General features: G+C 37.3%; 2 protein-coding genes, 1 pseudogene and 9 gene segments (V, D, J or C); all 12 read left to right on the top strand.

The window, feature by feature from the left end:
• The first annotated feature begins 1037 nt into the window (after positions 1-1037).
• Positions 1038-90426, top strand: LOC128623409 (uncharacterized). The gene is given in 15 exon segments (XM_053650460.1): positions 1038-1092; positions 1209-1268; positions 1271-1564; positions 3374-3679; positions 82527-82832; positions 82915-83205; positions 83558-83863; positions 84826-85107; positions 85223-85513; positions 85846-86151; positions 86719-87015; positions 87135-87461; positions 88218-88541; positions 89453-89740; positions 90055-90426. Coding segments are annotated over 15 exon segments (3792 nt in total). The 5' UTR covers positions 1038-1052; the 3' UTR covers positions 90129-90426.
• Positions 23834-24585, top strand: LOC128623418 (Ig heavy chain V region 914-like). The segment is given in 2 exon segments: positions 23834-24060; positions 24167-24585. Coding segments are annotated over 2 exon segments (459 nt in total).
• LOC128623444 (Ig heavy chain V region 5A-like) lies at positions 33656-34766 on the top strand. The segment is given in 2 exon segments: positions 33656-34264; positions 34358-34766. Coding segments are annotated over 2 exon segments (438 nt in total).
• Positions 36326-37078, top strand: LOC128623464 (Ig heavy chain V region 914-like). The segment is given in 2 exon segments: positions 36326-36607; positions 36706-37078. Coding segments are annotated over 2 exon segments (366 nt in total).
• LOC128623492 (Ig heavy chain V region 914-like) lies at positions 37659-39441 on the top strand. The segment is given in 2 exon segments: positions 37659-38810; positions 38917-39441. Coding segments are annotated over 2 exon segments (360 nt in total).
• On the top strand, positions 56085-56840 carry LOC128623424 (Ig heavy chain V region 914-like). The segment is given in 2 exon segments: positions 56085-56366; positions 56460-56840. Coding segments are annotated over 2 exon segments (441 nt in total).
• Positions 90427-102201: 11775 nt separating the features above from the next.
• Positions 102202-103195, top strand: LOC128623517 (Ig heavy chain V region 914-like). The segment is given in 2 exon segments: positions 102202-102696; positions 102794-103195. Coding segments are annotated over 2 exon segments (366 nt in total).
• A 936-nt stretch (positions 103196-104131) lies between these two features.
• Positions 104132-104612, top strand: LOC128616868 (immunoglobulin heavy variable 3-53-like). The segment is given in 2 exon segments: positions 104132-104171; positions 104278-104612. Coding segments are annotated over 2 exon segments (375 nt in total).
• A 3097-nt stretch (positions 104613-107709) lies between these two features.
• On the top strand, positions 107710-109057 carry LOC128623527 (Ig heavy chain V region 914-like). The segment is given in 2 exon segments: positions 107710-107755; positions 107845-109057. Coding segments are annotated over 2 exon segments (363 nt in total).
• A 5325-nt stretch (positions 109058-114382) lies between these two features.
• LOC128616876 (Ig heavy chain V region 914-like) lies at positions 114383-116108 on the top strand (annotated as a pseudogene).
• A 1389-nt stretch (positions 116109-117497) lies between these two features.
• Positions 117498-118936, top strand: LOC128617153 (Ig heavy chain V region 914-like). The segment is given in 2 exon segments: positions 117498-117977; positions 118067-118936. Coding segments are annotated over 2 exon segments (447 nt in total).
• A 22644-nt stretch (positions 118937-141580) lies between these two features.
• LOC128616884 (uncharacterized protein F54H12.2-like) lies at positions 141581-142870 on the top strand. Its single transcript, XM_053639741.1, has one exon. It carries the CDS (start codon positions 141581-141583, stop codon positions 142868-142870), a length of 1290 nt encoding a protein of 429 aa, XP_053495716.1.
• The last annotated feature ends 1309 nt before the right edge of the window (positions 142871-144179 follow it).

Here is a 144179-nt window from a genome sequence, read left to right on the forward strand (position 1 = left end):
CCAGTCTGTTGTGATTGGTCTACCACTTACAGCACACGTGGGAAAGGAAACGGCCATTACTACATCCGAATTTCAGTTCAGTAATAATGTAGTCGGTTTTACCTTTCAATTTGAGCCCGTGTCCGATAGTGATACATCAGAAGATTAAAACGAACCACCATCGCAAGCACAATGAGAACAGGACGATTCTCAGTGATAAGTTTATATGTAGTTTGGCAATAACGTGAGTTAGCCGGTTAGCAGAGGCTAACAGGATAACAGCATGCATGAAAATATACACATAAACAATTGATCATACTTACAGGTTGTGATCCAGAGGTGCAAGATGATCCAAATAAAGTGGGTACGGACCCAGCTTTTTGGTACTGAGAAACAACAAAGCCCTCAATTCTGAAGCCTTTCTGAAAACTTAGTTACAGCTTTACCTCTGATTGTTACAACGTACTGACATTGGAGACACTGTCCATAAATGCTAAATAAAATCTGATAGAAAACCTTGCCATATCAACAATTACATACATATTTCAATCCATTTATGTGGTGTGTCATACAGATATAAACCTTGCAGCCAGGAGTACTGCCAGCGCTGCTGTTATAGAAAATTAATCAATACCTTGTGACCAATCAGAACATCAATCATTCAGTTTGTCTGATGGCACAGAGCACAATTGTAATGAAATATAAAGCAGAAGGTTTTAAACCAATTTAGATATTAATTTATTGAATAAAGCACTAGGGGAAAATACCTGCTACAAAACAGACTACATAGAATCTGCTCAAGAGCAAACACTTATGGACAAATCCATAAAATGGAGTGACAAGAAATCAAATACAAAAGTCATAAGTACTGCAGTTTATGTTTACGTCCAGGCTTCACAGAATGTTGGCCCTGAACTTGATCCTCCTGCATCTCCGCCTGTGTCATGTCTGAATGTTCAAGGACACTACATGCCCTATTTAAATAGAGTGGAGTATATAAAGAATGTTTTTGGCTGTGATGGTTATTCATTTACTCTGTGATAACTACTCTGTGGAACAGAAATTGCTGAAGGATGATTTTACGATATTGTATTGTATTGGTGTTAATTTCATGTAAGTTTCTGATATCACGTTTATTGTTAAAAACCTCCAACATTTTCTCCTTGGTTATTTCAGATAATTATAATTATTTCTTTATTAATTAATTTTCTTTAATCTTTATCTGCTAGATTCTTATGGACAGTCCCTGACCTCCTCTGCTTCTGTGGTGAAGAGACCTGGAGAGTCAGCACTCTGTCCTGTACTGTCTCCGGATTCTCAATGGGCTACTACATGCACTGGATCCGTCAGAAACCAGGAAGAGGACTGGAGTGGATCGGATACATTGACACTGGCACTAGCACAACATTTGCTCAGTGTCTGCAGGGCCAGTTCTCCATCACTAAAGACACCAATAAAAACATGCTGTACCTAGAAGTGAAGAGTCTGAAAGCTGAAGACACGGCTGTTTATTACTGTGCACGAGACTCGCGTGGCCAAGCTTTTGATTCCTGGGGAAAGGGAACCACGCTGACTGTGACTTCAGGTAAGAAATGATTAGATTAGCCTCCTCCAACACAAAACAATAATAGAAGAAAAAATACCAACTTAAGCCTGATGTAATGTTTTATATTCTGCAACTAAAATGTTTAGAAAATGTTAAAAGAAAGCTGGGGTTCTGCGAGAGCATGTGAATGCCGCACTTCATTTAAAAGAGAAAAACACATCTGACTGCTGACAAAAATGCATGTCTATGTTTTTTAACGGCTTGTTCGTATAAACAAGAAAGAAACTCAGCACTGATCAAAAATATGCTTTTATGTTTTAAAACTTAATGAAAATGGCACCTGGTGGTTCTTTAACGCTGAGAAACGCGAACATCCAACTTTTGGGATATTATTTTTGTGGAGACATTGTCAGTAATATATCGATAGATCAGACAGACAGGTCTTTTTGAACGATGTCAGAGTGGATTTGTGTCACTGTGACTACGGTTTTGACTACTGGGGAAAGGGAACCACGGTCACCGTTACTTCTGGTAAGACTCACTCTTATTCGTGTCGTTAAAATAACAATCAACTTTTTTTTTTTTTTAAATCGCAAAGAAGAAAAACCCCAAAAGATTTAAGTGACTCTAGACTGGTGGTAATTATTGCGCTCTGAGGTTACAGCCTGTACTACTCTTTTGTAGAAAATAATGGGAAATAGCACTTCAAGTTTCCTTGAAACGTAAAAAAAACCTGTTAAATTCAAGGTTTTGGGTTTTCAGGGTCAGTTTGGTTAGTTCAAGTTCTTTAAATGATCTAGAATTCAAATTAAAAAGTACCGTTAGATTCAATATAATGTAGTGATGAGCTCGTATTCTGCTCACTTAGTAGCCTATAGTAGGAAAAACAAACAAACAAACCAACAAAATATAATAATAATAATAATAATAATAATAATAAATTGGCTGGATTTCTCTCTCTCTCTCTCTCTCTCTCTCTCTCTCTCTCTCTCTCTCTGTGTGTGTGTGTGTGTGTGTGTGTATATATATATATATATATATATATATATATATATATATATATATATATATATGTATTGCATAGAAATCAATCAATTTATTATTATTATTATTATTATCATTATTATTATTATTATTATTATTATTATTATTATTATATACGTATTTAAATACTGGTCGAATCTATTTTTTCGAGACTGAATTGTAGGCTATTTATTATAATATCGGGGTTTTACAAATGTGTTTATATAGGCCAATAAATATATATAGGCTATATAAAAACAATCAGGTTTAGTTAATTATTACTTTTGTTGAATTTTCTCATATTTGAAAATTCGGAACAATTTGTAGTTTAGGAGAACGGATGAAAGCGTAAGAAAAGGACGGGTTTAGTGCTCGCACCCGTTTTTCCTTCCACAACATCAATCGTCTGAAATGCAACGAAACTTCATTCAGTTGTAAAACTGCGTTCGATGTTTGCGCGAGAGGTGAGAACGAGTTTATAATTATATCGTTTATGCGTCCTATGTGTGTATGTATTACAGTATGCGTTTCTGAATGGATGGGTTTGTTTGTTTGAATGTATGGATGATTATTGCTTCTGAATGAATAATAAGTAATAATTTGTATTAATGGATTGTAGATTATTAATAATTTAATGTAGTATGCATTTCGTATTTAAACGGTGAGAAAAATAATGGTGAGGTACAATAACAATGTATTTATGTTATCTGATTAGAAAGAATAAATGGGTAGTAGAGAAAAACAATGTTGATTGCAAAAAATCAATTGCATTTTTGGCTTAAGGCGCAGATTAAATGTTGGTTTGTGCTCCGTAACTATGTGCAGCAGTGCAAAGCGCCCCGAAATCCCTGTTTCCCGTGTGGCAGTGCGGCTCGGCCTCAGACGGTTTAATCACTCTTGGCTGCATCACGCGCGATTTGGCCTCCGCCGACGGACTGAGCTTCATATGGAAGGATGCGACCGGGAGCGCGCTGACTGACGTCGTGCAATACCCGGCGGTGCAAGCGACCGGAGGGTACACCTCGGTGAGCCATGTGCGCGTCAAGGCTTCTGACTGGAACGGGAACAAGAAGTTCACATGCGAAGTCAAAAATGGCCTAGGATCTAAAGACGCGTCCTTGCAAAAGCCAGGTAGGCGAGAAACACCCTTTTGAAAACACCCTTTTGTGTGTCATTTCCAAATATTCAATCACTGGCCACTTTATCAGGTAACCTACACCTGCCCCATACAAACACTTTACTAAACTTTCCTTGTCAGTGGGGTGGTACCCTCAAGGGTACAGTTTTTTGTACCCTTGTCTGTACCTTTTATGTGCAGGGCAATAGCTAGAGTTCTGGCCCCCTGAAAAAAAATATTGATATGGGCCCCATCGACCTCCACCCATATTCCCACTCAGCAAAGATAAGTCCAAAGGACGTCTTCTGAACATCTTTGTTGCACGTTGAAATGAAGTCCACCAAGGTAGGAGCTAGAATCAAAGTTTTTCTTAAATCTTTTTATGACATCATCTGAACGTCCAATGTTGACATCCACAGGACCTCTGTACAAGGTTACAATTAAGTTCAAATGTAGTCATTGTGGATGTCTTATTACATCAACCACAGACTCATTTTCGACATTTGTACTTCTCTGGACCAAATAAACAGTATCAGGATGCATTCAATTAAAACTCACTTTTATTTCAACGTAATTACCATTTGTAGTTGCAAAGCAACTCTACAGACAGTGTGTGTGGGTCCAAAAATATTGAAAACAAAAGAAACTTAACTCAGGCTGCGGTGGATAACAATTAACAAACAAATAAACAACAATCCACCTAGCACATGCGCTATGACTGCATCACAGTTTTTATAGAAAAAAAGGTTCTTTAAATTTCATAACGTGTGTTTCTGAGTCCCTTCCTCACTGCTTAAGATGCTCTGAAGCATTTTGTTTGATCATTTCCTCAGTTGCATATTTGCCACCATTTCATTACTGCAGCTGCAAGAGTGGAAAAAGACAAAAAAAGTTAATGTGCAACGGAAACCTGCAGTCATACACCAAGTCCACATATTTGTAGGAAAAAATACCAAGGTACATCCCACTTTCCCAGCTTTTGCCTTATCAGCTGTACAGTAACCTAGCTGTGACATGCTGCTCGGACTTTGTTATCTGCTTTGTGACAAAAGAGTATAAATTAAAAAGAATTGATAACATGCAACTTTAATAATGTTGCCTACCTTTTTGCATATACCATTTACATTTACATTTATTCATTTAGCAGACACTTTATCCAAAGTGACTTAGAAATGAGGAATTACAAGCAAAATCCAGCAATGTACCAAAGGTGGCATCCAATATGTAGGAAAAAAAGGATACAGCTTAGATATGGAATTAATGAAGTAAAGCAAATTCAGGAACATAATATTAACTTAGTTGATCTTACCTTAGGTGTGTTCAACTAGCTCGATGAGTTCGCACTTTTGCTGTCATTGGATATACATTTTTTCCAATTCGATTTAAATGGGCTTGATTGGCATGAAAGTGCCAGACGTGTAGATCATGTCTATTTTGTGTCGGTTGATCAAGGCTCCTATCTGTATATCTGTATCTGGTTCAGTATCTGACTACAACCCCTCTTGGACGTAGATATGCAGTTCAATATTTGAACGCCTGGCTAGGACTTTTTTTTTGGATGTCTGTGGATGTGCAAGACCTGAACCTGATTTACATGTCATGCACACATACAGATTGTCCTGGACCGAGTGATGTGAAATAGACATGATCTACACGTCTAGCAGACGTCGCATGTTTGCTGGGTTATATATGGTATACGATATGGGCATAGAGGCCTACATCTACATAGTATTTTAAAAGTTTTATGTCATATCACTTTGACACAGTCTATTTACTTGTAACAGAACATGGTAATGTTGTTGTTAGCACTTTTATTTCAAAAGTTAAATGCTTATATAAATATTACATCAAAACAATGGCATCAAGCCATTAATAACTTATTATGAAACATTGTTTAAAGTCCTCAAGCAATTATTCAAGACTAATAAAATAATAGCAAAAGACAAAGTTTTTTTTTTAAAGTACCGATAATATAACAAAGTCTTTCCAGTCAGTCTGGTGTCCAACAGATTTCGAATTTGAAAATAATGCAGTCAAATGTAAAATAAAACCACTTAAATTACTCATTGTCTTCATTTTTGATGAAGATAATATGCTACTGCATAATATATTATTAAATAAAGCTAATAAATGTATCCATCCAGGAGAAGTGAGTTGTATTTGCATTTTCTTGACAGTGTTATCTTAAAACATATCACATCAGCAGCTGGCAGGGCTGTTATGCTTGTGATACACATCCATTTTCCCCCCGCATATTATACAAACCAACTCTATTTACATAACAGTGCAAAAAAATGGGGACCTTGACCGTGTAATTGTTCATTCAGTACACACCAGTAAAGTAATGGGGAAATGATGTAACAGTACTGGCAGGGGGGCAACTCTTACAGTTGTTTATATAATTATTAAACAAACAACAATATTGTTTTTTTTATACCAATGAAATGTTTTTACATGGTTAATAACATATCAAATAATAAAAATCTGTTTTTGAGTTTTTCAGTGTAACTAGTGTACTTCATGTGAGCTCTTTCTCTGCCAAAGCTAAACAAAGCCTGTTCCTTTTTTCCCTACCTGTGGCTTAGGACTTCTCGTATGCTTGTTGCTACAGTATGTTACCAAAATATATTCAAAAGTTTGCTGTGGCATCAACGATTAGAAGTGATAAATTAGATTTTACAGACTAGTAAACTATAATTTAAGTGTTTCTCAGCTTTAGTTCCAGATAACCAATGCTCTGCAAAGAGATTTTCCTACATCATTTGCTTACCCGTAATTAGCTTAATATGTACAGAACAGAAAGATGGGTGCTGTTGTAGGAAAATAATCAACAAGTTGGTGTAATGTGAATATACTAATTTACAATCACAATTAGCTAATTAGAGACTTCTTCCATAAATGTTAAATAAATGTCAACTTTACAATTTTGACTTTACAAGTTTTACAATTTCAAAATTATAAGATTTTGTTTGATATATAACACTTTTAAAATGTGTTTATTATTAGGCTTTAATTATGTGGAGCATCAACTATACAAGTACCTGCATTAATTGTTACTATAGAAACAATAACATATTGAGCGCATTAATACAAAATATAGATAATTTAACAACATTAATTAAGAATTTTACAGCACTCAGATATAAATTTAGATATTATGTGGTATTAAAAATTTGCACTTTTGTGGCCTTCATATACTGTGGCAACACAATCTATTTCTAAACTGCAATAACTGCTGTGCCTATTGCTGCTGCATCCGGATCTGTGTATTTGTTTTGCAGTTGAGACCGAGCTCCCTGCATCTCTGCTTCTAACAACTCCAACCCAAACAGAAATAGACAATGGAACAGCTACATCTGCTTAGCTACACAATTTTCACCTAAATCACACACATTTAAGTGGACTCATGAAAGCATGTCACTATTTTAGGTCACTATTTAATAGGTCACTATTTTAAGCTAGGATAAAGGTGCTTCCACTGCCATAAGTAGTAAATCAGCACCAGTGAATAGACGGGCTCATCTTCTCCAGTTAAGTGTGAATTCCAGCAGAAGTTATGGTATGTATTGTATTAATCTACTTCTTTCTTCATTCTTTTTTGCGACTTTTACCTACAAATTTGAAAGAAATGTCAGAATAACTGAATAACTAACTTGACTAGGCAGTCAATTTAGCTTAATTTAATTAAAACTTCCTTTAACTTGGTTTTAGGTTGATGGTATTCTTACACCTTAGAATGATGAACAGTTTATAAATTTCTGCATAAATATGACCTAAAACATCAAATTTTCACAAAAGTCCTAAACCTAGATGAAGAGAACCCAATTAAACAAATGATAGAAAATACAAAAATATTATATTTGGTCACATGAACTGCTTGCTTGAGGTCCTTCCACAGCATTTATATTGGATTAAAGTCAGGACACGCGCCGTTGCTTGTTTTGATTCTTTTCTTGTAAGCATTGGTTCATGTTTGAGGGTGTGTCTTAATTTACTCCAGGTGTCTGTATTTTAGTTTGAGTATGTTGATTATTTAAACCCCTCGTGTTGCTGTGCACTTCGCGCAGTATTATTCGTAGAAGGTTACGTTAGTATCTGAATACGCTACACATGCTAAGCAGTCTTGTTAAAGAGTCCTGTTCTGTTTCCTGCCTCGTATCCAGTGTTCATGTTTAAAGCCAGATTTGCCTAGACCGTGTTTCCTTGTTTATTGCTTGAAGTATTTGAATAAAGACTTTGAGCTGCATCTGCAACCTCCTGTTTCGTAACAGAATATTGCACCCATCATGCAGAAGCAGCAGGTCACCATGAACGCCACCGAAGCAGCTGAGTTTGAGGCGTGGCGTCGCTCGTTCTGGGAACAGAGCAAACTGCTCAACGAGGAAATTGCTAAGCTCCAACGCCTTCTAAAGCCGCTGCAGCTAGCCGGGCCATGTGCTACGTCTCAGCCCACACATGTTCCCCCGTCCCCGCCACCGGGGAGTTACACAACGGCATGCAGCCAACAGAGCTACCCGAACACCTGGGGCTTACCACTGCAGGGGAATTATGCACCGCTATACAGCCAGCACAGCTACCCGAATTCCTGGGGCTTCCCACTGCATGAGAATTACACAACGCCATGCAGCCAGCAGAACTACTCGAACTCCTGGGGCCTCCCACTGCAGGGGTATCACACCACGCTGCCCAGTCCAGAACCAAAGGCTGGCCTAGAACTTTTTTTGGCGGGGTAACCGCAACCTCAGAGCTCCAGCTTGAGACCTACCGGGAGGTCTCAGCTGTGGAGCTCCAGCCCGAGGTTAACATGGCAACCTCTGGGCCCCCGTCTGAGATCAACTTGGCGGCCTCACAGCTCCAGCTTGAGACCTACGAGGAGCCAATGTTGCAATGATCCCCAACAGACAGAAACAATGCAAGAGTAGGAAACTGAGCAGGTTTTGAACTTTACTGTGGTTTCAAGTTCATAGGCGAAAAAGACTGCCCCAAGGTTTACTTGTTCATGCTATCAGAGAGCTATCAGAGAGCTCAGTGACCATGGCTTGTTTGTAAAAGACTTCTACCCCAAGGAGGTGGCTGTATATTATTATATTACACTAAGTTTATACATCGCTATCTCACACTATATCGTAAATATGGATTGTGTGAAATAATGCCATATCTGTACCTGGACTAGTTTTAAGTTAAGACGAACAGAGACGAGGCTGCTGAGCGGATACTTCGCAAGCGGCTAATGCTAGGGAGGCCCTTATATAACCTCAGGTGTTTGCAGGTGTTCGTGATTAGAACTCTGGCGAACTCGAGCGCGGGTATGACTGGGAAGTGTAGTCCTCCTCTGCCACGTCCCTGGGCGGCACTACACTTTGTGAGCTGCCGCGCCGATTTCGCCGTGTTGTAACACACACACACACACAGACTACTGAACCACTAACATAAGATTAGTTTGTGTTCTGGTTCAGCTCTAGAATTATTATTATGTTGTTCTTAATAATTATTCATGCAAAAAACTAAGAGGAGAACAATATCAAACAGACAAACTGTGATAACTGTGATAAATACTATGCTTCATACTAATCACATAGTTATTTGTCATTAGTTGTTACACTGAGTTCTGTTTTTGAAAACTCCCACAAACAACATATATATGTAATGAGTAAAAAAAAACGGGGAAAAATTGGAACAAAAAACAAAAACAAACAAACAAACAAAAAAAATTAACGAGTTGTTCTTTAACCAGGCCTGGCTAGTACCATCTAAGAAATTAGTTTGCTCTGTAGATTAGATTTATTATGATCAGTTATGCAGAAGAAATAAACACTGGTTTAACTTTTAACTCTGATGATGAAGTTGTTGGCTTTGCTGCAGCTTTGGAGACAGAAAATTAAGAGAAAGGATGTTGCAAATTTTCAAGAACAAAAAATAAGCAAGTATTTATTTTTAGTTCTATTCCAGTGTTGGATTATTGAAAGGATCAAACATAATTGGCCAGTAAATTTGCTTATATTCACTCACCAATAAGGCAGTGTCACGTTGTGCTCAATGTATGATTTTCTCTCTTGTCTTAGGTGTTCAACTTATGACCTGATTGTCACAATGCACTTTTCTGAAAAAAAAATTATTAAATATAGCTTTCACATATAGTAGTGCCATCTTCTCTGATTTGTGGCAGGAATGTTTGAAACAGAGTTCCTTCTGGAATATGAGATGTACTCATATTTCTTTGAGGACTTCATCATCATCATCATCATCATCATCATCATAATCAATATAATGTTTATAGTACAACAATATAACAGTTTTAGTGTTCCTTACCAAAGTGTTGTGCCAGTATCTTAATACACTTCAAAATTTTAAGTAAAACATTCAAATTTTAAGGAAGTTCTATTAAGCACTAAATATATATGCCATGTTCTTGAATTGTTTTTATCTTACTGTTTATAGCTCAGCGTGTGACTGAGCCCAGCATCACCATGAGCACCAGTACAATGGACGACGTTAATCTGCTTTGTTGGTTGGATGGTTTTTCTCCGAAAAAAATAAGTGTTGAGTGGTACAAGGGTAATACGTTGCTCACAGAGAAAGCAACCATGAAGATATTTGAAAGTCTCAACAATGGAGAAAGGACGTTTGATGCACTGAGCCAACTCAGCATTAATGCACAGCAATGGAATGAAGGCACAGAGTTCACCTGTAAAGCCACACACAACTCCAAGATCTTCAGTCAAACATGGAGCAAGTGCAAAGGTCAGTTCCACAGAAAAACACTGCAAAATAAAAATCTTCCATGATGTCTAACTGTAAGCGAACAATCTCTTACATATTGCAGCTGAACCAACATCCAAACCACTGATACGTCTGGAGAAACCTGCTCTCATGTCAGTATTGACAGATTCAGAAGTAACAGCTTCCTGTGTTGTTGAAACTGTGCACAATACCAGAGTGTCATGGTTTGTAGATGGAAGGGAAAAAACAGACAGAGCCACCTTGAAGACACTGGACGGGAGAACTGTTAGCAACCTGACTATCTCTACAGACGAATGGAAAAACTGGCAGACAATAAAATGCACCGCTGCACATCTATGTTTTGGCACAGTAGAGAAGACAATTGATATTCTAGGTATGTTCTGTATATAATTTTTAATTATACCATTAGGGGCAACTTAAAAAACACAGTTTACAACTTATTGCTATTTGTGGAAATCAGTCACATGATCAAATATTTTCTACTATATACAGCATGTAGATAGATAGATAGACAGACAGATAGATAGATAGATAGATAGATAGATAGATAGAGAGATAGATAGATAGATAGATAGATGTGTTGCTCCAGTTTGCCCCACATATATTACTTATTTCAACAGTGATTATAGACACAGCATTTAGATGCATGGGGGATCCTAAATGCCATGTGTGCACACATTAGGTTCCATGTTGGAAAAGTAACTTTAAAATATTTCACTTTAGTGAAACATTTTAACACATAAGACTTTACCTTATGTTCCTCAGAACCTGTGCAGACAACTCCTAAAGTGGTGATCAGGTGGAATCTGGCAGACATACTGAAGGGAGGCAGTGCAGTACTGGAGTGTGCTGCAAGAGATCTGCCCCCTGGTGAGCTCTCGGTCATCTTACAGGCCAATGGAATAAGGGTCCTTGAACCTCAGTATGTGGATCTGCCCAAAGGAGTGGACACTCTGACTGTACGCTTCACTGTTCCCACAACACACAGAAACAAAAAACAACGGTTCACCTGTCAGATTCAGCAAAGCCGTTCCAAACAGTGGACGTCCAATTTTATAGAAAACCTTTTTGGTAAGGAACATTTCGATCTCAATCTCTAGATCATCTGAATACTGGCAATATTTACAGGTCAAAATAAAACTGAAGTGGGGGAAAAGGAACACTGGCAGAAATGCCAGCACAGTCAGCATGGGGTGTGAATTCTGGCTCTCAAATTTCATCAATTGGCACATCACTCGAGTTCATACTGTAACTGGTCTCAACCTGAAATGTACATGGGAATGTTTTTTTTAAGTCCTCGCTTATGCAGTTATTAGTGTTGTTGTTATTTGTCCATGATATTTCTTTTAAATACAATTGGTTATAGTTTAAAATATAGGGATCCTGATACCTCTATTCTAGAGCTGTAGAGCTATCTCGCTGCAACATTTTGACACTGTGATGTGATGTAAAATGCCTGCTTTCTGTAAATATGACACAGGAAAGGTTATTTTATTCCCTTCACATGAGGGGAAATACATTTTTGCTATGAAATGTCAAGTCAAGAGATGACCTGGATCAGCCATAACAACACAAAATAAGGTGGTTTAAATCTACATAGCCAGAAATGAAATCTTTACATTTCATGCTCCTCTCTAGGTGACCCTTCAGTGGAACTTCTAGTTATTTCCAGTGTGGATAAATCTGCATCGGCGACACAAAAACTTCTTTGCGCTGCAACTGGACTTAACCCAAAGATAACGTGGCTCCCTGAATCTGTGGTAAATGATCTCAATGCTCTCAGTACAGTAACAGTGGATTCAGATGGACGTTTGAAAGTGTCCAGTGAGATTTCAGTTCCACAGCAACAGTGGAATAATAGAGTTACGTTTACCTGCCGAGTCAGCGATCAGGATCCTCTGAAACCTGTTGAGAAGAGCACCAGTATTTGTGCAGGTATTCTAATAACAGCCTAAATATCAGAAAAGTTCATGATCTTTATACAAAAAATACAAATCTTACATGTATGTATGTGTCTGTACATCTCTACACTAATGTTATTTCTTTATCTCCAGTGACTCCAGATTTTGCTCAGAAGGCACAGGTTTACCTGTTGGCTCCCTCCATCAGTGACATGAGAGCAAATGATCATGTCTCTGTCACCTGTCTGCTATTGGGCCACAGGCTCAATGACTTCTCGATTGTTTGGAAAATAGGAAAGGACATCACCTCTCAGGGTGTGACCACACAACCTCTCAGAGTCCACAGCAATGGAACAGAGAGTGTCCGAAGTGTTCTAAAGGTTCCAGCTGCAAAGTGGAACGCATACACAACTGTTTCCTGTGAAGTGACACATCTCTGCTCCACCAAGAAAATGGAGCACACCATCTCTAAAACCAGAGGCAAGTTCTCACATAAACACTGATCTCTAAGACCCATATTTATTCTTTTGTAAAAAATAATAAATAAATAAAGTTTTTATTTTTATGAATATTAATAGTCATAAATATGATTTTAGTCCATGTCACATTGCATTAATTTATTATTTGCACACACACCATCAGCCAAGATAATAATAATCGACGAGGTGATGCAGTTACTGCCCTGAAGTTGATTTTTTTCCTATAACAGCATGTCTCACAGTGTTTTTACTTCTTATATCACAGCATAATTCTATGCAATATTGTGGAATGCCTGCAAAACAAGTTAGTCAAACACAGCTATAAACAGTCATATTCTCACTTCCTTTTGGAGATAAGAAGACAAAAATGCTGTGAAACACAATGTCCATCCTTCAACTTAAAGCAGCAGCTTTACCTCTGACTGTTACAAAGCACTGACACTGGAGACTCCTTCCATAAATGTGAAATAAATGTCTCCTTAGAGAAGCCTTGACCATACCAATGATTAAGAATTTTTCTTATTATATTCTTTATTATTAGATAAGTCCCTTTGAATTAGCTGTTACTTTAGAAATTATCACGTTTTAGAACGAGCACATTAATATACACCTGCGACCTGAACATCTGACCAGTCAAAATGAAGAATTCAGTGGCATAACTGTTATTTAAGATACACTATTTATTGCTAATTAATAAGTTTGAAAGAACTACTGCAATTCTGAGTTGATATTAGCTCTTTTTTAAAATTATTTGTAGCCTCAGACCGCAAAAGTCCCACCGTCCGAATTCTCAGTCCCAGTGATAACGATCTGTCAGGAGTTCGCAACACATATCTTCTCTGCTTGGTCGACGGCTTCCGTCCTGCTGATATCTCTGTGCACTGGGAGCTGAATGGCAGTCGGCTGGATGCATCTCAGTTCATCAACAGTCCAGTCGGCATTCGCTCTGCGTGGAGTGATTATTCCATGCACAGCGCACTGATATTACCAGCATCAAAAAGGGAGGACGGCACTTTTTCCTGTGTGGTCAGCCATGAGTCATCTGAAAAGCCAATCAGGAACTCGATTAACAACGTATACGGTCAGTAACATGTCACATCCTGTCTCTGGTAGAGCAGCTTGTTTAATTTATTTATAATTTATATCAAGTTTCTTAATCTGAATTACACATGATCATGACTTTACTGATGTTCCGGTGTGTTTTACTCTTCTTACACCAAGTAATTTGTCAATGATTGCAATTTTTATTAATTAAAAAATGAAACTTCATTATTTCAAGCCTTAGATCCTGTTATAAAAGCACCGAGATCTTTTTTTTTTTTTTTTTTTAAATAAAGAGCTAGTTGCAGAAAGCTTTACCATGTTAATGGTTACACATTTTTCACAAAGTTCATAATAAAGATTTTTATAGTATAGTATTAACATAATGTTATCTTTTCTATAGTAACAACTAATATAAACTTTTCATTTTATTTGCAGCCGGATCTACTCTTAGAGTAGCTCTGTTATACAGTAAAAAAACAAACATACCACAACAACAAAAACATTCTGACCAATCAGATTTAAGAATTCAACAGCTGTGTTATGTACTACATTTAATTATTATACTATATTTGCTATATTATGCCTTTATTATTTGCTATATTATGCCTTTACGCCTTTATTTATTAAAGCCATATTATGGCTTCAATGCATCATGTATATTTGGTAGAAATTAATCAGAGGATATTTTGATATTATTTTGATTCCAAACCTGATTTATGATCCCATGATCAAATACTTAAACCTTTTATACTATAAGCAATATCTGACTGTTGCTTTCACTAAAATCTATCTTTTTTTTCCACACTTCATCCTGGTTCATCATCCAGCCTCTGTGAATGAAAATGCTCCCTCTGTGGAGCTGCTGCAGGGTCAAAATAAACTGGTGTGTCTGGTGTACGATTATAGCCCTTCAGCCATTAACATCACCTGGCTCCTAAATAGTGTGAGCGTACAGCATGACGACAGCACCAACAGCTCTGCCAAAAGGCCTGATGGGAAATTCAGCATTAAAAGCCATCTGAAAGTCCAGGCCTCTGAATGGGCACCTGGTGACACTTACACATGCCATGTCGAGCACATCACTGGCATCGTCACTCGTGACATCTCCAAAAAAGGTGACTTTTTTTTTCTCCCTAGAATCTTATAGTCCTGGGATCTATCCTGTATCATGTACAGTTCTGTTGAATAATGCTAGCAATGCTAGCTTTAGTGTTTAATTCTGATTTCTACAATAGACAAAAGTTAAAATTACTCAACAACTACTGACCAATCAGAATCAGTATAAATACTTTTAGTTCATCTGAGAATAAAAAAAAAAAAACCTCTTCCCTTGATTTCTTGAAGTAGGAGTATGAAGCAGATCTGTACTTCTAGGTTCTCTTTAGGTTCAAATACGGTGACAAAATAACTTAAAATCCTTTCTTCTTACAGAATTTACTGAAGAGACGATATACTTTGATGAAAACAAGTATGAGCAGCTGTTGACGGCACCTTCTAGAGTTTAGATTAAGGATTCTAATAATGCTTTATTCCTGTATCTGTTTGAATGAAACATTTTAATGACTAGTTTTAAGTTAGATGCAAGTGAGTAACAAGTTGAATAAATAAAGAAAAAAATAAATGTACTTGATGCTGAATATTAGGGTTTCTATCAGCGGTTGTTTCATTTTTTGAGACTTTTATTCAAATGAAGGGTATATATTCAAAACCATTCCTTAATTTCAATTACATTTGTATTAGTAATGTTATTTTATATGGAAGAATTTTGCGGACAATATTAAAAACCAATTGCAAATTGTATTTGCAATTGCATTTCCTATTTGTGGATGCATAAATTGTGACATGCAATTGCTAATTGTGTATTACATTTTCATTTTCATTTACATGAACATACATTGTCTGCCAAATTTCAAATGGAAATGCAAAGTCCATTTGCTATTGCATTTCCTGTGTGTTACGCATTATGACCCTGTCATATTGAAATAGCAATAGTAATTACCCTGTTTGCTATTTCACTTCCTCAGTTTTGTGTATGGAGCCTGCCAAAATTCAAATGGAATTGAAAATCCAATTGAATTTCCTATGCCTTGCACAGAAACCTGTCAATCAGTGTTGGGGGTGGGAGTATACTATGGGCAGGGGTGCAGTATTTGCTGAGGGGCATGCAAGATCAGTGTTGGTGACCCCATTTTCTTTTCTGAACTTTGGACTGATGAATAGAATAGAATAGAATAGAATAGAGTAATGTGTGATTATATACTGTGTGCTATGTATATGCAATACAATGTACACTAAACACAATTCGCAATATTTAAATAATACAGTGCAATTTGATAAAGGTCAGAAAAAAGAATACCCTTGACATTCTGTTCCCCCACATCTGAAATAATGGCTACTACACCCCTGCTCGATAATATATTCTGTACTGTACAAACTATAAAGTGGCAAGACAAAGTATGTGAACCCTTTGGAATTAGTTGGTTTCCTGCATTAATTTGTAATAAAATGTTATCTGATCTTCATCAAAGTCACAAGTATGGACAAACACAATGTGCTTCAGCTAACAACACAAACAATTACAATCTTTCATTATTGAACACATCCCATTAAACATTCACAGTGCTGTGGAAAAAGTAAGTGAACTTTGTAAGTGACTACCTTGTTGTTGTTACATGGATGATCCACAATTGTTTTTATGTTTTGTGATGGTTGTTCATGAGTCCCTTGTTTGCCCTGAGCAGTTAAACTGCCCACGGTTCTTCAGAAAAATCCTCCAGGTCCTGTGCATTCTTTGGTTTTCCAGCATCTTCTGCATATTTGACCCCTTTCCACCATCGGCTATATGATTTTCAGATCTATCTTTTCACACTGGGGACAATTGATGGACCCGTACACAACTATTACAAAGAGTGAAAATATTCACTGATGTCCAAGAAGACAACATGATGCATCAAGAGTTGGGGGGTGCAAACTTTTCACTTACATTTCCCACAGCACTGTGAATGTTTAATGGGATGTGTTCAAGAAAGACAAGAAAGATTATACTTGTTTGTGCTGTTATCTTAAGCACATTGTGTTTGTCTATACTTGTGATGAAATGAAATTCAATTTTGTGACCAATTAATGAAGAAAACCAATTAATTCCAAATGGTTCACATACTTTTTCTTGCCATTGTACATTCTATCCCCTAACGCTAACACTCACAGGAAGCATCTTTACATTTAAAAATCCTTCATTTAGTATGTTTTTAAGCATTTTGTTTTATGAGGATGCTTTAGTGTTTGTTTATAGCATAATTATATGTGTATAATATAGAATAGGCCTAGTGAATAGTTTTCATAAACTACCTTGCATATATGAAAGAGTGGGTAAACTACCAAAAATATATTTTTAAAAGTGCTTAAAACTATTAAAAACTAAAAGCGATGGTAGATCAGGTCTTTAAGACACATTTTTTATGAAAAAATATTTCATCATTTTATCTGCACCATTATTTTCAATAGAAACAGAAGCAGAACAAATGCTTAAATGTTCCAAATGATTAGTTCTAAGCAACTTCTCAAACTGAAGCAAGTCAATGACTTAGCCTCTGGAATTATTAAATTATTATGTCTTGCATGCTGCAAGACATAACATGCTTGTCTGCATTAATACAGGATGAGGTGAAAAAAGCCCAATAACTTGGTTATGTAATGTAAGTCGAACACCCATTCACAAACATACTGCTACTGTCATGGAAAATCACCTTAGCCAAAATAAAAGTCCAGTCCAGGGGTTTAAGTTGCCAAAATTCAGGCTTTTTGTCACGTATCGTGACGTAACAGAGATAAGGTAGGATGCAATCGCAGTATGAACGATTTTATTTAAGAGAGAGACAGGCAGACAAATCCAAAACGTGATCCACAAACGTAATCCAGTAACATGCAAAGTTCAGGCGATCAGCAAACAGGCATAAAGGGGCGAGGCAGGAATCAAGGTCGCGGTCACGGAAATACAGGGTCGAGAAACAAAACAAGAAACATGAACTATAGTGCGTGACTGGTAGCGGAGAAACCAGCGTGAACTAAACTAACCTAAACATGAACCATGAAACATGACATGAACTATGACTATGGTTATCTACCGTAAGGACTCTAAACTAAGATACTATAACTCAATATTCCGCCCTGTGTGCTGGGAGGCGCGCGGTATTTTTACATACATACTCAGCGTCGTAATAGCTGACGGCTGAGGGCAATTCAGACACACGTGAAACAATAGCCAATGACAGAACGGGGAGGAGACATAACAGAAACATAAACAAATGCGCGTGTCGAAATGTCACGATTGTCCACAAGGGAAAAGCAGGTGCTCGCGCACCTGCTCGTGCACGCGTGCTCACATGCTCCACAGCGCGCTGCTTAAATGGGAACTCGTGACAGAACCCCCCCGCCCCCCCCCCCCCCCCAAGGGCACCCCTCCCGGAGTGCCATGAAACATCCATCTCCATTGGTGGCCCCGGCCCCCTGGGCAGAATGTCCCAAGCAGAGCCTGCAGACCGCATGGCGTTCTTGGCGAAACAAAAAAGCAGAGCGACGTACACAGCAGAGCAGGGAAGCAGAGCGACGTCCTCGGCGGAGCAGGGAAGAAGAGCGACGTCCTCGGCGGAGCAGGGAAGCAGAGCGACGTCCTCGGCTGAACAGGTAGGCAGAGCGACAACCACAGCCGGGCAGACAGGCTGAGCGAAGTCCTCGGTGGAGCATGAAGGCAGAGCGACATCCTCGGCAGAGCAGGAAAGCAGAGCGACGTCCTCGGCTGAACAGGGAAACAGAGCGACGACCACCGCCGGGCAGACAGGCTGAGCGAAGTCCTCGGCGGAGCATGAAGGCAGAGCGACGACCACAGCTGGGCAGGCAGGCTGAGCGACGTCCTCAGCAGAGCATGAAGGCAGAGCGATGACCACAGCTGGGCAGACAGGCTGAGCGACGTCCTCGGCGGAGCAGGAATGCACAGCGACGTCCTCGGCTGAACAGGGAATCAGAGCACTGTACTCAGGAGTGCAGGAAAGCGAAGCGAAGTCCCCTGTAAGGCCAGGGAGAGGAGCGTGGGTCTCCGTGAGGCCAGGGAGAGGAGTGTGGGTCTCCGTGAGGCCAGGGAGACGAGCGTGGGTCTCCATGAGGCCAGGGAGATGAGCGTGGGTCTCCTCGAAGCAGGAGGGGGGAACGATGTTCGCCATGGAGCAGGAAGGCTGAGCGACGACCTCAGCTGAGCAGGGAGGCTGAGCGACGTCCACAGCCGAGCAGGGAGGCTGAGCGACGTCCACAGCCGAGCAGGGAGGCTGAGGCTCTGAGGTCACCAGGTGAACCTTGGGCTTGGGCGGATCTTGGGTGGCCGTGTCGGTAGACTCGGGCGTGAACAGAACTTGGCTGTGCGTGTCAGCAGACTCGGGCGTGAGCAGAACTTGGCTGTGCGTGTCGGCAGACTCGGGCGTGAGCAGAACTTGGCTGTGCGTGTCGGCAGACTCGGGCGTGAGCAGAACTTGGCTGTGCGTGTCGGCAGACTCGGGCGTGGACTGAACTTGGGCGACCGGGTCGGTAGACTCGGGCGTGGGCTGCACTTGGTCAGCAGGTTTGGACATGAGCATGACTTGGTCAAGTGGGTCAGCAGGCTTGGACGTGAACGGAACTTGGTCAGCAAGTTTGGACTTGAACGGAACTTGGTCAGCAGGCTTGGACTTGAGCATGACTTGGTCAGCAGGCTTGGACATGAGCATGACTTGGTCAGCAGGCTTGGACATGAGCATGACTTGGTCAACTGGGTCAGCAGGCTTGGACGTGAACAGAACTTGGTTAACAGGCTTGGGTGTGTGCCGAGCTTGGTTGTCCGTGTTAACATCAACTTGGTGGCTCATCCGCTCATAATGCATGGGGAATGGAAGATCAGCACTGATCGCCACATTAACTCCCTTGAACAGCTCATCCAAGTTGTACCTCTGCCCTGGTTCTCCAAACTCCCTCAGAAACAGGTCTGAAAACTGCCTACTGTCCTCCAGTACCCGGGGTCTCATGGCTGCTACTCGCTGTACCCACTTGTGAGCTGGGCCAAAAAATCGGGACATCATGAACTTAATCCATTGTCTCTCCCTTGGCTTCGGGTCAAACAGGCTTGAGAAGTAACTCTGGCAGTCTATCATAAAATAGTCCGGATAACCAAAGAAGCCATCATACCGATCGGGAAGGTCCATGAAAGTCCATTGTGAAAAACTGCACAGAATCCAAGGCGGGGATGATTGGCGTGGACCTCCGGGTTCTGCGTCCTCTTCGTTCTCATGCTGCATCCATGATGGGCGGAATATTCTGTCACGTATCGTGACGTAACGGAGATGAGGTAGGATGCAATCGCAGTATGAACGGTTTTATTTAAGAGAGAGACAGGCAGACAAATCCAAAACGTGATCCACAAACGTAATCCAGTAACATGCAAAGTTCAGGCGATCGGCAAACAGGCATAAAGGGGCGAGGCAGGAATCAAGGTCGCGGTCACGGAAATACAGGGTCGAGAAACAAAACAAGAAACATGAACTGTAGCGCGGGACTGGTAGCGGAGAAACCAGCATGAACTAAACTAACTACCCTAAACATGAACCATGAAACATGACATGAACTATGACTATGGATATCTACCGTAATGACTAAACTAAGATACTATAAGTCAATATTCCGCCCTGTGTGCTGGGAGGCGCGCGGTATTTATACAAACATACTCAGCGTCGTAATAGCTGACGGCTGAGGGCAATTCAGACACACGTGAAACAATAGCCAATGACAGAACGGGGAGGAGACATAACAGAAACATAAACAAATGCACCTGTCGAAATGTCACGATTGTCCACAAGGGAAAAGCAGGTTCTCGCGCACCTGCTCGTGCACGCGCGCTCACATGCTCCACAGCGCGCTGCTTAAAGGGGAACTCGTGACACTTTTATTGAAGAATCATAAAAGCTGCGGTATCTGCATGTCATCTGATGAGTACAATCAATGTTCATGCTTTTATACAATACTAAAAAAATGATCTCATTAGGCTGGGCTTTCCCATGTTTTCTTTTGATCCCATTTCTTTGATCACATTTCTGATGACTCACCACAATTACGTTTCTTTCTTCATATCTTATTTATAAAGGGGGTGCAAGTTCAGTCAGCATATTTTTTAGAAGTTTTTATTTTACTGATCTAGGTCTTGGATTTCAACAATACATCTTAAGAAATCCCTAACAACAAACTGTCTTTAAAGATACAGACTTAAAAAGACATAGTACAACCTCAGTGTCTTTATGCAGGTGCAGAGGGTAACTTTTGTAAGAAATAACAGCAAGCCTTGAAGAAAAAGATACTTTTGTAACTGAAGAATGCTCTGAAGAATGGGCGCTCTGAAGAATGGGCGCTCAGTGATCTCACTGACTTTAGCTTATTTGATTAACACATTCTCTCTTATGATCTCATATAGCCCTATTGGTTACACATAAGATCTTACTTTTGATTGCTTGACCTTAACATACTAATTTATTCAATAATTTCTTTAATAAATACCATTAACATACTGATTTGTTTAATGATTTTTTAAAAATATATACCATTTGCTTTAAAAATATACCATACGACTTTTTTTCCCCCTCCATCTCCCTCTCTCCTTCTGTTGAGCCACACATGATTGTATGGAGATGCCAGTGATCCTGACCCTTTCTGCTCTCCGGACCTGCTTGATCCATCCTAATGCCCTACCTCTCTCACTAGATCAACAAACAGACTTCATGTAAAAACCATAATAAATGTTCTTTTACTTTCACACTTTCCGTTGTTACCCAGATGAGGATGGGTTCCCTTCTGAGTCTGGATCCTCTCAAGGTTTCTTCCTCATATCATCTTAGGGAGTTTTTCTTTGCCACCATTGCCACCAGCTTGCTCAATAGTGATAAATTCACACACTTAAATCTGTATCCTGTGTTTATAGGTTTCTGTAAATAAAATTGAATTGAATTGAATTTTTTTTTGAGTGAGGGAGATACTCAGAAATTAACTGATGTTAACATTAATCCCTTTGCCCTCTCAGGCAACATTAAATGTTGATCATCTTCAAGACATACAGTGATAAAAATGATAGGTCAAGCTTACCAACCTCTGTTTATCCACTTGGACATTGCTGTCCTCATTTTAATGCATTGTTTTTCATTTTCCCCTTGTTTTTCTGTTCTGCGCCCCAGAATGCTTCCCTCCTCTATCTATTTTGGTCATGTGACATTATTTATAACGTTTTAAGAAAGAAGATTTTCAAAGAATTATTTTGGCACAATGGTGAAACCCCCCGACCCCCCCGTGCTGCGCCACTCAGACAAACTCCAGACAAATACTTGTTTTTACATATTATCTTTGGCCTTGAGTAGCAAAATATAAGTAAATAAATGCAATGTTATACATTTTACCTTAAGTCTGGCTTTATTTAGCGTTTTTTTTTTTTTTTTAATTTATTAGGGATTATCTGTGGCCTGTATTCTCAGAAAAAAAGGAACTGAATTGTACTTTCTTGTCTTTGGAGTGGTTCCATTAACTGTGCATATTTAGTATATATCTTTCAGCTGAAAATATCAAAATAGTGTACTTTTAGAAAAAAATATTTAATGTAGGTTACATAGCTGGATCTTAAGAACCAGTGATATAGCTTTAAAACTTTACTAAAAAAAGCAAATGACACAAAACATGTACCCTTTATGGTATCACCCCAGTCCCAAGGAAAATGACTTTTTGAGAGTATACATAATTTCAGTAAAACATTTTACAGTATACTGCTTCAGAAACACCTGAATCAGAAAGACAGATGGAAAATTAGTTGTACATGAGAATTCAAGTAAACACATGTGAGATCAGGTGAATAATATGATCACGTGAAAAACGAACATGATCCAGGAAAAAAAAAAAAGATTCATTTGAAAGAAATCACATTAAAAAAATAAAAACACGCTCCATGTGAAAAAAAATAGAATGAAAATGAATGAATTGTTAGATAAGTAAGGGTTCTTCATAAAATGGTTCAATTTAGAACCCTTTCTGATATTGAAACACCCTGTCGTCGGGTCCTACATAGAACCTTATCCACTCATTGATATAATCAGTGATTATCAGTGATCAGAAAACTTCATGTTCTTCTGGGTGTTACAGTGATACACAGTGATGTACTAAAAGGACATGATATCTAATGAATAAAGAGCAGTTATGGACTTGACAGCATGAAACACAGCTGGAGTTTTAAGGTAAGCTTTTTCTCTTCATGGCTATTTCTCTGTGAATCGTTTTTAAGTCTCTAGTGGGCGTGCCATGCAAATAATATACTGTGTTTGAACCATTTATGCTGATATACGTTCATCTCAACAACATACCAGCAGTTTGTTTTCATTAACAGCAACAGTAAACATTTTAATTATTTGAGATGGGACTAGGAAGTGTTTTGAGTTACTTTGCTCTAGCAATGTTCATTCAAGGATAGTATTATCATTTATTTCATATTTAAAATATTAAATCTTTTTGCTTCTTTTCTTCTTTCTTTTTATTGCAGCACCAATCTTTGTGTATTCTTGTATTTCAGATTCCTGCAGTCAGACACTGATTGAGTCTGATTCAGTGATCATCAAACCTGATCAGTCTCATAAACTGAACTGCACAGCCTCTGGATTTGACTTTAGTAGTTACTGGATGGCTTGAATCAGACAGGCACCTCGAAAAGGGCTGGAATATGTTGCACTTATAAGATATGACAGTGGTAGCACATATTACTCCAGTGCAGTTAATGGCCGCTTCACAATTCATTATGCTTAAATAAGCAAGTTTCTTAGATTTTTAATAAAATTTCCTATAAGACAAGTGTGTGTTGATTTGGGCATCTAGTGCCCATGTGGAATGAGGTTTAGATTCGTTTACGGAACTAAATTTAACTTACATATCCAGTCTTTAATATACAAATCAACTGAATCACCAAAGAACAATTTTCCATTGTGATTATTAAAACCTGTAGAAGACAGAAACCAGCAGGCTGTTTTGAATGAACCAGCATAACAATATGCAAATGCATATGCAAAACTTCCCCACGTACAACTGCATATAGAGAAAAATCAGCCTCGGTCACTGTGAGCTCTGTAGAATTTAACACTGCTTTTAGTTCAACGATGTTCCTTCCATTTTTGCTGCTGCTGGCAGCTTCATCCTGTGGGTTTCACTTCAATAATTAACTCAGAGCTACTAGCAAATTATTTCAGTTATAATCTACTGTACATACACTTGTGACTGAAATTGTGACATCTCTTTTTTTCAGATGTGGAATGTGCAGTAGAACTCACTCAGGTCACCTCAGTGATGTTAAAGCCAGGAGATTCTTTAACCCTCAGCTGTAAAGTATCCGGCTACTCTGTTACTGATAACAGCTATGCCACAGCTTGGATTCGACAACCTGCAGGAAAAACTCTGGAATGGATAAACCACATTTGGGGTGGTGGAGATACTTATCATAAAGATTCTCTAAAAAGCAAGTTCAGTATTTCTAAAGACGGCTCCAGCAGCACGGTGACTCTGAGAGGACAGAATCTGCAGACAGAAGACACAGCTGTGTATTACTGCGCCCGCCGCCCACACACTGATGCTTCTACTTGGGTGTCAATACAAAAACATGTGCGTGATCCTCACACACTGAGCTCATATTTTCATCATCAGTGTATTAGATCTAAGGAACATTGAGACTAATACTGAACTCTATAAATTTCCTCTATGCTAAGAAGAACATCTGGAATAAGCAACATTTCCTGAAATCTCACCTCTGTAAAATAAGGAGACTGATGGGAGTTTCTGAATTTTAGCAAGTTTCACCATATCAGCAATTACACACATTTTTAAAAATCTGTTTATGTGGATCGTCCACCATGCAATGCATATGTAAGTTGTTATTATGGAATGATAAAGTATTATAATAAGCTAATTAATATAAACCTGTGGTGTGCCTTTCTAAAATTGTCAGACCTGCTGTTATAGAAAATTAATCAACACCTTCTGACTAATCAGACTGAAGAATTCAGCAACACTGTGATATACGTGTATTTAATCGCTTTACATAAACTTTTAGAAAGCTTCCTTATTTTGGCTTTAAATGACATTAGGGAAGCACACTTCACAGAGAGTGAAGAACAAACTACATCATAAAGACAGGGTTATAAATTACTTAATTTCCCACTGATACTGTATCTGAGTGCTTTCTCTCTTTAAAACCGTGGTGATACAAATACTCCAATTTGGCATACTTACTTAATTTGTATTGCTGCTCCATGTGAGAAGTTTTTATTGACAGCAAGAACATTTGAATCTTTTTCTTTAAAATGACTAATTCTAGTTCTGGATATTTTGAAAAGAGGACTTTTGTGCCTGTAGATGGCAGTCTGTGCAAACTCAACCATCTCTGTCTGTTGCTGTCCGCACATTTAGACAATCTCTCTCTTCACATTCTGCTATGACTGCATCCAACATCATGACTCTCAGATTAAACCGAATTATGTACTCAGCAAAAAAAGAAGAAAAAAAGAAGAAGAAGAAAAAAAGAAATGTCCCTTTTTCAGGAGACTGTATTTTAAAGATAATTTTGTAAAATCCAAATAAGCTTTACAGATCTTCATTCTTTTTCAATGAACCATAAACAATTATTGCACATGCACCTGTGTAACAGTTTTTAAACGGTCATGAAACCTGCCTCTTTCAGCTCAAGTCTACCTCTCAATGTTTCTGAAAAATGGTGCTTAAATGGGTGTGGATGGCTGTGCAAAGAAGGGAGGGGGAGTGGGCGTGGCAGGGAAAAGCAGGACAGAAAGAGGGGGGCGAGCCTTCAGAACACTCAAAAAAAAGATGGATAGTGAAAGATTGCAGATGAGGCTGCAGATTCTCGTCTCCTGAATATCCAGGTCTAAATGGAGACACAATAGAGAGCAGTGCAGTTCCTCTGCCCTATCTATTTGAACCATTAGCCAATGGCATGACTATGGAGGAAAACATAAAATAAAACTGGAGGCAGCACGGATGGGAAAAGTGTCTGAATGGTAGATAGCTGATAGGCTTGAGTTTTTCACGAATAAAAAGGCAAAGGTTCTCCCCTTCAACACAGACTCACGTTGTATAGTTTTGCACACAATGGCCCGTGGAGCATTAATATATATATATATATATATATATATATATATATATATATATATATATATATATATATATATATATATATGTAACCCACATTGAATTATCACCAATAAATAATTCATAAAATGCATAAATAAGCTAATCTGTTAAAACACATACATGTAAGAAACAACTGAGAATGGTTAAAAACAGTTTGACAGTGATTTAATGTAAACAAATAGAACCCATTTTTGAAGCAGCACTGAGCAGAGAGCAGAGACTAGAAGCAGACAGACTAACAAGCTAAAAAGTTAAAAGCTGTTGTGAAGAGTTGATTTAGAAGCTCAAAAACAATACTTACCTGCTTGGGAATTTATGAAGCTTAAATACAAGAAAACCACAACGTTTTTAGTCAGGTTTTTTTTTTTTTCTTTTTTTTTTGTTGTTGTTGTTGTTTATGTTCCTGTTTGAAATTGGACTTTGGTCTGCCGCATGTGGGGACTACACACACACACACACACAGACATGGGATACAAGATGGCAAGCCAAACCCATGGACAAAGTTTCTAGAGACAGCTCGCTTCTTCATGAAGGAGGGGATCTGCTATGTACAATGGGACGCCGGTAAACTCGCTGCCAGAGCGGTAGTAGTGTTGGGACAAATTTTTTCCCTTGGAACTGAACTGAACCTTATTCATCTTAATTGAATTTGAAGGTATAAGTGAAACTGAACTTGAACTGGATCTGAAGTGTTATGTCACATTGTATGCTGTTCATCATTGTGAATATTATGATTCAAGGTTTAACAGTGTTTTACGTGAATCGACTTTGATTTGGAAACGACACAATTGTTTTCTCACCTGTAAAGAAAGGGGAAAAAAAGAGTTAACTCAAGGGATAAAAAAAAGAGAAAATAGGCACAGCCTATTAACCTAAAATAAAATACTTAGACCAGTCTAATCTAATAAAATAAGCTAGGTAAACCAAATTATTTGTGACCTAGGTGAAGGAAAGGGAAAGAGGAAAAAAAAAAGGATTAAAGTGGGTTCTACCTATGTTTTGCTACTTGCAGGACTATTCATTGGTTCTGTTTAATGTATTGTCTTTGTTGAACTTCAGTAAACTGTCGGCTTTTGTATTTAAAGTACCTGGTCTCTGGTCTAATTTTTCACCGTTACCCCACTCCACCCGAACCTAGAACTGGTCCAGTAGCTCAATAAAGTTGTATCAGAGCATACAAGTGCTACAAATATATATATATATATATATATATATATATATATATATATATATATATATATATATATATATATATATATATATTTGTATGTACAGTTTTTATATTATATTATATTGTTATCCTCGAGCCGGAGGCAGCGCGGATAGGAGGAAAAGGTCTCTTCCCTTCAATGTGGACTCTCATTGCATAATTTTACATGTGATGGCCCACAGAGCTTTAAGCGGTTTAATTAGCTCAAAAGGCAAGTAAAACTGTCATGGTTAAAATTAGACACATACGTCATTTGAAGGGATGGAAAAGTCCTCAGGACTTAGTACCGCATCATTGTTTAGATGCTAACTGCTTTCATGAGCAAGTCTGAAGTCTACCTTTCTCCAATTCTCATAGCTCTCCCGAGAAAACACACTCGAACTCTTACACCACTGAAACAAACACTTGCGACCCATTTGAACGCTTCTCTCATGTACTACATCTGTAGGAAAGTATCACGTGCTGTCGTGAATAATTAAGAGACAGCATCTTCTCATAGTATAAGAACACGCAGTCTCATGAATAATTATGAGACACCGGCACATCATCAAAATACTATAGTACATTGCCAGGTCACTGCCTGTGACGTGTGACAGGACGAGATTTTAAACCAGGAAGACGAAAATAGCAGAAAAAAGCTCAACATTAACCAGTTTTCTTCTACAAATAAATTTAACAGATGCTAAGATTGTCTTTTATGATTAGCGATACAAACACCTCTGTTAAAATCTCAGAAAGTGTAGTTCAGTGTTTCATGACACTTTAAGACAGCTTATATTCTTGGCCGTCACTACTTTTACTGTATCTATGTATTTATTTATTTAATTTTTTCAATATATTATATTGAAAGAAAGAAAGAAACGATAAGAAAAAACCATGTAGGCCTATTACTCACAGGACATGAAAGATCTCATCATAGCATAGTAGAAAATAAATATATTTTTTGTTACCTCAAGGATTTAATTAAATACTCCATTTCAGGTAAAAATTCCACAAACCTAGGTTATTTTTTAAAGAAACCTTTGCTTGTGATGGTTAAATTTTGCCACAAGAATAAATAAATTCTACCTAGTTTCTAGCACCTTGTTTTTATTTTTAAAATAACAAATAACTTCCTTTATGCTTAAATCATAACTTAAATTAACTTTAGACAAACAGTAATTACTCAGTTCACTCCAGAAAAATGAAAACACTTTACATGAAAAGAACAAATGTCTCAGGTTTTCACTCTCACTATTACAAAAGGTAGCTGTATCAGTTACATGCAGGATTCTAAAATGAATTTTTTCATTTTATTTAGTATGCAATACTTATATGGGAACAACCATGTTTTTTAATCTATCAATAAGAAACATCCAATATAAATTTCCTTTTGGGGAAATTGAGTTTTGAAATTGGGATACTTTGCACATGAACTTGTTATTGTCATAGAATAAAACGTGAAAATATCTTGAGCTTGAGATAATCACAGAACTTATTTCAGGATTTAATAAAAAAAGCTATTTACTGCACTCTATTGTGGTGTAATGTAATGTGTGTTGTAATGCTTCTTCCCGGAGACTAGTGTAAATTGACCGATAGTGCAATAGGAAAGTATAGGTTTGGAAGAAGAAGTTGCTTAACTGCATTTGTGAGAAAATCAAGCTGACACATTTGTGAGAAAATCAAGCCGTCACATTTGTGAGAAAATCAAGGCAACGCATTTGTGAGAAAATCGCTTTCTGTTTGTTTGAGAGTCGAGTTTTCCTTTGCAAAGCAGATTGTGTTTGTTTGCAAAATGGTATATTTATTTGTTTAGTTTTGGCACAAATTTAACTCAAGACGCGAAGTTGGAGGCTCCTGCTGATTTCGAATTTAAAATTGTAATTAATTAGCGCTTTTCGGTCATACAATAAATTTTGACTTATTCTACTCCGTTTCCTTGTTTGCACTTTTAACTTTGTGGTACGTTAAAATGTCTGGAAAGAACACGAAAACCCATGGTAGCATTCTGACACGACTGAGGCTGAGTGTACGTGCCACGAGCGATCCCCTTCTTCGGTTTTTGACCAGTCCCACCAGACCCCTCAGCCGAAGCCTAAGCCTGGTGAACGACCACGAGCTATTGTGTGCAGATTCCACTATCACAGTGACTGTGTTGACATTTTACGCCATGCGAGAGAGCTCCAGTGGATTAAAGTGAGGGATTTGATCATCTCTGTTTTCCCTGACTACACAGCCAAGATAGCCCGGGCCTGGGCCGCATTTAACGAGGTTCGGCGTCAACTTCGTGGTATTGAGGGCGCTTGCTATGGAATACTTCACCCAGCTCGGCTTCGTATTACATATAATGGTGTTCAGAAGGACTTTATTTCAGCGGAGGAAGCAGGAGACTATGTTAAACTCTTGATATCGGGGTGAACTGCATCACCTATACAGCTTCGTCTTTTTCGCTCTTTTTTTATTTTTATTTTTTGCACTCGGCCTTCGAGCTCTACAGTATTCCGATTTTTACTGAAGATATTGTCGTCGCATTACTTCGCCTAGATTTTGTGGACTCACTCCTCTTAAATCTACTTCGGTATTAATGTGGTTCTCTGTTTTGAGGCTCTGACTGGGTTAGAGTTTCTGTTTATTTCATTTTATTAGTGTTATTTCCTTGGCTTTACGTGGTACACTGTTATATTATTTGTTACAAGTCTTTAAAAGTTAAGGACATTATATTTGTTATCGTGTGCAGACTGTTTATCAGACTTGTATCAGTAGGGGCTTTTTCTCTTACTGGAACTTTTTGTCTTGGTAATTTTTTTGGTTAGTTCAGCTTACTCTCCGAATTGTTTTCACATTGTGGACAACTTTTGGTCATTGTGGGAAACACTGCTGTCTCATTTGTTTTATGGAGACTTTGGGTGTGTGTGTGTGTTTGGGGGATTGTGAGAGTAAACAAAACATGCCAAAGCTTTGAAGGATGTGAACTGGAAGAGAGTAATGTTAGTCAATTGCAAATCTGTTTTTAGAGGATTTACTGTAAATCTAACATGGTGAACAAATTATATTATAGAATTCAGGGAATTGTATTGGGGTTATCTCATACAGTGTGGCAAGTAATAATCTGGAAAGACCTTTGTAATATCACAGTCTAAAACTGGATTTAAAGAGAAGCGAATCAGTAAATGAATCACATGTAAATGAATCACATGAAAATGAATTACATGTAAATGAATCATATGAAAATGAATAAATAAATGAAAAGAAAAAAAAGAAGTGTGTGAGGACATCAACATCAACTTACAGTTTAAATCTTACAGCTTACAGTCAGCTGATTTGATGAGACTGTAGTGTAATTTTTTAAACTACAATTAGAATTTACATTTAAAAAATGGAAATCTTCTAAATATACCATGACATCTCAAATTTACAAAATAATTTAGTTATGGATCAGATTGATCAAGACGATATAAGATCCTGCAGTCCTCTGAATCATTGTTCCTTATCCGGTGGGATCATCATCTATATCATTGTAGGAAATGATAACTTGGTATATTGTTAAACATTTTATTATTAACCCGTTTCAGTTTAGTAAAGTCAAGGTTTTGTCTTAATTTTTGTTGACGTTGTTTAGTCACACTGGATTTATTCTTTATATGTGTCATAAAAATAGAATTATTAACATTTTACTTGTTTAATAATATAGATATTGGTATTTATTTGCTGTGAATGTTGAGCAGTTCTGAATGTGTTTTTATTGGATTTTATCATGTTTAATTCTTCATGTGTGTTCTGTAATGTGTAAAGTCTCAGCATGTTCACTGTCACTGTTTCAGAATGTGATTGTATGTTAATGCAGAATGTATGTTATTAGTAACATGCATAAAGTGCTGCTATCTAGCAGGTGCTGTGGTGGATACAGTAAAGTGATGCACATTTTATTTTTGCAGTATAATCATTTGAAGTATAAGAATTTGTAAGTATTTAAGGGTCCTACTAAAGCAGTAATGGTAGTTTGCTATTTTTGTTTGTTTATTTATTGTTTGGTGGTAACATTGAAAGTAACAAAGTTGTGGTAGATGAAATTAGCATAATACATCAGATTGATCAAATAAAACATACAACTTACAAGCTTTTTACTACTACTACTACTACTACTACTACTACTACTAATAATAATAATAATTAAAATAATTGTAATAATTATAATAATAATAATAATAATAACAACAACAACTTTTGACCCCTGTATTATTTAACTATGTTTTGCCCCCTACATTTTTTTTTACTCAGGTAACACAATGGTCTATTTTCCCCATTAAAATAGGAATACATTTTTTTTTTAAAGGGAGTGCTGCTTTAGGAAAATAATCAGTGATCAGATGGTGTCATTCAGCCCAACACAAAACGGAGTTACTGGTACCACCCTGAAGTTGATTATTTCCCCATTACAACATATCTTGAAGCGATTTATTTCTGTAAAAGCTCTTTATAACCAGTAGCATTTTCTTAGTAATTAAAAAATGAAATGTCATTGTTTTATTTTGACAATCCAGAACAAAAATAAAACTAGTTCTTGTTATCTCTTATGTTATAGCAGCTATGAACAGTTATTCCTTCTCATCTCATCTCCTCTCTCTCTGCGCATGCGCGGTGGACGAGTGAGCGTGGCTTGTGGAGCGCATGAGAGAGGTTTGGCATCTCACCAATGTTTTCTGCAAGTTGGTGTTTTTTCTTTTTCTTTTATTTTTAATTAGTGAACGTGGAATTTATGTGACTATCAGCGACTGGTAAAATGCCATCAGAATGCTTAATTTGAGTGTATCATTAAAAAAAATGGATGTACAGAAAAATTTATATGCAAATAATTTTTATATTTCCCATAGACAGTCAAATTTTCTCAAACATTTTTGTACTGAATTTACTGTATTCATCCCAAAAAGAAATGTATAAACACTGTGTGCTTCATTATCCTTTATGTCCTGTGAGGGGCGCTCTTTCTCTATTTACACAACATCCACCCAACATGTTGAGGTTAAAAGGGCAGAGAGAGAAAGAAATAAACATCAGCACATGTCTTCCAAAGGCACAAGATCTACCTGCAAAATTGTTATGAAGCAAAGATATTAAACACTGAAAAAAACGCCTGTGCAAATAATAACCCTATTATATGGACACACAATAGATCCACACTGTATGTAATTAAAATCATGTTCCACCAAATTTTATGTCCATGTCAGTATTGGATTAATTACCTCTAAATATTAATGTAGGTACCATTTTAATGTAATTTCTTATTAGAAAAAGTAAATTTTATTTAATTTATTTCATATTACATCACACCCACAAGTGTCTTATTCCTTGCATAACATGCCTATTAGCATGCTCTACTTATCATTTGTACATACACACAGTTCATTCGTATTTTAGTCAGCAGAAGAAAACTCCAGTCATTCTTTGTGTTAAACAATTTTAGGTGAATTATAGCATGAACGTTATGAGGAGAAATGGTTACAACTCCACAGAGAATGTTCCAAATATAATATCTTGTTAGTTGGGTTTATAAGGTTTACAAAGTGTGCTTTACATAGCTTCCATAAGATGAAACTCCTGCCCATTTTAAATACATTCTCCTCCTATCATCACCAGATAAGCAAATACAAGCGTCAGGGCTGGACATAACATATTTATGAGATGTGATGGTCTCTGTTAAACTTTGGAGAACAGAGAAGACCCCAGTACAAACAACACACACCATGTTCTTTACATCTCTACTGCTCCTGCTGGCAGCTGCTTCCTGTGAGTGCTTTATCAAATTCATTCATTTACTACAATAACAATAAATGTGCAGCATATATTGTGTGAGATATCACCATGTGTTTTCCTCCACAGATGTGCATGGTGTTGAACTGACTCAGCCTGCTTCCATGACAGTCCAGCCAGGCCAGAGTCTCTCCATCAACTGCAAGGTTTCATATTCAGTTACCAGCGGTAATACAGCTTGGATCCGACAACCTGCAGGAAAAGCTCTGGAGTGGATCAATTTAATTTACTATGATGGGGATATTCGTCAGAAAGATTCACTTAAAACAAGTTTGTCATCTCTCGAGACACGTCCAGTAACACCGTGACCTTACGGGGACAGAACATGCAGACTGAAGACACAGCTGTGTATTACTGTGCTCGTTACCCACAGTGAGACAGATCAACAACATCCCTGTACAAAAACACCTCATACAAAGGCCTATTAGGACTTATGAATGAAAAAAATGTGAACATTATAACAGAATGATCACAAGGAAAACACTTTTCTAAATGTCTTCTAGACTTCTAAAAATCTAAATGAAAAATTAACAAATAAATAAATCACCTAAATAACAAATTCAGTTTTTTTCATGAGTAGTTTGTAGTATAGATTTTAAGCAGTCTGCCAACAAAGCCATAATCTCCAACATTGCTGCACATTCTACATACACAGTCAAAGGTTTTAATATTTGGATTTGATGTTTTATGGGGTGATGATACCAAATTAAATTTGATTATTTTTCTAGAACAACTCATCCTGAAGTGTCTCTAAACCTGAAATGAATCAACACCTCAAAATTGAGGATTCAGTGCAGCACTATGAAGTCATTAAGTTGTACTTCACCTGGTAATTTGTTTATACTGTGAAGAACCAGGTTTATTAAATACAAAATATCCCAAGTAGGCACAAACAGAAATAACAACTGTGTGAGTCTTTATATTATTGAAAATACTAGCTGGTAAAAAAAAAAAAAACTTTTCTATTATTAAAAAGCCACATATCGTCCATAAAATGAATCTCATCCCCATGACTTAAATATGTTTTATATATGTTCTCCTCCCATCATCACCAGATATGCAAATACATGTGTCAGGTCTGGATATCACTCTATTTATGAGATGTGATGGACTCTGTTAAACTTTGGAGAACAGAGAAGACCCCAGTACAAACACACACCATGTTCTCTACATCTCTACTGCTCCTGCTGGCAGCTACTTCCTGTGAGTGCTTTATCAAATTCATCCATTTACTACAATAACAATAAATGTGCAGCATATATTGTGTGAGATATCACCATGTGTTTTCCTCCACAGATGTGTATGGTGTTGAACTGACTCAGCCTGCTTCCATGACAGTCCAGCCAGGCCAGAGTCTCTCCATCAACTGCAAGGTTTCATATTCAGTTACCAGCGACCATACAGCTTGGATCCGACAACCTGCAGGAAAAGCTCTGGAGTGGATTGGAAACATCTATAGCAGTGGGGGTACAGCTTACAGTGACAAACTGAAAAATAAGTTCAGCATCTCCAGAGACACTGCTACTAACACAATAACAATTAGAGGACAGAATGTGCAAACTGAAGACACAGCTGTGTATTACTGCGCAAGATACACAGTGACACAGGATAGTGGATTCCCTTTCCAAAAACTTTAAAACATGTTAGAGACATCATCTCAATGTTACTAATAAACCATCTCAGTCAAACTTTTACTTTCTTCCACTGGAATGAAGTTGTAATTGCTTGTCATTTTTAAACACACAATAGTCATTTTTAAAATAAAACATTCATTCTTCAAAGACTGTTGATTTTGAACCATTATTAATCTCTACATTATATGGAATATTTAATAAACAACTGGAATAAATGTTTAATCAGTGAACTAGAATGTCAGGAATAATACAATTTATACAGGTACAATATTTCAAACAACTAAAAGAGGCAGTAGAACTCAACAAATAAATTGGTGGGAAAAAAAGCCCCTGGAGGTACAAATTCCAACACACTATAATAGGCATCCCAGTCCCAATACACATCTCTAGTGTCAACCAGATTTCCTGCAAAATTTATAAAACAACAAACCTCCTATTTGTATTAGTATCTGTTCAGATCACATTATCAGTTCATTCCAAATAATATATTCGTATCCCTACATCCCTAGTCCTCACACAAAACTTCACCATATCAACAGTGCTATGTGTTTTTGTTGTTGCTATTATTTTCTAATCCATTTATGGTGAGAGTCCATTATATACTGTACTTATAAAATAGTAAACCTGAGTCATCAAGGTCATGTAGAAGTTGATGACTTCTACATTATCGAGTCACTACAAAAACATTTTATATTTCCAAACATTAGTTTTCCAGCACAAAATTAAATGTTACTGAAAAATGTTTGTATGGCAGTAAAGAACAAGCTATATTACATAAGAGACCACTTTTCAGACAAAAAAACACAATGAAGGCTGCTGGGTTTTTGCTGCAAAAATTAGAAGCAAGTGCGACAGGCAAAGTCTCCAGAAATGTGACTGGTTTTGCAAGATGCTCAATAAAACTTACCAGCTCATTTCCTTATAAAACTGCAGAAAGTGTACTTGAGACTACTATTTTTAAAGCAAAGGGTCGTCAAACTAAATATTGACTTTGTTTCATTTATTACTGTTTATTACTGCACTTTATAGTATTTTTTAAATGTAGAAACATTTAATGTCTTTATTTTTTGAAGGCATATTTGTTGTACAACATTTCCTTTCATGTGCAAAAGTATTTTGCACAGTACTGTAAAATATGATAATTAATAATCGCAAGAAAAGATGCATCACATTAACCTGCCCTTAATTATTTTCCTATAACAGCATGCCCCCAAACTTAACCATCTCTAACTGCTCATTAATACACATTCAGCTTCTCTCTCCTCACAGACTGCAATGATTCACCATCATCTCACTCACATTAAACAACTGACAGATAATTGCTCTTTGTTGCTAACATTATCATAGTATTATTATATATTTCATTACACTATTCTGCAAAGGTAATAATAAATAACTCTAAATGTTTTACACTATACCATCATTCACAAAGCTTTAACAACAGTGATGATTTGTGACCAGCATTATTTCTGGAACTACTTTCAGTTTTTATTGGATAACCTGGATTAGACACACAGCTGAAAAATATTTCTGAAAGGACTGGACATGTTTATGTTGTTCAGTGATCAGAAAACTTCATGTTCTTCAGGGTGTTACAGTGATACACAGTGATGTACTAAAAGGGCATAATATCTAATGAGTAAAGAGCAGTTATGGACTTGACAGCATGAAACACAGCTGGAGTTTTACAGTAAGCACTTTCTCTTCATGGCTATTTCTCTGTGAATATTTTTACCTCTAGTGGGCGTGCCATGCAAATGATATTCTAGGTGCTGATTTATGCTGATATACATTCAGCTCAACAACATACCAGCAGTTTGTGTTCATTTAGAGCAGCAGTAATTGTTTTAATTCTTTGAGATGGGACTAGGCAGAGTTTTGAGTTACTTTGCTCTAGCAATGTTCATTCAATGTTAGTATTATCATTTATTTTATATTTAAAAAAAAAAAAATTCTTTCTGTCTTTTCTTTTTACTTTAACACCAATCTGTGTGTATTTTTATTTTTCAGATTCCTGCAGTCAGACACTAATCGAGTCTGATTCAGTGATCATCAAACCTGATCAGTCCCATAAACTGACCTGCACAGCCTCTGGATTTGACTTTAGTAATTACTGGATGGCTTGGATCAGACAGGTGCCTCGAAAAGGGCTGGAATTTGTTGCGCTTATAAGATATGACAGTGGTAGCACATATTACTCCAGTGCAGTTAATGGCCGCTTCACCATCTCCAGAGACAACAGTAAGAAGCAGATGTATCTGCACATGAACAGCGTGAGGACAGAAGACACTGCAGTGTATTACTGCACCCGTGACCCACACTGATACTTCTCCTTAGACATCAGTACAAAAACACATGCTTGCTATAGTCACAGTCACAGTCACAGCAGTGTATTCATGGAGGTCAAAGAACCAAAACTTTTAGATTGTTTATTGTATGACTGACAAGTTTCCACTTACTGACTTTTACTGCATGTGGCTTGTTGTGAATGTTGTCTGGACATTACTGCTGTAAGATCACTTAAGTTAGGTCTGAATATATGCAGTATGGTGTATATATAACACAACAGTGTAATACAAATCTTTTTGTAAAAGCATAATTGCTGAAATAATTGTTTTTGGCCCCCTGAGATTGAGAGATGGTCTCATTAACGAGCTCCATAATCACTTTCCCTCAATTTCTTCCCAGGTTCAGAACCTTGGCTTCATTCTGGACTCAGAATTATGCTTAACCAAGCAGATAAATTCGGTCGTTAAGACTAGTTTTTATCAACTACGGATTATTTCGAAATTCAAAACATTTTTGTCTTTCCAGGATTTGGAGAAGGTTATTCATGCTTTTATTACTTCTCGCTTAGATTACTGTAATTCATTATACTTGGGTCTTCCTCAGTCATCTCTGGCTCGTCTTCAGATGGTTCAGAATGCAGCTGCAAGGCTGTTGACCAGGGCAAATAAGTTTGATCGTGTCACCCCAATTTTAGCATCACTTCACTGGCTCCCAGTCCGTTTTAAGATTCAGTTTAAGGTTCTGATGTTTGTTTTTAAAACTCTTAATAATCAAGCTCCTTCCTATCTCGAGGATCTTCTTAAACCACATTCATCAAACAGATGTCTAAGATCTTCTGATAGGTTTCTTTTGCATGTCCCTCGTTCCCGGTTAAAAACAAAGGGGGATAGAGCTTTTGCTGTTGCTGCCCCCGGTCTGTGGAATCAACTGCCACTGGACATCCGCCTTGCACCTTCTATTACCACTTTTAAAAATAGGCTTAAAACATATCTCTTTTGCCAAGCTTTTTGATCAAATTTTTAATTGTTTAAACACATTTTTAATCAATTTTTTCTATTGTCTATTGTCTGTTTTTATTTGGTCTAATTCTGTTTCTATGTTACTTTCCTTACTCTGTGCAGCACTTTGGTCAGCTTTGCTGTGTGAAACGGGCTATATAAATAAATTTTACTTACTTACTTACTATAATATTGAGTTTTTTTTGTTTTGTCTTGTTTTGTTTTAATTTTTTGATGCTTCCAAGAGTCTGTGTAATGAGCTCCAGCCAGTATAAAAGTTCTCTCTACATGCTCTTTTAAACACAACAATATTTCAGGGTGTGACAGAGTGACAACAAAGCAGTTGTTCACAGAGATAGGAAACAGAGCTTAATGCAATGACACTCACACATCTGGGTTTGTAAAATAAAAATAAAATACTCATAATCCATTATGCTGAAATAAGCAAGTTTCTTAGATTTTAATCAAATTTTCTATGAGACAAGTGTGTGTTGATTTGGGCATCTAGTGTCCATGTGGAATGAGGTTTAGATTCGTTTACAGAACTAAATTTAACTTACATATCCAGTCTTTAATATACAAATCAACTGAATCACCAAAGAACAATTTTCCATTGTGAATTATTAAAACCTGTAGAAGACAGAAACCAGCAGGCTGTTTTGAATGAACCAGCATAACAATATGCAAATGCATATGCAAAACTTCCCCACGTACAACTGCATATAGAAAAAAAATCAGCCTCGGTCACTGTGAGCTCTGTAGAATTTAACACTGCTTTTAGTTCAACGATGTTCCTTCCATTTTTGCTGCTGCTGGCAGCTTCATCCTGTGGGTTTCACTTCAATAATGAACTCAGAGCTACTAGCAAATTATTACAGTTATAATCTACTGTACATACACTTGTGACTGAAATTGTGACATCTCTTTTTTTCAGATGTTGGATGTGCAGTAGAACTCACTCAGGTCACCTCAGTGATGTTAAAGCCAGGAGATTCTTTAACCCTCAGCTGTAAAGTATCAGGCTACTCTGTTACTGATAACAGCTACGCCACAGCTTGGATTCGACAACCTGCAGGAAAAACTCTGGAATGGATAAACCACATTTGGGGTGGTGGAGATACTTATCATAAAGATTCTCTAAAAAGCAAGTTCAGTATTTCTAAAGACGGCTCCAGCAGCACGGTGATTCTGAGAGGACAGAATCTGAAGACAGAAGACACAGCTGTGTATTACTGTGCCCGCTACACACACTGATGCTTCTACTTGGGTGCCAATACAAAAACATGTGCGTGATCCTCACACACTGAGCTCATATTTTCATCATCAGTGTATTAGATCTAAGAATCTAATGTTCTAAGGAACATTGAGACTAATACTGAACTCTATAACTGTCCTCTATGCTTAGAAGAACATCTGGAATAAGCAACATTTCCTGAAATCTCACCTCTGTAAAATAAGGAGACTGATGGCTGTTTCTGAATTTTAGCAAGTTTCACCATATCAGCAATTCCACACATTTTTAAAAATCTGTTTATGTGGAACGTCCACCATGAAATGCATATGTAAGTTGTTATTATGGAATGATAAACTATTACAGAAAGCTAATTAATTTAAACCTGTGATGTACTTTTCTAAAATTAATTAATTAATAAACACCTGATGACTAATCAGACTCAAGAATTCAGCAGCACTGTGATATAAGTGTATTTAGTCGCTTTAAATAAACTTTTAGGAAGCTAGTAACAGTCTTTAGGTTAACAGTCTTTAAACGATCATGAAACCTCCCTCTTTCAGCTCAAGTCTACCTCTCAATGTTTCTGAAAAATGCTGCTTAAATGGGCGTGGATGACTGTGCGAAGAAGGGAGGGGGAGTGGGCGTGGCAGGGAAAGGCGGGAGAGGAAGAGGGGGCGAGCCTTCAGAACACTCAAAAAAAAGATGGATAATGACAAAGTTTGCAGATGAGGCTGCAGACTTCTCATCTCCTGAATATCCAGGGCTAAATGGAGACACAATAGAGAGCAGTGCAGTTCCACTGCCCTATCTATTTGAACCATTAGCCAATGGCGTGACTATGGAGGAAAACATAAAATAAAACTGGAGGCAGCACGGATGGGAGAAGTGTCTGAATGGTAGATAGCTGATAGGCTTGAGTTTTTCACGAATAAAAAGGCAAAGGTTCTCCCCTTCAACACAGACTCTTTTATAGTTTTGCACACGATGGCCCGTGGAGCCTTAATATTATATTATATATTGTATGTACAGTTTTTATATTATATTGTTTTCCTCGAGCCAGAGGCAGCGCGGATAGGAGGAAAAGGTTTCTTCCCTTCAGTGTGGACTCTCGTTGTATAGTTTTGCATGCGATGGCCCACAGAGCTTTAAGCGGTTTAATTAGCTCAGAATGCAAGTTAAACTGTCATGGTTAAAATTAGACACATACGTCATTTGAAGGGATGGAAAAGTCCTCAGGACTTAGTACCGCATCATTGTTTAGATGCTAACTGCTTTCACGAGCAAGTCTGAAGTCTACCTTTCTCCAATTCTCATAGCTCTCCCGAGAAAACACACTCGAACTCTTACACCACTGAAACAAACACTTGCGACCCATTTGAACGCTTCTCTCATGTACTACTAGGAAAGCACCATGTGCTGTCATGAATAATTAAGAGACAGCATCTTCTCATAGTATAAGAACACACAGTCTCATGAAAAATTATGAGACACCGACACATCATCGAAATACTATAGTACACTGCCAGGTCACTGCCTGTGACATGTGACAGGACGAGATTTTAAACCAGGAAGATGAAAATAGCAGAAAAAAGCTCAACATTAACCAGTTTTCTTCTACAAATAAATTTTAACAGATGCTAAGATTGTCTTTTATGATTAGTGATACAAACACCTCTGTTAAAATCTCAGAAAGTGTAGTTCAGTGTTTCATGACGCTTTAAGACAGCTTATATTCTTGGCCGTCACTACTCTTACTATATATATGTATGTATTTATTTATTTATTTATTTATTTATTTTCAATATATTATATTGAAAGAAAGAAAGAAAAGATAAGAAAAAAAACACTTAGGCCTATTACTCACGGGACATGAAAGATCTCATCATAGTATAATAGAAAAGAAATACATTTTTTTATTTTCAAGTAACCTCAAGGATTTAATTAAATACTCCATTTCAGGTAAAAATTCCACAAACCTAGTTTTTTTTTTTTTTTTTAAAGAAACCTTTGCTTGTGATGGCTAAATTTTTACCACAAGAATAAAGAAATTCTACCTAGTTTCTAGCACCTTATTTTTATTTTTAAAATAACAAATAACTTCCTTTATGCTTAAATCATAACTTAAATTAACTTTAGACAAACAGTAATTACTCAATTCACTCCAGAAAAATGAAACTTTACATGAAAAGAACAAATGTCTCAGGTTTTCACTCTCACTATTACAAAAGGTACCTGTATCAGTTACATGCAGGATTCTAAAATGAACTTCTTTCATTTTATTTAGTATGCAATACTTATATGGGAACAACCATGTTTTTTAATCTATCAATAAGAAACATCCAATATAAATTTCCTTTTGGGGAAATTGAGTTTTGAAATTGGGATACTTTGCACATGAACTTGTTATTGTCATAGAATAAAACGTGAAAATATCTTGAGCTTGAGATAATCACAGAACTTATTTCAGAATTTAATAATAAAAAAAAGCTATTTACTGCACTCTATTGTGGTGTAATGTAATGTGTGTTGTAATGCTTCTTCCAGGAGACTAGTGTAAATTGACCGATAGTGCCATATGTTGGTTTGGAAGAAGAAGTTGCTTAACTGCATTTGTTAGAAAATCAAGCCGTCACATTTGCGAGAAAATCAAGCCGTCACATTTGTGAGAAAATCAAGGCAATGCATTTTTGAGAAAATCCCTTTCTGTTTGTTTGAGAGTCGAGTTTTCATTTGTTTGTTTCAACACATTTCATGTGTTTGTTTGCAAAATGGTATATTTATTTGTTTAGTTTTGGCACAAATTTAACTCAATAGAAATTCACTGTGTGAGGAAATCACACTTGGCTAGTAAGGTTTTAGATTTCTTCAGGCAGACTAACCTTTTTTTCCGTGTTTGTTAAACTGGCTTCTTATACATATTTTGAAATGTATTAACGGATTCATAAAATTGAGGTGTCAAAGTATATTATAGACAGAACCCCCCCATACACACAATTCTGCTTCACCTGCATCTGATGAGTTTTCCAGACCACCACAAGTTTCATGTACAGTACATGATGTTCAATTTCATTTTCAATCACATCCTATATAGTACAACATGTAATAGCAATTGATTACAGAAAATTTGAAAGTATAATCAAAAATGACATTTGCTCAGCAGTGAAAATTATTTTCCATTTTTTACAGATAGTCAAATTTAGAAAGTTTACTCAACCTTAGGTCTTGTAGTGTATAGTGTATAGTCTGCACCCACATTAGAAATGTATGAACATTATACTTTTCTTTAAGCTTTAAGTTAAGAGGGGCGCTCTTTCTCTATTCACACAACATCCACCCAACATGTTGAGGTTCAACAGAGTGAGAGAGTGTAATAAATATGAGAATATTGTAATGTCTTAACTTTACAATAGATCTATTATATCAGTGTTTCATTAAACCAGGGTGCATAATCCACACTGTTTTGATGAAAAAGTAAGTAAATAGTAAGTAATTCTCTTATATTTTGTGAACTTGTACATGGTTACATTTCCAGGAAATGCCTCATGTTGTTAAGCTCTGTGCCTTTATGAAAGCCTAAACACTGTCATGCAAATCAACCCCCTATAAAATATTAGAGGTGTTCTCAGGAGAAGTGAGGTTCTGGGTTCATGTTCCACTCAAACCATGTTCTCTACATTTTTACTCCTGCTGTTAACAGCTTGGAGATATACAGATATTTGTGTACATATTTAATTTTTGAAAGAATGTACCTGATTAATTGATTAATTTGTTGTTCACAGGAATTAAATGTATTGAACTGGTTCAGCCTGCAGTCATGGTGGTTAAACCTGGAGAATCATTTTCAGTCCCCTGTAAGATCACTGGGTATTCAGCCACAAGTTCCTGTACGAACTGGATATGACATAAATCAGGACAAGCACTGGAATGTATTGGCTGGTACTGCAGCTCCAGTAATACTGGCAGTGTAGATTCACTAAAGAACAAGGTCCATTTCTCAGCCGAGGCCTCCAGCAACACTGTGATTTTACATGGGCAAAACTTTCTGACTGAGGTCACAGCACTCGTGGGACATAGTGAGACAGATCAACAAGGACCCTGTACAGAAACACCCAGTAAAGAAAAAAATGTCTTATCTGTATGTTTTAACTTCTAAGATTCTCAGAACTGTGTGAGGACATCAACAACATCAACTTACATCAAGTTACAAAAGCTCTGGAATGGATTGGATACATGCATTACAGTGGTAGTACATATTACAGTGACAAACTGAAAAATAAGTTCAGCATCTCCAGAGACACTGCTACTAACACAATAACAATTGGAGGACAGAATCTGCAAACTGAAGACACAGCTGTGTATTACTGCGCAAGAGTCACAGTGACACAGAATAGTGGATTCCCCTTACAAAAACTTTGAGACATGTTAGAGACATCCTCTCAATGCAACTAATAAACCATCTCAGTCAAACTTTTACTTTCTTCCACTGGAACGAAGTTGTAATAGCTTGTGTCATTTTTAAAAACACAGTAGTTATTACATGAGAGACCACTTTTCAGACAAAAAACACAATGAAGGCTGCTGGGTTTTGCTGCAAAAATTAGAAGCAAGTGCGGCAGGCAAAATCTCCAGAACTGTGACTGGTTCTGCAAGATTTTCAATAAAACTTACCAGCTCATTTCCTTATGAACTGCAGAAAGTGTACTTGAGACTACTATTTTTAAAGCAAAGGGTCGTCAAACTAAATATTGACTTTGTTTCATTTATTACTGTTTATTACTGCATTTTATAATATTTTTTAAATGTAGAAACATTTAATTTCTTTATTTTTTGAAGGCATATTTGCTGTACAACATTTCCTTTCATGTGCAAAAGTATTTTGCACAGTACTGTAAAATAATGATAATTAATAATTGCAAGAAATAGCGCTACCCCAGGTCCATCATCCCTACAGCAGTCAGACTCGTTAACGCAATAAAAACATAATGTAGCACTGCTAACTCTTTTGTATCATCAACCTACACATTATTATTATTTGTTGCTCACACGTCTATTGTTAACTGTGCAATAATCCATTTATCAATTTATGTATATAAACAAGGTGTCACTCATCTGTATATATTCAAATTTGTATTCATCTGTACATACATTGAGGTGTTCATAGTGTACATATTATCATTATTATTATTTTTATACTACTTTTACTCTTATTTTTCTATTCCTTTTGTATATTTTTTAAATATATATATTTTTTAATTCTATTCATATATAATGTGTATTCTTTCCTATCAGTTTTTTTGTGTAATTGAGCTGCTGTAACGAGGGAATTTCCCCAGTGTGGGATCAATAAAGTTTATCTTGTTATCTTAATTAACAACCATCTCTAAAGTGATGGAAATTAGTAAATAAGAACTTTGAAAGTTACTTGCATGTACACCAATTATTAAAAACAACCACTAAGCTGAACTGGCAAACTGTAAAATGTAACATTGCTCTCATCCTTGGCACATGCAAAATCAGCCTGTGGAGGTTCATATTATAGATCTGACTCTATTGGTTAAAAGGAAGTCTATGCGAATCCATCCTGTTATTATTTGCTCTACATAAAATCATCTTTTTTCCAGTTTCATTTTTATTGAACATTTCTGCTGAAAATTTCTGTGTACATTTCTGCTGAACATTTCTGTTGAACATTTCTGCTGAACATTTCTGCTGGACATTTCTGCTGAACTAAACATTTCTGCTGAACTAAACATTTCTGCTGAACACGTCTACCAAACATGTCTGCTGAACATCACCTTTTCTCTTCTCTCCTCCTCTCCCTTTCCCAAATATTCTATTGAGAAGAAAAAAAACAAAAAAAAAACCAAATTGAGCAACACACAGCAGTAAACATTCACAGTTTTTTTTCTTTTTATACTAACAAAGGAAAACAAAATTAAAAGTACCCCCCCCCACCCCCCAGGCTCATCATGGCTACCAATAACTGTCGCTGGTTATATAGATATTGTAAGACCCAACAACAGGCACAAAAATTTAAGTGGGAAGTGTCTGTAACTCCATAAAGTATACGATAAAGAGATGCCATTTATATATATATATATATATATATATATATATATATATATATATATATATATATATATATATATATATATAAACCTTGTCCATACAACCCTTCATCGTATACCTTATTTTCTCGAGTTTTAGAAAAAACATCACGTCCTTTAGTCACTGGGAGATAGATGGGTATTTAGCAGACTTCCAATGCAACAGTAGGGAACGTCTTGCTATAAGGGATGTGAAAGCAATAACATCCTTTTGTATCGAGCTCAATGGAACTGAGTCATCAGGAATCCCAAATACAGCAATCAATGGGCAAGGTTTTAAATCTACCCTGAGAATAGTGGACATGATGGTAAAAAAAACCAGACCAAAAACCATGGAGATCAGGGCAGAAGAAAAACATATGTCCAAGATGGCAGGGAGAGCCATGGCATTTATCACACTTGTCCTCTACGTCCGGATACATCACAGAAAGTCTCGACTTGGACAGATGGACTCTATTTAAAACTTTGAACTGTATAAGTCCAAGACGAGCACAAGAAGTGGTAGACTGTACCCTCCCTGTAGCATGTTCCCAACACTCCTCACTTATCTGTACTCCTAACTCCGTTTCCCACGCATTATTAATTTTGTTACTCGACTCACAACCTAGCGCCAGAATAAAATCATAAATCCTAGAAATCATTCCTCTCTGATGCGGATTGTTTGAAAACAAGCTTTCCCAAGCCTGTTCAGGAGGCGCAGAGGGGAAATCAGGAAAACATCTAGAAACGAAATTCCGAATTTGAAAATACTGCGAAAGAAATGCGTCACAGACATAAAATCCTCTTGTTGCTCATCTAAAGCTCATATCATCAAACTGAATTACAGCCAAAACAATTAGAATGCAGTCTAGCTCCAAAAGTATTAGAACTCTAACTATCCCCAAAAGTATTGGAATGATGCCTAGCTCCAAAAGTATTGGAACACTGTCTACCTCCAAAAGTATTGGAAGGCTGTCTAGCTCTAAAAGTATTGGAACGCTGTCTAGATCTAATAGTATTGGAATGCTGCTTAGATCCCAAAGAATTAGAATGCTACCTAGCTCCAAAAGTAATGGAACACAGCCCGGCTCCAAAAGTATTGGAACACAGTCCGGCTCCAAAAATTATTGGAACACTGATGGATCCAAAAAGTATTGGGACACTGCTACACCCTAGCTACACCCTAGTAACACCCTAGCAACCACTTAGAACATCCCATCAGCCATCCAGAATAGGCTAGCAACCACCCAGAACTCCCGAGCAACCACCCAGAACAACCCAGCAAGACCCCAGCCTCCTAAAACACTGTAACAACAGCCTAGCAACCACCCAGAACACCCTTGCAACTGCGTAGCAACTCCCTAGCAGACTTGCTTTTCCATGCCAACATTATAGTTTGTTGTGATGAACTTTACCTATCTAGTTAGTAATAATAGTAGATACTTTAATTACTTATCACAATAAAATGATGTTAATTAGAGCCAAAATGCGATGTGACTGGGATTAACAGCTGCAGAGCTGGACTCAACTCTGCTTCTCTTTAATATTTATGCAAGTCTCCATTTCATCTTGTAATATTAGCACCATGTTTATCTAGAGAGGAAGCAGTTATCATTAGTCCTCCTTCAACACAAACATGTTTGCTTCAGCTCCACTGCTGCTGCTAGCTATCGCCCTCTGTGAGTGTTTGAATTTAAGCTTTATTACTTCATCTGATCCTTTCAGTTCCACATATGAACCTTTTCTTTTTCTCTTTTCACAGATCTGTTCTGTGCTACTGAGCTCATCCAGACAGATTCAGTGGTTATAAAGCCAGGAGAGATTTTAACCATCATCTGTAGAGTGTCTGGAGCTTCTATCACTGATAGCAGCAGCCACTATGAAACAGCTTGGATTCGACAACCTGCAGGAAAATCTCTGGAATGGATCAACAGCATTTATTATGATGGGGTATTTATTAGAAAGATTCACTTAAAGACAAGTTTGTCATCTCTCGAACCACGTCCAGAAACACCGTGACCTTACAGGGACTGAACATGCAGACTGAAGACACAGCTGTGTATTACTGTATTACACGACAAGCTGCAGTGATACACAAAAACAACAGCTTCATCACAACATTATAAACACTTCAGCCTAGACACTTAGATAATCATTTAACAAAAACTATAGAAACTTGTACTCGGTGCATAGTCATTGATAATGTATTATTTATCCTTTTAGCTGTTTTAAATGTAAAGCATCTGAATGTCTAGTTAACATTCCACTTGCTTCACATATTCGAAAGTAGTTTTTGATTTTCATACAATTGAATTTAAATGGTACTCACAATAACTGGCTTTTAAATTAAATGATAACTCTGATTAAAAAAAAAAAAAAGTTTCTTTATGACTAATTCCTGATGTTGATTTCAATACACAACACATACTAAAGGTATTAGAGGAAAAAAACATTTTTGCACATGCTACTGTAGGAAAATAATTAACTTTAATGTGGTAACAGTGACAATCCTTCAAATGAGGATGCATCACATTAACCTGCCATTGATTATTTTCCTATAACAGCATGCCCCCAAGTGTTTTATTCCTTACTGAATCTGTCACTGAGCTCCTCTGCTTCTGTTGTATTTTAGGTAAAGGTCTGTGTAAACTAAACCATCTCTAACTGCTCATTAATACACATTCAGCTTCTCTCTCCTCACAGACTGCAATGATTCACTATCATCTTACTCACATTAAACAACTGAAAGATAATTGCTCGTGGTTGCTAACATTATCATAGTATTATTATATATTTCATTACACTACTCTTCAAAGGTAATAATAAATAACTCTTAATATTATATATTATACCATCATTCACAAAGCTTTAACAACAGTGATGATTTGTGACCTGCATTATTTCTGGAACTACATTCAGTTTTTATTGGATAACCTGGATTAGACACACTGCTGAAAAATGACAGTTTCTGAAAGAACTGGACATGTTTGTGTTGTTCAGTGATCAGAAAACTTCATGTTCTTCAGGGTGTTACAGTGATACACAGTGATGTACTAAGAGGACATGATATCTAATAAAGTAGTAAAGAGTTACAGACTTGACAGCATGAAACACAGCTGGAGTCTTTCAGTAAGCACTTTCTCTTCATGGCTATTTCTCTGTGAATATTTTTTATCTCTAGTGGGCGTGCCATGCAAATGATATTCTACGTTTGAAGCATTTATGCTGATATACGTTCAGCTCAACAACATACCAGCAGTTTGTGTTCATTTAGAGCAACAGTAATTGTTTTAATTCTTTGAGATGGGACTAGGCAGAGTTTTGAGTTACTTTGCTCTAGCAATGTTCATTCAATGTTAGTATTATCATTTGTTTTATTATTTTTAAAAAATATTTCTTTCTGTTTTTTTTGTTTTGTTTTGTTTTTACTTTAATACCTATCTTTGTGTATTTTTATTTTTCAGATTCCTGCACTCAGACACTAATCGAGTCTGATTCAGTGATAATCAAACCTGATCAGTCTCATAAACTGACCTGCATAGCCTCTGGATTTAACTTTGGTAGCTATTACATGGCTTGGATTAGACAGGCACCTGGAAAAGGGCTGGAATTTGTTGCAACTATCTCACAGGGCAGTAGTAGCAAGTATTACTTCAGTGCAGTTAATGGCCGCTTCACCATCTCCAGAGACAACAGTAAGATGCAGGTGTATCTGCACATGAACACCATGAAGACGGAAGACACTGCAGTGTATTACTGCGCCCGACACACAGTGATACTTCTCCTTAGACATCAGTACAAAAACACATGCTTGCTAAATTCACATGACAAGCTCACATTTACATCAGCAGTGTATTCATGGACGTCAAAGAACCAAAACTTTTAGATTGTCTAATGTATGTCTGACATGTTACGACTTCCTGACTTTTACTGCTTGTGGCTTGTTGTGAATGTTTTCTGGACATTTATACTGCTGTAAGATCACTTAAGTCAGGTCTGAATATATGCAATATTGTATATATATAACACAACAGTGTAATGCAAATCTTTTTGTAAAAGCCTAACATTGAGTGTTTTGTCTTTCTTTGATGCTTCCAAGAGTCTGTTTAATGAGCTCCAGCAAGTATAAAAGTTCTCCCTACATCATCTTTTAAACACAGCAATATTTCACTGTGTAACAGAGTGAGAACTAAGTAAGCAGTTGTTCTCAGAGATAGGAAACAGAGCTCAAAGCAATATCTCACACATCTGGGTTTATAAAATAAAAATAAAATACTCAGAATGCATTATGCTCAAATAAGCAAGTAGACTTAAATCAAAATTCCTATGAGCCAAGTGTGTGTTGATTTGGGCATCTAGTTTCCATGTGGAAAGAGGTATAGATTCATCTACAGAACTAATTTTAACTTACATTTCCAGTCTTCACCCTGTCCAGGGTGTACCCCGCCTTGTGCCTGATGCTCCCTGGGATAGGCTCCAGGTTCCCCGTGACCCTGAAAAGGATAAGCAGTATAGAAGATGGATGGGTGGATGGATTTCCAGTCTTTAATATACAAATCAACTGAATCACCAAAGAACAATTTTCCATAGTGAATTATTAAAACCTGTAGAAGACAGTAACCAGCAGGCTGTTTTTTTAATGGACCAGCATAACAATATGCAAATGCATATGCAAAACTTCCCCACTTCCAACTACATATAGAGAAAAATCTGCCTCGGTCACTGTAGGCGCTGGAGAATTTAACACTGCTTTTAGTTCAACCTTCGATTTCTGCTGCTGCTGGCAGCTTCATCCTGTGGGTTTCACTTCAATAATGAACTCAGAGCTGCTAGCAAATTATTGCAGTTATAAACTACTGTACATACATTTGTGACTGAAATTGTGACATCTCTTTTTTTCAGATGTGGGATGTGCAGTAGAACTCACTCAGGTCGCCACAGTATTGTTAAAGCCAGGAGCCATTCTTTAACCCTCATCTGTAAAGTATCAGGCTACTCTGTTACTGATAACAGCTGCGCCACAGCTTGGATTCGACAACCTACAGGAAAAACTCTGGAATGGATAAACCACATTTGGGGTGATGGAAATAATTATCACAAAGATTCTCTAAAAAGCAAGTTCAGTATTTCTAAAGACGGCTCCAGGAGCACAGTGATTCTGAGAGGACAGAATCTGCAGACAGAAGACACAGCTGTGTATTACTGTGCCCGCTGCCCACACACTGATGCTTCTACTTGGGTGTCAATACAAAAACACATGCGTGATCCTCACACACTGAGCTCATATTTTCATCATCAGTATATTAGATCTAAGGATCTAATGTTCTAAGGAACATTGAGACTAATACTGAACTCTATAACTTTCCTCTATGCTTAGAAGAACATCTGGAATAAGCAACATTTCCTGAAATCTCACCTCTGTAAAATAAGGAGACTGTTGGCTGTTTCTGAATTTAAGCAAGTTTCACCATATCAGCAATTACACACATTAAAAAAGTCTGTTTATATGGAACGACCATCAAACATGTCATGTGTAAGTTGTTATTATGGAATGATAAAGTACTACAATAAGCTAATTAATATAAACCTGTGATTTACCTTTCTAAAATTGGCAGACCTGCTGTTATAGAAAAATAATCAACACCTTCTGACTAATCAGATTCGAGAATTCAGCAGCACTGTGATATAAGTGAATTTAATATCTTTAAATTATTTTTTAGGAAGCGTCTTTATTTTGGCTTTAAATGACATTAGAGAAGCACACTACACAGAGTGTGAAGAACAAACTCCATCAGAAATACAGGGTTATAAATTACTTAATTTCCTTCTGATACTGTATCTGAGTGCTTTCTCTCTTTTAAACCGTGGTGATGCAAATAGTCCAATGTGGAATTCATACTTTCTTAATTTGTATTGCTGCTCCATGTGAGAAGTTTTTATTGACAGCAAGTACATTTTAACCTTTTCATTTAATATTACTCATTCACATTCACATGGATATTTTGAAAACAGGACTTTTGTGCCTCTAGAGGGCAGTCTGTGCAAACTCAACCATCTCAGTCTGTTGCTATCTGCACATTTAGACAATCTCTGTCTTCACATTCTGTTATGACTGCATCCAGCATCATGACACTCAGATTAAACAGAATTACATGTAGCATATTAGCAACCAGTGTTGTGTTGATCAGTAATTAAGGCTCTTTGTAATGGAGAACCTGATTACATGGAAAATTCATGAAGATCTGAGCGAGCAAGATCAGTTGTTAAATTTTATATGATTTCATTCAGATACATTATTATTCAACTGGTTTAAGGGTTCATTGGATAATTAAGGGTTCTCAGCTTGTAAAAATGGTTCTACTTGGAACTCTTTCTGATAGTGAAACATTCTGTTGTAGGGTTCTACACAGAACCTTATAATCATCCACTCATCTATACACTGAGCAGCCTGTGGTTGTGGATTTAATACATCCATAGTGGTCATGGACACTCCCTATTCAAATAGAGTCGGGTATAAACAGCATGTTCTTGACGGTTCTAGTTTCCAGTGAGCTCTGTGATAGATAACACTCCAATACACTTTAAACCTGGGTGAAGCAGAACTCAGAGAAGGATGCTTTTAGGACATTGTATTTTATTTCTTCTCATTTCATGTAAGTTTCAGACTTTTTCATGTGATGATTACGAGGAAAATGTAAACTTTCTGTCCCAATAAGCATTATACCATAACATTACCTAGTTATACTCTTCTCTTCCAGATTCTTATGGACAGTCCCTGACCTCCTCTGCTTCTGTGGTGAAGAGACCTGGAGAGTCAGTCACTCTGTCCTGTACTGTCTCCGGATTCTCAATGGGCAGCTACTACATGAGCTGGATCCGTCAGAAACCAGGAAAAGGATTGGAGTGGATCGGGCGCATTGACGCTGGCACTGGCACAACATTCGCTCAGTCTCTGCAGGGCCAGTTCTCCATCACTAAAGACACCGATAAAAACATGCTGTACCTTGAAGTGAAGAGTCTGAAAGCTGAAGACACGGCTGTTTATTACTGTGCACGACACTCACACTGACACAACAGACTCCAGAGCTGTACAAAAACTTACACAAGCACGTCCTCATGAGCTGTAAATATTCCCTCAGCAGGAAACTGAACCCCAGAGACATTTATTATAAACAACATGCATTCATTTTAGTGCTCAGTTTTATTTCTCCTTTTGTCTTACTCCATTAACAGTCAAAATACCTCTGTAAAATTCTTAGCCTTTTCTTTTATTATGTCTGGCTGGTGCTTAAAGCTGAATACAAAAATGAAAGCAACATTAATTATATGCAAAGACATTAAATCATAAGACATACAGATGCATTACATTTCATTTCTTGAAAAAAACATTACTCATAAGAAATCTTTTTGCTAATTTATTTGTTTCTTCATATGCAACACTGAAACTATTTTTTGATTAAATTTAATAAATTTAAATTCTGAAAATATATTCTGATCAGATTATTTGTTGGTTTGTTCCTGTAAGAATTTGTCTACACAGTTTTATAAATGACAATGTTTGAAGAAATGCTGTACTGTAGAAAGACCACCATAATAAGTATTAAATACATAACCCATTCTGCATGCAAATCTCCCCAACCTCAGACAGATATAAATACACTGCAAGTACACAGCAGTCTCTGTGTTTGGTCGAGTACAGCAGAGGAATCGTGAGCTGGCCTCTTTTTCTTCTGATATCCTCTGTGCCCTGTGAGTAAACACGTCTCTCCACAACTTACTCACCTTTTTATATGCTCCATATTTCAGCCTGAGTTGAAGTGAAGTGTGTTTAATAGCTTCTGTGTGTTTTACCGCTCTCCTCTTCTCAGATATGCATGGCATCAGTCTGACCTCGTCTCCTGCTGAGGTTAAACCTCCCGGAGCCTCAGTGAAGTTGTCCTGTCAGATTTCTGGCTATGCCCTCACTAGCTACGGCACAGGTTGGATCAGACAGCCTCCAGGAAAAGGCTTGGAGTGGATTGGGATCATATGGGGTGGTGGAGGCATAGCCTCTGGAGCCTCCTTTAAAACTTGCTTCAGCATCTCCAGAAACACGAGCAACAATGTGCTTTACTGTACATAAATTAAACCTCACATATGTGTGAAGATTATTTTGAGTTAACTTAAATGGTACAATTTAAGGAACACCATCACATCCTATATACATAAAGAAATATTAAATTACTATAGACCAGATGAAAGCATAATAAATAATGGATGCATTGAAAAATCTTCTCTAACATTACACTAGTAGTGAAAATGATTTAGCTTTTTTGCAGCCAATCCAATTTACCAAAATGTTTGACTTGCACTGTATATATTCATATTTAGTATATTTATATATCTGCACCCATATTAGAAATTATGAACATTATGCTTTAAGTCCTCTGAGAGGCGGTCTTTCTATACTTACACAAGATCTTCCCAACAAGTTGAGGTTAAATGACTGAGAGGTTAAAAGGACTGAGAGAGGACTGATGTCCTCCCCGTATTTCCATCAAAGTCATAAAATCTAATTACAACATTGTTTAAAAACTAAGACATTAAAGATCTACTATATCATTGCCTCATTAAACCAGATTGCATAATCCACATTGTTTGATGAATTAGTAAGTAAATAGTAGTAGCTCTTATAAAATAGTAAATAGTAGTAGCTCTTATATTTTGTGAATGTGTACATGTTTTTACATTTGCAGGAAATGTAGTATGACTTTAGTTCTATTGCACCTTTGCAACACCTAAACACTATTATGCAAATCAAATGGTTTAAAGGACTGATATATTTATACTGTGGGAAAAAGAACCAATTTAGTTTGTTAGAAAATATCACAGTCAAGTCCAAAACAAAAAATACACACAGGAGTGGGCAGGAGAGGATTAAAAAAAAAAAAAAAAAGTCCCCCCCACACACACCATGTGAAGTGGACTTATTGTTACCACACTGCATTTATAATCATGTTTTTAAGTAAAAGCACACCCCAAAGTGGTATATTTCTCTTATAACACAGTAATTTGCTAACGCTAGCATTTAAAAAAAAAAAATTTTAGCAACACTTTTATACTTTTATCCATTAATAGTTACATTAAATATTGTGGCACCGGTGCAAAACAAGTTAGTTCCCGCTATCACTTATGTCAAATAAGTTATAAACTGTTGTTCTTTCTCTAGATGCTCCTTTGTCTCACTCTCGAAATTAATAAGAAAATAAAATGCTGCTTGTAATGTTGTCATCAAGATAAGTGCAAAGTCCTCTGTTCTAAAGAGTTTTCTGTGTCTGAAAACTTACTGAAACTGGAGACTCCTTCCATAAATGTTACATGGCCCATTAAATAAAACTTCATCAACTCTGTTTCATCCACACATAAGGACAGATATCAGAGTTAATAAAGTTCACAAGTTTCCCTTAGCAGCAGTGTTACTTTTAAGATCTAAAACTGTTTAAGTCAACAAGCAAGCTTAACAAATTATATAAAATCACTGAGATTTTTTTGGGGGTGACTTTATCTCTAATGGATATTCAAAACAAAAAGACACAACCTATAGTATTAGTTATACTACAACACTTAGAATTCCCAATATTGATTATTTGGAAGGGCAAATTTGATCATTTTAACATGATGATGGATCAATGGCATCACACCATTCTGACGCTGAAACAAAACAAAACAAAAGGCAAATAGTGTACATAGATGTATTTATGCATTATGATAAAATGAAAATAAAGTCACCACACGTTAATAAGGTACATTGGTCCTGATATGTGGGATTGCATCAAATTTCCCCTAATATAAGGAGTGTCTCTATGCAAATGTCCTTCCCTGTTATATATTTAAGCAATGAAGACCAAGAGCTTTTACTTATTCTGCTTCAACACACACCATGATCTCTACATCCCTACTGCTGCTGCTGCTGGCAGCCGTACACTGTAAGTGTTTTTACATTTGACATATAATACGGCTTTTGGGCACATTTTCTTTTTCCAACATTAAAATAACTTTTCTTTAACAGATGTTCACTGTGTTGAGCTGATCCAGCCCGGATCCACACTATTAACCCCTGGTCAGTCAGTGACTCTGACCTGTAAAGTATCTGGATATTCATTAACTGATAGCAGCTACTGTACACACTGGATACGACAACCTGCAGGAAAAGCTCTGGAGTGGGTCGGAGAGATATGTGGTGATGGTAACACTTACTACAGTGAGAAACTGAAAAGCAGGTTTCAGGTTTCCAGAGACACATCCAGCAGCACAGTAACAGTAACAGGGAAGAACATGCAGACTGAAGACACAGCTGTGTATTACTGCGCCCGTGAACCACAGTGAGACAGATCAATAAACCTGTACAAAAACACCTCATACAAAGTCCTACTAGTCCACAAGCGCAACACTTACCTTCCAAGTCTAACCAAAAAACATATAATCACACAAATGACAACAAAGTATTTAAAGTTATTTTTTTAAACCATATTTCTAACATAATAATGCTACATCTCTAACATTGCTGCACATTATACACACTGTTATAATCACATCACTTACAAGAACTTGTTATACTGTAGTATCTTTACCTAACAACAATCACCTCAACAAATTAGAATTTGTGTGATCATGTGTGAGAAAGTGTGAGAGCATTTTGAGAGGCAGAATTTTTCAATTATAATGATCCCAATGTCCTCAAGCACAGATAATAATTATCATGATAAATGTAATATTTAATCCATGTGCTTATTACACTGACACTTCAATATTTTATAGAAAATTATAGAATTCGATAAAGAGGCATATATTACAATAAAAATCCACATTCAAAAGATGAATCTCTTCCATGTGATTTAAACACATTTGAAATACATTCTCCTCCCATCATCACCACATATTCAAATACAAGTGTCAGGGCTGGATATCACTATTTATATGATGTGATGGACTCTGTTAAACTTTGGAGAACAGAGAAGACCCCAGTACAAACAACACACACCATGTTCTCTACATCTCTACTGCTCCTGCTGGCAGCTACTTCCTGTGAGTGCTTTATCAAATTCATTCATTTACTACAATAACAATAAATGTGCAGCATATACTGTGTGAGATATCACCATGTGTTTTCCTCCACAGATGTGCGTGGTGAGGAACTGACTCAGCCTGCTTCCATGACAGTCCAGCCAGGCCAGAGTCTCTCCATCAACTGCAAGGTTTCATATTCAGTTACCAGCTATTATACAGCTTGGATCCGACAACCTGCAGGAAAAGCTCTAGAGTGGATTGGATACATCAGTAGTGGTGGTAGTACAGCTTACAGTGACAAACTGAAAAATAAGTTCAGCATCTCCAGAGACACTGCTACTAACACAATAACAATTGGAGGACAGAATCTGCAAACTGAAGACACAGCTGTGTATTACTGCGCAAGATACACAGTGACACAGAATAGTGGATTCTCCTTACAAAAACTTTGAGACATGTTAGAGACATCCTCTCAGTGCAACTAATAAACCATCTCAGTCACACTTTTACTTTCTTCCAGTGGAACGAAGTTGTAATTGCTTGTCATTTTTAAACACACAGTATACATTTTTAACATAAAACATCCAATCTTCAAAGACTGTTGATTTTGAAACATTATTCATCTCTACATAATATTGAATATTTAATAAACAACTTGAATAAATGTTTAACCTGTGAACTATAATGTGAGGAATAATACAATTTATACAGGTACAATATTTGAAACAACTAAAGGAGGCAGTAGAGCTCAACAAATACAGTGGTGGGAACAAAAGCCCCCGGAGGTACAAATTCCAGCACTCTAATAAACATCCCAGTCCCAATACACAGTGGCAACCAGATATGATTCCTGCAAGATTCCTAAAACAACAAACCTCCTATTTGTATTAGTATCTGTTCAGAACACATTATCAGTTCATTCCAAATAATATATTCATATCCCTACATCCCTAGTCCTCACACAAAACGTCACCATATCAACAATGCTATGTGTTTTTGTTGTTTCTGTTGTTTTTTAATCCATTTATGGTGAGAGTCCATTATATACTGTACTTATAAAATAGTAAACCTGAGTCTTCAAGGTCATGTAGAAGTTGATGACTTCTACATTATCGAGTCACTACAAAAACATTTTATATTTCCAAACATTAGTTTTCCAGCACAAAATTAAACGTTACAGAAAAATGTTTGTATGGCAGTAAAGAACAAGCTATATTACATAAGAGACCACTTTTCAGACAAAAAACCCAATGAAGGCTGTTGGGTTTTGCTGCAAAAATTAGAAGCAAGCACAACACGCAAAGTCTCCAGAACTGTGACTGGTTCTACAAGATGCTCAGCTTACCAGCTCATTTCCTTATAAACTGCAGAAAGTGTACTTGAGACTACTATTTTTAAAGCAAAGGGTCGTCAAACTAAATATTGACTTTATTTCATTTATTACTGTTTATTACTGCACTTTATAGTATTTTTTTAATGTAGAAAGATTTAATTTCTTTATTTTGTGAAGGCATATTTTCTCAACAACATTTCTTGTCATGTGCAAAGGAATTTTGCACAGTACTTTAAAATATGATAATTAATAATTGCAAGAAAGAGCGCTACCCCAGGTCCATCATCCCTACAGCAGTCAGACTCGTTAATGCAATAACAACATAATGTAGCACTGCTAGCTGTTTTGCATCATCAACCTACACATTATTATTATTTGTTGCTCACCCCTCTATTGTTCACTTTGCAATAATCCATCCATCCATCTTCTATACCGCTTATCCTTTTCAGGGTCACGAGGAAATCTGGAGCCTATCCCAGGGAGCATTGGGCACAAGGCGGGGTACACCCTGGACAGGGTGCCAATCCATCACAGGGCACAACCACATACACATTCACACAACCATTCATACACTACGGACACTTTGGACATGCCAATCAGCCTACTATGCATGTCTTTGGACTGGGGGAGGAAACCGGAGTACCTGGCGGAAACCTGCAAACTCCGCACACACAGGGCCACGGTGGGGCTCGAACCCCCAACCATGGAGGTGTGAGGCAAACGTGCTAACCAATAAGCCACCGTGTGTGCAATAATCCATTTATCAATTTATGTATATAAACAAGGTGTTACTCATCTGTATACAGTGCATCCGGAAAGTATTCACAGTGCTTCACTTTTCCCACATTTTGTTATGTTACAGCCTTATTCCAAAATGGATTCAATTCATTATTTTCCTCAAAATTCTACAAACAATACCTCACAATGACAACGTGAAACTTCTAGAAGAACAACCATCTCTGCAGCACTCCACCAATCAGGCCTGTATGGTAGAGTGGCCAGATGGAAACCACTCCTCAGTAAAAGGCACATGACAGCCCATCTGGAGTTTGCCAAAAGGCACCTGAAGGACTCTCAGACCAAAGATTGAACAAAGATTGAACTCTTTGGCCTGAATGGCAAGCGTCATGTCTGGAGGAAACCAGGCAACAGTCATCACTTGGCCAATACCATCCCTACAGTGAAGCATGGTGGTGGCAGCATCATGCTGTGGGGATGTTTTTCAGCGGCAGGAACTGGGAGACTAGTCAGGATCGAGGGAAAGATGAATGCAGCAATGTACAGAGACATCCTTGATGAAAACCTGCTCCAGAGCGCTCTGGACCTCAGACTGGGGTGAAAGTTCATCTTCCAACAGGTTAATGACCCTAAGCACACAGCCAAGATAACAAAGGAGTGGCTACAGGACAACTCTGTGAATGTCCTTGAGTGGCCCAGCCAGAGCCCAGACTTGAACTTGATTGAACATCTCTGGAGAGATCTGAAAATGGCTGTGCACCAACGCTTCCCATCCAACCTGATGGAGCTTGAGAGGTCCTGCAAAGAGGAATGAGAGAAACTGCCCAAAAATAGTTGTGCCAAGCTTGTAGCATCATTCTCAAAAAGACTTGAGGCTGTAATTGGTGCCAAAGGTGCTTCAACAAAGTACTGAGCAAAGGCTGTGAATACTTATGTAAATGTGCTTTTTTTGTTTTTTATTTTTAATAAATTTGCAACGATTTCAAACAAACTTCTTTCATGTTGTCATTATGGGGTATTGTTTGTAGAATTTTGAGGAAAATATTGAATTTAATCCATTTTGGAATAAGGCTGTAACATAACAAAATGTGGAAAAAGTGAAGCGCTGTGAATACTTTCCAGATGCACTGTATAATGCCGACTCACACAATATCCATTTTCTAAGCCTTTCTTATTATCTAAATTCTGAAATGTTGGTCTGTGTTTGCCTACCCATATCTTTGATTTGATTGATTATTTTAACTACTCTTTGGATTTGTCCATGGCTTTTTATTTTTAGGTACTTTCTGTTAGATCTGTGGACTGTCTTGGCTTCTGATTTTGAATTTTGTAATATTGTGTTTGTTATTAAACTCCCTGCACATAGATCCTCACACATCTCCACAATCCTGTAGGACATGCAGAGGGTGGCCCTGAGAATACTTTTTTGGTGGGAAAGAAGAAGAATGTATGTATGTATGTATGTGTATTTACCAGCATAGTGTAGTGCAGCAGACTGTAGAATTGGCTTCAGCTAATATGAAATATTTTCAGACAACAACTAGGGATGTAACGATACACTCAATTCATGATATTGGGCGGCTGAGGCTCAGGTGGTAGAGCGGGTTGTCTGCTAATCATAGGGTTGGTGGTTTGATTCCCGGCACACATGACTCCACATGCCGAAGTGTCCTTGGGCAAGATGCTCCCGATGGCAAGTTAGCTCCTCATATATAATATAGTTTGTATATTATGTGAGCCATAGAAAATCACTAATTGGATGTGACAGGTATAGGTCAAAGGTCATCATCATTATAATTAAATATAATGACAGGTCAAAGGGTCATCATAATCACTTATAATTACGTTAAATCCGGTTCCGGTGTATTCCAGATGTATTCCAGACACACGCACACACAAGTTGTTTCCTTTCCCATAGATAGTGATACGCTCATGAGTTAGGCCTAGGTCAAAAAGGTCAATGATAATTATTGCTGCATGTTCATAGCTATAGCTTTGACACGCATATAACCCCGTCCCTCCCTGCTTAGGTTGTTAGTTGTTTTCCTGAGTTAGGCCTAGGTCAAAAAAGGTCAATGATAATTATTGATACATGTTCATTCCTATAGCTTTTCCTATAGCTCCGAAGCAGTTCTGCAGACACACACACACAAACAGACACAGACACAGACACACACACATACACACACACCACACACACACACATACACACACACACACACAAACGCTCACACATACATAATGATGATGAAAAATAAGTAAATGATTAATAATGAATTTCCATACACATCCAACCAAAAATATGACACACACAACACACACACACACATACACTCTCACATACACACACGCACACATCCAACCAAAAATATCACACACACACACACACACACACACACACACATACACATACATACATAAGGCTGATGAAAATAAGTAAATGTTTAATAATGAATTTCTGTACACATCCTACCAAAAATATGACGCACACACACATACACACACACACACACACACACACACACACACATACATAACCTGTCCAATCAGAACAAAAGAAAATAAAATTGATCCATCCGGTAGGTGACGTTATAAGCACCATAAGTTTATAGAAGATGAAGGCCTCACCCACCCTCTAGGTTTAAAAATACTCTGTACTTCGAAGATCGTGTGTGAGCTTACAACATGTCTGCTGCTTGTCCTGATGCACCGAAAAAAACTCACTTTTTTTTGGGAAGATTACAAAAAAATTTAGAGCATGAAAAGATTCAATATTGGGTAATGTCAAACGGATGTACAGGTCCCGGGTCACATCCACTGGAGCTGCGCTACTGAGAGCGTAACTTTTAACGAGTGTGACTGGAAAAAGTTCAGAAAATGGTGCAAGGATTTTGACTACATTATTAGAATGGACTTCTTTTCCCCGGATGCGTACAGGCGTAAATGGAGCAGTACATCTCTGCAATGCAAATACCGTATCAGAGCAACAAATTTCTGCAAGAACCAGGTTTCGCTGCACTGTGTTTCGGTATTTACCGGTGACGACACACCCGATAACAAAGAGATCATAATTATTGCTGCATGTTCTTTACCATATAGCTTTCCCATGAATACCAACCCAACCCACTATCCCACCCCCCCCCCCCCCCCCCACACACACACACACATCAGGTTGTTGGTTGTTTTCCCTGAGTCAGGCCTAGGTCAAAAATTTCTATGATAATTATTGAAACACACATACACACACACACACACACACACACACACACACATATACGAACCTGTCTATAAAAGCGAACACTTCGTTAGTTGGAAAAATCAGGAAAGAGTCGAATAGTTCGAAGGGATCGAAAGAATTTCCAGACTCTATCCTTCAAAACTTCCAAACACCATGGATTTCTCAGCAGGTAAGAAGATGTATTTTAAACAATTGAAATAGTTAATTATAAATTGAAATACAATGTTTATGTAATTATCCATTTGATATTGATATTGATATAAATTTAAAACTATTCTTTCTGAATACAACAATCATAATCCTTATCTGGTCATTATGTAAACAGGTACGATACTATATCTAAATTTAATGTTCAATACACTTATATTACAGAGCAAGACCGAACTAAGCTCGTCTGATTCTAGTGTATAGGATAACGTATCAAACGAATGCAAGTCTACTAGGTAATAAAATTTTGTCTCTTAGATCTGTGTAGCGAGCTAGAAAGGGAACTGTTAAGGTACTAAAAGTATGTTTTATTTGCTTTACTGTTTGTAGATAACAGTGTCGTCATAATTTCTGATGATGAAATTTCCGAGACATCTGATCGAAGCCTTTTGAATCTGAGCTCTACATGTAAGTCATAACATAAAATCATGAATGTTTCATGCTGTAAAGTCTTTCATACATAATTATAACTTTTTGTTTGTGTCATATTCAGAAGATGAGGGCGTTGTGACTATCAGTGCTGACAGCGGAGATATTTCAGGTGAGATGACGTATATTTTACCTTCTATTTACCCAGCTAAAAATAAAAACAAAAATAAAAACTCTTTCACTTGTTCTGTGACTTATAGATATGAGTGATGTCGAAAATTTTGATGCAGTAGAAGATCGAGAGGAAATCAACTCGGAAGCCGACATTCAACCCGATCTCGAATTGCAGGAGATCTGTACAGCGTGGCGTGAATTCTTCCAAGCAAAGACTGCTTTATTGGAAAACTTTGGGCAGCTTGATATTACATTTGAATCTGGTCGAGGTACGGATTTTGTCCCTTTACTGTACAACACACTTGAAAATTTGAATAGTTGTCTCACAGTGAGCATAAATTTGATCAGAAAATTGTATGATAGATATGGCGCAGAAACGACCGAAATGCAGTTCGGATACAGTGACAAAAAAAATGAGAACCGAAAATAATCCATCACCGCATGATTTCTGTTGTGATGGAAACCAGAGTTTTCAAATGGTCTGTTACATCGTGATCCGTACACAACCCTGAACCCATATTTAACTGAAGCGATCAACTGGCTGAATGAAAGTTTAATTCCGTCACACCAGGTTGTTAGTGAGAGACCTAATCAGAGTCCAAATTACAACGTAACAAACACAACGGTAACGCCATACGATATATTTTCTGAATTAAATCAATGTTTGTTAGAGTTACATAATAACCTAAATGAACACAGTCATTCAGTACAATTAAACCCTGATCTAATCGATGCAGTCAATCAGTTGAATGAAAATTTAAGATCGTCAGAACAGAGTAATACTCAAAATGAAAACCCCAGCCGAAATTCCAGTCAAACTGTATCAAGCACGCCAGTGGCATCGCACGACATATTTTTCGAATTAAATCAATGTCTTTTAGACTTACAAAATAACCTAAAGAACAAAGACAATCTATGCAGATAAGTTCATGTTTAATAGAAGCGGTGAATCAACTCAATGAAAAAATGTCATTATCTCCCGAACAGAATATCGTCTCAACTCCGGAAAACGCTCAGGAGCCTAGACCGTCATCTTCTCATGATATGATATACAAACTTAATCAAAGTCTTATGAGGATAAATGACAGTCTGGTTAACTTAATCGAAAACCCTGTCAATATAACACAAAATTCGGAAAACGATAATGAGTACAACCATCCTTTGGAAAACATGCAATCGCCCGATATCCAAAATTCATAAACGGAAAACATGCATTCACCCGATATCCAAAATTCACAAACGGAAAACATGCATTCGCCCGATATCCAAAATTCTCAAACGGAAAACATGCAATCGCCCGATATCCAAAATTCACAAATGGAAAACATGCAATCGCCTGATATCCAAAATTCTCAAATGGAAAACATGCAATCGCCCGATATCCAAAATTCTCAAATGGAAAACATGTAATCGCCCGATATCCGAGTTGAGCAAGATGGGGGTGGGTTAGATCCTAATATTAGGATAATTAATTGTGAAAGGTTCAACAACACTGAGATTAGGCGAAGAGTGAATTTTTCTTCAATTGCTAATGTTGACAGCTTTGCAGATTTTTATAATTATGTTTTAGAGATTTTAAACAGTGTGATTGAAATTGCTAATAGTTTAATTTCCGCTGAGGATGCCGTCACCATTGAAATCAGAAGTGATACGGTCAATGTTTCATCAAGCGTTCAATTAGACATCGGTGTCATCGATTTACATTCTTTTCTGACCATGCTCGAAAATGTAATTCAGTGTAAACGCAAAATTTTTATGGATGATACCCTTGAAATAGTTCTCCAGATCGTCCGTCCACCTCGGGGCGGTGGAATTAGAAGGAAAATAGGCCATATATTCAATTCAGAAACCATGCAGAAGAAAATGAAGCATCTATACGTTTTTCACAACAGAGACAATATGTGTTTTGCCTTGTGTGTCACCCAACTTTTGAATCGTGAAAAAAACGATTTTGAAACCGAACAAATCGCTAGACAATTACAACACGATGTGGGATTATCCGTAAACACCGCAGTCAGCTTCGCTGACGTATCGAGATTTGAGAGTCATTTGAATTGTAAAATCGTAATCTTACATTGTTCTGTCAGCAAAGCCGGTTACTCTTTCTTTCAAACTAGCAAGACTCCCCACGAAAAAACGATTTACTTGTTTTTGCATGACAACCACTATTATGGAGTAAAACGTATCTCCAGACTTTTAGGAACGAGTCATGTATGTCATTTCTGTCACTCAGGGTTTGACGTTTTTTGGAAACATAAATGCGAATATAGCTGCAACGTTTGTCACGACCCCGAATGTTACAAACACCCAAAGAATGTAACTAAATGCCCAGAGTGTCAGAGATTGTGTAGATCCCAATACTGTTTCAAGAGACATAAAGCGAAGATTCAGTCGAGCAAAGGAGAATATTCTATGTGTGAAACGGGGTTCTACTGCAGTAAATGTAAACGTGTGATAAGGGATAAACCTTCTAATCGTGAGAAACATGAGTGCACACATCCGAAATGCATGCTCTGTGGTCAAAAACTCGAGGATATCGAGCATAGATGTTTTATACAGCGGGCGAGATAAGAACGCGAAAATACGGATTATGTATTTTACGATTTCGAGACTATGCAGGAAACAGGAACTCATGTAGCCAATTTCATATGCTGTATTGATTTTAAGGGAGAGGAGTGGGTAGCTGAAGGGGATGATTGCGTCAGTGCCTTCTTTAAAAAGTTTCGGTGTAATACATACCACGGTTACACGTTTATCGCGCATAACGCTAGAGGGTTCGATTCATACCTTTTGTTAAACCATTTAGTGAAAGAAGGAATCACACCCGAAATCATAGCGCAAGGTGGTAAAATTTTGTGCTTCATCGATACCGCGTTTCGCCAGTCCTACATTGATAGTCTATCGTTCTTTCCCATGAAGTTGAGCAGCATCCCGAAAGCCATGGGTTTTTCGGAAAGCAAGAAAGGTTATTTTCCCCATTTCTGGAACACCGTAGAACATCAGGATTACGTAGGACCGTATCCTGACCCTAAGTTTTACGGTGTAGATGGCATGATGCCTAAGGATAGAGAAGATTTCTTTAAGTGGTACAGAACGGTTTCTGACAAAGTCTTTGATTTCAAGAAAGAGATGGCAGAATACTGTGTGAACGATGTAGAGATTTTGAGAAAGGGGTGTATAGCTTTCAGAGAAGAAATTCTGGAAAGTACAAAGGTCAATCCTTTTAAATGCATAACGATCGCTTCTGTGTGCATGAAAATCTTTAGAACCAAGTGCCTACGTAAAGACACTTTAGCTATTCCTCCGCTTGATAATTACATCACCACTCAGAAATCTTACTCATCACCTTCCATACAATGGCTCGAATACGTTTCTAAAACGCAAAACCTACCCATTCGCCACGCTTTGAACGAAGGTGAAGTCAGGTTTGGTAACTATTACGTAGATGGTTACTGTGAGGATGGGGGGAAATGTAAGGTTTTTGAGTTTCTTGGATGTTTTTATCACGGTTGTGAAAAGTGTTTTCCCTCAATGACCCTGCATCCTCTTACCAAATCCAATGCTACCTTCGGAGATATCCGTCAAAAATCGATGGAGAGAATTAAGAATTTGCAAGACACTCTCAATTTGCATGTCACTCTGATGTGGGAACACGAGTGGAATGAAATGAAAAAAAAAAACGACAACCGCGTGCTAAACTTTCTAAAAGACTGACTTTCCTGATCGTTTAAACCCGCGAGATGCTCTTTTTGGCGGTCGAACAAACGCATTACATTTGCATTATGTAGCTCAACCCGGTGAGAGAATCGATTATTTCGATTTTACCTCTCTTTACCCATTTGTGAATAAGACAAAGACATATCTGATCGATCACCCTATCATCATTTATCGTGACTTTCAACCTCTGAAATATTACTTTGGTATTGTCAGAGCAAAAGTATTACCGCCTGGGAGTCTGTGGGCACCTGTTCTACCGTTTCGTGTAAAAAGCAAACTCCTCTTTCCTCTTTGTAGAACGTGCGGCGAACATCAGCTAAAACAGTGCAATCATATGGATCAGGAGAGAGCTCTTACCGGAACATGGGCATCTATCGAAATTGAGAAAGCTATCGAAAAAGGTTACAAAATTCTAAAAGTGTTTGAAGTGTGGCACTTTCCTAAAAGGTCTGATGAGCTTTTTACGAGATATATTAAAATGTTCCTCAAGACCAAACAGGAAAGTTCAGGTTATTCGTCCTGGGTCATTGATGAATCCTCTAAACATGAGTACATTCGCAAATATAAGGAGAACGAAGGGATCACGTTGGATCCGAAATTTATCACCGTTAATCCTGCCAAAAGATCCGTGGCTAAACTCGCACTAAACTTGTTGTGGGGTAAGATGTGTCAAAGACCTGACAGATCAAACACGACCTTAATTCGCGATCCTACCGAGTTTTTACAGTTCATGTTCTCCGATATTTATAATGTGAGTCAGTTCTCTTTTTTGAATGAGAAGGTGGCGATGGTGCAGTGGCGTTACACAGACGAGAGACTGATTAAACCGCTGAACGCTCATGTATTCATCGTAATTTTCACTACCGCATACGCTAGACTTGAGCTGTACAATTTGATGGATCGATTGGATCAGCGTTGTTTGTACACAGACACGGACAGCATCATTTTTAAAAGTAAGGAAGGTGACTGGATGCCACCCTTAAGCGATTACTTGGGTGGTCTTACCAGCGAACTAGATGATGGCGATCAAATCGTAGAATTCGTAAGTGCAGGTCCTAAAACCTACGGTTACAAAACAGTAAAAGGAAAAACAACCATGAAAGCTAAAGGCATTACTTTAAATTGTATCAATTTTGAAATTGTCAATTTGAAATCACTGACAGAACTGGTTTACGAGCGATTGAAAAATCCGGATCAAACCGGTCAACTCATAACCACGCATAACCAAATCGTGAGAGATAAAAAGGGGTTTCATTTGAGAAACAAAACACAGATGAAAAGGTTCAGGGTTGTGTACGATAAGCGTGTTCTATTACCCGATTTTACAACTCTCCCTTACGGCTATTAAGACTATTCGTGTATATCTGTGTATATAGTTTCTGTTGATGTGTTTTGTAATGGAAAATATGAATGTGACAGCTTTTGATGTTAGGATGCAACTTCCCTTTTCATGTATAGTATGTGGACCGAGTAATAGCGGAAAATCTTATTTTATCAAAATGTTGTTGGAAAACTGTAAAGACGTAATGTCGGTAGTACCAGAAAACATTGTCTGGTGTTATACGTGTTGGCAACCTCTGTACGATGAATTGATGACCAGAATAAATATAAAATTTCTTCAAGGAATCCCTGATTCTTTGTGTGATGACGAACTATTTCTGCCCAATAAAAAAAAACTTGTTGGTAATCGATGACTTGATGGAATCCGCCAGTAAAAACGATGAAGTAGAAAAGGCTTTTACAAAATACACCCACCACAGAAATCTGAGCGTCATCTCCTTGTTCAAAACTTGTTTTTTCAAGGCAAGACTAGCAGAACAATCAACCTGAACACCAACTACATGGTTCTTTTTAAAAACCCTAGAGACAAATTACAGATCAGCATACTGGCTCGTCAAATGTATCCGGGTAACAGCAAGTATTTTTTAGAATGCTTTCTCGACGCCGTCTCTAGACCTTATGGGTATTTATTTGTTGACCTGAAAGCACAAACGCCAGAAGAACTTCGTCTCCAGTCAGGGGTGTTTCCGGGGGAGAATCCGGTTGTGTATGTTCCTAAGAAGAAGAAAAAAAACTTTAAAGTATCGACAACAAATGTCTGATCGATTGAAAAAAACCCTCCCTCATCCGTAAAGTTTTGCTCGTATCCTTTTTCAAACTGTCTTTTTAAACGGGAAATTCTAACGATATTACCGACTTTAAACTTGAATTTTAGTTTCTTTAATTTAGGTGAGAACAGTCCGTAGAGGGTTTTAAATACTCTGAAGTAATTGGCTTCGTTGACCTCGGCGGGTTTCATTTTGATGCTGAATGGTAATTGTGATTGTACGCTTGAATCAGATCCTGGACTACGTCGATGTATTTTCTCGTGTTACAAGCAGTAAAATATATCCACATCCTGGTCTTTAGCGTTCTGTTGAACCTTTTACACACCGATGCTTTTTGTCCCGTACCCGTAGCAAAGTGAACAATGTCATGTTTTTTCATTAATGTTTAAAAATTTTTGTTAAAAAACTCCTTCCCTTGATCAGTTTGAAGTTTTTTGGGGACTCTACCTTCCTTTAGAATGGAATCAGATGCTTTAGTTACCTTGTGTCCGGTCTTGTTTCGTAACACAAGTACCCAGGCATATTTGGATAAAATATCTATGCACATGATCATAAATTTCGCGTTGTCATTGCTCTCTGACAGGTTGCTCATATCGACGAAATCAGCTTGCTGATACTGGTTTATGTAGACTGTACGCATCCTGCTCTGCTAACCAGTTTTTTATTTCAGTATCATTAGCTCTTTTACCTATTTTCTCAACAGTAGCTCTTTCCAAACTCTCAACGCCACCGTACGAACCAGGTTCTGATGGCGTATAATATATATTCTTCATCAATCGCGCAGTCATTTTCGAGTGTCAAGAATGATCAAACGCAAGTGTAGATTAAACATTTTATCTCAAAATACATGAGCATGGTATTACATATTCAATCAAAGTAACGTTTTCCATTCTAAACAATTTATATCAAACATTGGTTTAGAGACATGATTAGTTTTACATTCAAATGTTTGAGCAATACATGTAAGATAAAACTTGATACAAACAACGTGTTAAGGACACACTCTATTTACAAATGTCTTCAGCATTTTGTTTTGTTTGTCTTCAGGCTTTTCTTGCAGTCAGAATAGACGTGGCGTGTTTTGAAGTTTCCCACGAATGCGGTGGGTCAGCGGGTTCCAGAGATGAGTGAAAGGTCCAGTAGTCCACAACGTCTTCATACACCTGCTCGTTGAAAATGTCTTTGGTTTTCTCTTGACCTCGTTCAGAACGGTTTTGATGTGAGGCTCGTCTTGCCATTCACACACGATGGCTTCAGCGATACCTTGAATTTTTTCCAGGGATGGAGTGTGTTTGATACCGCACAATTTCAGACCTCTTGCCAAAGTATATTTGAACCACGGTTTAAACAGTGCAGCGAAACCTGGTTCTTGCAGAAATTTGTTGCTCTGATGCGGTATTTGCATTGCAGAGATGTACTGCTCCATTTACGCCTGTACGCATCCGGGGAAAAGAAGTCCATTCTAATAATGTAGTCAAAATCCTTGCACCATTTTCTGAACTTTTTCCAGTCACACTCGTTAAAAGTTACGCTCTCAGTAGCGCAGCTCCAGTGGATGTGACCCGGGACCTGTACATCCGTTTGACATTACCCAATATTGAATCTTTTCATGCTCTAAATTTTTTTGTAATCTTCCCAAAAAAGAGTGAGTTTTTTTCGGTGCATCAGGACAAGCAGCAGACATGTTGTAAGCTCACACACGATCTTCGAAGTACAGAGTATTTTTAAACCTAGAGGGTGGGTGAGGCCTTCATCTTCTATAAACTTATGGTGCTTATAACGTCACCTACCGGATGGATCAATTTTATTTTCTTTTGTTCTGATTGGACAGGTTATGTATGTGTGTGTGTGTGTGTGTGTGTGTGTGTTTGTGTGTGTGTGTGTGTGTGTGTGTGTGTGTGTGTGTGTGCGTCATATTTTTGGTAGGATGTGTACAGAAATTCATTATTAAACATTTACTTATTTTCATCAGCCTTATGTATGTATGTGTGTGTGTGTGTGTGTGTGTGTGTGTGTGTGTGTGTGTGTGTGTGTCTGCTTCGGAGCTATAGGAAAAGCTATAGGAATGAACATGCATCAATAATTATCATTGACCTTTTTTGACCTAGGCCTAACTCACGAAAACAACTAACAACCTAAGCAGGGAGGGACGGGGGTTATACGTGTGTGAAAGCTATAGGATTGAACATGCAGCAATAATTATCATTGACCTTTTTTGACCTAGGCCTAACTCAGGAAAACAACTAACAACCTAAGCAGGGAGGGACGGGGTTATACGCGTGTGAAAGCTATAGGATTGAACATGCAGCAATAATTATCATTGACCTTTTTTGACCTAGGCCTAACTCATGAGCGTATCACAATCTATGGGAAAGGAAACAACTTGTGTGTGCGTGTGTCTGGAATACATCTGGAATACACCGGAACCGGATTTAACGTAATTATAAGTGATTATGATGACCCTTTGACCTGTCATATTTAATTATAATGATGATGACCTTTGACCTATACCTGTCACATCCAATTAGTGATTTTCTATGGCTTACATAATATACAAACTATGTTATATATCTCCTCGCATGGCAGCTCTGCTACCATTGGGGTGTGTGTGTGTGTGTGTGATTGGGTGAATGAGACACAGTGTAAAGCGCTTTGGAACCGCTAAGGTTAAAAAAAGTGCTATATAAGTGCAGACCATTTACCATTCAATATTCAGAATATTTTGAACAAAAATGTCAATGATGTAAAATTATGACTGAAAAGACTCCTTTATTTCTGAATAATAAACATTGCAAATCGTGTCTGTTTTCATCTGTCAAAACTAAATACATCAAACATTGCTCAAAACAGAGGTTTAATGTTCATGCTCACCATATCTTAATATGAAATGTATTGAACAAACAAAGTCTCTGAGTTGGGGAAATGATCAACTAAAACATATAAAACAGACTTCTGTAGCTGCACCTGAGGCACCCTTTTAACTGGAAACAGAGCTCCTGTCAGCTAAAGTGCCCCAGTTCTGCCGCCTCTTTCTTGACCACTGTAGATCGCATTTGATAATATATTAAATGACAACAAAGCAATGTAATGTGGATGCCACAATGTGTAATTTTTACCTGTTAAGGTTAGTTGCCTGTTTTGTATGCTGCTACAACATAAATGATGACAGGAACTAACGTAATGTCTTGTGGTCATTACATTAAATGTCACTATGAATGGAAGAAAAGCATGACGTTTGTTACATTAAAAAAAGAGAAATAATTGGCAACTGATATTATTGGATAATGTACTTTGGGGGTTAACAGTAACTCCGCTGTATCACATCACCCCATTGTCGATTATTTTCCTATAACAGCATGCCCCATTATGTTTTATTCCATATAATAATAATAATAATAATAATAATAATAATAATAATAAATATCTACTTCTCTGGCAACTTATTTAGCCTTACCCAGTTGTAAGAAATTGACTGCAAAATATACAGTGCTCACTTGTTTTATACGTGTATTAAATAAAACTATAAGACCCTGACCAGGATAAATAAATAAAAGACAAATATAAGGTAAAATATAACAGTACAATTCAACAACTTATAGATTATGTCTATTTGAATATTGTTTACCCAGTTAATAGAGAAGAATGTGTCAGTTGTCCTAAACAGCCAGTGGGCTTTTTTTTTTTTTTGCATCATGTATTATTTAGCATGTAAAACATTACCCACAGCTTCACCCTGTCGGCACTGTTTCCCAGATCTCTCTCTCTCTCTCTCTCTCTCTCTCTCTCTCTCTCTGTGTGTGTGTGTGTGTTTGTGCGTGTGTGTGTGTGTGTATAAAGATCTCCAGCTAGAACTGCACAGTGTTCGTTTCCCTTCAGCTGGTTTGTGGGCTTCTGGATGTTTTTACCTCTCTTCTCTGGACTTAGCGAGAAAAAAAATGCAGGACACCTTTTGGATCTCGTTGATGTTCACAGGAGCTGCTTCAGGTGGGTTTCCTCCAGAAACATGATTTATTTATGTTTTTTTTTTTTTTTTAAGTGAAAGTTTCTTAATTTAATGAGAATTTGCTGTACAGTGTGTAATGTTTTACTCAGATACACTTTTGCCTGAACAGTTTTCCAAACCCTCACTGTGGCTGCTGACATCATTTTGATTAAAAAAAAAAAAAAAAGTGAATATAGAATTCTAAAATAATGGGAAAAAAACTTATTAGATGTCATGCTGGTATATAAATATAAATAATAATAAAAATGACAGACACACAGATATTTTGCTCAGCTTTAACCTGTGAAGTAAAAGATAAAATTAAACACAACAATCATCAGCAAATATAATGAAATTTGACAGACTGGACATCATTGTTTAGCATTTTGCTAATATAGTATGTACAGTATAGCTTTCTTTCCATTTGGGTCATCTCTAATTCTGACTTTAATACAGTATATTCTCATGATGATCTCTCTTCATCTTATTAAAGTGTAGTTAATTGTAGATAAGTCAGACTCCAGCCATACTACACGTTTATCATTCAAGGGTTAATCATAAAAATGCACGAGTTTTCAAACTGAGTAACAGTATGAATAGACGGCTACTTTCAATCTATGTATACACATGGTATTGATGAATTAATTCTCTTTCTTTTTTTCTTGTAAAAAAAAGACTTCCTCTGACTTCCCAGTTTGGCTAATTTGCACCAAAGTTTTCATTAAACTGTGAAAGTAATTCACTTCTGCTAAATTTATTTTATTATCCATTTATTATTAGCTTTTGATTATGTGAAGTGTCTGCCGTTATGAGCTTGCATATGAGCTGTTACTATAGAAGCATAATGTATTAGAATGATTGCATTAACATAAAACTATCATTCATGTTACAGTCGGAACTTTCCTTGCTGTTACACGTGAATAATGTACACCTTCTTCTAGGGCTGCACAATTAATCGAATATCGATCCCGATTACGATTTTGACTGCCCACGATTAAATGAACATGATCGACTGCGATATTGAAGTTTAAAGTTCGTCCTCAGCTCATAGAAACCTCTGCTGCAGATCAAATCAAGCGCTTCCTACACTTACAGCCAATCACATAGAGCGGCGCAGAGATGACGTCATTCTGTAGTGCCAAAACCCCAAAACGGAATTAGCATTTTAGCCCTCGAGCTGCCAGCTTCGCGCAAGGAGTAATAATGAAATTAGCGCGATGCTAAATGGCACTACAGAGGTTGTCGGGGACATTAAACCTCATCATGCCGAACGGGAAAAAACTTTGCAGATAAATGCAGGGCTCTACAGTGCCACCATTTCACTCGTATTTGTGACTGAAAAGTATTTTGTGCGACTGAATAAATATTTATTTGCACCGGTGCGAGTGACCTGTTCGGAGTTGTATAATACAATCGGGATAAAAACTACAGGAAGTCCAAAATTTATCTACCCCGCGCAACAGTTACTTTCACACTGCTTTTCATCAGCTCAGTCAACTGAGCAAGTGTGCAAATACTGCAGAGAAGCCATTATGATGAAATGTAACACTGAACATCTGCTTCAACTTCCTGATCTCACAACCGCCATCTTTTATTGATCCTGCAAAATAAGCTGAACTTGCACCTGCTCATGTAGACACAGCGGCTTCGCGCGGAGTAATTAATAATAATGCTAACGCTACAAGGTGGGTTTAATTCAAACTTCTTCCATTCAAAGTCCACCAAGGTAGGAGCTAGAATCATAGTTTTTATAAAATCTTTTTATGACATCATCTGAACGTTCCAATGTTGACATCCACAGGACCTCTGTACAAGGTTACAAATAAGTTGTAAAATGTAAAAATGTAGTCATTATGGGTGTCTTTTCAATGTCTTATAACGTCAACCACAGACTCATTTTCGACATTTGTACTGCTCTGGACCAAATAAACAGTATCAGGATGCATTAAATTAAAACTCACTTTTATTTCAACGTAATTACCATTTGTAGTTGTAAAGCAACTCTACAGACAGTGTGTGTGGGTCCAAAAATATTGAAAACAAACTAAACTTAACTCAGGCTGCGGTGGATAACAATTAACAAACAAATAAACAACAATCCACCTAGCACATGCGCTATGACTGCATCACAGTTTTTATAGAAAAAAGGTTCTATAAAATAAAGCTAACACTAAGAAAATTCAGGAACATAATATTAACTTAGTTGATCTTACCTTAGGTGTGTTCAACTAGCTCAATGAGTTCGCACTTTTGCTGTCATCAGATATACATTTTTTTTCCAATTTGATTCAAATGGGCTTGACTGGCATGAAAGTGCCAGACGTGTAGATCATGTCTATTTTGCGTCGGTTGGTCAAGGATCATATCTGTATGTGTGCACGACATGCAAATCAGGTTTAGTATCTGGATGTCTGACTACAACCCCTCTTGGACGTAGAGATGCAGTTCAATATTTGAACTCCTGGCTAGGACTTTTTTTTTTGGATGTCTGTGGATGTGCAAGACCTGAACCTGATTTGCATGTCATGCACACATACAGATGGTCCTTGACAGAGCTACGCAAAATAGACATGATCTACATCTCTAGCAGATGTGTTTACTGGGTTATAGTTGGTATACAATATGAACATGGAGGCCTACATCTACATAGTATTTTAAAAGTTTTAGGTCATATCACTTTGACACAGTCTATTTACTTGTAACAGAACATGGTAATGTTGTTGTAAGTACTTTTATTTCAAAAGTTAAATGTTTATATAAATACTACATCAAAACAATGGCATTAAGCCATTAATAACTTATGAAACATTGTTTAAAGTCCTCAAGCAATTACTCAAGACTAATAAAATAATAGCGAAAGACAAAGGTTTTTTTTTTAAGTACCTGTAATATAATAAAGTCTTTCCAGTCAGTCTGGTGTCTAACAGCTTCTGAATTCGAAAAGAATGCAGTCAAATGTAAAATAAAACCACTTAAATTACTCATTGTGGCTTAGTGGTTAGCACGTTGGCCTCACGCCTCCAGGGTCCGGGGTTGGAGTCCCGCCGGGGCCATGTGTATGCGGAGTTTGCATGTTCTCCCTGTGCTGCGGGGGTTTCCTCCGGGTACTCTGGTTTCTTCCCCCAGTCCAAAAACATGCATGGTAGGCTGACTGGCATGTCTAAAGTTCCATAGTGTATAAATGAGTGTGTATGTGATTGTGCCCTGCGATGGACTGGCACCCTGTCCAGGGTGTACCCTGCCTTGTGCCTGATGCTCCCTGGGATAGGCTCCAGGTTCCCCGTGACCCTGAAAAGGAGTAAGCAGTAGTAGGTGGATGGAAATTACTCATTGTCTTCATTTTTGATGAAGATAATATGCTACTGCATAATATATTATTAAATAAAGCTAATAAATGTACCCATCCATGAGAAGTGAGTTGTATTTGCATTTCTTGACAGTGTTGTTATCTTAAAACATATCACATCAGCAGCTGGCAGGGTTGTTATCCTTGTGACACACATCCATCCCCCCACATATTATACAAACCAACTCTATTTACATAATAGTGCAAAAAGATGGGGACCTTGACCGTGTAATTGTTCGTTCAGTACGCACCAGTAAAGGAATGGGGAAATGATGTAACAGTACTGGCAGAGGGGCAACTCTTACAGGTGTTTATATAATTATTAAACAAACAACAATATTGTTTTTATACCAATTAAATGTTTTTACATGGTTAATATCAAACAAAAATCTGTTTGAGTTTTTCAGTGTAACTAGTGTACTTCATGTGAGCTCTATCTCTGCCAAAGCTAAACAAAGCCTGTTCCTTTTTTCCCCACCTGTGGCTTAGGACTTCTTGTATGCTTGTTGCTACAGTATGTTACCAAAATATTTGCAAAAGTTTGCTGTGGCATCAACAGTTGGAAGTGATAAATTAGATTTTACAGACTAGTAAACTATAATTTAAGTGTTTCTCAGCTTTAGTTCCAGATAACCAATGCTCTGCAAAGAGATTTTCCTACATCATTTGCTTAACCGTAATTAGCTTAATATGTACAGAACAGAAAGATGGGTGCTGTTGTAGGAAAATAATCAACAAGTTGGTGTAATGTGAATATACTAATTTACAATCACAATTAGCTAATTAGAGACTTCTTCCATAAATGTTAAATAAATGTCAACTTTACAATTTTGACTTTACAAGTTTTACAATTTCAAAATTATAAGATTTTGTTTGATATATAACACTTAAAATGTGTTTATTATTAGGCTTTAATTATGCGGAGCATCAACTATATAAGTACCTGCATTAGTTGTTACTATAGAAACAATAACATATTGAGCTAATTAATACAAAATATAGATAATTTATTAACATTAATTGAGAATTTTACAGCACTCATAAATTTAGATATTATGTGGTATTAAAAATTTGCACTTTTGTGGCCTTCATATACTGTGGCAACACAATCTATTTCTAAACTGCAATAACTGCTGTGCCCATTGCTGCTGCATCCGGATCTGTGCGCGTTTGTTTTTCAGTTGAGACCGAGCTCCCTGCATCTCTGCTTCTAACAACTCCAAACCAAACAGAAATAGACAATGGAACAGCTACATCAGCTTAGCTACACAATTTTCACCTAAATCACACACATTTAAGTGGACTCGTGAAAGCATGGACCTCAATAATAAGGTCACTATTTTAAGCTAGGATAAAGGTGCTTCCACTGCCATAAGTAGTAAATCAGCACCAGTGAATAGACGGGCTCATCTTCTCCAGCTAAGTGTGAATTCCAGCAGAAGTTATGGTATGTATTGTATTAATTTACTTCTTTTTTTCATTCTTTTTTGCAACTTTTACCTACGAATTTGAAAGTAGTGTCAGAATAGCTGAATAACTAACTTGACTAAGCAGTCAATTTCACTTAATTTAATTAAAACTTCCTCTAACTTGGTTTTAGGTTGATGGTATTCTAACATCTTAGAATGATGAACAGTATATGATGAAAAACTACAAAGTTGTAAAGCGCTTTGAGTGTCTAGAAAAGCACTATATAAAATGTAACTAACTAACAAAGCACTTGCTAAATGCTGTAAATGGAAGTTTGCTTTAAAGTAATCATTTGCCCTCTAGTTTGAATGAAAATGTCAGTTATGTATCAATTATGTAATTCTTTGAGTGTAATATGCATTACAACACTAGATCTATGGCATTTTCAGATTATACAGTGGTGCTTGAAAGTTTGTGACTTTAAAATTTTGGTTACGAAACAGGACTCAAAACAGGAAGTAAGCACAGGAGTGACATCTTTATTTAGACTTAAGCAAAGTACCTGAAACTTAAACACTTATCCCTTAACTAGGAATGAGGCATAAAACACTGCACTTAGAACACAACTATAACATGAAACACTTGTTTCACTCAGGCATCAAATACTCGTTCAACTCATGCATTACACTCATTTAACTCAGGCATGAACATTCTTAACTATGACATTAACCATCTTTGAACTCTCATTTAACCATGGCATGAACTAAGGAACAAGACAGGACCTGGAACTTTACCCCGTGGCACCATTAAACCCATCAGTCTCTATTAGTGTATGTTTTTACTTTAATACCACGCCACGTGCGCAGCAACACGAGGGGTTTAAATAACCAATTAGTCACAATTACCCCTGAGTACAGACAGCTGGGACCAATCATGACACACCGTCGAATATCAACCAATACCTGAACTGGAAGAGAACCAAATAAAAACGAAAGGCATGTGTCCGTAGGAAACAGTTTTAGCGTCCATGCGCACTTAGAGCACGTGCACGCGCTTTCCCAGTGCTCGTGCACGTGGTCGCCACAGCGGCCTCTGCCGGCGAGATCGTGACAATTTTTTTTCTAAATTTCTGCATAAATATGACCTAAAACATCAGATTTTCACAAAAGTCCTAAACGTAGGTGAAGCGAACCCAATTAAACAAATTATACAAAATACAAAAATATTATACTTGGTCATTTATTTATTGAGGAAAATGATCTAATATTACATACCTGTGAGTGGCAGAAGTATGCAAACCTTTGCTCTCAATATCAGGTGTGGCCCCTTTATTCAGCAATATTGGCAACTAAACATTTCCCGTAACTGTTGATCAGTCCTGCACATCGGCTTGAAGGAATTTTAGCCCATTCTTCAGTACAGAACAGCTTTGACTCTGGGATGTTGAGTTTCCTCACATGAACTGCTTGTTTAAGGTCCTTCCACAACATTTCTATTTGATTAAGTTCAGGACTTTGACTTGGCCATTCCAAAACATTAACTTTATTCTTCTTTAACCATTCTATTGTAGAACAACTTGTGTGCTTAGCATTGTTGTCTTGCTGCATGACCAACTTTCTCTTGAGATTCAGTTCATGAACAGATGTCCTGGCATTTTCTTTTAAAAATTGCTGGTATACTTCAGAATTCATTGTTTCATCAATGATGGGAAGCTGTCTTGGCCCAGATGCAGCCAACAGGCCCAAACCATGGTACTACTAGCACCATGTTCCACAGATGGGATAAGGTTCTTCTGCTTCTCATTTAAACCAAAAAGTTCTATTTTGGTCTCATCCGTCCACAATAAAATAATCTTTTTTGAGTTTCTCCTTGCCATGCATATTTTTGTTGTTCAGTGTTCTCCTGATGGTGGACTCATGAACAAAAGATCTTTGTTGGTTGACCAGTCCTGGGGAGTGTAACAATAGTCTTAAATTTCCTCCATTTGTACAAAACATGTCTGACTGTGTATTGGTATAGTCCAAACTCTTCAGAGATGGTTTTGTAACCTCTTCTAGCCTTTCTATGAGCATCAACAACTCTTTTTTGAGGTACTCAGAAATCTCCTTTGTTCATGTCATGATCCACTTCCACACACATGTGTTGTGAAGATCAGATTTTGATAGATCGCTGTTCTTTAAATACAACAGGGTGCTCACACCTGTTTGTCATCTAATTTATTGAAAACACCTGACTCTAATTTCACTTTCAAATTAAATAGCTAATCCTAAAGGATCACATACTTTTGCCACTCACAGATATGTAATATTGGATCATTTTCCTCAATGAATAAATGACCAAGTATAATATTTTTGTTATAAATATTTTGTTTAATATTTTTGTCTCATTTGTTTAATTGGGTTCATGTCTACTTTTAGGACTTCTGAAAATCTGGAAATCTGATGATGTCATATTTATGCAGAAATATAGAAAATTCTAAAGGCTTTACAAACTTTCAAGCACCACTGTACATTCACTGTGTGTGTGTGTGTTTGAGAGAGGGAGAGAGAGAGAGAGAGTGTGTGTGTGTGTGTGTGTGTGTGTGTGCGCATGTATGTTTTATTAAAATCCTTAATCGCATCTTTAAAAAAAACTTATTTCTGCACCTTTTTTACAGTGTCAGTTGATACAAAACAGACACAGGTGACAATAATCCCACCTTTCACCAAGGACATGCTGATCAAAAGAGCCAGGCGGCATGCAGACTGCAGGGTCAAGGGAGAGGTGGGTTGCAACTTATTGATTGTGAAGAGATTTCTTCTCTTCCGGAATAGCCATATCTACAAACATAGTGGTCACACTCATCACCCAGTTTTGATGAGTGGAGCGATGGCACCAAAATCAACAAAGAGGAAATGATAGAAAATGCTTTTACTACTTATACATATTTTTGCTCTTAATTTGTATAATAAAGCTATGAAGATTTTAGCTAAGATTCTAAAAAGCACAATTTTAAACGTGATATCTAATTATATTGAAATTATGCGCAAAATTGTTTTTTATTTTACACTTGACCAATGTTCCCCAACAGACAGAAACAATGCAAGAGTAGGAAACTGAGCAGGTTTTGAACTTTACTGTGGTTTCATGTTCATAGGCAAAAAAGACTGCCCCAAGGTTTACTTGTTCATGCTATCAGAGAGCTCCGGTGAACCAGTGACCATGGCTTGGTTGTAAAAGATTTCTACCACAAGGAGGTGGCTGTATATTATTATATTACACTAACTTTATACATCGCTATCTCACTACATCGTAAATATGGATTGTGTGAAATAATTCCATATCTGCACCTGGACTAGTTTTGAGTTAAGACATTTTAGTTACAGCTGTTTTAATCTCCTCCTTCATCATATTCTCAACAAACCAGCCTTTATTTAAGGTATATATTTGATAGCATTTTCCCTAAAACTGTACATTATGTTCAAAAGGCTCACAATTATACAATTAAAAAATAAGCAAATAATTAATATGGGCTTCAAAGACCTATCAAACATATCTTCAAATAGTTTCATAAAATGTAAGAGGCAAATCCATTAATAAACTTTTAATTCTGTTAAAAAATAATAGAGAATGCTACAAAGCTTTCCCCCACAATGTCACTGAGTGTTTGCATTTTTGTTATATTTTTTCAAGCTTTTTTGTTCTGTGTTAGTGACTGTTAGTAAATATATCCTCAAATAGGCCATAAAAAATGCTGCAGTGATTTAGTTTAATTCTGGAAATAAGTTTGTTTTTTTCCTCTGTTTCCTCACTGTAATGTTCTGAGCTTTAATTTCTGCTATTGCCTACTAGGCTAATTTGCATGTATTTTATATCTGTAAATATTTTTGAAAATTTAAATGCTGGATTTTTCTATGCGTTTACTCAAATAAATGGTTTTTTTTTTTTAAAGTGCAATTAAAAGTCTCATTGTTTTCTATATCTTTATTTGAATTACAGTCGGTCTTATTACAGTTGGTTTTATAAAAAAAAAAAGTTTAAATGGCAAGAGTGTTTCTCAGTTTGTTGTCGAAACATAGTAAAATTATTTTGTTATTTTATTATTATTTTTTTTTAGCTAATTTATGTTTATTGGTGCATTATTATGAAGGCTGTATCATGTCACTGAGCAAACAAAGAGAATAAAAAAAGCACTCTTTAAATAACAGGCAAAACACTGCATGTAAATGGTCTAATAATGGATATAAATGTAGCACTTCTTCCTGTGCAGGTGTGTTTCACTCCATCTCAGAGATGCAGATGACTTAGACTGCTTCTTTTGGAAGATTTTACCTTTATCTTTGGCCTGCTTGTTGCCTAACGCTCCCATCTGCTGTTTGCTGTGCTCACTGAAGCTTGTCCTGCACTCCTTCCTCTAGCCACACCATAAAACACCAAAAACTGTGGAAAGAAAACATGCACGCACACACACACACACACACACACACACACACACACACACACACACACACACACACACACACAGACAGACAGACAGACTACTGAACCACTAACATAAGATTGGTTTGTGTTTTGGTTCAGCTCTAGAATTATTCTTATGTTGTTCTTAATAATTATTCATGCAAAAAACTAAGAGGAGAACAATATCAAACAGACAAACTGTGATAACTGTGATAAATACTATGCTTCATACTAATCACATAGTTATTTGTCATTAGTTGTTACACTGAGTTCTGTTTTTGAAAACTCCCACAAACAACATATATATGAAATGAGTAAAAAAAAACAGGGAAAAATTGGAACAAAAAACAAAAACAAACAAACAAACAAAAAAATTAACGAGTTGTTCTTTAACCAGGCCTGGCTAGTACCATCTAAGAAATTAGTTTGTTCTGTAGATTAGATTTATTATTATCAGTTATGCAGAAGAAATAAACACTGGTTTAACTTTTAACTCTGATGATGAAGTTGTTTGGCTTTGCTGCAGCTTTGGAGACAGAAAATTAAGAGAAAGGATGTTGCAAATTTTCAAGAACAAAAAATAAGCAAGTATTTATTTTTAGTTCTATTCCAGTGTTGGATTATTGAAAGGATCAAACATAATTGGCCAGTAAATTTGCTTATATTCACTCACCAATAAGGCAGTGTCACGTTGTGCTCAATGTATGATTTTCTCTCTTGTCTTAGGTGTTCAACTGATTCACCTTGTCTTAGGTGTTCAACCTGATTGTCACAATGCACTTTTCTGAAAAAAAAATTATTAAATATAGCTTTTACATATAGTAGTGCCATCTTCTCTGATTTGTGGCAGGAATGTTTGAAACAGAGTTCCTTCTGGAATATGACATGTACTCATATTTCATTGAGGACTTCATCATCATCATCATCATCATCATAATCAATATAATGTTTATAGTACAACAATATAACAGTTTTAGTGTTCCTTACCAAAGTGTTGTGCCAGTATCTTAATACACTTCAAAATTTTAAGTAAAACATTCAAATTTTAAGGAAGTTCTATTAAGCACTAAATATATATGCCATGTTCTTGAATTGTTTTTATCTTACTGTTTATAGCTCAGCGTGTGACTGAGCCCAACATCACCATGAGCACCAGTACAATGGACAACAACGTTAATCTGCTTTGTTGGTTGGATGGTTTTTCTCCGAAAAAAATAAGTGTTGAGTGGTACAAGGGTAATACGTTGCTCACAGAGAAGGCAACCATGAAGATATTCGAAAGTCTCAGCAATGGAGAAAAGACGTTTGATGCACTGAGCCAACTCAGCATTAATGCACAGCAATGGAATGAAGGCACAGAGTTCACCTGTAAAGCCACACACAACTCCAAGATCTTCAGTCAAACATGGAGCAAGTGCAAAGGTCAGTTCCACAGAAAAACACTGCAAAATAAAAATCTTCCATGATGTCTAACTGTAAGTGAACAATCTCTTACATATTGCAGCTGAACCGACATCCAAACCACTGATACGTCTGGAGAAGCCTGGTCTCATGTCAGTATTGACAGATTCAGAAGTAACAGCTTGCTGTGTTGTTGAAACTATGCACAATACCAGAGTGTCATGGTTTGTAGATGGAAGGGAAAAAACAGACAGAGCCACCTTGAAGACACTGGACGGGAGAACTGTTAGCAACCTGACTATCTCTACAGACGAATGGAAAAACTGGCAGACAATAAAATGCACCGCTGCACATCTATGTTTTGGCACAGTAGAGAAGACAGTTAATATTCTAGGTATGTTCTGTATATAATTTAAAATTATATCATTAGGGGCAACTTAAAAAACACAGATTACAACTTATTGCTATTTGTGGAAATCAGTCACATGATCAAATATTTTCTACTATATACAGCGTGTAGATAGATAGATAATTAGATAGATAGATAGATAGATAGATGTGTTTTTCCAGTTTGTCCCACATATATTAGTTATTTAAACAGTGATTAGAGACACAGCATTTAGATGCATGGGGGATCCTAAATGCCATGTGTGCACACATTAGGTTCCACGTTGGAAAAGTAACTTTAAAATATTTCACTTTAGTGAAACATTTTAACTCATAAGACTTTACCTTATGTTCCTCAGAACCTGTGCAGACAACTCCTACAGTGGTGATCAGGAGGAATCTGGCAGACATACTGAAGGGAGACAGTGCAGTACTGGAGTGTGCTGCAAGAGATCTGCCCTCTGGTGAGCTCTCGGTCATCTTACAGGACAATGGAATAAAGGTCCTTGAACCTCAGTATGTGGATCTGCCCAAAGGAGTGGACATTCTGACTGTACGCTTCACTGTTTCCACAACACTCAGAAACAAAAACCGACGGTTCACCTGTCAGATTCAGCAAAGCCGTTCCAAACAGTGGACGTCCAATTCTATAGAAAACCTTTTTGGTAAGGAACATTTTAATCTCAATCTCTAGACCATCTGAATACTGGCAATATTTACAGGTCAAAATAAAACTGAAGTGGGGAAAAGGAACACTGGCAGAAATGCCAGCACAGTCAGCATGGGGTGTGAATTCTGGCTCTCAAATTTCATCAATTAGCACATCACTCGAGTTCATACTGTAACTGGTCTCAATTTGAAATGTACATGGGAATGTTTTTTTTTATTCCTCACTTATGCAGTTATTAGTGTTGTTGTTATTTGTCCATGATATTTCTTTTTACATACAATTGGTTATAGTTTCAAATATAGGGATCCTGATTCCTCTATTCTAGAGCTGTAGAGCTATCTCGCTGCAACATTTTGACACTGTGATTTTAGGAAATACATCTGTAAATTAATCATAATTAAAGATGGTCGTGAAGGGGTTAAATTTCATGAACACCATTTAGAAACCTGTATTTTTAGTTTATATGAACCCTGATTTTTAGTGGAAAAAATAATAAAAAATAAAAATACAATGGTTTATTAGGTTTCCACTATAGAAAGTGGGGTTTATAAAAAAAGGGAAATGTATAGTACAGCATGATGACACATAAATTCACACAGACATATACACACACAAAGAAACAAGCTTTTCAGGGATGTATGACGACATAATTGTGAAGTAAGCGGAGCATAAGCCTTCCGCAAAGTTGCAAAGTTTCAGATAATGTGGTGTTCATGAGTGGACAAAAAAAATGACAAACATTTTTTTGTTGACTTTTCATATATTTATTACTACAGTTAAAGAGAAGCCATGTTAATTATGCTTTTTTTTTTCACAAAAATCTAAATATAAAAATGACTAATGTGACCACAGTTAATTTTTTCTACCAGTAATGTCTTGCCATGAGGTTGTTTAAATTTGTTTAGCCAGAATTCATTTTCTTAGATTTCATGCTATAATATTTGTGCTTCTTTCCAGGTGACCCTTCAGTGGAACTTTCAGCTGTTTCCAGCACTGATAACTCTGGATCAGTTACACAAAAACTTATTTGTTCTGGAACTGGATTCAACCCACAAATTAAGTGGCTCCATAAATCTGTGCCAAATGCTCTTAAAGAAGTGATGATGCAAGGAGATGGACGTGTGAAAGTATCCAGTGAGATATTGGTTCAACAACAGGAGTGGAATAATGATTGTGTATGTGAGGTCAGTGATCAGGATAATCTCAAACCTGTCCAGAAGAGCATCAGAGTTTGTGCAGGTATTCTAACAAAGGACTATTTATCCAAAAAGTTCATAATCTTACAATTTCATTAAACTCCATGAAACAGATGTAAGTGAATAACTGTAACAGAACAATCTCTTGTGTGTTGCAGCTCATTCAAATGTCAAGCCACTGATACGTCTGGATAAACCTGGTCTCATGTCAGTATTGAAAGATTCAGAAGTAACAGCTTCCTGTGTTGTTGAAACTGTGCACAATACCAGAGTGTCATGGTTTGTAGATGGAAGGGAAAAAACGGACAGAGTCACCTTGAAGACACTGGCCGGGAAAACTGTTAGCAACCTGACTATCTCTACAAACGATTGGAAAAACTGGCAGACAATAAAATGCACCGCTGCACATCCATGTTTTGACACAGTAGAGAAGACAATTAATATTCTAGGTATGTTCTGTATATAATTTTTAATTATATCATTAGGGGCAACTTAAAAAACACAGTTTACAACTTATTGCTATTTGTGGAAATCAGTCACATGATCAAATATTTTCTACTATATACAGTGTATAGATAGATAGATAGATAGATGTGTTTTCCCAGTTTGCCCCACATATATTAGTTATTTAAACAGTGATTAGAGACACAGCATTTAGATGCATGGGGGATCCTAAATGCCATGTGTGCACACATTAGGTTCCACGTTGGAAAAGTAACTTTAAAATATTTCACTTTAGTGAAACATTTTAACTCATAAGACTTTACCTTATGTTCCTCAGAACCTGTGCAGACAACTCCTACAGTGGTGATCAGGAGGAATCTGGCAGACATACTGAAGGGAGACAGTGCAGTACTGGAGTGTGCTGCAAGAGATCTGCCCTCTGGTGAGCTCTCGGTCATCTTACAGGCCAGTGGAATAAGGGTCCTTCAACCTCAGTATGTGGATCTGCCCAAAGGAGTGGACACTCTGACTGCACGCTTCACTGTTCCCACAACATACAGAAACAAAAACAAACGGTTCACCTGTCAGATTCAGCAAAGCCATTCCAAACAGTGGACGTCCAATTCTACTGAAAACCTTTTTGGTAATGAACATTTCAATCTCAATCTCTAGACCATCTGCATACTGGCAATATTTACAGGTCAAAATAAAACTGAAGTGGGGGAAAAGGAACACTGGCAGAAATGCCAGCACAGTCAGCATGGGGTGTGAATTCTGGCTCTCAAATTTCATCAATTAGCACATCACTCGAGTTCATACTGTAACTGGTCTCAACCTGAAATGTACATGGGAATGTTTTTTTTAGTCCTCGCTTATGCAGTTATTAGTGTTGTTGTTATTTGTCCATGATATTTCTTTTTACATACAATTGGTTATAGTTTCAAATATAGGGATCCTGATTCCTCTATTCTAGAGCTGTAGAGCTATCTCGCTGCAACATTTTGACACTGTGATGTGATGTAAAATGCCTGCTTTCTGTAAATATGACACAGGAAAGGTTATTTTATTCCCTTCACATGAGGGGAAATACATTTTCGCTATGAAATGTCAAGTCAAGAGATGACCTGGATCAGCCATAAAAACACAAAATAAGGTGGTTTAAATCTACATAGCCAGAAATGAAATCTTTACATTTCATGGTCCTCTCCAGGTGACCCTTCAGTGGAACTTTTAGTTATTTCCAGTGTGGATAAATCTGCATCGGCGACACAAAAACTTCTTTGCGCTGCAACTGGACTTAACCCAAAGATAACGTGGCTCCCTGAATCTGTGGTAAATGCTCTCAATGCTCTCAGTACAGTAACAGTGGATTCAGATGGACGTGTGAAAGTGTCCAGTGAGATTTCGGTTCCACTGCAACAGTGGAATAATAGAGTTACGTTTACCTGCCGAGTCAGCGATCAGGATCCTCTGAAACCTGTTGAGAAGAACACCAGTATTTGTGCAGGTATTCTAATAACAGCCTAAATATCAGAAAAGTTCATGATCTTTATACAAAAAATACAAATCTTACATGTATGTATGTGTCTGTACATCTCTACACTAATGTCATTTCTTTATCTCCAGTGACTCCAGATTTTGCTCAGAAGGCACAGGTTTACCTGTTGGCTCCCTCCATCAGTGACATGAGAGCAAATGACCATGTCTCTGTCACCTGTCTGCTATTGGGCCACTGGCTCAATGACTTCTTGATTGTTTGGAAAATAGGAAAGGACATCACCTCTCAGGGTGTGACCACACAACGTCTCAGAGTCCACAGCAATGGAACAGAGAGTATCCGAAGTGTTCTAAAGGTTCCAGCTGCAAAGTGGAACGCATACACAACTGTTTCCTGTGAAGTGACACACCTCTGCTCCACCACGAAAATGGAGCACACCATCTCTAAAACCAGAGGCAAGTTCTCACATAAACACCGATCTCTAAGACCCATATTTATTCTTTTGTAAAAAAAAATAAATAAAAAAAAAGTTTTTATTTTTATGAATATTAATAGTCATAAATACGATTTTAGTCCATGTCACATTGCATTAATTTATTATTTGCATACACACCATCAGCCAAGATAATAATAATCGACGAGGTGATGCAGTTACTGCCCTGAAGTTGATTTTTTCCCTATAACAGCATGTCTCAAAGTGTTTTACCTCTTATATCACAGCATAGTTATATGCAGTATTGTGGAATGTCTGCAAAACAAGTTAGTCAAACACAGCTATAAACAGTCATATTCTCACTTCCTTTTGGAGATAAGAAGACGAAAATGCTGTGAAACACAATGTCCATCCTTCAACTTAAAGCAGCAGCTTTACCTCTGACTGTTACAAAGCACTGACACTGGAGACTCCTTCCATAAATGTGAAATAAATGTCTCCTTAGAGAAGCCTTGACCATACCAATGATTAAGACTTTTTCTTATTATATTCTTTATTATTTGATAAGTCCCTTTGAATTAGCTGTTACTTTAGAAATTATCACGTTTTAGAATGAGCACATTAATATAAACCTGCGACCTGAACATCTGACCAGTCAAAATGAAGAATTCAGTGGCATAACTGTTATTTAAGATACAAATTTATTGCTAATTAATAAGTTTGAAAGAACTACTGCAATTCTGAGTTGATATTAGCTCTTTTTTTAAATTATTTGTAGCCTCAGACCGCAAAATTCCCACCGTCCAAATACTCAGTCCCAGTGATGACGATCTGTCAGGAGTTCGCAACACATATCTTCTCTGCTTGATCGACGGCTTCCGTCCTGCTGATATCTCTGTGCACTGGGAGCTGAATGGCAGTCGGCTGGATGCATCTCAGTTCATCAACAGTCCAGTCGGCATTCGCTCTGCGTGGAGTGATTATTCCATGCACAGCGCACTGATATTACCAGCATCAAAAAGGGAGGACGGCACTTTTTCCTGTGTGGTCAGCCATGAGTCATCTGAAAAGCCAATCAGGAACTCGATTAACAACGTATACGGTCAGTAACATGTCACATCCTGTCTCTGGTAGAGCAGCTTGTTTAATTTATTTATAATTTATATCAAGTTTCTTAATCTGAATTACACATGATCATGACTTTACTGATGATCTAATGTAGACTATTATTTAGTAGTGTTTCATTAATGAAAACAATTCATGCTCTAAACTGTTAGTTAACTCTAAGTGTAGTTACTTTTGCCACCCTGAAGATGTTTTTTTCCCTATAACAGCATGTTCCGGTGTGCTTCTTACACCAAGCAATTTGTCAATGATTGCAATTTTTATTAATTAAAAAATGAAACTTCATTATGTCAAGCCTTACATCCTGTTATAAAAGCACCGAGATCTTATTATTATTATTATTTTTAATAAAGAGCTAGTTGCAGAAAGCTTTACCATGTTAATGGTTACACATTTTTCACAAAGTTCATAATAAAGATTTTTATAGTATAGTATTAACATAATGTTATCTTTTCTATAGTAACAACTAATATAAACTTTTGATTTTATTCGCAGCCGGATCTACTCTTAGAGTAGCTCTGTTATACAGTAAAAAAACAAACAAACAACAACAAAAACATTCTGACCAATCAGATTTAAGAATTCAACAGCTGTGTTATGTACTACATTTAATTATTATACTATATTTGCTATATTATGCCTTTATTATTTGCTATATTATGCCTTTACGCCTTTATTTATTAAAGCCATATTATGGCTTCAATGCATCATGTATATTTGGTAGAAATTAATCAGAGGATATTTTGATATTATTTTGATTCCAAACCTGATTTATGATCCCATGATCAAATACTTAAACCTTTCATACTATAGGCAATATCTGACTGTTGCTTTCACTAAAATCTATCTTTCTTCTTTTTCCACACCTCATCCTGGTTCATCATCCAGCCTCTGTGAATGAAAATGCTCCCTCTGTGGAGCTGCTGCAGGGTCAAAATAAACTGGTGTGTCTGGCGTACGGTTATAGCCCTTCAGCCATTAACATCACCTGGCTCCTAAATAGTGTGAGTGTACAGCATGATGACAGCACCAACAGCTCTGCCAAAAGGCCTGATGGGAAATTCAGCATTAAAAGCCATCTGAAGGTCCAGGCCTCTGAATGGGCACCTGGTGACACTTACACATGCCATGTCGAGCACATCACTGGCATCGTCACTCACGACATCTCCAAAAAAGGTGACTTTTTTTTCTCCCTAGAATCTTATAGTCCTGGGATCTATCCTGTATCATGTACAGTTCTGTTGAATAATGCTAGCAATGCTAGCTTTAGTGTTTAATTCTGATTTCTACAATAGACAAAAGTTAAAATTACTCAACAACTACTGACCAATCAGAATCAGTATAAATACTTTTAGTTCATCTGAGAACAAAAAAAAAAAACCTCTTCCCTTGATTTCTTGAAGTAGTAGTATGAAGCAGATCTGTACTTCTAGGTTCTCTTTAGGTTCAAGTACGGTGACAAAATAACTAAAAATCCTTTCTTCTTACAGAATTTACTGAAGAGACGATATACTTTGATGAAAACAAGTATGAGCAGCTGTTGACGGCACCTTCTAGAGTTTAGATTAAGGATTATAATAATGCTTTATTGCTGTATTTGTTTGAATGAAACATTTTAATGACTAGTTTTAAGTTGATAGATGCAAGTGAGTAACAAGTTGAATAAATAAAGAAAAAAATAAATGTACTTGATGCTGAATATTAGGGTGTCTATCAGCTGTTGTTTCATTTTTGAGACATTTATTCAAATGAAGGGTATATATTCAAAACCATTCCTTAATTTCAATTACATTTGTATTAGTAATGTTTTTTTATATGGAAGAATTTTGCGGACAATATATAAAAAAAAATTGCAAACTGTATTTGCAATTGCATTTCCTATTTGTGGAATCATAAATTGTGACATGCAATTGCTAATTGTGTATTACATTTGCATTTTCATTTCCAATTTCAAATGGAAATGCAAAGTCCATTTGCAGTTGCATTTCCTGTGTGTTATGCATTATGACCCTGTCATATTGAAATAGCAATAGTAATTACCCTGTTTGCTATTTCACTTCCTCAGTTTTGTGTATGGAGCCTGCCAAAATGCAAATGGAATTGAAAATCCAATTGAATTTCCTATGCCTTGCACAGAAACCTGTCAATCGGTGTTGGGGGTGGGAGTATACTATGGGCAGGGATGCAGTATTTGCTGAGGGGCATGCAAGATCAATGTTGGTGCCCCCAATTTCTTTTCTGAACTTTGGACAGTTGAATAGAATAGAATAGAATAGAGTAATGTGTGATATTATATATTGTGTACTATGTATATGCAATACAATGTACACTAAACACAATTCGCAATATTTAAATAATACAGTGCAATTAGACAAAGGTCAGAAAAAAGAATACCCTTGACATTCTGTTCCCCCACATCTGAAATAATGGCTACTACGCCCCTGCTTAATAACATATTCTGTACTGTACAAACTATAAAGTGGCAAGACAAGGTATGTGAACCCTTTGGAATTAGTTGGTTTACTGCATTAATTTGTAATAAAATGTTATCTGATCTTCATCAAAGTCACAAGTATGGACAAACACAATGTGCTTCAGCTAACAACACAAACAATTACAATCTTTCATTATTGAACACATCCCATTAAACATTCACAGTGCTGTGGAAAAAGTAAGTGAACTTTGTAAGTGACTACCTTGTTGTTGTTACATGGATGATCCACAATTGTTTTTATGTTTTGTGATGGTTGTTCATGAGTCCCTTGTTTGCCCTGAGCAGTTAAACTGCCCACGGTTCTTCAGAAAAATCCTCCAGGTCCTGTGCATTCTTTGGTTTTCCAGCATGTACTGCATATTTGACCCCTTCCAACAGCGGCTATATGATTTTCAGATCCATCTTTTCACACTGGGGACAATTGATGGACCCGTACACAACTATTACAAAGAGTGAAAATATTCACTGATGCCCAAGAAGGCAACATGATGCATCAAGAGTTGGGGGTGCAAACTTTTCACTTACATTTCCCACAGCACAGTGAATGTTTAATGGGATGTGTTCAAGAAAGACATGAAAGATTATAATTGTTTGTGCTGTTATCTTAAACACATTGTGTTTGTCTATACATGAAATGAAATTCAATTTTCTTACCAGTTAATGAAGAAAACCAATTAATTCCAAATGGTTCACATACTTTTTCTTGCCATTGTATATTCTATCCCCTAACGCTAACGCTCACAGGGAGCATTTTTATTTTTTTGCTTAAAACTATTAAAAACTAAAAGCGTTGGTAGATCAGGTCTTTAAGACACATATTTTTTATGAAAAATATTTCATTTTTTTATGAAAAATAATTTCATCATTTTATCTGCACCATTTTTTTTCAATAGAAACAGAAGCAGAAAAAATGCTTAAATGTTCCAAATGATTAGTTCTAAGCAACTTCTCAGTCAGAAGCAACTCAATGACTTAGCCTCTGGAATTATTAAATTATTATGTCTTGCATGCTGCAAGACATAACATGCTCGTCTGCATTAACAGAGGATGAGGCGAAAAGCCCAATAACTTGGTTATGTTTGGTGGGGAGGCTCAATTTTGTCTCCTGTTTCTCTCGAATGTAAGTCGAACACCCATTCACAAACATACTGCTACTGTCATGGAAAATCACCTTAGCCAAAATAAAAATCCAGTCCAGGGGTTTAAGTTGCCAAAATTCAGGCTTTTATTGAAGAATCATAAAAGCTGCGGTATCTGCATGTCATCTGATGAGTACAATCAATGTTCATGCTTTTATACAGTACTAAAAAAAATTATCTCATTAGGCTGGGCTTTCCCATGTTTTCTTTTGATCCCATTTCTTTGATCACATTTCTGATGACTCACCACAACTATGTTTCTTTCTTCATATCTTATTTATAAATGGGGTGCAAGTTCAGTCAGCATATTTTTAAGAAGTTTTTATTTTACCGATCTAGGTCTTGGATTTCAACAATACATCTTAAGAAATCCCTAACATCAATCTGTCTTTAAAGATACAGACTTAAAAAGACATAGTACAACCTCAGTGTCTTTATGCAGGTGCAGAGGGTAACTTTTGTAAGAAATAACAGCAAGCCTTGAAGAAAAAGATACTTTTGTAACTGAAGAATGCTCTGAAGAATGGATGCTCTGAAGAATGGGCGCTCAGTGATCTCACTGACTTTAGCTTATTTGATTAACACATTCTCTCTTATGATCTCATATAGCCCTATTGGTTACACATAAGATCTTACTTTTGACCTTAACATACTAATATATTCAATGATTTCTTTAATAAATACCATTAACATACTGATTTATTTAATGATTTTTAAAAATATATACCATTTGCTTTAAAAATATACCATACGACTCCCCCCCCCCCCCCCCCCATCTCCCTCTCTCCTTCTGTTGAGCCACACATGATTGTATGGAGATGCCAGTGATCCTGACCCTTTCTGCTCTCCGGACCTGCTTGATCCATCCTAATGCCCTACCTCTCTCACTTGATCAACAAACAGACTTCATGTAAAAACCATAATAAACGTTCTTTTACTTTCACACTTTCCGTTGTTACCCAGATGAGGATGGGTTCCCTTCTGAGTCTGGATCCTCTCAAGGTTTCTTCCTCATATCATCTTAGGGAGTTTTTCTTTGCCACCATTGCCACCAGCTTGCTCAATAGTGATAAATTCACACACCTAAATCTGTATCCTGTGTTTATAGGTTTCTGTAAATAAAATTGAATTGAATTGAATTTTTTTTTTGAGCGAGGGAGATATTTGGAAATTAACGGATGTTAACTTTAATCCCCTTGCACTCTCAGGCAACAACATTAAATGTTGATTATCTTCAAGACATACAGTGATAAAAATGATAGGTCAAGCTTACCAATCTCTGTTTATCCACTTGGACATTGCTGTCCTCATTTTAATGCACTGTTTTTCATTTTCCCCTTGTTTTTCTGTTCTGCACCCCCAGAAAGCTTCCCTCCTCGATCCATTTTGGTCATGTGACATTATTTATAACGTTTTAAGAAAGAAGATTTTCAAAGAATGATTTTGGCACAATGGTGAACACCCCCCCGTGCCGCGCCAATCACATAAACTCTTGACAAATAATAGTTTTTACATATTATCTTTGGCCTTGAGTAGCAAAATATAAGTAAATAAATGCAATGTTATACATTTTACCTTAAGTCTGGCTTTATTTAGCGTTAGATATTTATTATTAAATTTATTAGGGTTTATCTGTGGCCTGTATTCTCAGAAAAAAAGGAACTGAATTGTACTTTCTTGTCTTTGGAGTGGTTCCATTAACTGTGCATATTTAGTATATATCTTTCAGCTGAAAATATCAAAATAGTGTACTTTTAGAAAAAAATATTTAATGTAGGTTACATAGCTGGATCTTAAGAACCAGTGATATAGCTTTAAAACTTTACTAAAAAAAAGCAAATGACACAAAACACGTTCCCTTTATGGTATCACCCCAGTCCCAAGGAAAATGAGTTTTTGAGAGTATACATTATTTCTGTAAAACATTTTACAGTATACTGCTTCAGAAACACCTGAATCAGAAAGACAGATGGAAAATTAGTTGTACATGAGAATGCAAGTGAACACATGTGAGATCAGGTGAATAATATGATCAGATGTTAAAAAATGAACATGATTCAGGAAAAAAAAAAAAAAAACAATTCATTTGAAAGAAATCACATTAAAAAAATAAAATAAAAACACGCTCCATGTGAAAAAAATAGAAGGAAAATGAATGAATTGTTAGATAAGTAAGGGTTCTTCATAAAATGGTTCTATTTAGAACCCTTTCTGATAGTGAAACACCCTGTCGTCGGGTTCTACATAGAACCTTATCCACTCATCGATATAATCAGTGGTTATCAGTGATCAAAAAACTTCATGTTCTTCTGGGTGTTACAGTGATACACAGTGATGCACTAAAAGGACATGATATCTAATGAATAAAGGGCAGTTATGGACTTGACAGCATGAAACACAGCTGGAGTTTTAAAATAAGCTTTTTCTCTTCATGGCTATTCCTCTGTGAATCATTTTTAAGTCTCTAGTGGCCGTGCCATGCAAATGATATCCTGCCTTTGAACCATTTATACTGATATACATTCAGCTCAACAGCACACCAGCAGTTTGTGTTTATTGACAGCAACAGTGATCGTTTTAATTCTTTGAGATGGGACTAGGCAGAGTTTTGAGTTACTTTGCTCTAGCAACGTTCATTCAATCTTAACACCTAACTATGTGTATTCTTTTATTTCAGACAGTGTTTGAGACTGATTCAGTGATAATCAAACCTGATCAGTCTCATAAACTGACTTGCACAGTATCTGGATTTGACTTTACTGGATAGCTTAGATCAGACAGATGCCTGGAAAAGGGCTGGAATTTGTTGCAACTATCGAGCATGATAGTGATAAGTATTACTCCAGTGCAGTTAATGGCCGCTTCATCATCTCCAGAGACAACAGTAAGATGCAGGTGTATCTGCATATGAACACCATGAGGACAGAAGACACTGCAGTGTATTACTGCACTAGAGAAGCACAGTGACACATGAGATTGCAGAACTGTACACAAACCCCTTCATAATATGGAAGCATATCATTAAATAAAGAATCTTAGTCACTTCAGAATATATATATAAGGAAAGCATTTTTAAAAGTCCAAATATTTTCCAAATATTAAAAGTAGAAATACACTCCATATAAAAAAGCATTTCTGTGTTAGTAAGGATCAAAACACTTGGATGCGTCCTCAAAATAATCAACAACAGGGTGGTGTTATGAAGCACTGCTGAGTTACTCTTACCACATCTGAAGTTGATTATGTTCCTAACCTCACCATATCGGCACAGAGCACAATTGTAATGAAAAGTAAAGCACAAGATTTTAAATCAAGTGAAATTTTGTTTTAAAACACTAGGGAAAAAATACTTGCTACATAATGGAGTACAAAGAAACTGGTGAACACACACTTATGCACAAATCCAGAAAACTGACTACAGAAGATATAAGTACTGCAGTTTATATTTACTTCCAGGCTTGACAGATCATTGGCCCTGAACTTGATCCTCCTGCAGTTCTGCCTTATGCAACATCTCTCCTTATTAGTGTTTGGAGTGTGACGGTGAACAGATTGTATCTGAAACACAACACACCCTATTTAAATAGTCAGGTATATAAAGAATGTTTTTGGCTATGATAGTTATTCACTTACTCTGCTATAACATCCATTCATTTTAGTGCTCAGTTTTATCTCTCCTTTTATCTTCCCCCATTCACAGTCAAAAATCCTCTGTAAAATTCTCAGCCATTTTCTTTTAATTATCTCTGGCTGGTGCTTAAAGCTGAAGACAAATATGTAAACAACATTAACTAAAAGCAAAGACATATTAAATGATAAAACATAATTACATTAGATTAATTGTTTAAAAAAAAGAGCAGAAAAATACAAGAAATCTTTTTGCTAGTTTGTTTCTTCATAAGTGACACTGAAAATAAATTTTGATAAAATCTAATTTATTTTTTCATTTATTCCTTTAAGAATTTGTCTGCACAGTTTTGTGAATGAAAATGTTTGAAGAAATGCTGTACTGTAGAAAGACCTCCATAACAAATGTTAAATACATAACCCATACTGCATGCAAATCTCCCCACCCTCAGACAGATATAAATACACTGCAAGTACACAGCAGTCTCTGTGTTTGGTCGAGTACAGCAGAGGAATCATGAGCTGGCCTCTTCTTCTGATATCCTCTGTGCCCTGTGAGTAAACACATCTGTCCACACCTTACTCACCTTTTTATACGCTCTATATGAGTTGAAGTGAGGTGTGTTTAATAGCTTCTGTGTGTTTTACCGCTCTCCTCTTCTCACATGTGCATGGCATCAGTCTGACCTCGTCTCCTGCTGAGGTTAAACCTCCCGGAGCCTCAGTGAAATTGTCCTGTCAGATTTCTGGCTATGTCCTCACTAGCGACGGCACAGGTTGGATCAGACAGCCTCCAGGAAAAGGCTCAGAGTGGATCGGGATCATATGGGGTGGTGGAAGCATAGCCTCTGGAGCTTCCTTTAAAACTCACTTCAGCATCTCCAGAAACACGAGCAACAATGTGCTTTACTTAGATATCAGCAGCCTGGTGCCAGAAGACACAGCTGTTTATTATTGTGCAAAGACACACAGCTGTATATCTCAGTGAGAGGAGTGTACATAAATTACAGTTTTTTACGATTGCTATGACAATTTTTTCAATACTTTTAACAATTTTTCTGAACTCTTAACGCACCAACAAACCTACAACACACAATTGGCAAAACGGTTCATGTCATGCTCAAAATCACACATTGTAAACTAACCTCCAACACTAATTTTCAAAATGCAATAATACACTAACACAATAAACTATGTCTACCAAAACACTAACACATGTTTTCTTCCAACAGAAATATTTAGTCAATCATAGCACAATGTCATAAAAACACTAACATCAGATGGAATTACAGACATGTAATTATGGACATGTGTCAGGTCTGCCCTCATACAGTGTATTGTATTGACCATAGATTGTGCTTTGCACTGCAGTTTCTTTTGAAGCCTCTCTACATTTTTGTTTTGCTGGGTTTAGTAAATGCATGCATTTTGTTTCTTTTGCTGCAAAAATTCAATATAAAAAATCTCAGTTGTTTTATAGAATGTACAGTTTATGTAAAAAAGAAGACAGACAGAATTGCTGCAGTAAAGGCTCTATTTGCAACAGGACATTACTGCAAGATAACAAAACTATGCATTACAGCTGCCATTTATTGTGTACAAATACAAAATACAAAAACAGAAAAAGCCACAAAATAATAATAAAAAAGAAAAGTCATCTTCTAATCTACCATACAGGCATACAGTCACTGTACAGTAACACATGGTAAAATTACTGTATTTACACTTTGGAGTGAGAGGAGCCCTTATACAATAACCTACCTGTTGGTTTCTTGAAAAATCAATGGATGACACTGTGTCCCGGCTGAGATTTGGCTGTACTCGTTCACCAGCCTCACTGTATAATACCCAGTTGTTTATGACATGGTCTATGATAGTAGCTCTTATTTCATCAGGTAACTGTCAGGAAGCTCTGGCCCTTCTTTGAGTGCCACCACGCATTCTAACTAATCTCTCTCTACATTGTTCTTATCCAGGCATTCCTCACCCTTGGCCTTATCCCACTCATCTCCCTTGTCCTGGTACTCATCTTCCTCTCCCTTGTGTAGGCATTTTTCTTTCTTTCTTTATGTTGTACCATATTGTTCCTTTTCCACACAAGATCAGCCCAAAGAGGTCCCTTTTTTACCATATGGTAATGCTATTGAAGGAACCTCAACACCAGAGTGTGCTTCCTAGATGGGAATCAGCTGTGATTGATCTATTTGCATAACTTCAATCAGCTGTTTCTCAGTAGCAGTGGAATAAAATACAGGGGATTATATATATATATATATATATATATATATATATATATATATATATATATATATATATATATATATATGTTTCAATTCACAATATGAACAGCTTTTGACTTTGACTTTAGCGTACAAATTCGGTTTAGAACATGATGTTATCTGTTCTGACATACAGTGTGAAAGCATTTGTAAATTTGGCAGTAAATATCCCTTGTTTTGGTCTTGGTTGAGCTTGTGTGTAAAAGAAGTTCAAGCATTTTAAATTTGTGTTAACTGTGTGCATTTTGTGTCAAAGCAACAAGAAATGTGTTAATTGTATAGCTTATACAAATGGATGTTGTGCTAATTGTGTTAAGAGTTTAGGAAAATTGTTAAAAGTATTGAAAAAATTGTCATAGCAATCGTAAAAAAATGTAAACCTCACATATGTGTGAAGTTTATTTTCAGTTAAAAGTTTAAAGGTACAATTTATGGAAGACCATCTCATCCTATATACATAAAGTAATATTAAATGATTATAGACAAGATGAAAGCATAATAAATGATGGATGGATAGAAACATCTGCTCTAACATTTCACTAGTAGTGCAAATTATTTTCCATTTTTCACAAGATTACCTAAACATTTGACTTGCACTGTGTGTGTATATATGTGTATATATATATATATATATATATATATATATATATATATATATATATATATATATATATATATTTACAGTGAGAGAACTAAGTATTGGACGATCAGTCAATCAAGACTAATCAAGACGATTAGTCAATGACCTGACTTGAATCCATTTGAACAAGATTTAAAAACAATATGTTTATAAGAATGGGCGAAAATCACACCTGAATTCTACGGCCGATTAATTTATTCATACAGGAAGCATCTTGAAGCTGTCTTTACAAACAATGGCTTCTACACTAGTATTAAATACATTTCAGTTAACGTGGTCAATACTTTTTTTTTCCTGTGCCATTCCACTTTATTACACATAACTTTATTAATGGACTTTAATGTTTTGAGTTCTTTATATTTCCAAATTATTGAGTTAATACTGATATCTGGTGAAAATTCCATGTGAATAGCCAAATTGGAAATATATTTACTGAAAAAAATGTTGATGCATCCAATACTTATTTCTCCCACTGTATATATCTGCACCCACATTAGAAATTATGAACATTATTATAACATTATAACATTAAGTCCTCTGAGAGGCGCTCTTTATCTACTTACACAACATCTATCTAACATGTTGAGGTTAAAATGATTGAGAGAGGACTGATGTCCTCCTGGGATTTCCAAAAATATTTTCAACATTGTTTAAAAACTAAGACATTACAGATCTATTATATCAGTGTCTTAATAAACCAGGCTGCATGATCCACACTGTTTGAATTAGTAAGTAAATAGTAGTAGCTCTTATTTTCTGTGAATGTGTTCATGTATTTACATTAGCAGGAAATATAGTAAGACTTTAGTTCTATTGCACCTTTGTGAAAGCCTAAACACTATTATGCAAAACAAACTCCCTATAAAATATTAGCTATGTTTTCAGGCTCTAATAATTATAATTTTATAATTATTTGCCAACAATTGCTAAATAAATCAAAAATTCTAAATAAATAGAAATAAATGTTTTATTTATTTAGGGCAGAAACATCATGCGTTTTATCTGTACATTTTATTTCTACATTTAATGTTGTGGAACATTCACATTATTCATGGTATTTCCTTCTGATGTTCAAATGTGTATTCAAATGTGTATGAATTTGAAGGAACAGAAACAATGTGGTGGGAATTAGTTAGATTTTTTGAATAAATTACATTGTAAGAAAAGTAAAAACGGCCATCCGTTATACTTAAGTCACAGGAGCGGTTGGGCAGATATGAAGATTGTGGGACCTGCAAATGACCAGAAACTTTAACATGGCAGTGTATTGGGTGATCATGTGATGCTGCCTGACGTGTTTGCTGTATCATCCTTGTTTGTGTCACTGTGGTTTAAAGGACTGGTATTTTTATATTGTGGGAAATTTTAGAAAATGTCCTAATCAAGTCCAAACAAAAATATACAGGGAAGTGGGCAAGAGATTAAAAATCAGTCCCACACACACCTCTAATATGAGTGCTAACCGCCTTATAGAGGTAACAGTAACTCTGTCTCATCCCACCACCCTATCATTGCTTATTTTCCTGTAACAGTACCACTGCTGTGTTTTATTCCTTACTTAATGTAGTTATTTTCTGGTGTGCTTCTGATTTCTTAAAGCATAAAAACAAACACACTGATAGATATATTCAACACAAAATAGACATGCCACAATGCTCCAAATTATATCTTTAAAATGTCAGATTAAACATGTTTGAGCGATGGGGAGGTTTTCTCATATAGAAAAATCTCTCAAATGTACTCCACGATAAGGAGTGTCTCTATGCAAATGTCCTTCCCGGTTATATATTTAAGCAACAAAGCTTTTACTTATTCTGCTTCAACACACACCATGATCTCTACATCCCTACTGCTGCTGTTGCTGCTGGCAGCCGTACACTAAGTGTTTTTTTACTTTTGCCATATAATACAGTTTTAGGTACTTACAGTTTTTTCATTTTACAACATTAAAATAACTTTTCATGAGCTGATCCAGACCGAATCCACAGTATTAACCCCTGGTCAGTCAATGACTCTGACCTGTAAAGTCTCTGGATATTCATTAACTGATAGCAGCTACTGTACAAACTGGATACGACAACCTGCAGGAAAAGCTCTGGAGTGGATCAGAGTTATATGTAGTGACGGTAGCACTTACTATAGTGAGAAACTGAAAAGCAGGTTTCAGGTTTCCAGAGACACGTCCAGCAGCACAGTAACATTAACAGGGCAGAAGATGCAGACTGAAGACACAGCTGTGTATTACTGTGCTCGTCAACCACAGTGAGACAGATCAACAACATCCCTGTACAAAAACACCTCATAGAATGTACATTATTACAGAATGTCCCCAAGTACAACACTTATCTATCCAAGTCTAACTAAAAATTATCCCAGAAATATCCCAAAGAAAAAAAGGGTATCAAATTACTTATTGTACTACAATAACAATAAATGTGCAGCATATATTGTGTGAGATATCACCATGTGTTTTCCTCCACAGATGTGCATGGTGTTGAACTGACTCAGCCTGCTTCCATGACAGTCCAGCCAGGCCAGAGTCTCTCCATCCACTACAAGGTTTCATATTCAGTTACCAGCTATACTACATTTTGGATCAGACAACCTGCATGAAAAGCTCTGTATTGATAAGAACAATTCACTTGACAATTTTGTTGTATTTAAAGACACTTCCAGTAATACTGTGAACTTGCCAGTTCTTAGTTATTAAGAATATATTATCATTTTAGCTGTTTCAAATAAAACGCATCAGAATGTCTATTAATATTATATGTTAATTAATATAATGTTTCATATTAATATAATATGTTAATTAATATTCCACTTGCTTCACATGTTTGAAAGCAGTTTTGATTTTCAAATAATTGAATTCAAATGGCACTCAGAATAATTGGCTTTTAAATTAAATTTTAATTCTGATCCAAAAAATATATTGTTTCTTGATGACTAATTACCTAAAGAGAGGTATTAGAGGAATAAAACACTTCAGGACATGCTACTGTAGAAAAACATGCTCATGAAAGGAGGTAAGAATAACACCGATTCAAGTGAGGATGCATCACATCACCCTGCCCTTGATTATTTTCCTATAACAGCATGCCCCCAAGTGTTTTATTCTTTACTGAATCTGTCACTGAGCTCCTCTGCTTCTGTTGTGTTTTAGCTAAAGGTGATCATGTCTTTTATTAGAAATGTGCAACAGCTGTTTACTCTCAATACAGGTCCCAGTTACTGTTGTTTTATGCCTTGAGATGTTAGTCTGTGTAAACTAAACAATCTCTAACTGCTCATTAACACACATTCAGCTTCTCTCTCCTCATAGACTGCAGTGACTCACCATCATCTCACTCACATTAAACAATTACACTACTCTGCAAAGGTAATAATAAATAAATAAACTCTAAATGTTATCAATTATACATCATTCACAAAGCTTTTACAACAGACAAGTTGTTGGTATGAGCTCCTGATTGAATGAGTCAGTGATGATTTGTGACCTGCATTATTTCTGGAACTACATTAATTTTTTTTTATTTTAAAACCTGGATTATACAAACAGCTGATAAAGGATTGGACACATTTGTGTTCGGTGATTAACAGTGATCATAAAACTTGTTCTTCTGGGTGTTACAGTGATACACAGTGATGCACTAAAAGGACATGATATCTAATGAGTAAAGAGCAGTTATGGACTTGACAGCATGAAACACAGCTGGAGTTTTACAGTAAGCTTTTTCTCTTCGTGGCTATTCCTCTGTGAATCGTTTTTAAGTCTCTAGTGGCCGTGCCATGCAAATTATATCCTGTGTTTGAACCATTTATGCTGATACACATTCAGCTCAACATCATACCATCGGTTTCTGTTCATTTACAGCAACAGTGATCATTTAAATTATTTGAGATGGGAGTAGGCAGAGTTTTGAGTTACTTTGCTCTAGCAATGTTCATTCAATGTTAGTATTATCATTTATTTTATATTTAAAATATAATATCGTTTTACTTCTTTCTTTTTAACTGCAGCACCAATCTATGTGTATTCTTGTATTTCAGATTCCTGCACTCAGACACTAATCGAGTCTGATTCAGTGAACATCAAACCTGATCAGTCTCATAAACTGACCTGCACAGCCTCTGGATTGGACTTTAGTAACTACTGGATGGCTTGGATCAGACAGACACCTGGAAAAGGGCTGGAATTTGTTGCAATTATAAGATATGACAGTGGTAGCACATATTACTCCAATGAAGTTAATGGCCGCTTCACCATCTCCAGAGAAAACAGTAAGAAGCAGGTGTATCTGCACATGAACAGCGTGAGGACAGAAGACACCGCAGTGTATTACTGCGCCCGTGACCCACACTGATAGTTCTCCTTAGTCGTCAGTACAAAAACACATGCGTGCTATAGTCACATGACAAGCTCATATTTTCATAAACAGTGTATTCATGGAGGTCAAAGAAACAAAACTTTTTTGTCTGCTGTGTGACTGACATATATAAAAACCATGATGAACTTTCCTTTACTTTCACTCTATCTGTTGTTACCCAGATGTGGATGGGTTCCCTTCTGAGTCACCTTCACCTTACCACCGTTGTCACCGCCTTGCTCAATTGGGATAAATTCATATTGAATTGAATGTTACCACATGCTGACTTTTACTGCATGTGGCTTGTTGTGAATGTTGTCTGGACATTTATACTGCTGTAATCACTTAAGTCAGGTCTGAATATATGCAATATAGTGTATATCTAAACACAACAGTCTAATAGAAATCTTTTGGTAAAAGCCTAATTTTGAGGTTTTTTGACTTTCTTCGATGCTTCCAAGTGTCTGTGTAATGAGCTCCAGTCAGTATAGAAGTTCTCTCTACATGATCTTTTAAACATAGCAATATTTCACTGTGACAGAGTGAGAACTAAGGAAGCAGGTGTTCACAGAGATAGGAAACAGAGCTTAATGCAATAACACTCACACATCTGGGTTTATAAAATAAAAATAAAATACTCACTCATTATATAAAATACTAATTCATTATGCTCAAATAAGCCAGTTTCTTGGATTTGTATCAAATTTCCTATGAGACAAGTGTGTGTTGATTTGGGCATCTAGTGTCCATGTGGAATGAGGTTTAGATTCATTTACAGAACTCAATTTAAGGTACATATCCAGTCTTTAATATACAAATCAACTGAATCACCGAAGAACATTTCCATTTGTGAATTATTAAAACCTGTAGAAGACAGTAACCTGCAGGCTGTTTTGAATGGACCAGCATAACAATATGCAAATGCGTATGCAAAACTTCCCCACTTCCAACTACATATAGAGAAAAATCAGCCTTGGTCACTGTGGGCTCTGGAGAATTTAACACTAATCTTAGTTCAACAATGTTCCTTCCATTTCTGCTGCTGCTGGCAGCTTCATCCTGTGGGTTTCACTTCACTAATGAACTCAGAGCTGCTAGCAGTTATTACAGTTATAACCCACTGTACATACATTTGTGACTGAAATTGTAACATCTCTTTTTTTTCAGATGTGGGATGTGCAGTAGAACTCACTCAGGTCACCTCAGTGATGTTAAAGCCAGGAGATTCTTTAACCCTCAGCTGTAAAGTATCCGGCTACTCTGTTACTGATAACAGCTACGCCACAGCTTGGATTCGACAACCTGCAGGAAAAACTCTGGAATGGATAAACCACATTTGGGATGGTGGAACTATTCATCATAAAGATTCTCTAAAAAGCAAGTTCAGTATTTCTAAAGATGGCTCCAGCAGCACGGTGACTCTGAGAGGACAGAATCTGCAGACAGAAGACACAGCTGTGTATTGCTGCGCCCGCCGCCCACACACTGATGCTTCTACTTAGGGATCAATACAAAGACACATGCGTGATCGTCACACACTGAGCTCATATATTCATCAGGTGTATTAGATCTAAGGAACATTGAGACTAATACTGAACTCTATAAATTTACTCTATGCTAAGAACAACATCTGGAATAAGGAACATTTCCTGAAATCTCACCTCTGTAAAATAAGGAGACTGATGGGAGTTTCTGAATTTTAGCAAGTTTCACCATATCAGCACACCATATCAGCACATATTACACACATTTTAAAAAATCTGTTTATGTGGAACGTCCACCATGCAATGCATATGTAAGTTGTTATTATGGAATGATAAACTATTACAGTAAGCTGATTAATATAATCCTGTGATGTGCCTTTCTAAAACTGTCAGACCTGCTGTTATAGAAAATAATCAACACCTTCTGACTAATCAGACTCAGGAATTCAGCAGCACTGTGATATAAGTGTATTTAGTCACTTTAAATAAACTTTTAGGAAGCTTCTTTATTTTGGATTTAAATGACATTAGAGAAGCACACTTCACAGAGAGTGAAGAACAAACTACATCATAAAGACAGGGTTATAAATGACTTAATTTCCCACTGATACTGTATCTGAGTGCTTTCTCTCTTTAAAACTGTGGTGATACAAATACTCCAATTTGGAATACTTTCGTAATTTGTATTGCTGTTCCATGTGAGAAGTTTTTATTGACAGCAAGAACATTTTGATCTTTTTCTTTAATATTCCTCATTCTATTTCTGGATATTTTGAAAACAGGACTTTTGTGCCTCTAGAGGGCAGTCTGTGCAAACTCAACCATCTCAGTCTGTTGCTATCTGCACATTTAGGCAATCTCTCTCTTCACATTCTGCTATGACTGCATCCAGCATCATGCCTCTCAGATTAAACAGAATCATATACTTAGCAAAAAAAAAAAAAAAAAAAAAAAGCCCCTTTTTCAGGAGACTGTATTTTATAGATAATTTTGTAAAATCCAAATAAGCGTTACAGATCTTTATTGTAAAAGGTTTTAACAATGTTTTTCATGCTTTTTCAATGAACCATAAACAATTATTGCACATGCACCTGTATAACAGTCTTTAAAGGGTCATGAAACCTCCCTCTTTCAGCTCAAGTCTACTTCTAAATGTTGGATGGCGTTCATGTACACTGATGGCAGTGACGGTGGTAGTTAATCTTTTGAAGGGAGAACAGAAATCACCAGAGATAATTCCAACAGCGTGGTGTATCTGAAACTCTCTGGTGTGACAGCAGAGGACACAGCTGTGTATTACTGCGCATGGGAAACAGAGTAGCAGAAATATGAGGAAACACTGTACAAAAACATTAGTGGCGCTGCTGATTCATTTCATCTGCTGAAAACACTTTTAGAGCCCATTACACTCTTCTGTTTGGATTAGAGATCCCTAATCAACAATATTTCCTCATTTAGTTTTGATGATAGATAATAAACGTCACATGAATGATTTTGAACAAGGATTTAGCTCAATTAAAATAACGCTAATTGAGGAATTAAACACTTGGGGTGTGCTGTTATAGGAAATCATCTAACGGTGTAATGTGATGCATCCCGATGTGAAGTGGACTTACTGTTACCACCCTGAATTTACCATCATGTTTTCCAGTAAGAGCACATCCCAAAGTGGGTTATTTCTCTCATAACACAGAAATTTTAAAATGCTAACTTTTTTTGTTTATTTTTAACACTTTATACATTTTATCTATTAATAGACTAATTACATTTACTATTGTGGAACATCTGTGAAACAAGTTAGTTCCCGTTATCACTTATATAATAGAAGTTATAAACAGTTGTTCCCTCTCGTGTCTCTCTTTTTGTCATGTCCACGCCGTTTCGGAACTGCAATTCCCAGAATGCACCGCCGCCTACAAATATGGCAGAAGCGGACTACAACTTCCAATTCCGGCACGCTCTCAGGCTCCAGAGTACTAATGACTCTCACCTGTTTCCAATCACACACACTGTCACCTGTTTCCAATCACACACACACACACATACATATCACCCTTTAAAAGAGAGCTTCGTTCACAAACAAATTGCGAAGTAATGCTTAGTTGTTCTCGCTCTGGCTTATCAAGCCGTTGTCTATTTTGCTGTTCTTGTTTTTAGTACTTTGTCTCTTCTCTGCCGCCCTGTTTGCTGATCACCTGACCCTTTGCCTGCCTTGACCTCGATTCTGCCTACTGTTTTGGATTTGTGCACTGGACCTTGTGTGTTATTAAACTGATTCAACAGCACTTGCACTTGTCTCAGCCTCTCATGTGACACTCTTGCCTCACTCTCAAAATTAATAAGAAAATAAAATGCAACTTGTCATGTTGCTGAGAAACCTCAAAGTGCAAAGTCCTCTGTCCTAAAGAATTTTCTGTGTCAGAAAACTTACTGAAATTGGAGACTCCATCCATAAATGTTACTTGTCACATTACATAGGCTAAGACCTCATCAAATCTGTGGTCCATTCACACATAAGGACAGATATCACAGTAAATAAAATTCACAAGCTTCTCTTAGCAGCAGTGTTACTTTTCAGATTTAAAACTATTTGTCAATAAGAAAGCTTAATAAATTACCTAAATTCATTCATTTAGTCATCTTCAGTAATTGATTTTTTTTTTCTGGTGGTGACTCTACTAAATCTCTAATAGATATTAAATACAAAAAGGACACAATCTACAATATTAGTTATAACACAGCACTGTAGAATTCTCAATACTGATTAATTCGGAAGGTGTGGATTAATTTTCTATAATAGCAGCTCTGACAGTAGTTCCTGGCTGCAAGGCAAATCGCAGGTTTATATTAATGCACTCATTCTAACATGGTAATGGATCAACAATATCATGCCACCCTGAGGCATGAATTCATTTAATTTGTATAGTCACATTTATGCATTAAGAGAATATGAAAATAAAAAGTCACATATGTTAATAACATATATTGGTTCAGATATGCATGATTGCATCAAATTTACTCTAATATAAGGAGTGTCTATGCAAATGTCCTTCCCTGTTATATATTTAAGCAATGAAGACCAAGAGCTTTTACTTATTCTGCTTCAACACACACCATGATCTCTACATCTCTACTACTGCTGCTGCTGGCAGCCGTACACTGTAAGTGTTTTTACATCTGTCATATAATACGTTTTTGGTTACTTATAGCTTTTTGCTTTTATAACATTAAAATAACTTTTCTTTAACAGGTGTTCACTGTGTTGAGCTGATCCAGCCCGGATCCACAGTATTAACCCCTGGTCAGTCAATGACTCTGACCTGTAAAGTGTCTGGATATTCATTAACTGATAGCAGCTACTGTACAGGCTGGATACGACAACCTGCAGGAAAAGCTCTGGAGTGGGTAGGACGTATATGTAGTAGCGGTGGCACTGACTACAGTGAGAAACTGAAAAACAAGTTTCAGATTTCCAGAGACACGTCCAGCAGTACAGTAACATTAACAGGGCAGAACATGCAGACTGAAGACACAGCTGTGTATTACTGCACTCGTTACCCACAGTGAGACAGATCAACAACATCCATGTGCAAAAACACCCCATACAAAGGCCTATTAGTCCACAAGTGCACTTACTATCCAAGTCTAACTATAAAATCTAATGAGACAAATCACAACATAGAGTTTAAAGTTTTTTTAAACGTTTATAATGTAGATTTTAAACCATATTACAAATGTAATAATGCTACATCTCTAAGATTGCTGCACATTATACCTGGGGCGTAGATTTGCATATGGACGGTAGGAACATGTCCATACCAATATTTTGGGAGGGCAGAATTGTCCCTACCAATATTTGTGGGAACACGTTTGCATTATCTTTGGAGTGAAGTCATGAAAATTCCATAGCATACTTTCCCAGAAGCTCCAGCATTTAGGCATGCTAGCATTTGACTGGCTGAAAGGGAGGGGCTATCTGAAGGCTCACCTTACGTGCAAATATCGAGCTGCCAGTGTAGAGTACAGACACTTAGGCTAGGGCTGATCGGCTGGCAATGGTAAGTAATTTATCAAGGCTGTCAGTCCATACCTCAAGCATGGGCGAAAAATTTAGTCTTTCAGATGACTTTACTCTCTTTCCTCTATTGCCTACACGGCACAGCGTACATAAAGAATTTTTCCCATGCCAACACGTTTTGTACTTTGTAGATATGCCACCGAAAAAACGACAAGACATCAGGAGCTTTTCCCCACCCAAAGCGTAAGTAATAGGTAGTAAACTAACTGTCCAGTAGCCACATTGATTTAAAATGAAAACCTGTTAGTGACCAAACGTCACCAGCCTTGCACTGAGGAAAGTAATGTCAACTGATATTAGTTAACCGTGTTAGCTAGCGTTAACTAGCAAGCTAACCCTGTCTTCTGTCATCTGCAGGCTAGCAGTCAGGTTGCTAGCTGGAATATAAAATAGGTGCATATATGAAATTATGTTGAGTTGAATTTTAGTCTAGAAATCCCATGAAAATGTCATCATTTAATGAATTAGTTTGTATGCAGGAAACGCAGCAGCAGGCTGAAGTAGAGCAAGATGAAACAGCTGTGTCTTCAGGGTTTCAGGTGAGGTCCTAATTATGAATTATATTTTGGAATTGTAGGGAGGCATCAGCATTAAAGTCAGTCTTTAGGATGTTCAGCAAATACACAATATAACCTTGGAAAGTCAACATATTGGTCATAAGTTTGTTTTGAAAAAAATCTTACACCAAAACAACATAAGATCCTATTCAATCAATATTAAACTTTCCCTCAAAAATAAATGGGATGCAAAGTTTAACTATATGTTTATATATCTTCATCAATGCATAATGTTATTACACACAGGAAACTCAAATCAAGTAGGCCTAAAGATGCCGTAGGGCAGGTTGAGGGAGAAACAGCTGGACCTTCAGGGCTTTAGGTGAGGTCTTAAAATGATACTGATATCTCCATTCTTATGAATATTTAAAAATCATGTTTTTTTATTGCGCATTCCAGGTAATATCAATCAAACTGCAGTTGGGTTGTTTTAAGTGAAAAATGTAATCAAAACAACCCAATTGCAGCTTGATTTGTATTACCTAGAATGCACAATTTAAAAATGATTTATGAAAATGAATTAAAATGGTGGATATCTGTTTTTGCACATGAACTCTTCATATGCTATTATGGATTAATTGTAAATGACCAATTTACATGTATTGTAAGTACCACAGTCTACCTATTTTAAAGTTTACTTAGTGCAAGTTATTATAACACAGGATGCAAAAGAATAATTTGCAAATGTTGATACAGACGAGGTTAAGTTTAATTTTCTTTTTAGGAGAGTGTCAGTGTGAGTGAGGATGATCCTGAAGCAAGTCAGTGTAGCAGTGTCATGGACATGGGGAGTAAGCCATACCAGCCTGATCCAAAAATTCATCGAAGTACAGCAACTTCCAAACAAGATTTGTTCCAACTTCTACATTCAGTATTCATGGCTTCACTTCAGTCCAACACTGAAAAAAGTTCTTTGTTTTGAGTGTGTCAAAGCATACACCATAAAAAAGACCACTTTGGAAAAAAAGAACCCCGCCTTCTGCACAAAAGCTTTCAATTCAATTCAATTCAATTCAATTTTATTTGTATAGCGCTTTTTACAATAGACATTGTCTCAAAGCAGCTTTACAGAAATATCAACATGGTATACAGATATTAAAGGTGCGAATTTATCCCAACTGAGCAAGCCACTGAGTGGCGACGGTGGCAAGGAAAAACTCCCTAAGATGTTTTAAGAGGAAGAAACCTTGAGAGGAACCCGACTCAGAAGGGAACCCATCCTCATCTGGGTAACAACAGATAGTGTGAAAAAGTTCATTATGGATTTATATGAAGTCTGTATGGCCTTAGGAGCAGCCGTAGTCCCAGCAGTCTGGAATTAGAGAAGATTTGAGCTCCATCCAGAGGCAGAAAGGATCTGGATCTCTAGTATCTCCATAAATTCGTGTGGGGCTCGGCGAAAGGAGAGAGGGAGAAAAAAGATTATTATGACTGCGAAGTAGTAGAACAGAATCTAGTCAGGGTAGGCTTGAGTAAACAAATACGTTTTAAGCCTAGACTTAAACACTGAGACTGTGTCTGAGTCCCGAACACTAATAGGAAGACTGTTCCATAACTGTGGGGCTCTATAAGAGAAAGCTCTTCCCCCTGCTGTAGCCTTCACTATTCGAGGTACCGTCAAATAGCCTGCATCTTTTGATCTAAGTAGGCGTGGCGGATTATATAAAACCAAAAGGTCGCTTAGATATTGTGGCGCGAGACCATTTAGTGCTTTATAGGTTAATAAAAGTATTTTATAGTTAATGCGAGATTTTACTGGGAGCCAATGCAGTATTGATAATATCGGTGTGATATGGTCGTACCTTCTAGTTCTAGTTAGGACTCTAGCAGCTGCATTCTGGACTAACTGGAGCTTATTTATATTCCTACTGGAACATCCAGACAGTAAGGCATTACAGTAATCTAATCTAGAGGTGACGAATGCATGAACTAGTATTTCCGCATCATGTAGTGACAATATGTTTCTTATTTTAGAAATATTTCTGAGATGAAAGAAGGCTATCCTAGTAATATTATCTACATGAGCATCAAATGATAGGCTGGAGTCAATAATCACTCCAAGGTCTTTAACTGCTGCACATGATGAAACAGAAAGACCATCCAGAGTAACCATGTGATCAGAAAGATTACTTCTAGCTACACGTGGGCCTAATAAAAGTATTTCTGTTTTATCAGAATTAAGTAGAAGGAAGTTAGTTAACATCCAATGTCTAATGTCCTTTACACAATCCTCAGCTTTACTAAGCTTCTGTCTGTCCTCTGGCTTCGCTGAAACATACAACTGTGTATCATCAGCATAACAGTGGAAGCTAATTCCATGTTTACGAATAATTTGACCTAGGGGTAGCATATATAAAGTAAAGAGCAGAGGGCCTAAAACAGAACCCTGTGGAGCTCCAAAAGTAACCTCAGTACGCATGGAGAATTCACCATTTACATCTACGAACTGATAACGATCGGTCAGATAAGACCTGATCCAGGAGAGGACTGTTCCCTTAATACCAACAACATTTTCTAATCTATCAAGGAGAATAGTGTGATCTATAGTATCAAAAGCTGCACTAAGGTCGAGTAACACAAGCAGAGAGACACAACCCTGATCGTAGGTCAGTAGAAGGTCATTTACTACTTTAACTAATGCTGTCTCTGTGCTATGATGAGGTCTAAACCCTGACTGATACATTTCATGAATGTTATTCCTATCTAAGTACGAGCATAACTGCTTTGCTACAACCTTTTCTAAAATCTTAGAGATGAAGGGGAGATTTGATATTGGTCTATAGCTGGACAATTGAGACGGGTCAAGATCAGGTTTTTTAATCAAGGGTTTAATAACTGCTAATTTAAGTGATTTAGGTACATAGCCAGTGCTTAGGGAAGAATTGATTATATTTAGAAGTGGTTCAATTACTCCTGGACAAATCTGTTTAAACAAACATGTAGGTACGGGATCTAGTATGCAAGTTGATGAATTGGCTGAAGAGATTAATGTAGCTAGTTCGGTCTCTCTAAGCGAAGCAAAATACTCTAAACATTGATCTGATATTGCTACATTGTCATGTAATGGGTTTGTTACAGTAAACTACAGTGAACTACATTCAGTTTGTATTGGATAACCTGGATTAGACACACAGCTGAAAAATGGCAGTTTCTGAAAGGACTGGGCATGTTTGTGTTGTTCACTGATCAGAAAACTTCATGTTCTTCTGGGTGTTACAGTGATACACAGTGATGTACTAAAAGGACATGATATCTTATAAGTAAAGAGCAGACTTGACAGCATGAAACACAGCTGGAGTTTTTCTTTTCATGGCTGTTTCTCTGTGAATCTTTAAGTCTCTAGTGGGTGTGCCATGCAAATGATATCCTGCGTTTGAACAATTTATGCTGATGTACGTTTACCTCAACATCATACCATCAGTTTGTGTTCATTTACAGCAACAGTGATCATTTAAATTATTAAATTAAATTAACACCTAAATAAAGACTTATGCAATCTTGTATTTCAGATTCCTGCAGTCAGACACTGATTGAGTCTGATTCAGTGATCATCAAACCTGATCAGTCTCATACACTGACCTGCACAGCCTCTGGATTTGACTTTAGTAGTTACTGAGTGGCTTGGATCAGACAGGCATCTGGAAAAGGGCTGGATTGGGATAGTGATACGAAGTTTTACTCCAGTGCAGTTAATGGCCACTTCACCATCTCCAGAGACAACAATAAGATGCAGGTGTATCTGCATATGAACAGCATGAGGACAGAAGACACTTCAGTGTATTACTGCACCCGACACACACAGTGATACTTCTCCTTAGACATCGGTACAAAAACACTTGCTATAGACATGACAAGCTCACATTTTCACAAGCATAGTATTCATTGAGGTCAAAGAACCAAAACTTTTTGACTTTTTCTGCATTTGGCTGGTTGTGAATGTTGTCTGTACATTCATACTAGTGTAAGTTCTGAATATATGCTATATATATACATATATATTGTGTGATACACAGTTCTTTGATGAAGCCTAATATTGAATTCTTTGATTTCCTCCATGTTTCCAAGAGTCTGTGTAATGAGTTCCAGCCAGTATAAAAGCTCTCCCTACATGCTGTTTTTAACACAGAAATATTTCACGGTGTAACAGAGTGAGAACTATGGAAGCAGTTGATCACATAGATAGGAAACAGAACTCAATGCCATAACACTCACACATCTGGTTATATAAAATACAATAAAATTATATAGATACAGCCTATATAGGCTGATAATGACAAAGGACTTATCAATATGCTTTAGAGCAGCATGGTGGTACAGAGGGTAACGGTGCCATCTCACAGCTTCAGGGCCCTTTGTTTGGGCCTGACTTTGGGATACTGTCTGTGTGGAGTTTCATCTTCTCCCTATGTTCATGTGGGATTCCTCTGGGTTCTCCGGTTTCCTCCCACTGTTACAGGCTGGTAAATGAATTAAACAAATGAGTGTGTGAATGTGTATGCATTGTGCCCTGTGATAGAATGGTATCCCATCCAGGATGTCTTCCTGCCTCATACCCAGTATTTACTGGAATAGTCTCCAGATCGACTGCAACCCTGACCAGAACAAAGATCTTACTGTAAATGTATAAAGGACTATTTCATTCATTGTTGTCTCCTAGTGACAAATGTTTGACATTGACTGAAGTCTATGCCCATATAATAAAGTCTATTAAGTATTTTTTGTTTGAGACAAGTGGGAGATGATTATTTACAGTACTAAATTTAAAATGAACTGTTCTGTCTTATTTAATACAAACCAAGTTCAGCACCAAAGAACATTTTTCATTGTGATTATTAAAACTTGTAGACACCAGAAACCAGCAGTCTGTTTTGAATGGACCAGCATAACAATATACAAATGCATATGCAAAACTTCCCCACTTCAAAACTTCTTTGCATACCAGAGCACAGGGTTAGCCATGATGCAGCACCTGTGGAGCAGAGAGGGTTATGATGCCAACAGTTGGCAGTGCCAGGGCTTGAACCCCAAACCTTCTGATCAGTAATCCAGAGCCTTAACCGCTAAGCCAGTGGTTTTCAAAGTGGGGGCCGCCGGGGGGGGGGGCCCCGGGAGCCTCAACCATTTCGTGTGAAAAATAAATTCTCACTCTCAGACAACCACACGCACACACAATCTATTTAAAGACATCTTGCAAAAGGGGGGCCTCGGTCAAATGTTAATGTCATTTGGGGGGCCTTGCCCTGGAAAAGTTTGGGAACCAATGCGCTAAGCCACCACTGTCCCACGTAGAACTCACACAGGTCACCTCAGTGATGTTAAAGCCAGGAGATTCTTTAACTCTCAGCTGTAAAGTATCCGGCTACTCTGTTACTGATAACAGCTACGCCACAGCTTGGATTCAACAACCTGCAGGAAAAACTCTGGAGTGGATAAACCATATTTGGAGTGGTGGAGATAATTATCATAAAGATTCTCTAAAGTTCAGTATTTCGGCTCCAGCAGCACGGTGATTCTGAGAGGACAGAATCTGCAGACAGAAGACACAGCTGTGTATTACTGCACACGCTACACACACTGATGCTTCTACTTAGGTGTCAATAGAAAAACATATGCATGCTGTAGCCACACACTGAGCTCATATTTCCATCATCACTGGATTAGATCTAAGGAACATTGAGATTAATACCGAACTCTATAACTTTCCTCTATGCTTAGAAGAACATCTGGAATAAGCAACATTTCCTGAAATCTCACCTCTGTAAAATAAGGAGACTGATGGGTGTTTCTGAATTTTAGCAAGTTTCACGATATCAGCACATATTACAAACATTTTAAAAAATCTGTTTATGTGGAACGTCCACCATGCAATGCATATGTATGTTGTTATTATGGAATGATAAACTATTACAGTAAGCTAATTAATATAATCCTGTGATGTGCCTTTCTAAAACTGTCAGACCTGCTGTTATAGAAAATTAATCAACACCTTCTGACTAATCAGACTCAGGAATTCAGCAGTACTGTGATATAAGTGTATTTAGTCGCTTTAAATAAACTTTTAGGAAGCTTCTTTATTTTGGATTTAAATGACATTAGAGAAGCACACTTCACAGAGAGTGAAGAACAAACTACATCATAAAGACAGGGTTATAAATGACTTAATTTCCCACTGATACTGTATCTGAGTGCTTTCCCTCTTTAAAACTGTGGTGATACAAATACTCCAATTTGGAATACTTTCGTAATTTGTATTGCTGCTCCATGTGAAAAGTTTTTATCGACAGCAAGAACATTTTAATCTTTTTCTATAATATTCCTCATTCTATTTCTGGATATTTTGAAAACAGGACTTTTGTGCCTCTAGAGGGCAGTCTGTGCAAACTCAACCATTTCAGTCTGTTGCTATCACATTTAGGCAATCTCTCTCTTCACATTCTGCTATGACTGCATCCAGCATCATGACACTCAGATTAAACAGAATTATATACTTAGCAAAAAAAAAAAAAAAAAAAGCCCCTTTTTCAGGAGACTGTATTTTAAAGATAATTTTGTAAAATCCAAATAAGCTTTACAGATCTTTATTGGAAAAGGTTTTAACAATGTTTTTCATGCTTTTTCAATGAACCATAAACAATTATTGCACATGCACCTGTGTAACAGTCTTTAAAGGGTCATGAAACCTCCCTCTTTCAGCTCAAGTCTACTTCTAAATGTTGGATGGCGTTCATGTACACTGATGGCAGTGACAGTGGTAGTTAATCTTTTGAAGGGAGAACAGAAATCACCAGAGATAATTCCGACAGCGTGGTGTATCTGAAACCCTCTGGTGCGACAGCAGAGGACTCAGCTGTGTATTACTGCGCATGGGAAACAGAGTAGCAGAAATATGAGGAAACACTGTACAAAAACATTAGTGGTGCTGCTGATTCATTTCATGTGCTGAAAACACTTTTAGAGCCCATTACACTCTTCTGTTTGGATTAGAGATCCCTAATCAACAATATTTCCTCATTTAGTTTTGACGATAGATAATAAATGTCACATGAATGATTTGGAACAAGGATTTAGCTCTATTAAAATAACTCTAATTAAGGAATAAAACACTTGGGGTGTGCTGTTATAGGAAATCATCTAACAGTGTAATGTGATGCGTCCGGATGTGAGGTGGACTTACTGTTACCACCCTGAATTTACCATCATGTTTTCCAATAAGAGCACATCCCAAAGTGGGTTATTTCTCTCATAACACAGAAATTTTAAAATGCTAACATTTTTTTGTTTATTTTTAACACTTTATACATTTTATCTATTAATAGACTAATTACATTTACTATTGTGGAACATCTGTGAAACAAGTTAGTTCCCGTTATCACTTATATAATAGAAGTTATAAACAGTTGTTCCCTCTCGTGTCTCTCTTTTTGTCATGTTCACGCCGTTTCGGAACTGCAATTCCCAGAATGCACCGCCGCCTACAAATATGGTATAAGCGAACTACAACTACCAATTCCGGCATGCTCTCAGGCGCCAGAGTATTAATGACTGTCACCTGTTTCCAATCACACACACCACCCTTTAAAAGAGAGCTTCGTTCACAAACACATTGCGAAGTAATGCTTAGTTGTTCTTGCTCTGGCTTATCAAGCCGTTGTCTATTTTTATTTATTTATTTATTTATTTATTTATTTATTTATTTATTGTGCCTGTTATTGTTTTTAGTACTTTGTCTCTTCTCTGTTGCTCTGTTTGCTGATCAGTTGACCCATTGCCTGCCTTAACCTTGATTCTGTCTTGATCTCAATTCTGCCTACTGTTTTGGATTTGTGCACTGGACCTTGTGTGTTATTAAACTGATTCAACAGCACTTGCACTTGTCTCAGCCTCTCCATAGTGACACTCTTGCCTCACTCTCAAAATTAATAAGAAAATAAAATGCAACTTGTCATGTTGCCGAGAAACCTCAAAGTGCAAAGTCCTCTGTCCTAAAGAATTTTCTGTGTCAGAAAACTTACTGAAACTGGAGACTCCATCCATAAATGTTACTTGTCACATTACATAGGCTAAAACCTCATCAAATCTGTGTTTCATCCACAGATAAGGACAGATATCACAGTAAATAAAATTCACAAGCTTCTCTTAGCAGCAGTGTTACTTTTAAGATTTAAAACTATTTCAGTCAATAAGCAAGCTTAATAAATTACCTAAATTCATTCATTTACTCATCTTCAGTAATTGATTTTTTGATTTTTTTTGGTGGTGACTCTACTAAATCTCTAATAGATATTAAATACAAAAAAGGACAAAATCTACAATATTAGTTATAACACAGCGCTGTAGAATTCTCAATACTGATTAATCGGAAGGTGTGGATTAATTTTCTATAATAGCAGCTCTGACAGTAGTTCCTGGCTGCAAGGCAAGGCGCAGGTTTATATTAACGCACTCATTCTAACATGGTAATGGATCAACAACATCATGCTACCCTGAGGCATGAATTCATTTAATTTGTATAGACACATTTATGCATTAAGAGAATATGAAAATAAAAAGTCACATACGTTAATAACATATATTGGTTCAGATATGCATGATTGCATCAAATTTACTCTAATATAAGGAGTGTCTATGCAAATGTCCTTCCCTGTTATATATTTAAGCAATGAAGACCAAGAGCTTTTACTTATTCTGCTTCAACACACACCATGATCTCTACATCTCTACTACTGCTGCTGCTGGCAGCCGTACACTGTAAGTGTTTTTACATCTGTCATATAATACAGTTTTGGTTACTTATAGCTTTTTGCTTTTATAACATTAAAATAACTTTTCTTTAACAGGTGTTCACTGTGTTGAGCTGATCCAGCCCGGATCCACAGTATTAACCCCTGGTCAGTCAATGACTCTGACCTGTAAAGTGTCTGGATATTCATTAACTGATAGCAGCTACTGTACAGGCTGGATACGACAACCTGCAGGAAAAGCTCTGGAGTGGGTCGCATTAGCATGTGGTAGTGGTAGCAATTACTACAGTGAGAAACTGAAAAGCAGGTTTCAGGTTTCGAGAGACACGTCCAGCAGCACAGTAACATTAACGGGGCAGAACATGCAGACTGAAGACACAGCTGTGTATTACTGCGCTCGTTACTACAGTGAGACAGATCAACAACATCCCTGTACAAAAACACCCAGTGCAGAAAACTCACCAGTACATACTGTGTTCACTGACACTTTTTCATGAATAGTGTATATTATTACTAACATGCATAAAATCAGTTGTTTCTATCAGTACAGTGATGAATACTGTGTGTAATTATTTTTCCATTTAACTAAATATAATATTGCATTTTTCTTTGGTTTGTACAGTAGGTGTGCACGTTAAACAGTTAAGCAAGTAGATTGCAAATTTGTAAGAGTGTTATTGTAGGTGTGCTTCTCCAGCAGTTATGGTAGTTTACTTGTTATTTAGTGTTTTTATGGGAGCAGTCTGAGAAACTAGAAAGCACAAACTCCTCTGTCCTGAAGAGTTACTTACTGTTACAAAATGCTGACACTGGAGACTCCTTCCATAAATATTACATAAACATTTTCTTACAGAAAGCTTCATTATACTGTACCAGTTATTAGACCTTTTGTATTGTTAAATAACAGCATATTTTCTAATCTGTTTATTATTCATATTAGATGATGTGGAGAGGTCTTCAAACAAGTCTCTGTGTCATCCCTTTACTAAATGAATAAATTAGAGAAAGTTCAGTTCAGTTCAATTCAATTTTATTTGATTAGCACTTTTAACAATGGACAGTGTCTCAAAGCAGCTTTACAGAAACATATAAACACAAGATACAGATTTAAGTGTGTGAATTTATCCCTATTGAGCAAGCCAGTGGTGATGATGGCAAGGAAAAGCTCCCTTAGATGATATGAAGAAGAAACCTTGAGAGGAACCAGACTCAGAAGGGAACCCATCCTCATCTGGGTAACAACGGTTAGAGTAAAAGTAAGGGAAAGTTGATTATGGTTTTTATATGAAGTCTGTTTTATTGAACTAACCCATTGTTCACCAAAGGAGACTTGAGTGCAAAATTCTATGTGGTAAATGCAGTCCTAAGGCCATAGCAGCAACCGTAGTTCCAGCACCATAGTGCAGCTGTTCATGTGAAATTGAGGTCCAAAACCATTTCCATGGTCCTTCAAGTGGCACCATACTCAGCAATCTCCAGGCTGCACTGCTTGGGGTCGTCCTCAGTGGCAGAATGTAGCCTCCAGTTGATGAGAGCGCCATCCAGCAGTAGGGCATTAGGATGGATCAGGCAGGTCCAGAGAGCAGAAAGGGTCAGGATCACTGGCATGTCCATAATATCATGTGTGACTAGACAGAAGGAGAGAGGGAGAGGGAAGTAAAGAGAGGAAGATACTGTTAGGTATGCTTACTATCCCGTAATGGATAAGACTGTGTACTTTGCATAAAAAAGGTCTAATCATGGTAAGCTTGAGTAAGCAAATATGTTTTCAGCCTGGACTTAAACACAGAGACTGTGTCTGAGTCTCGAACACTAATTGGAAGGCTGTTCCATAACTGTGGGGCTTTGCGAAAGAAAGCTCTTCCCCCTGCTTTAGGCTTCCCTATTCGATGTACCAACAAATAGCCTGCACCTTTTGATCTAAGTAGGCATGCCGGATAATAAAAGACCAAAAGTTTGCACTGGTACAGTGGCCCGAGACCATTTAGTGCTTTATAGGTTAGTAGTAGTATTTTATAATCAATGCAAAATTTTACTGGGAGCCAATGCAGTGTGGATAAGTTAAGGGTGATAGGGATGGACTAACTGGAGCTTGTTTATGAACCTACTGGAACATCCAGAAAGTAAGGCATTACAGTAATGCAGCCTAAAGGTGACAAAAGCATGAACTAATTTTTCTGCATCATGTAGTGACATTATATTTCTTATCTTAGCAATATTTCTGAGATGAAAGAAGGCTACCCTGGTAATATTATCTATATGAGCGTCAAATGAAAGACTAGTGTCAATAATCACACCAAGGTTTTTTACTGTTGCACATGGTGAAACAGAAAGGCATCTAGAGTTACTATGTAATCAGAAAGCTTACTCCTAGCTGCATGTGATCCAAGTACAAGTACTTCGGTCTTGTAAAAATTAAGTAGAAGGAAGTTAATGAGCATCTAATTTCTAATGTCCTTTACATTATGACGAGGAGGAGGGAGTAGCCAGGCTGTGAGGACCCACACCTGGCTATGATTTGGCTAAACAATGGGAGAGAGAGAGAGAGAGAGAGAGATAAATTAGTGGCTGGAAGCACCAGGGAGGGGGGAGAGAGACGGATGTGCACTTTGTGTTAAGTTTGTGTTTTATGTTATGTTTACATTCTGTTTAAGGTTAAACTTTATTTATGTTCAGCCGGTTCCCGCCTCCTCCTTGCCTGATTTGTAAGTTTGCTACACTGGTGCCGAAACCCAGGAAGGAGGAGGGACATGCTGTCAAAGAGTTCTCGGTCCTTGGTGAGGATCGCAATGCCGAGGAGGCCTTGGTGCTGGAGCGGTTGCCGAGGAGGAGTTGCTGCTGCCTGCCAGGATGTGGAGGAACCACTGCCGTCTGCCTGGAAGGGGAGGAGTGGTTTCCGGCTGTCAGAGTATAGAGGACCTGCTGTCCACCAGGGAAGCAGAGATGTGGCCACCGTTCGCCTGAAAAGGGGAGGAGTCACAGACGTACACTCAGAAGTCCACTACCATCACCCGACGTTGTGGGGGATCGCTTTCCAGATGGCTGAGAACCAGATGACAGCGTGCCGGGGACCAGAGAGTTTTTTCTCTCTCTCCTCTCTTTCTCTCTGGCTCTCTCTCCTGCTCACACTTTCTCTCTCCCCTCTTCCTCCCCTCGTTTCTCCTTTCGCTCCCAGGATGCGGGCTGCCATCCCGAAAGGGTGGGAGGGGGTGGGAGCCAGAGGCCTGAATCTGGTGGTGGAGGAGTGTGGCGAGGAGGAGGGAGTGGCCAGGCTGTCGGTTATCGGTATCGACCGATATCACTCTGAATAATCGGATATCATTATCGGCTGAGAAATTTGGTATCGGTGCATCTCTAGATTAAATGAATATTTTCATTTCTTCAGCAGATGTGAAATGTTAAAGCCTTTAGTCATTACAAGGGACCATGCAGACAAAACCTGAGGAAATGCTATTCTAGTCTCTATGGAGTCTAATGAGTGATACATTATATAACGAGGTCTTAATGGCATAATAAGAACAATTTGGGGTAAACTATTTAACACGCGCACAAACACACACACACACACACACACACACACACACACACACACACACACTCACTCATTCTTAAATGTACAAGGACAACTACATTCCTGAAAAGCTTATAAGCAAGAAATGAATAAATGGTGAGAGAAAAAGTAATGCAATCACTTCTTGATTTATAAATAAATTGATTTGTAAAATACAGTTGCAATCAAAATTATTCAATCCCCATTGCAAGTCAGCTTTATTCTCAAAATTTACAGACTTTCAGCTGTTTGCAACGAACAACTTAAACAAACAAACAAAAGCAATTGAAATAGTTCAACACAACACATGCTTCAAGTGGTTTCCCCAAATTCAACTGAAAATGCAACTTATGATTTCTCCAGTTTCAAATTATTCAACCCCTTCATGGCAAGCATCTTTAGTACTTAGTAGAGCTCCTTTTGCTGTTATGACCTGCTGCAAATGAGATGCATAGCTTCTGTCAGCGTTCCTGAGGAATCTTAGCCCATTCCTCATGAGAAATGGCCTCCAGTTCAGTAATATTCTTGGGTTTGCGTGCTGCAAACACCTTCTTGAAACCCCACCAGAGATTTTCTATGTGATTCAAGGTAACTTTGAAGGCCCTGTAGAATCTTCAAGGTCTTCTTCTGCAACCAAGCCTTGATGGAATTTGAGGTATACTTGGGATCATTGTCCTGTTGGAAGGTCCAATGACACCCAAGCTTCAGCTTCCTCACAGACGGCATGAGGTTTTCTCCTAGGATTTGCTTATACTTCAATGAATCCATCTTGCCTTCCACACGCTGCAGGTTTCCAGTGCCAGAGGATGCAAAGCAGCCCCAGAGCATCATCGATCCACCACCATGCTTGCCTGTGGACAGGGTGTTCTTTCTTCATTCTTCTTCCTCCAGACATACCGCTGATCCATCATGCTGAAAAGTTTCAGTTTTGTTTCATCGCTCCACAGTACAGAATCCCAAAAGTTCTGTGGTTTATTTATATGATTTTGAGCCGACTTTTCTTGTGGTTTTTTTGAGTCAGTAGTGGTGTACATTTTAGAGTTCTGGCATGGAAACCTTCTGGGTTTAGTACGCGCCTTACTGTGTTTGCTAAAACCTCAGTGCCTGTTGCCACCAAGTCTTGCTGCAGGTCTTTTGTAATCACGCGAGGGTTTTTCACAACCTGCCTTCTCAGAAATCTGGTTGTAGCCGTTAACAGCTTGCTTTTTCTGCCCTGTCCAGGTATTTCATAAATTTTCTGCTAATAGACAGTTCAGGTATTTCGTGCGTTCCAGCTCAAGCACACCTGGTGCAACTTGATTGGTTGATTAGAACACCTGTTTTGCATATTGGTGCCGTTGTGAGGGATTCTATTCAGTTCAAATTGAATAATTTTGAAACTGGAGAAATCATTATAAGTTGCATTTTCAGTTGAATTTGGGGAAACTACTTGAAGCATTCATTGTGTTGAACTATTTCAATTGCTTTTGTATGATTTGTTCATTGCAAACAGCTGAAAATCTGTCAATTTTGACAATAAACTTGATTTGAAAAAGGGGTTGAATAATTTTGATTTCAAACTGTATATGTCAGAATGGACTTGTTTCAGACAAAAATTAAATTTACATTATTTCACTTAACTCTATTCAAATAATATATAAAGCAGTTAAAACCTCTGAAAACTTTGGTAATAAGAACTAGAAGCAACCTCTTTTGCTGGATGGAGAGATTTGCTCTTTGTGGTTTCTCAGCAACAACTTTGTGTGTGTGTGTGTGTGTGTGTGTGTGTGTGTGTGTGTGTGTGTGTGAGAGAGAGAGAGAGAGAGAGAGAGGCAAAATTGTATTATGTTTCTTTAATTATTAAAAATTGCCAAATAATTTCTCAACATGCAGTGGCATAAGAGGAACAACAAACTAGAGGACATGAAGTTATAAGAAAATAATCAGTAAAAGATCCAGTAAAAGCCACATCATACCACCTTTTCATTGATTATTTTCAATGAAGCACTCCTTGTCTTCATTACATACTATGGTTATATTCTAGTATGTTGACTTAATATAATATTAAAACACCTGATAGTGCATCAGCACAACCATTACCAAGTGTCTTAAGATTTTTGTTAATTAAAACATAAACTCAAACAAAATGCATCAAATTTCCCGTAAGCATAGGAGTGTCTTTATGCAAATGTCCTTCCCTGTTATATATTTAAGCAATGGAGACCAAAAGCTTTTACTTATTCTGCTTCAACACACACCATGATCTCTACATCCCTACTGCTGCTGCTGCTGGCAGCTGTACACTGTAAGTGTTTTTACATTTGACATATAATACAGTTTTGGTTACTTATAGCTTTTTTGCTTTTATAACATTAAAATAACTTTTTTTTTAACGGATGTTCACTGTGTTGAGCTGATCCAGACCGGATCCACACTATTAACCCCTGGTCAGGTCTTATCTGACCGATCGTTATCAGTTCGTAGATGTAAATGGTGAATTCTCCATGCGTACTGAGGTTACTTTTGGAGTTCCACAGGGTTCTGTTTTAGGCCCACTGCTCTTTACTTTATATATGCTACCCCTAGGTCAAATTATTCGTAAACATGGAATTAGCTTCCACTGTTATGCTGATGATACACAGTTGTATGTTTCAGCGAAGCCAGAGGACAGACAGAAGCTTAGTAAAGTTGAGGATTGTGTAAAGGACATTAGACATTGGATGTTAACTAACTTCCTTCTACTTAATTCTGATAAAACAGAAATACTTTTATTAGGCCCACGTGTAGCTAGAAGTAATCTTTCTGATCACATGGTTACTCTGGATGGTCTTTCTGTTTCATCATGTGCAGCAGTTAAAGACCTTGGAGTGATTATTGACTCCAGCCTATCATTTGATGCTCATGTAGATAATATTACTAGGATAGCCTTCTTTCATCTCAGAAATATTTCTAAAATAAGAAACATATTGTCACTACATGATGCGGAAATACTAGTTCATGCATTCGTCACCTCTAGATTAGATTACTGTAATGCCTTACTGTCTGGATGTTCCAGTAGGAATATAAATAAGCTCCAGTTAGTCCAGAATGCAACTGCTAGAGTCCTAACTAGAACTAGAAGGTACGACCATATCACACCGATATTATCAATACTGCATTGGCTCCCAGTAAAATCTCGCATTAACTATAAAATACTTTTATTAACCTATAAAGCACTAAATGGTCTCGCGCCACAATATCTAAGCGACCTTTTGGTTTTATATAATCCGCCACGCCTACTTAGATCAAAAGATGCAGGCTATTTGACGGTACCTCGAATAGTGAAGGCTACAGCAGGGGGAAGAGCTTTCTCTTATAGAGCCCCACAGTTATGGAACAGTCTTCCTATTAGTGTTCGGGACTCAGACACAGTCTCAGTGTTTAAGTCTAGGCTTAAAACGTATTTGTTTACTCAAGCCTACCCTGACTAGATTCTGTTCTACTACTTCGCAGTCATAATTATCTTTTTTATCCCTCTCTCCTTTCGCCGAGCCCCACACGAATTTATGGAGATACTAGAGATCCAGATCCTTTCTGCCTCTGGATGGAGCTCAAATCTTCTTTAATTCCAGACTGCTGGGACTACGGCTGCTCCTAAGGCCATACAGACTTCATATAAATCCATAATGAACTTTTTCACACTATCTGTTGTTACCCAGATGAGGATGGGTTCCCTTCTGAGTCGGGTTCCTCTCAAGGTTTCTTCCTCTTAAAACATCTTAGGGAGTTTTTCCTTGCCACCGTCGCCACTCAGTGGCTTGCTCAGTTGGGATAATTTCGCACCTTTAATATCTGTATACCATGTTGATATTTCTGTAAAGCTGCTTTGAGACAATGTCTATTGTAAAAAGCGCTATACAAATAAAATTGAATTGAATTGAATTGGTCAGTCAATGACTCTGACCTGTAACATGTCTGGATATTTTTTAACTGATGGCAGCTACTGTACAGCCTGGATACGACAACCTGCAGGAAAAGCTCTGGAGTGGGTCGGACGTATATGTAGTAGCAGTGGCACTGACTACAGTCAGAAACTGAAAAACAAATTTCAGGTTTCCAGAGACACGTCCAGCAGCACAGTAATATTAACAGGACAGAACATGCAGACTGAAGACACAGCTGTGTATTACTGCGCTCGTTACCCACAGTGAGACAGATCAACAACATCCCTGTACAAAAACACCTCATACAAATTCCTATTAGTCCACAAGTGCACTTATCTATCCAAGTCTAACTATAAAATCTAATCAGACAAATGACAATAGAGTTTAAAGTTATTTTTAAACGTGTATAATGTAGATTTTAAACCATATTTCTAATATAATAATGCTACATCTCTAGCATTGCTGCACATTATACACACCATTATAATTACATAACTTACAAGAACTTGTTATACTGTAGTATTTTTACCTAATAATAATCACCCAATATCCTCAAGCATAGATAATAATTATTATGCTAAATTTCAAACACTTCAATATTTTATTGGAGATAATAATATTTGATAAATAGGCATCTGTTCCAATTAAAATCCACACACCATGTTCTCTACATCTCTACTGCTCCTGCTGGCAGCTGCTTCCTGTGAGTGCTTTATCAAATTCATTCATTTACTACAATAACAATAAATGTGCAGCATATATTGTGTGAGCTATCACCATGTGTTTTCCTCCACAGATGTGCCTGACAGTACAGCCAGGCCAGAGTCTCTCCATCAACTGCAAGGTATCATATTCAGTTACAAGCTATAGTACAGCTTGGATCCGACAACCTGCAGGAAAAGCTCTGGAGTAGATCAATTTAATTGACTATAATGGGTATATTCGTCAGAAAGATTCACATAAAGACAAGTTTGTCATCTCTTGAGACATTTCCAGTAACACAGTGACCTTAGAGGGACAGAACGTGCAGACTGAAGACAGCTGTGTATTACTGTGTCTTTGATCCACACTGACACGACAAACTGCAGCACTGCACAAAAACATCATCTTCATCACAATTCAGTTCTGTATTTAAATAATAACTACATTTAACTGAGCAAATAATCCCCAGTGCTTTGATAAGCTGATTTTAAAGGTGCTTTATAAAATAAAGTTTATTATTATTATTATAGTATATAAAAATATATGTTGGGGGTTTTCACTCAACTTCACTTAGTAAAACGGGTTCTTGAAGGTTTCCTAAAGTGTTCAATAAATGCGTAATGGTTCTTCTAAAAATGGTTCTACTTGGAACAATTTCTGATAGTGAAACATTTTGTTGTAGGGTTCTACGCCGAACCTTTAAATCATCCACTCATCTATACACTGAGCATCTTGTGGTTGTGGATTTAATACATCCATAGTGGTCATGGACACTCCCTATTCAAATAGAGTCGGGTATAAACAGCATGTTCTCGACTGTTCTAGTTTCCAATAAAAACATGCTGTACCTAGAATTGAAGAGACTGAAAGCTGAAGATACGGCTGTTTACACTACTCCAGAGTTGTACAAAAACTTACACAAGCATGTCCTCGTGTGCAGAAAATGTTCTCTCAGCAGGAAACTGAACCCCAGAGACATTTATTATAAACATCATCATCCATTCACACTCAGCACTCAGATTTTACTTTTTCATTCCAAACACATTGGTGAACTCCTCAAGCGATTTCGGATTGAATAACACCATGGAATTAATTATGACATATAAGCATTGCAACATTTAATCAAGGATTATGATCATTTGGAAATGCAAAGACAAAGTGTAAATACATTGTTAGCAAGTGTTTTGTGATCATTTAGACAAATACAAGGACTCCCATGCATATTGCTGTCTCTGAATTTATAAACAGTGAATCTGTTCAGCAGCACTGAATCTGACCAGGGATTAAATTAACTGTACATGTTTTGTGCAGCACCACTACTACAATCTGCTGGAATTAAAATCAGCTGTAGTGGGCAGCAGCTATGTGAAGTTCAAGTTCAAGTTGAAGTGGTTTTATTGTCATTTCAGCCATATACAGTTGGTACAGTACACAGTGAAATGAAAAAACGTTCCTCTAGGACCATGGTGCTACACAAAACAACACACTAAACCACATGAGACACAGAACTAATATGATCCACAAACATTCTACATAAAGTGCATGTGCAGACGTGTGCTAACAACACAGGACAGTATAGTAACTACTAAAAGAGGACAATAGGTACAGTAAGTGACAGTGTAGCACCGAACAGTACACAGTTTTAGTGTGGAAGTGTCTGATATACAGGTGGTGCAAAAGATAGGTGTCAAGAAATAACAATATAATGTAAAAATGGTATAAATGTAAACATAACATGCTAAGACTGAGTATTCAGTCTCAATAATTTGGAAAGACCTTTGTAATATCACAGTCTAAAACTGGATATAAATAGAAGCAAATTAGTAAATGAATCACATGTAAATGAATCATACGTAAATGAATCACATGAAAATGTATCACTTGAATATGAATCACATGAAAATGAATCACATGTAAATGAACCATATGAAAATGAATAAATAAATTAAAGACAAGACTGAGTATTCAGCAAATTAGCTTAATCCAAATTCGAACATAGCAGTTATTGTGGTAGCAGCCAGGTAAAGTGTATATGAAGTGTATATAGTTACAATAAATTAGATACTATATTTTTGTAATACAGTAGCAGCAAAAAATGCAACAGTGTCAATGCAGGAATGTGCAAATATTTCAATGGGAGTTGGATGGTGTTCAGTTCAGAGAGAGAGAGAGAGTGTGTGTGTGTGTGTGTGTATCAGTCCAGTCTCTGAGTATTGAGGAGTCTGATGGCTTGGGGGAGAAGCTGTTACACAGTCTGGTTGTGAGGGCCTGAATGCTTTGGTACCTTTTTCCAGATGGCAGGAGGGTGAAGAGTGTGTGTGAGGGGTGTGTGGGGTCATCCACAATGCTGGTGGCTTTGAGGATGCAGTGTGTGGTGTAAATGTCTGTGATGGGGAGAGAGACCCCGATGATCTTCTCAGATGTCTTTACTATACGCTGCAGGATCTTGAGATCCGATGAGGTGCAATTTCCGAACCAGTGATGCAGCTGCTCAAGATGCTCTCGATAGTTCCTCTGTAGAATGTGATGAGTATGGGAGGTGGGAGATGGGCTTTCTTCAGCCTTCGCAGGAAGTAGAGACACTGCTGGGCCTTCTTGGCTATGGAGTTGGTGTTGAGGGACCAGGTGAGGTTCTCCGTCAGGTGAACACCAAGGAATTTGATGCTCTTGACGATCTCCACGGAGGAGCCAACGATGTTCAGTGGAGAGTAGTTGCTCCATGCTGTCCTGAAGTCAACAACCATCTCTTTTGTTTTGTCCACATTCAGAGACAGGTTGTTGGCTCTGTCACCAGTCCGTTTTGAAGAAGGATTCATGAAACTATGAAATCTATTAGCTGAAGGGTGTTTATGCAAATTCATACTGTTATAAACATTTTGCTTGTATTTTCTCATTTGTAAGTCACTTTGGATAAGAGTGTCTGCTAAATGAATAAATGTAAATGTAATGTATAAAAATCAGTCTCTTACTCACCCAAAGCTCATTTCACACAACTGAAACAAAAAGCTTGATTATTGGGCTGAGGGTCGCACAGTAATGCATCTTTGTTAGAATGTTAACACAAGGTACCTGAGATGTCTTTATGCATTCACTGAGAATATCTTCCCTATATTAATTGTTATGTTTTATACTCTAGGTGTGAGCAGTGATAAGATCAAACTGGACCAGTCTCCTGCTGTGGTAAAGAGACCTGGAGAACATGTGAAGATCTCTTGTAAGATACATGGCTTTGATATGACTGAGCACTACATGCACTGGATATGACAGAAACCAGGGAAAACTCTAGAATGGATTGGATTTGTGAACTCGGGTACATCTGATGAACCCACATATGCAAACAGCATGGAAGGCCAATTTCTCCTCTCTGAAGACATCCCAACAAGCACACAGTTCTTAGAGGCCAAGAGTCTGAGGACAGAGGACACTGCAGTTTATTACTGCGCCCCACATACCACAGTGACTGGAGCTGAGGAGGCAGCTGTACTAAACCAGACACATTTTGTAACTGAACTAACTGAAGCTGCTTCAGTTGAAATTCATAGACAGGATAACACAATCTGTATCTGTTTCCTGCTCCAAATATCCACATGTGTATCTGAATTTTTCTCTAAAGCAGAAATGACCTAAACTAGAACATATATATATATATATATATATATATATATATATATATATATATATATATATATATATAATCTTTGTTAGAATGTTAACACAAGGTACCTGAGATTTCTTTATGCCTTCAGTGAGAATGTCTTCCCTATGTTGATTGTTATGTTTTATACTCTAGGTGTGAGCAGTGATGAGATCAAACTGGACCAGTCTTCTGCTGTGGTAAAGAGACCTGGAGAACATGTGAAGATCTCTTGTAAGATACATGGCTTTTGTAGCCCAGGCTTAATTATGAGAAACACTATTTAGCTGTCTAACCAAGTCACAAAAGGATTAACTTTGATTTTCTTGTTATCTTTGATGGATTTGTAAGTGAGCAAATGGGTGAACTCTATGAAGCAGTGAACTGACCAATCAGCTGCCAGCTAGGGTCTGTTACAGTTACACCTCTAGGTTAGTGTCTCTGCACGTTCTTTTGGCGCTTGCACCCGAGTATAGGAGGCTGCGTTATCCACTTGGTAAGACGTTTCTCCATATAGATTGTCTGCAGTAGAATGCAGTCTTTTAAACCAGAAAAAATGACTGCCTTTAAGTTTTATAACAATAGTAAGTAAAATCCAGTGTGATTTACATTACAAATCTCATACGTAACATCTCTGCAGGATTTATAGACGTTAAAGCACTGAATGAAATGAGCAATATAGACAAAAAATAAACACTCTGTGTCTACTACTTTGATCTCTACCATAGAACTATTCACAGTCCAAAGGCTGTGGAGCTAGAAGGCTACGTGTGCGAATGACAAAAGATTTTAAAAAATAAAATAAAAAAATGTATCAATACATGAAATTAGATTACACAATGTAGTTGAGGTTTACATGAATAAGCAGAAATGTAATCATGCTTATCTTTCCTATAGCACAAATGAAAAGCCCTCACTAGATGAGCAGGTTTGTCAAATGAAACTTTTTCCTTCTTATCCACTTCTACGGTAAACTAAAGAGTAGATATTCAAATTACACTGCTAAATATGACTAGCATTAGCTACGTGTAGTAGTGCAAAATAGTCCATCAAATGTATTAGCAGGTGTAGCCTATACACGAGTCCACTATTGGTCATATCACTATTGAGAACATGCCCCAAATTCATTGCTTTAGTGGAATTTAATTGTAAGTGAAATGATACTCACATTGTAATGTCCTTAGTATTTGTTCAGTCTACACGTCCTCTAACACTCTGTTAAATGAATAAATGTAAATGTACTACAACGTAAATTTTGTTTTAAATCAATTAATTCAGAAATTACACACAATATTAAGTTGATGTAATTATCAACATTATTATGTCAACTCATCAAAATAATGTGTACAACTTTAAATATTTAATTAATTCAATAAATTAGAATTTTTATCTTGCAACCACACATTAAATTTAGATTGTGGGGGTTTTGTTTTGTATAGCTCCGCTGTTAGAAAATACATGATGGTTGAATGTGAACATAAATGAGCAGAATGTAAGCTTGTGAAATAAAATAAACTTTATTGATTGCACTTTTGAGAAAATGGCATGACTTTGAATAAAAAATTACTGAAATAAATACTCTAAAACATTGATATACCCGAAGAAATGTAAAAAAAAGAAAAAAAAAGTTTTTGCATACCTTCTAAATAGGTCCCTTTAGGAGGTAAACGTTTTAAAGACGGTGTTTTATAAGAAATGCGCGTATTACATGCCTTCTAAAGCTAACCCTTTAGGATGTAAAATGTTTAAAGTGCTGCTTAAAAGAATCGAGAGTTTTGTTTAAACTAGAAGACACATTTTCCGGGGCGATGTCTTGTAGGCCTATACACACTGTCCTACACATGTGTTTTCCCGGGGTGACAGTTCTGTAGATAGTGTAAATTTTACATTTATGAGCTCTGGTGACAGTGTCTGAAGTGTGTGTGTATGTGGGTGTGTGGGTGTGCGTGCGTGTGTGTGTGTGTGTTAGAGAGAGAGAGAGAGAGAGAGAGAGAGTCATGTGTTTCTTGGGGGTTTGCTGACCAGAATGCTTACAGTGTGTTTATGTTAATGAATTAAGGGACGAGTCGTGTGTTTCAGGGTTTTACGATCCCTACCAATGTGTACATTTGTGGTTTAAGTGAATCTTTGTTTCTGAAATTACTTCTGTGGTAATTATCAGTTTGTGTAACTAATCTATCAGAAAATACTAGACCTGGTGACTGAATGTGGTAGATGTATTAGAATTTTGGACATGTTATGCATGTGTAGCTCCCTATGTGTATGATCTATGTGTAATCCTTCTGTCAAGAAATGAACGGACTGAGGTTTGTGAAATAATTGAACTATTTATTGGCTATGTTGTTGAGAAAAACACTGTGATGTGTAAAACATTTCTACAGTCCTTCAACGCTTTATGATGTCGTTGTTCTCTTTTACTGAAAGAAAGGTCAAAACCATCGGTGTTATTCGTTGTGGAAACTGAAGTGACAATACGTCTGAAGAAAATGAAAATATGTATTACATATCCTACCTTCCAACCAGGTTATTTTAAGGGTGAAAAAAACCTTTTTTAAAGACGGTGTTTTAAAAGAGTCGTGCATTTTGTTTAAACTACAAACAAGATTTCAGAAAATGGTTCGTCAACGAGGATACTTACACAGAACTATCGCTAAATACATAAGCTTTTGTCTATGCTTTGACATCCCATGTCCCAGCAGTACATTTATGACCTCTGGTGACCATGTGGATGTGCGGGGGTGGGTGTGTTAGAGAGAGAGAGACACAGGTGTTCTTTTGGGGGTTTTGCTGACCAGAATTCTTACAAATGTGTTTGTTAACGAATTAAAGGGAGTCGTGTGTCTCAGTGTTAAAATAATGGTTAAGACGTCGTAGTTAAAACACAGAAGAAACTCTGCAACTATCTGTTACAATGTCTGCTCCGAGAAATCCTAATACCCTTAGAAGATTGCTGTGTATTCACCAACAAGAGGACCTGTTGAAATGAGAGAGGACCTGACTTTTGCTCCAAAAAAAAAATAAATAAAAAAACCAAGAGGTTAGTTTGACAATTTATTAATGAAGGTAATGTAAAGACGTTGTTGTTTAACCCTGAGCAGGGCATCAACAACTCCAAAGGTCACTTACTAGCACAGTAATCTTAATAAGTATTTAAATAGATATGTTAAATAGATATGATATTTAATAGATATTAGACTTTTTATGATGTAATAATAAAATGTATTTTTAAAAAAAATTGAATATGAAAATGAATCAAGACAGATCTAAATAAACAATAAAGTTCCAATGAACAGTAAATCTACATTTTCTCCTCCTCTAACTTGTTCAGTACTCGTAATACAGATTAAATACGTGTGGGACAGATGCTGTAAACTATGGACCTGATCCAATGTTATTTGGGAACAAAGATCAAGCTGAATTTTCTCAACATAAATGTTGTGTGTAGTTTGTTATCAGATTGTCTAGACGTACATCGCACATCTGATAAACGAGATTTCCTCTCCCGTGCTATAATGATGGCTGGACACTAGGACATAATGGCATATACTGTAGAAAGGTCATATAGAACATAGAGAAATCTCATTGGGAATTAAGTCACCTTTCACGTTGCCTTTTATTATGATCACAACAAGTCAGTTATATTGTTTCTGAGTTTAATAATAAGATTAATGTTTAGACTTTTTTTTGATGCTGAAGAAGCAAAAATCTAAGTAATCCTTAACCTTCAGACTGATGATTTGCAATGTATAAAAGAAAAATGTATAACGAACTTGAAAAGGTGGAAAGGGGTTCTATGAATTAGTAAATGGGTATCTCTCTCTCTTTATATCACCATTACAGCAGTGTTTAAACAGATACATAGCAGACAAATATACATATAGACAGTTTTATTTTGTACACGCATACCAACTTAATCTTCACCTATCATCGTTCCCTGTTAATGAGATCTGTCACCACCTAATAAAACAGTTTAGGTCACTAACCAAAGTAAGTATACAAACTGAAGCTATGATAAAAGAACAAAAACAGTGAACCTTTCTCAAAGAAATTCCTAAATCCTCTGACCAAGTATATGGCTGTACCATCTGTCTATTAAATAAATGCCAGTCCTTCATGCTGAAAAAGAAGGATCCAAATATAATACCAGTAGTTTGGCACTGTGACTCAAAAAGTTGTTTTATATCTGACATCTGAAAGCTAACTACTGTTCCCCAACTGCTGTACAATACTGATGATGCTCTTACAGTTAAGAGGGCTGAACGGCAGACCTTGTTAAATAATATTTTATGTTTCTTCCTCATAATGTGTTATATTTTATAAATATATTCTTATACATCTTATATTACTTTTTGCCTTTTCTTATACGTTGAAATGGGATAAGAGGGGATCAATGCTGGTGTGAAGGTGATCCTGCACAAGGACATGTCTTTGTAACTGTAAGGGACGAGTCAGCTTAATCCTTCACATGGTATTCATAAGGTGCCATAAGTTTCTGCTTCTCTATGGGTCATGCTGAAGTTTGAACAAAATGGTTTGACTTAATATCCGCAGCAGTAGTGCACAAGTCATTTCTTCCTAATTTTTTATTAACTTTTATTGTATGCCTAAATGCAATAAAAGTTATTTGCCAGATTCAGATGCTCCTAAACAAATTATTATAAAGTATGAGTTGGTAACTGATCAACAAAGACTGTACTATCATTTCTAATATAATGCATTAAATATGGACCACTATTTTCACTGAAATATTTCAGATATTTTTTTTTTTTTTTTTTTTACACTAGTTTACACTAAATGTCTAATATTCTGTTCTGTTGGAAATATGCCTGAACTGTTATTCCCATAAAGTTATTCCGCCGTTTTATTTTATATTGGAGTACAACCATTTTTCTTTTTTACCATTAAGGATGAAACACTTGTTTCTTTTAAAACATCATCTTTAAATGTTTTTCTACCTCCTAACTAAACCCTCGGACTTAAGACACGACCTTTGGAGTTGTTGACACCCTGCTCAGGGTTAAACAACAACGTCTTTACATTACCTTCATTAATAAATTGTCAAACTAACCTCTTGGTTTTTTTATTTATTTTTTTTTGGAGCAAAAGTCAGGTCCTCTCTCATTTCAACAGGTCCTCTTGTTGGTGAATACACAGCAATCTTCTAAGGGTATTAGGATTTCTCGGAGCAGACATTGTAACAGATAGTTGCAGAGTTTCTTCTGTGTTTTAACTACGACGTCTTAACCATTATTTTAACACTGAGACACACGACTCCCTTTAATTCGTTAACAAACACATTTGTAAGAATTCTGGTCAGCAAAACCCCCAAAAGAACACCTGTGTCTCTCTCTCTCTAACACACCCACCCCCGCACATCCACATGGTCACCAGAGGTCATAAATGTACTGCCGGGACATGGGATGTCAAAGCATAGACAAAAGCTTATGTATTTAGCGATAGTTCTGTGTAAGTATCCTCGTTGACGAACCATTTTCTGAAATCTTGTTTGTAGTTTAAACAAAATGCACGACTCTTTTAAAACACCGTCTTTAAAAAGGTTTTTTTCACCCTTAAAATAACCTGGTTAGAAGGTAGGATATGTAATACATATTTTCATTTTCTTCAGACGTATTGTCACTTCAGTTTCCACAACGAATAACACCGATGGTTTTGACCTTTCTTTCAGTAAAAGAGAACAACGACATCATAAAGCGTTGAAGGACTGTAGAAATGTTTTACACATCACAGTGTTTTTCTCAACAACATAGCCAATAAATAGTTCAATTATTTCACAAACCTCAGTCCGTTCATTTCTTGACAGAAGGATTACACATAGATCATACACATAGGGAGCTACACATGCATAACATGTCCAAAATTCTAATACATCTACCACATTCAGTCACCAGGTCTAGTATTTTCTGATAGATTAGTTACACAAACTGATAATTACCACAGAAGTAATTTCAGAAACAAAGATTCACTTAAACCACAAATGTACACATTGGTAGGGATCGTTAAACCCTGAAACACATGACTCGTCCCTTAATTCATTAACATAAACACACTGTAAGCATTCTGGTCAGCAAACCCCCAAGAAACACATGACTCTCTCTCTCTCTCTCTCTCTCTCTCTAACACACACACACACACGCACGCACACCCACACACCCACATACACACACACTTCAGACACTGTCACCAGAGCTCATAAATTTAAAATTTACACTATCTACAGAACTGTCACCCCGGGAAAACACATGTGTAGGACAGTGTGTATTTATTAAATTAATTAAATATTTAAAGTTGTACACATTATTTTGATGAGTTGACATAATAATGTTGATAATTACATCAACTTAATATTGTGTGTAATTTCTGAATTAATTGATTTAAAACAAAATTTACATTGTAGTACATTTACATTTATTCATTTAACAGAGTGTTAGAGGACGTGTAGACTGAACAAATACTAAGGACATTACAATGTGAGTATCATTTCACTTACAATTAAATTCTACTAAAGCAATGAATTTGGGGCATGTTCTCAATAGTGATATGACCAATAGTGGACTCGTGTATAGGCTACACCTGCTAATACATTTGATGGACTATTTTGCACTACTACACGTAAGTAGTTATATCATACACTTTCTGTCAAACTGTCAATCAAAGTGTTGTGTGTGATAATTTATGACCCTCTGTGCTTCCCTGACTGGCAGGTCTGTAGGGGTGGTGAGGGGGGTAACCCTATGGAGTTTATCAGCTGGTCAATCTGGCTCCTTTGTGTCTGGGGGTGTTGTGGAGAGGTGTGTGTTGGGGGGAATAGCCCCCCTCCCAACAAAAGGTGTTTATGTTAATGAGTTTGGTTTTTGGTGGGTTGAAATACGTCTGAAAAGAAATAATGTTTTTAATATGGGGCTGTGTTTGTGTTACTTTGTGGCGTTATTTCGTTTGTGTAAACACAATGTTAGAAAAGCATGATGTTTGAATGTGTACATATATGAGTAGAATATTTGTTTTGTGAAATAAATGAAAACCATTGTTGATTATGTTTTTTAGGGATTCCCGGTTTACCTTTGAATAAAAAGTTTAGGAGTTAAAGCGTCTTTTTTAAAAAAAGAATCTGTTTAAAAAAGAATCTGTTTAAAATAATCGTTTGTATTACATACATTCTAAACACAAACCTTTAGGATGTAAAAAATGATCAAAAGAGCTGTTTAAAAAGAATCCGTATTACTAGGTTTCCAAAAAAAAAACACATAAAAACTTTAGGAGGTAAAAATGGTTAAAAGAGCTGTTTAAAAAGAATAGCACCTATTACACGGCTTCTAAACAAAGATCCTTACGAGGTAAAAATGTTAAAGTGCTGGCTAAAAGAATCTCCGTAATGTTTAAACTAGGAGAGAAGTATTTTCCAGAGATGTCTTCCAGTCGCTGTGTTAAGCAGTAATGAAGTTAAACGGAGACGCCTCACTCTCGCTAAACCCCGCCCACACATACGCGTTTTCAGACACGCCTCTCTCTCTCTCTAAACACACCCATTCACATGTTTTCATCGTAGCCAGTACGTTCTGTCAAAATGTCAATCACGGCGGTAGAACTAGAGGGCTAATTTATGGCCTCGTCCTTGTCAGGCCTACGTTTCTCTAGGAGTGCTTAATTTATGGCTCTTTGTTTCTTCCTGACCAAAGAGCTTTTTTATGACTAGGGGGGGTCGTGGTGTGATCCTACAGATTGTTTATGATAATGAGTGTCTGCGGGGGTGTTAATGGGTTTTAAATAGCTTGTTAAGACATTATGGTTAAACACAGAAGACAGTCTGTAACTAACTGCTACAATGGCTACACCGAGAACTCCTAATATCTCTAGAAGACGGTTCTGCATCACGCCTATAAGAGACTCTGAGGAAAAGATTGAGGAGCTAACTTTCGCTCCGAGAAAAAAACAACAATGTATTAGTTTGTCAAAAAATCTTCGTGTGGGCGATGAGGTTGTAAAGGAGCTGTCGTTTAACCCCGAGCAGGGCGTTACCAACTCCGGAGATCCTCTCTTAAGACCGCCCTCATGCTGTGATGATTAAAACGGGGTGGCCTGTGTCACAGTTAAACACATATTACGAAGATGTCTCAAGATTCTACATACGCCTGCTACAGCAACACCCCGGAGACAGCGCCGGCTCTGCCCGACGACAACGCGACAACGCTAGAATCCACTCCGCAAACATACGACAAGTGGTTGGATAATTTCTGCAAGGAATTAGGATATCACAACCTAAGTTTCCTCACAACTCCGTACGGAATCAGCGGCTCTTTAACTGGCGCCTCGGCCTACATCGGTGTTGATGACACAGACGGCTGTATTCGATCTGACGCGTTCAAGATTATAAAAGCGACAGTCGTGGTCCTTCTGGAGCATGTTATCAATAAAAAACTGAAAGATCTCTGTTTGGGGTGCGAAGTGGATCATCCGAGTCAGCTTAGACACTCTTGTCTCTTCGAACCTGACGCGTATTTCTTTGACAAATACTTTGAGGAACTATCGCGTGATCTGCTCAAACCTGGGCTTAAACATTTCATCGCTCAAGCCTTGAGTCGGTTTGGTTTGAGGGTTAACCCTCAGAGAATTCAAGGATCGGTGGATGCCGTTCTACACGAGCTGCGGGACGAAGTGTACATCGTGCAAAGGCTTAACGAGGTCAGAGAGAAACTTGTGGATGTCAGCAGCAAGCAGATCGTCTACGACGCCGTGGACAGCTGGAAGGGAGTCACACCAACCGTTTGAGATGGGGAATGTGTGCAGCGCTACAGGATTAGCAAAGAGTCTGCTTAAACGCCGTATTAGGTGCGAGATGTCCGGTCTGTTGTACAAATGCCTTACGGACCGTGTTGGTGTATCCGTAGTTGTAAACGGATGCGATGTTGACCCGAGACGTCTAACAAATCTCGTGAATCAGATGTGTCTTGTGCGAGGTACGGTGTGTGATTGGACTGCTTTGGTACATATGTGTATTAACGCATGCGAACCGATTTTGGTTTCTATCACAAAAATACTAGATATTGTGACTGAATGTGGCAGACGTATTAGAATTGCAGACATTTTATGTATGTGTACATATGTGTATGATGTGTGTGAAATTCTGCTGTCGAGAAATGACCAGACAGATGTCTGTGAAATAATAGACGCATTTATAGCGTATGTGGTTGACAAAAACATTGTGATGTGTATAAAATTCCTACACTCCCTCAATGATGTTGTATGATAACGTTTATGATCTTTTACTGAAATAAATACCAAGACGTTTAAGACCATCTGTGTTATTCTTTTGTACTTGTTAAAGTGTCGACATGTCAGGAGACATGACAGCAGACCTGAAAAAAGTCTATTACACACCTTCAAATGCGGGGTCTTTTGGTGGTAAAAAACGTTTAAAAGACGGTGTTTTAAAGGAAACAGGGGTTCGTTTAACAGATAAACAAGTTTCGGATTGGCTCGCCGGCGAGGATGCTTACACGTTACACAGAACTGCACCGCTAAAATACAAAAGAAATCGTGTTTTTGTTTATGGTATTGATATGCAGTTTCAGGCAGATCTGGTCGATATGTCTGCATACGCCAAGGAAAACGACAACGTTCATTTTCTGTTGACGTGCATAGACATGTTTAGTAAATATGCGTGGACTCGGGTTTTAAAAAACAAATCCGGTGTCGAGGTGTCTAAAGCTTTCCAATCTATACTGGATGAGGGCAGGGTGCCCCGTAAACTACAGACAGATAATGGGAAAGAATTTTTTAATAAACATTTTCAAAGCATGACAAAAAAGTACAACATACAACATTTTGCAACAGCCACCGATTTAAAAGCGTGCATCGTCGAGCGGTTTAATAGAACCTTAAAAGGGCGGATGTGGAGATATTTAACTGCTACAAACTCCAAACGCTATATCGATATTCTACAAGACATCACGGACGGATACAACGCCAGCTATCACAGGAGCATTAAGATGAGACCTATTGATGTGTCCAAAGAAAATGAATCTGCCGTGTATAAAAACCTATATGGATCTAAAGACGGCCCCGGCGCAACCCCTAAATTTAAATATAAAGTTGGCGACATTGTTAGAATTTCTAAAGTAAGAGGTCCGTTCACAAAAGGTTATAAAGAAAACTACACGCACGAGTTCTTCACTATAACAGAATGCATATCACGCGAACGTCCCGTCTATAGGTTGTGTGATTATGACGGCGATGTCATCGATGGTGTTTTTTATGAAGAGGAATTACAAAAAATATTTGTGAACAAAAACAAAACATTTAAAGTGGAAAAAATTTTAGACAAGAAAAAACAAGGTCGAAAAACAATGGTTTTGGTTAGATGGCTCGGATGGCCCTCAAAATTCGCATCGTGGATCGACCAGAAAGAATTGGTCGATGTACAGAACCCATAAAAACAGACGAAACCTCGTAGATGGCACACATTCGTGTAAAAACCAACCATGACTGCTGGTGGTTTTTATGTAACGCTTCCCTGTAATGCCTCAAGGACCGTTTATCCGGAAAATAGTATCTCGTGTTATACAACTCGATTATCAAAAACTATCAATCTAAAAGGAGAATGGCAAGTCGGGTTAATCGAATTTGAATATCCGCTGTCGTGGTACACATTTAATGAGGAAGATGCTACGTTCATTTTCAACTATGGTGAAACAACGAAGACTGAGAATCGGGTCACCGAATATAATATTGAAGGCAATATATCAAACGCATCTTACAGGTTAAAGACTGGATATTATGACGACGTCGTTTTTTTGATCAGGGAGATCAACGCGACTCTCACACAACGTGCGAGTCTCGGCTATGACCATGTTAAAAATAAAATTTTTCTCAAAGGCCCCCCGAAGACATCGCTGACATTTTATGGAAAGGTGGCCAACATTTTAGGATTAAAACCGGGAGTTGCTATTGAAACTACGGACCATGCTGTTGAAAGATCTGGCATGACTTATGCACCTTTTCAGGCTGATATTAACGCGGGGTTTTACAGTATGTATATTTATACCGATATCATAGAATACCAGACCGTGGGGGATTTCTACGTGCCGCTACTGAGATGTGTACATATAGAGGGGGAGAACCACAAGAATGTTAGTGTTAGATACGACACCCCACACTACGTATCGGTTAATAAATCGTCCGTCAGTGAGATAACCATACAGGTGAAAGACGATCAAAATCGAGACGTGCGCTTCAGTTACGGGAAGGTGTGTGCCAAGCTGCATTTTAGGCCTGTGAAACAATTTGTTTAAAAAATAATCATAATGGCATATTTCAACAATCACCACACAGACCCTTTGCGTTATGTCCAATATTACCAGAATCAAGCGGGGAATGGGCTCCCCGGTTATGCAGGGGGCGGAGTTATGTACGGAGCCGGGTTAGGGGGTGTGTTTAGAGGTCTCTTTAGAATGGCCATTCCTTTGCTAAAACGCGGTTTTAGCATAGCCAAACCACATCTTAAATCAGCAGCAAAAAACATACTAAGCGATGTTGTTAGCAATACATTATCGCATACGTTTAATAATAATAACAACAACAATAATAACACTCAAGATGGATCCGGACTAATGGTGATGGCTCGCAGTAGAACATCTAAACCGCCAGGGACTCGGAGGAGTGGCCAAACGACGAAGAAAAGAAAACATAACACCAAGAAATCGTCAGTTGTAAAACGCAAGCACAAGAAGACGCCAACCAGCTCTACAGCAAAAAGACCAAAGACCTGTGTTAAAACAATATTTTAGACCATGTCTTTACTACACAATATGTCAGAAGAATGTTTAAAAACCGAGCTGGACCTATTCACAGTACCATTAACACAGACCGTTATTGAAAAAAATACATATATAGAAGTACCACCGTTGTCAGCAATATCAGAAACATCACCTCTGGAGTTTTTTATAGCGGGGACTGGAGAGGATTATGTGGACCTAAACAACACCCTGGTTTTTTTGCGTCTCAAAATCACTAACGCAGACGGCACAGACATAGCAGACGGAGCCCCCGTGGGGCTTATTAACTATGCTGGATCTACGATATTTTCACAAGTGGACGTGTCGCTTGGAGACCGTCTCATATCACAAAGTTCCAACACATATCCTTATCGATGCATAATAGAGTGTCTCACCAATTATGGAAAAGACGCTCTTGAAACGCTGTTCTCAGCGGGGCTCTTTTACAAAGACACGGCCGGTCACATGGACGTAACGGACCCCGCTGGTGGTAATAGAGGTTTGACCAAACGAGCTGCATTTACCAACGCCAGCAACGTTGTTGAACTACTGGCCCCCATTCACAGTGACATATTCTTTCAAGAAAAACTAATGCTTAACGGCGTGGACATTAAAATTCGCATGACGAGGGCGAAAGATGAATTCTGTTTGATGAGGAACGACGCTGTGGCCTATAAACTAAACATCGTGTCAGCTTCACTGTTTGTGAAAAAAGTGTCGGTATCACCAGGTGTGAGATTGGGGCACGCGCAAGCATTGCTCTCGACGCCAGCCAAATACCCCATCGACAGGGTGTGTGTGAAAAACTTCTCAATCCCTGTAGGCTCACGTGTTTGTAATCAAGAAAACTTGTTCTTAGGAACCCTACCAAAATCCGTTGTTCTGGCTATGGTTGATAATGATGCGTTTACAGGCTCGTATGATAAAAATCCGTTCGCCTTTAAAAACTATGACCTAGAATTTTTGGCAGTTTATCTGGACGGCCAACAGCACCCCGCTAAACCTCTGCAGCCTGAATATGGAAGTGGCTCTGCGGTACGCGAATTTTACCAGTTAGCGCTGGCTTCTGGAAAGCATCTTAAAAATCAACCTCTAGCTATTGATAGGGAGGATTTTCTGCATGGGTATACCCTTTATGCGTTTAATCTCACGCCGGACGAAGACTGCAGTCAACACGTGTCGCTTATCAAGTCTGGGAACATTAGGCTAGAAGCACGTTTTAGACAACCTCTACCCCGAACGATCAACTTAATCGTTTATGCCATATTTGACAGCATCATCGAAGTGTCAAATCGCAGACAGATCCTGGTTGATTACTATTAATAGGCAGAATGGACACCATCCAGCTTACGGCAATAATGGATAAGATCTCGTGTAACACCCATTTTCTCGGCGTACTACCGTGTGACCACCTACCAAAAGCCCCCTTGAGAAAATTACCATCCATGGTGATAATCAACACGCATCCTTCAGGACTCCCGGGTGAACACTGGCTAGCCATCTACATAAACGAGGTCGGCGTGGGTTGTTTTTTCGACAGCTTTGGTAATAAACCAGATGACAATCGTTTTCCACAGAATATCAAAAACTTTTTAAACCGAAATTCTAGAGTGATTCAACATTCAGCAGTACAAGTCCAAGATTTTTCATCAGAGACCTGCGGGCAGCATTGTGTGTTTTTTCTCTATCACATGGTGAAGGGACATGATTATGACCGAGTGCTGAAGATGTATACCGGCGATTTTATTAAAAACGACAAGATGGTGTCAGCATTTATGAAAAAACTAAAACTAAAAAAAGGTCTTTGTAATGAAAATGTTTTCAAATGTATTCGTTGTGTTCAGACAGGTGAAATGTTTATGTCTAACACTAGATATTTTCAATAAAAACAAAGAAAAGAGATTTCTTCTTCTTTTTTGACTCTTTATTATTATTATTATTAACATCATTATTATTATTATTGTTATACAAACACCACATACAGCAATACAGATAATAACAAGATCATAAACAAAAGAAAACTCATGGTTTAAAAACGTAGCCACTGACTCGTGTCAAGAGTGGGTGATTTGAATACAGGGCCATCTGAATAATTTGATTTTGCTGATGGTGTGCTCGGAAGTATTTTCTGCTTTTTACGCCTCTTAGACGAATTGGTTATAGGCGAAGTCGATTTGGTTTTGAAAGATTTAATTGCGTGTCTGACATAATGGTTTGGCACCGTTGAGTATGGTATGTTTAAAGTAGCAAAAGCCTCCAGAAATTCGAGCCAGCCGACAGGTCTTCGGGCATCGGAAATCTTTTGCGGATCCGTGATGCCTTTAACTAAATCGAGCATATGTGAGCCGGGAATAGTTCTACCCTTAAACACAAACTCCCCCGAATCGTCCCAAGATGTGACATCTTTCATTTTAGACATCTTATCTAAAATGTAGCGAGCGTTTTTTACACTCCTCTGCGGAATATTCTTCAAAATATCCGCCGCTACGTTATCTAAACCGTCCTGGTGGTTTACGCCGGGTGGCGCAGACGGCTTTTCTTGTTCAGGATGCTCAGTCTGCATAGTCGTCAATGTTAATGTGCTGATTTCACGGTCCCCTTGTCTAGCGACTGTTAAAAAGCGCTGTAAAAC

This window comes from Ictalurus furcatus, chromosome 2 (genome assembly GCF_023375685.1).
Source record: "Ictalurus furcatus strain D&B chromosome 2, Billie_1.0, whole genome shotgun sequence".
NCBI classification, from domain to species: domain Eukaryota; kingdom Metazoa; phylum Chordata; class Actinopteri; order Siluriformes; family Ictaluridae; genus Ictalurus; species Ictalurus furcatus.

Bases quoted from the DNA above. Each gene is read 5' to 3' on its own strand.
- LOC128616884 (XM_053639741.1), top strand. From the start codon at position 141,581: ATGTCAGAAGAATGTTTAAAAACCGAGCTGGACCTATTCACAGTACCA.